The following is a 144,179-nucleotide window of genomic DNA, read 5'->3' on the forward strand; positions in this document are numbered from 1 at the left end:
TGAGTTATGCATTGATTTAAAATGAGCTTCGTTAATTTGGTCATTTGATCCTCTGCTGCCTTCACTGTTTCATCTCCCTAAGCTACTCATTCATATTTTATGGTATTTCATTCCCCTATTTCAGTTAATCGATCGCTGGTACTCGCTCTGAAACTTTAAATAGGCTGTGGTTCTTTCTGATCATCCAGGTACCATCTCAGTAATTTCCTACTTTTCTGCAATTATACCAGGTTTAATCTTGTGTTCATAACCACTAAACTTTGGTCAAGATACAAATATGCCCCAGGAAATGTACTGCAGTTTCAAATTTGATTTCAGTATCTCTACCTTACCTTAATGCAAACTATCTGGAACTCTCAGTGTCTTCACATCTGTTCTACATGCACAATCTTACATCAAGTATTAGCAATGGTAAAATTATGCTCTGTACAAAATTCTACCCGGCGGTTTCCCTGTAAATTGCTTCCCCCAGGCAATGTTCTCCTACTCGCCTTTCTTTATCTTCTTTTTCCTGCCAAAGAATTCCAGAATTCCACCACAATATCTTCTTTAACTACCCAAATAATTTCTTTTATCCCGCCATACATACTCTAACAAAAATAGGTCACCACGAAGGAATTATCCGATTGAAACGGAAATCAGTAAATACCACCTACATATACAAACAAAAGATTACAATTTTAGAAAATTGGATGATTTATTCAAGAGAAAAGCTTCATAAATAGGGAAGACAATACGGCGTTCGTCCACATCTTGCCCTTATCCAAGTAGCTGTTAGGCTTAGCACTGGCATTGCGTTTTAGATCGTCCTCCTGAAGAGCATCGTACCAAATTATGTCCAGTGGGAGCGTTAGATCGTCAAAATACCGAGTTGGTTGGGAGCCCCAGCCAATAATGCTCCTAACGTCTTCAACTGGCGAGAGGTCCAGCGACCTTGGTGGTCAAGTTAGAGTTTGACAGCAATAGAAATTCCATCTGTGAACAGGCGGGCATTATCTTGCTTAAATGGAAGACAGAGTGGCTTGCCATGGACGGCAAAAAGGAGGCGTAGAATATCGTAGACGTACCACTGTGGTGTAGAGGTGCCACGGATGACAAACAGACGGTTCCTGCTATGAAATGAAGTGGCACCACAGACTTCTGGTTGTTGGGCCGTAAGGCAAGTGAAAGGTTGGTATCCCACTACTGTCTAGGGCCTATCCAGACACGTCTTCGCTGATCATCGTGGCTTAGTTCGTAGTGGGACTCATTACTGAAGTCAGATCTGTGCCAGTCAATGAGATTCCAAGCCGACTGTGCTCCACACTACTGAAAATGGGCTTGTTGGTTTACATAGGTCAATGGTACTTGGCGCAAGGTGCGCTATGAGCTGAGCTCCCTTTCTCTGAGCCACATGTTAGGCCTAATGGTTCTTGTGGACACTGAAGCCCAAGTTAAGTGTCGGATCGATGGTAATGATGATTGCATACCTCCTTCATGGTGCGCTTTTTTGCCTTATAATATTTTGTTTCTTTTCATCTCGGCATTGGCTTTGTGTCTGTGTTGACTACGAGAAATGGTTCGCTATGCTGTTGACTGTAGCTTTCCTGCATTACTATTTTCTTTTGCATTATTAAAACTATTCTTGCATTAGCACTATTTGATTCTGAATTTATAGCCATACACCAGTCTGACCAGAAGTCCTGTTCTTCCTGCCACCACTCTTTAATTATTTCCACTTGAACTTTTCAATTTCTCTGTTTAAATTCTATCACCCAAATATTGCATTAAGTTAATACTTCAGTCTCTAACCCATAGAAAACCAGTTTTCAATTTACTGATCCCAACATCCTCCTGTTCAGTCCCACTGCTGAGGTCTTACCTCTGGAACATTGTACTCAAGATGATTCCACCATCATTATGTAATACAGTACAGGCTGTATGCCTTGAGGAAAAGTAACAGTTGTGTGAATCCCTTCCCCGCTATAACACAGCAAAGCCATGGTTGGTATTGGTAGAAGGACAGCTGAGTGAGTCGTCGAGACTATTGTCACTGCAACTACTCAAAACGCAGTTTGTCTCCTTCCAGTGATTATTTAATAGAAACTAGACGATTCGAGCTGGCAAACTATAGAAGGCAGCGGATCATGGAGAATGCTGTTACAGGAAAAATGAAAATTGATTACATTACAACGTAGTGCTTTCAGAGGGGGGACCTTCTTGGTGAATGGGTCTCGTTCATCAAGGGATGTTATGCAACAACATAAAAGGTCTTACGAAATAATTCGTTTGGCGAGTAAACTAACCAAAACTTGCCAGTGTGAAGAAAAGTTATTACAATCGAAAACTTTACAAATCTCTCCTCCTACGTCTCCATACGTACTCCGGAAGCCAGTGTCCAGTAAATTAATGAGGGTGCTTCGTACGACAGCTTTCAAAGCTGGTGTTTACTGCTTTTAAGTCTCTCGGGCTGAGAGGGTGTGACAGACATGGTACCCATTAGAGTTTCGTTCCATTTCCAGAAACATGTTCAGAGGTGCCACGTTATCTCTGAAGGTGTCTACCATAGTTTTGTACATCGTCCACTATCTCACAGACTGGGTTTTTTAACTGAACGAAGTTTCTACCAGCACTACCAATATTGGGGTCTCAGTTCGTGTATCGAGGTATGGGAAAACGGCTGCCTAAGAGTACATTGCTCTGTACGTGTCCAAATCTCTGTTATGTTATTCTCAGATCAGTAAATGAGATAAGTGGTGATCTCAGCAGAGTTGTTTCTCGGTCTTCTTCAAATACCAGTTGTTTAAATTTACCCAATAGGTTAGTGTGAGAGTCTTTTATACAGCGATTTGCATTTAAGTTCTCTGATCATTACTGTTGCACTTTCATATGTGCTATTTGGAGCTGTTACGATACGAGGAGCGTTTTTCTGACTTCGTTCGATGTCTCCTGTTGTGAATACTTGGTAAGAACTTGGGACACAAGAACATCACACCACAACCCCTTAGGTGATTTTTTTCGGTACTTAAGTTTCCAGGACTGTTGCAAGCCTTCAAAAAGCCATCCGTTATAATGATTTTACATTATTATTCCATTCATATCATACTGAGATGTTAACCATTATTCTTGTAACTGGCTACTACCAGGGTCTTTCCTTACGTCATATGTATCGTTTTATATTTATCCACCATTCACGTCAGTAACCGGAAATAATTTCTTAGTTTGAGGCACTGCGATGAGAGACTTCGATGCAAGGCTCCAAGAGGAACACTTTGCATCTCTGACTAGTGCGACGCTCTTCATCATCAGCTGAGAAGTCGCTCAAGACTTTGCTCGTAGGCATAAAGAATAGCGAGAGGACACAGTGGAACACATCCCACGTCCTCTAACAGATGTCTGAATATTTCGGATTAGATAGTGTATTTGTGATTTTATTGGCAATATATTCAAATACTACGCTACCTGATAGCTAAATGACACATAAGTTTTCACAAACAATATTTTTCTGTGTAAGTTTTTATGACCTTATCTAAAGTGTCTCTAGCTGTTTTATGAAGCTAAAGATATTTTCTGCTGGTGGCTTGTAAACTATACAGGGTGTTACAAAAAGGTACGGCCAAACTTCCAGGAAACATTCCTCGCACACAAATAAAGAAAAGATGTTATGTGGACATGTGTCCGGAAACGCTTAATTTCCATGTTAGAGCTCATTTTAGTTTCGTCAGTATGTACTGTACTTCCTCGATTCACCGCCAGTTGGCCCAATTGAAGGAACGTAATGTTGACTTTGGTGCTTGTGTTGACTCATTGCTCTACAGTACTAGCATCAAGCACATCAGTACGTAGCATCAACAGGTAGGTGTTCATCACGAACGTGGTTTTGCAGTCAGTGCAATGTTTATAAATGCGGAGTTGGCAGATGCCCATTTGATGTATGGATTAGAACGAGGCGATAGCCATGGCGCAGTATGTTTGTATCGAGACAGATTTCCAGAACGAAGGTGTCCCGACAGGAAGACGTTCGAGGCAATTGATCGGCGTCTTAGGGAGCACGGAACATTCCAGCCTATGACTCGCGACTGGGGAAGACCTAGAACGACGAGGACACTTGCAATGGACGAGGCAATTCTTCGTGCAGTTGACGATAACCCTAATGTCAGCGTCAGAGAAGTTGCTGCTGTACAAGGTAACGTTGACCACGTCACTGTATGGAGAGTGCTACGGGAGAACCAGTTGTTTCCGTACCGTGTACAGCGTGTGCAGGCACTGTCAGCAGCTGATTGGCCTCCACGGGTACACTTCTGCGAATGGTTCATCCTACAATGTGTCAATCCTCATTTCAGTGCAAATGTTCTCTTTACGGATGAGGCTTCATTCCAACGTGATCAAATTGCAAATTTTCACAATCAACGTGTGTGGGCTGACGAGAATGCGCACGCAATTGTGCAATCACGTCATCAACACAGATTTTCTGTGAACGTTTGGGCAGGCATTGTTGGTGATGTCTTGATTGGGCCCCATGTTCTTCCACCTACGCTCAATGGAGCACGTTATCATGATTTCATACTGGATACTCTACCTGTGCTGCTAGAACATGTGCTTTTACAAGTACGACACAACATGTGGTTCATGCACGATGGAGCTCCTGCACATTTCAGTCGAAGTGTTCGTACGCTTCTCGACAACAGATTCGGTGACCGATGGATTGGTAGAGGCGGACCAATTCCATGGCCTCCACGCTCTCCTGCCCTCAACCCTCTTGACTTTCATTTCTGGGGGCATTTGAAAGCTCTTGTCTTCGCAACCCCGGTACCAAATGTAGAGACTCTTCGTGCTCGTATTGTGGACGGCTGTGATACAATACGCCATTCTCCAGGGCTGCAACAGCGTATCAGGGATTCCATGCGACGGAGCGTGGATGCATGTATCCTCGCTAACGGAGAACATTTTGAACATTTCCTGTAACAAAGTGTTTGAAGTCACGCTGGTACGTTCTGTTGCTGTGTGTTTCCATTCCATGATTAATGTGATTTGAAGAGAAGTAATAAAATGAGCTCTAACATGGAAAGTAAGCGTTTCCGGGCACATGTTCACATAGCATATTTTCTTTCTTTGTGTGTGAGGAATGTTTCCTGAAAGTTGGGCCGTACCTTTTTGTAACACCCTGTATATTCTGTGTCGAGGCCTTGTGACTACTCAGCCAGCAACCGTCAACACAGGCTGGTTATGTGGGCATGGAACTCACAGGGGCAGCACTTCGGACAACAGGCAAGGGGTACCCACACTCTGCCTGGCCACCAGGTGGCAAAACGAATACCACTGGAGGTCACTGGTCCCGCACGCTTTTCCTCATCCATAGGCCGTAAGACCAAAAGTAGTACCTGCAGGATCCTGGTGCACACGCAGTATCTAGGCTGACGCTTCCACTACACTCCAGGGGAGTTTTTTGGGCCAGGCACCAATTACAATAGCATTGGCGCAATCAGAATCTCACTATGGAGCCATCCCTAAGACGCTACCTCCGTCCACCTCGACCTACGCCTCCAGGAGTCGCCACCTATGTACCTACACAATTTGTGGCATCTGACGCCAAGATGACAAATTGGACTCTGTAATAATTGTCATCGTTTTTCATTGATAATATGTCAGGCTTAAAATTGGACCATTCCATCAGGACTTTAACTTTCTCTTGTCTTCTCAACTTTTGCACGTCCATTCTGGAGTGTGTGGCATGTTTAGCTTGTGAACGTTCGATCATTTATTTACTGTAATATTTACAGGCCTTCACCCTGTTACTATTGTTGTTTCAACATTTTAAGTAATTACACAGTTTTTGTAAAATAATTACACCGTGGAAGTGCTGCTTCTATTATTTTAAACAATTGCACTAGGTTGACAATAAACAATTATAGTTTTCAAACCAATAGCCTACAATGTTTAATTAATATACACAATGACTGCCATGCCCAAGTACGTGTCTAGTGTTTCAAATATTACGTCTGTGTCACTTTTATTTGCGGCTGCAGCAATAATGTTCTGACGTTGGTGAACGTCCCATTAAGATGGACATACGGCAGTTCCGTCTGCTAGGAATTTCTGGATCCAGTCGCAAATCTGACCTGAACCTAGAATTTTTTGTCCATTAACGTCCTAGTGCGAATGAACAAATTGTCCACTGAACAGTGCTCTGGTCAACACGCAACTCGTATAAGTGCTTTCACTATGCATTACAGTTATCTCGAAAACTATATAACACGATTTTTGTGATGACAATGGCAATATTAGGAAATAACTTGACTCTGCAAATTTGAAATAGTGGTCACACGCTATGCTCGAGAATGGTAACCATTTTGGACGCCAGACATCTCCTTTATAAGAACGAACTGTGAAGAAGTGCTGATAAGTGGAACTTCACTCGTCTTTTTTCGCTTTCAAGAAACAAAGTCTGCAAGCTCAGGTAAGTACCAAGTTCTCTGACTTTTTGAATGCCTTTGACACAGTTCTGGTGCCTAGTAATCGAAACATGTCGGTAAATGTTGGTGAGGTAAATACAGGAAAATATGATTTCTTTGGTAAAAGAAAGGTCTTTCTCAATGGAAAGTCAGTTTAAATAGTAAAAACAGCATCAGACATTCGTCAAGAATTTTCACTACAGTCGACATAATAGTCTTGAGAGACTGAGAATCTGTGTAGATATTTAAGATAATTCTTATTTATTGTTCCATCTCAGTCGCACATTTTTAACTGGATTACATGTTTCGATCACTATGCATCTTCTTCAGATCTAAGTAGGTGCGTCATAGCCGCCTTTCCCCTCAGAACCATATATCGAAATAGACAATTTTTGTAAATTTTTGCACATATATTACACATTGATAATAACCCTTTTTTTGTATTTGTTTTGTGTAATTTTAATGGTCTGCAGCCTACTTTTAACTTATAGTTTCAATCTATATGTGAATCATCTAATTCTTTTCGCAACCAGTACTTCAATAGACACTACAAATATGCCTTGTGGAATTGCAATATGTATCTCATTGTTTCCTGTAAGCTATCTCTTTTATGGCCTTAATAATTAGCTCTGCCCTTTCATGCATTTCTTCTAGCTGAGAGCATTCGAAAATTTATATTTTGTCTTTAATTTTCTCTATTACATATTTCTTAAAGCATTCCACATCTTCTAGGACGTACATTTCCAACTCACCTACTCCACATTATCGCGGAATTTCCACACAGAAGTTAACAGCTCTTGTAAATGACTGTCCATTAAATGTACCTATCCTGACAGCTTTAAATTACGAAAACGGTTTTTTAGATATTAGATTCACAATATCCAGTCTACCACATTTAGATACAATGTAAGCACCCTTTTTAAACAAATACAGTTGGGACTGGAGCTATATAAACATATTATTCATATACCTTTTACTACAGAAAATACTCTTGAATCCACGACTTTCTGCGAGTCCAGCAACATATAATCACTTTCCACTGCAGTTTACAGTAAATGCTGATATTTTGTGGTCTCCAGTTGTATCGAGGTTTTTTCGCCCACCATATGTGAAGCAATTTGTGGGCCTGGGTTTTATGTCTGTAATAGCTTATTCTTTTTCGAGGAATATATACATTCTACCTTTGTAGCCATAGTTTTCGTCAAATACGCCACATTTCGTTTTATGACAGCAATCTTTTCTGTTTCTAATTTTCTTTTTCATCTACTTAACCGATTAACTGCATTTAAAGGAGTAATTTCTTCAATGGGGAATGTCTTGAGTCTGTGTGATATATATATTCTACATTTATCGTAATTTTTCAATATTTGTATTTGGTGATATTATTAATAACAGTGTCCAGAGTTAGAAAAGAATGTTTTCCCAGCTGTACTATAACACCTGTGTATAATATATACAATGTCAAACCATAGGTTCCAGCACATACATTATAATCTTCCTTGGTCTTGATTATCTTGAAAGTTTACTCTTATAGCAGCAACTCTCAGGTATTCTTATTGCCACAGCTGACAAATTGCAGAAGATTGTAAACAATGGTTATTTGCATTTAACACCGATAAACAGTCCTCCACTGAGTCCAACATATAATCGATTCTGTTGTTATAACTCATAGCTTCCAGATTGGTAGTACCATATTCATTAACCAAGGAAGAAATAAACGTTTCCTGTAGATGTGCCAGTCTCGGCACTGTATGAAATTGTTGGTTGGATACTGACAACTTTATTCACTACATTGCTCGTGATTTGACATATAAATTTGTTATACTGTGTATCTTTATTCTACAGTTGGAGCCCTTCAACAATAAACAGGCTATTTCAGCTGTCTGAACGTTGTTGACAATCGCATTGGGTAAATTTCTTGAACACGTAAGCAGTGGTTTTGATGCTTGGTAATCACACGTCTCCAGCAATATCCCGTTCTGTATTCAGATGCAGAACAACCACTGCACGACAGTATGTTACCTTCCCATTGTCTGCTAGAAGAATTGAACATTTAGGTACTTCCGGAAGCGAATATGAATGCGTTGGGTCGGAGGGCTCTCCGGTCAGAGTGATGATGCTAACGCTAAGGTTCTTCCAACAGGCTATGAGCAGGGAAATGGTGGTTCTGTTGATGAGCTCAGATCTACCAAAGGCAGCAAATAAAAGGCTGTAAGCGAGGTTCTCAGTGACACCACAAGAGTATGGACTTTCCAAAATCCACAAGGTTCGAATGGTACTGCGCCCAAGGCTTGACATAAGTAACACACACAATTACGGCAGGCCACATATCAGGGGACGGTACTAGAAATCCCTGTGGGACACAGTAATCACCATGAGAGAAACGCGACAGATTTCACATCCGCAACATCCCGACAGTTCGCCAGAAGAAGATTTGTTTGACACTCTTCCATATGTTGTATTTTTATAGTCCCACCCAGTTGGAAACTCTGAGCATCCATCAATAGTATATGCTAGGAAAGACTACGTTAATCTCTGATGCTTTGTAGGTTTAGTGTGTCATATGCACATGCTCGAATAATTTTTTTATGTATAATTAGAAAAAAACGATGTCTTGGGGCTATAGTGGAGAGACTTTTTTTTTTTTTGGCATATGGAAAAACGAGAACATAAGATATGCGTGTCAGCACAATTATATGAACCGAATACATAATGAAACTTTCCCCTGGTCTTAATCGTAAGTCTACTACATGTTCTACCTTACATAAATGACTTCTGTAAACATTCTTGTATCAACAGTTAGAAAAAGCCTGTATGTTTCCAGGCATAAGTTCATTATGTATTGACTAAGGGGCAGAATGCTTGCAGTTAAGGACAGATAATTCTATGGATCGACATTAAGCACTGATTATACTGAAAATACAGCTAGATAAAAAAATTAATTTTCTTAACTGCAGAAGTAAAATATGCTGGATCTAAGAGAAGGACATGGAATAGCATAGCCATGTAAGCAACATATCAAAGTATATATTATGAATGAAAACACGCAATATTTATTGTTAATTTCACAAAATGGTTTTCGGCTCTTACGCCACCAGCAAGTTAAAAGATAAATATGAAGTGCAGTGAAATTTTTGTGGGATTAAAGATTTTAAAGTATAGTAGGTACAAGTTATCTTGCAAAAGATGAAAAATGTTAATATCAATGCTAGATTTAGGAATAAAATGTTAGGAATTTTTTCACTGAAAACTCGATGTAAGTGTATCTGACTAAGATAAAATGTATGACACTATTGATCTAAAGACAAATTACAATAATCGTTCTTAGAAATACGTTGAACAACAAACTTTGGTGACATGTTCCAAGGACGTGGTTGAACAAAATGATCTTCTCTTTAACAGCTCCTAAATCACAATCAGTAAGGTACGCTATTGAGACTAAGCATATAAGTGAAGCAACAAAGTAAAATTTTCTAATGGGTCAGGAGAAATTACACTAACTAAAATAAAGAAAAAATTGGGACACGTGAATGAGAGGGGTAATATATAACATGTTCTGTATGGGATTATTATTGATTTATGAAGATAGAAATGGCGAGTAAGAGAACTATGTAAGATCATTCACTACTAAGCCAGGGTAGATGGAAATACGTATATTAATTTCCATTATTTCAGGATGGTTCATCTTCTCCCTTTATGTGTATGATGTAAGCAAGTCGTCTGAAAAGTAGTTCGCTTTTCTAAATTTGCAACTTCTACGGTGTTCTTTCAAGCAGGTGGATAGTTCCCTGACAGACTGATCTATATAGCATTTTCCACAATTTTAAGTGATATTCTATATTTTTTTCCCTTTTTCAAAGGGGAGTGCTGTCTTAAATAATAAGTACTATAGAATATTACACCAGTGTCGTGTGTGTTTTCATTCATAGCGTATAAAGTATTCCGACACGAACCGATGGAATGATCAGTGCAGTGTTGTGCTATGCTCTCCTCAACATGCATTCCCATAAGAATACTACCATATACCACAAGTAATCCAGCTATGAGATAGACATTGCCTCCAAAATTAAAGTCACAGTTTTGACATGTAATAAATTTTCTGAGTAAGTGCCATTAATAGCACAGAATTTTGATAAATTGCGTAATACTCACCCTTAAAGACACTATAATAAGATGTACTCTATCTGTTTCACTTTTTCGTCCATGAGCACGTCTTCTTCACAGGACTATCAATTCATGGATACCGAATTACACTACCGGATAAATTTCTTCAGATTTTCATCGTGCCAAAAACATACAACTTGTACTTTGCCACATTATACAATAAAATATCACAATCTCTAATTCAGTACCTTCCAACTAACTCGAAGCCATTGGCAATAAAGAAATGTTTCTACTTTGTACAATAACTTCTTAGCATATAAGACAATAATAGTTCTTTAAAAGGGAATGTGCATTTTTGTCGTTTTTCGCCCAGTGGTTTCATTCTTTTATGTTCATCTGATTTATCAAAAATGACGCGTAAAATTAGTGCTGTATGACCTATAAATTTACAACTACTATTTTTATTATAGTGGCGGAGTGTCCGTAACTGCGAATGGGAGATGTGAGCTTCTTTATTTAGTTTCCTATGACACTGTTTAAAGAATACGTCTGAGACCCCGAAAAATGTAGACAGACCGAAAGTTAGAAAACCGTTTAACGTGTTTCGCAGCAGTTTTAGTCTGTCAGTTGTCACTGGAATACTGGTTCCTTGAAGACATAGTTTACTTATCAGATTTATTAGCACGCCAATTCCAAAAAGTTTAACCAGTCTGTAGTTTCGATTTCAGGATCTCTGTCTGAAGAAGTAGTCATTAAAATGCCTATAACGGTTGTCATTCTGAATATTATATCACAGAGAAATCGTAAAAAATAAATCTGCTTCTGTATCCAAGAGACACAGATTAAATTCCGAGTCTTGTGCAACAGAGTATACGAAATAATATTAAGGAAGAAAAGGTATTTTAAAAGAAAGCTGGATCTTACTTACAGTAATTGACTTCCGTATACCGACTGATGTAGTTGTTAATCAACATCAGCGTCCTCCGAAAGGGAGGTTTATTTCGACAACTAACTTTCCAAAGAAGCAATAAAAGAAATGAACAACACTCCGTTGTGTTGGTCCTCTGTACTGTGAGAACCCAAGTAACGGAAAGTCAGTCGATAAATGTCTCCACCATTACCTAATTACTCGGCTATCGATCCTGTAAGACAATGGAAAACTCGCTCTTATTTTACTCTCACAGAATGAATGTTGTGACATTCACCATACCAATAGTAACATCTTAAAAAAAATTATCGTTCTCACTGCTTCAGCCTTTATTTTTATAACTAGTCAGCTAAAGTCAATAACATTTCTAAATCAGACACTCTCACGAAACATTACACCACTTTATACAGTGAAAAAGCTACACTGTGGTTCAGAAAGAAACTATAATTGTTTGCATTTATATGAAGAGTTATTTGTCTTAAAGGTGTTCATGAATTATTACAAAGTAATAATCTAATCTTAAAATCATTTCACATCATCTCAGAGAAATTTTGTTTTCAAAGACACTTGAGTGGTTCGTCACGAGACTTCTGTAAAAGAATCTGACAGTTGATAAGAAAGTAACTACTGATGTTTTTGTTTGTTTCCTGTATAGAAGTTTCCGTAAATGATGTATGCTCCTATTCAGAATAACTGCTCAGCGGATATTAATAACATGTTAGTGATCAAATATGAGAATAGTTTAATTCCTAATCGTCTGCACTTGTTATTTTATGGCGAGTGCAAAAAAGGAATTTGACTGTCTGATGTACCAAGTTGTAAACATCTAAACCCAAGATTACAGTAAGCCTTTCCCTCATATCTAGAAGAAGGAAGAACTCTGTTAGTAAATCGACGTGTTTGAAAGCAGCTATTCGTGGGGTCATGATGAAGATGAAGTCGAACACTGAAATAAACATCCTGGCTCTTGCTCCCTGGATATCCATTGAGTAGGCCCAAATCGTGGTACAAATAAACACTCCAGGAACATCAGAGAAGCAGCTCCAGGCTGAACTACACCGTCCACCCTCTGTGGGTTAAGTGGCCACTTGCCAGCTGATGCACTCGACGCCTTGCATCGGCGGATTCCAAAAGATGTAGACGTAAAGAATTTGAGTTGAATCGTATTAAGATCATTTCTTACTCACATTGTCCACCGCCATGTACTATTTGTGAAACCCGTTCTGCCACTACTGATTGGAAATGGAATTTGACTTAATGTTCTCATACACATTACGTGATTTGCAACGAACTGAGTCATGTGTGACAATTGGATGACTTCTACTAGGTATTTATAACGGATTTTTGTCGCCTTATTTTTCAGATTTAATTAATGTGAATTTCTTTCATACTTGCACATTAATTTATCTACCCTGTCTCTTAAAAACAATAACAATCATGACAGGCTAATAGTGCATTTTAGCAACACTGTCAGTAGTGCAAATACAGTTAAATACATTTCAGTTCAATGAACCTTGTAAAATGTGCATACAATTTGCCAATTTTGTTAGTGTGTGTATACAAAATTAGTTTCCCTGTGGAGAGGATACAATCTGTTTACAAATAATTTCAATGCTTTAGTTTTATGCTCATATGTAATGATTTGAGACTTTTCTCGTGAATTTGCAACTTTATACTACTACATTCAGTGCACAACAAACGTGTGGCCAAGGGCCTGAAACTTGTAAAGAAATTCTTACTTGTGATATAAAAATGATAAAATTTTATTTATTATCAGTTTTTCGTGTTATGTCTTCTTACGTTATTTACGATTCATGTGAGACATCTTATGTAATTTTTAAGCCCAGTTTTGTTTCGTATTATATCGACATGGCTAAACATACTTAATTTTCTTAGTGGTGACTGAATGCAATTTGATGTTAGTAGTTAAAGTAATGGAATGACTGTTATGAACTAACAAGGAATCGCTGATATTAGTGAAAATCAGAGTTAATAAGAAATGGAATTTACAAATTTTGGGGAATGAATTAGAAATTTCCTTAAAATTTGAAAATGTGAATTTTTTTACCATGAGGATGAATGGAGGTTTATAATTTGGTTTTCCCCCTTACACTGTTTGTGACCTCAAATAGAGGGCCGCGCGGGATTAGTCGAGCGGTCTAGGGCGCTGCAGTCATGGACTGTGCGGCTGGTCCCGGCGGAGGTTCGAGTCCTCCCTCGGGCATGGGTGTATGTGTCTGTCCTTAGGATAATTTAGGCTAAGTAGTGTGTAAGCTTAGTGACTGAAGACCTTAGCAGTTAAGTCCCTTACGATTTCACACACACACATAAAGGTTTGATATACACCCCAGCTCGTGGAGTGATTGGATATAGTGACTTTAGGAATCAGTGCGAGAAACTTTAATTAGTATCCTGGCAGAGCCAAATAAGAATATTTGGGTGACGCTGTCTCATTATGACCACTCTCGGTGCAAGACTATGGTTGTGAATTTTCCCGCGAGCGTACGTGTGATGACACGGACAGTCTATTCCTGGACTGAACGTCTCGTGTTTAGTTTTCATATTTTACTTAAATTAATTTAGTCTAAGTTGAATCAATGTCAGTTGATGAATGCTTACGTTCATGGAAAGGAACCTCAGTCACTGCAGAGATTAGGACGTAAATCAAAATCTTAAGTATCTCTATATGCTAGTTGAAGTCGAAGGTAATTAATTAGATAATTTTCTTGGGGTTAAAGAACCCCAGACACGAAATCTGTCTGTGAACAGCCTAGCAAAAATACTTTAAGGTTTCTGGGGATGAGCTCCCCACGTTTTAGGAACAAGGAAGTGGGTCGACCCCTTACGTCCGACCGCTGAACTGGTTGGATCAAGGCATTATCTGGGCCTTGTATCCATTATAATGCTGGCCGAATATTGGTTCACTAATTACGCTTTACAATGTTTGTAGTCCGGCCACCTTATACAGAAAATCACATAATATGGCGGACGAATACTTGAGTTTTGGACCGAATCGTAGATTTAACAAGCCAAGCCAGCCGACCATAGCTGTTGTCAGAAGAATTTCGTTTCCGCTAGGGGTAGAGTACATTGGGATGGCAGCCACATTGCGGTACTTTGCGAAACGATGAAACCCTGCTCCTTCTCTGGGGACATCCTGGCCACTTGTTGAACATTTGCAACAGAACAGTTTCCTGGTTAGCAGTAATCATTTAGCAGAGGGGAAGAGCTGAAAGCAAGTTACCAAAAAAACCAAATTTCGAGCCCAGCCCATTGGCTGGTGAAAAACCTCAGCTGCTGAGATGTGACATCAGACGCATCTATTAAGAACTGTGTCCTTCTGTAAGTTAATAGTGCAAAACTATTGTTAACTCCGAAATTTTCGATTTATTTATTTAGTATAGAATTAGTCAGAACATCGAAAACCTATCTCATTCGTTCATAGAAACTTCTGCAGGTGAAACTTAGTCTGAAGAGCAGACCGGAATCTGTTTCTTCGTCCACAATAAGCAATGAGTATAGAAAGAAACTTCCTGGCAGATTAAAACTGTGTGTCCGACAGACTCGAACTCGGGACCTTTGCCTTTCGCGGGCAAGTGCTCTACCAACTGAGCTACCGAAGTCAGTTGGTAGAGCACTTGCCCGCGAAAGGCAAAGGTCCCGAATTCGAGTCTCGGTCGGGCACACAGTTTTAATCTGCCAGGAAGTTTCATATCAGCGCACACTCCGCTGCAGAGTGAAAATCTCATTCTGGAATGAGTAGAGACTTCCAATTAAGACTTGATCTTCTCTGATGGGCAACGCGAAAGCCCTCTCTCTCCGGTAACAGCTATCATCAGCAGCTTATGGAACACACACTGTTCCGCTCAACGACTTGCAGAATTTGGTGTGGCTATGCAAACTTAGGGAAATGGGTGACGAGACTATCTGTAGGCTAGATGGTACGAGTGAGTAACCGTTGGGAACCTTGTAACGTCATGGATTGCTTGAGGATTCATTCACAATTCATATTTAACATAGTACGCATGTATTAGCTAACCATTCTTTCAGCGTAATCAATGAGCAGGCGCTGCGAGTTTTTACTTTCACAGCTAATTTGTTAGATGACAGACTCACGTATTCTTATTACTTTCTGCTCTTTACCAAGATTTTCTAATCTACCCTGTTAAACTATTATAAATGCTGTGTTCTCAGCGTTTGTGTACTTCTTTTAGATCTTGTGGTCAAATTTGTATTCATGTATTTAAACAACAGTACGATTGCAATAAACTAATTTGATTTAGAATCCCATTTCATTTCATAGTCGGATGCTGCTATGCGATTGACCCACGACTCACGTTTCATCAGACCTACCATTTTCTAATTAACATTATCTGTTGCACCTGTTTCTAATTAAAGTACATGATTCTATGGTAGTTTATAAATTTATTTCTACATCATGATCTGCGCTTCAAAGTGGCTGACACTGCAGTTTGAGAAGGCTAATATTTTGTCGGTTGAACCTACTTTGCATGATGACTGTTTTGTGTAGAAAGATTTCATTCTTAAAGTGTTGCTAGTCGCAGAGTTTTCACAGAAGTCCTGCTTCTTATGTCTGCTTCAGTATCTGTTAAAATGTTGAAATGTGGAGGGCAGCCACACACATCATCTGAGTTCACTCTTCTGTTCTATGTGGAGAAGTGGTACAGTGACCCATCCAGTCTCGTTATGACAGTTACGGAGCTACCTGAAAAGCGACATTCACGACAGAGGAGCGTCAGTTGGTCACAAGCATCTAAAACTCTGCTACCTAGTGGTGTCTTACAGAAGAATACAAAACAGCAAGTCGGTTGTAGGCCAACGCCCTACCGGTTGAAACTATCATTAAAGAAAGTATATTTTCGATGTTTTGTTCGAAGAAGCCCACTTCTTCCTCATGTTAAACAAAATTCATAAGCATGTGTACTGTAAACTATTGAAAGACCATAGTGATTAAGACACTTTTCTCGTAATCTGGTCGTGAAGTGTATGACAATTTGTTTTCTGTTTGAAGTGGTACGCTGGTCAACACAATGTTTTCACGTTTAGGAAAAGAATCATTCGAATCCCACAGCTGGCAAACTCATTTAGTTTTGTGCTGATTTCCAAAATCAATATTAGTGAAGGCCAAAAATATCTTAAACGGGAACATTACCGATAATCTGCACTGTCATTTTCTTGTATGTCTCGATCTCTGATGATGTTGTTATCGACTGGATGATGAGCTCAAATTCACCTTGCTGTGAAATACGAACAACGGAACTTATTCGAGTAAAAAATTTCAAATGTCAACGTCAGATTGCAACATTATTCGAGTGTAGAAAAAATTATCAATCTTCATTCCTTTACTCATCTTTTTGGATATTGGGTAAGGGACAGTGATGTGAGTACGAGACAGATGAAAAAAGTAAGAAACCTACTTATTATTTCAAAAGTAATTGCCATAGCTTTTAATACATTTATCCCATTGTGGTACAAGACGGTGAACGCCTTCATGGAAAAATGTTTCCGGTTGCCTATGGAACCATGACTGCAATCGGTAGTATACATTTCCGACCGAAGACGGACTGCGAGGACCAGATGTTCCTGGAATTCGACCCCAAATTAACACAGCGGTAAGTGAACACTTTGCAAAACTTGAAGCACGCAAGGCTGTTTCGACTACGAGCAGACGTTTCTCTGGGGAGGCCATATACATCTTCCACACATACCGATCTCTCCCCGTGCGATTTCCAAAACTTTGGAGCCCTGAAGAAAGAAATTCGTGGCCATCGATTTGCTTCGGACGTAGGGGTGTACCCATGGGTACAATCATGATCCCGTAGCAAAGCGCAAATATTTTTCCATGAAGGCACTGACAATGTTGTCTCACAGTGGGATAAGTATATTAACAGTTACGGCGATATCTTTTGAAGTAATAAACAGTTTACATACTTCTTTTCTATCAGTCTGCTATCGATTTGACTTCCACTTGCACTTCAAATTACTGAAAGAATGACATCTGCATCGGACTGGTTCCAGCACGAAGAAGATTTCTTTTAAATTTCAGTGTTTCAAGTAATATTAAAATCTAATACAACCAAAGATTTCAAAATAGTACTTCAGAAATGATAATACAGGATGATTCAAAAAGAATACCACAACTTTAAAAATGTGTATTTAATGAAAGAAACATAATATAACCTTCTGTTATATATCATTACAAAGAGTATTTAAAAAGGTTTTTTTTTCACTCAAAAACAAGTTCAGAGATGTTCAATACGGCCCCCTCCAGACACACGAGCAATATCAACCCGATACTCCAACTCGTTCCACACTCTCTGTAGCATATCAGGCGTAAAAGTTTGGATAGCTGCTGTTATTTCTCGTTTCAAATCATCAATGGTGGCTGGGAGAGGTGGCCGAAACACCATATCCTTAACATACCCCCATAAGAAAAAATCGCAGGGGGTAAGATCAGGGCTTCTTGGAGGCCAGTGATGAAGTGCTCTGTCACGGGCTGCCTGGCGGCCGATCCATCGCCTCGGGTAGTTGACGTTCAGGTAGTTATGGACAGATAAGTGCCAATGTGGTGGCGCTCCATCCTGCTGAAATATGAATTGTTGTGCTTCTTGTTCGAGCTGAGGGAACAGCCAATTCTCTAACATCTCCAGATACTGTAGTCCAGTTACAGTAGCACCTTCGAAGAAAAAGGGACCAAAAACTTTATTGGCTGGAATGGCACAGAAAACGTTCACCTTAGGCGAGTCACGTTCATACTGAGTTGTTTCCCACGGATTCTCAGTGCCCCATATACAGACATTGTGACGGTTGACTTTCCCGTTAGTGTGGAAAGTTGCTTCATCACTAAACACAATCTTTGAAACGAAAGATTCATCTGTTTCCATTTGAGCAAGGATAAAATCACAGAAATCGATTCTTTCAATCTTATCAGCTGCAGACAGTGCTTGAACCAATTTCAGACGATAAGGTTTCATAACTAACCTTTTTCGTAGGACTCTCCATACAGTTGATTGTGGAATTTGCAGCTCTCTGCTAGCTCTGCGAGTCGATTTTCCTGGGCTGCGAACAAATGCTTGCTGGATGCGTGCTACATTTTCATCACTCGTTCTCGGCCGTGCAGAACTTTTCCCTTTGCACAGACACCCATTCTCTGTAAACTGTTTATACCAGCGTTTAATACACCACCTATCAGGAGGTTTAACACCATACTTCGTTCGAAATGTACGCTGAACAACTGTCGTCGATTCACTTCTGCCGTACTCAATAACACAAAAAGCTTTCTGTTGAGCGGTCGCCATCTTAGCATCAACTGACGCTGACGCCTAGTCAACAGCGCCTCAAGCGAACAAATGTACAACTAAATGAAACTTTATAGCTCCCTTAATTCGCCGACAGATAGTGCTTAGCTCTGCCTTTTGTCGTTGCAGAGTTTTAAATTCCTAAAGTTGTGGTATTCTTTTTGAATCACCCTGTATATAGGGAGGGTATAATGAAACTGGCTTGAAAAATATTTAGAGTAAGAGTGTTGTAGATTTCACCCTTTTGAATGGACGTGACAGAAGGTGGTGGGAACGGTCACCATTGACAACAGTGCACCGCCGTACACGACTTATCAAACTGTGAGACAGGCGTAGCGCTTCTTGCCTGACGGTTATCAGCAATATCGTTTTCAATATTCTGTTGTGACTCTTCCAGTGTGTGAGGGTTATAAGAGTACGCCTCACCCCTCCATTTGAACCACAGGTAAAAATCACCGGCAGGCAGATGAGGCGATCGAGGTGGCCAAGCGACTGCAACACCAGTGCTGATTGCCCCTCGTTACAGAACACGTCATGCGTCTGTGTGTGCTGTTGCTGCGTCGTGCTGAAAATATCCACACAGTCCTTCATCTTCTGTAAGTTGGTCCAAATATGGGTTAGAGAAAACCTAGGCAAAGCGATTAGCACAAATAATTTGGTGAAAGAATCGTGTTACGATGCGGATACGAGGCATTGTGCATTAAATACCGTTCCTGAGATCATGCAACTGCTCTTCAGAGTGCTGGTGGGGAGTTTCTCATACACAATCCCGCATGCTCTGTGACCTTACGTGCGCTGACAGGCTGAGCCAGGCCTGATATGAAGAAATGGAAACTGAGACTCCAAAGCTCCTGATTCACTGCACTAATAAACCACCGGCAGAACTCAACAATTGGCAGTTCTTGTGGACGCTTAAAGCATGCACAATAGCAAATTTGTAATGATGCAGAAGCAGGTCCTCTACGATAGGCTTTCAGCAAGATGGTCCGTTAATTCTTACTACAAGAGATAAAAGGCGTTCAAATTTCGTCGGACTTCGGACCCCCTTTCCCTCATTCGAGGAATGTTTTCTGACATTCGAAATTTTTTCGCATAGTTACGGTTTTTATTCGTTACAGACCCAGTTACATGCCAATAATATTTGCACTGTAACTCTGACTGATGTTTACACAAAAACTCTTCCACTCTTATACTCCTGCCAGAAATGTTCTGCGGAAGTTTTCCATGAAGTGTGCTTCTCATAACATTCTACAATGAGTACCCACTGTTTTATCGTGAGCACCATTTTGTCTAGCGTTCAACTGTTCCCTGTTGACAGTGAAGTACTTGGAACAGAGCATGTGGAACATACACTTGCACAGACATGTGACGTCAAACGGTGGGGCTATATAAATTATGGTTGCCTTCATTTTCTGTGATGTGCAGTTCCGCTGACAGTTAAGAAGAGTCAGTACCTCGTCAGTCTTATACTTTCTGGGCGAGTATTAGAACGGCCAACCTGTGTAACTCAATACACTAATGGTGTAATACTGTAAAATGAGGTTCCTCTAACCAAGTTTTGACTTATCCTTCTCCAGGTCCAATGTTTCTTTATTTAGATGTAACATATTGTGTTTAACTATCAGGTGACATTTATTTTATAATGCTAATGTTCCAAAAAAGAAGTTTGGAATCATTTTATAAAAACAATTTCTTTTTTGTGCCTGTTTGAAGTTATAATTTCTTAGTAAAAGTATTCTGGGATACATGAAACACAAGAGTTGTTTCTCAAATGATGTGTGTGAAGCTTTATGTGATGTTTTGGTATCAAATATCATGTATTAGGGGTATTAATGGATCGAAATTAAAATGAAATAACATTGATGCATGAAGTGCGTTTTTTACAAGTTTACTGCAAATGACAAAAAATTACATATAAAGAGTTTGTAAGGCAATAAATTATGAAACTGTTAGAAAATAAAGTAGTGTCATTACATACGTATATGAAAATTTACAGAAAGAACAGAGGTAAATGAAAATTGAGAGTGCTCCAGGTACAGCAGAATGAAATCATCTGTAGTCGCTCTATAGCTATTATAAAATTGGAAACTAAGTACTAAAAAGATCACATTATCCCAAAAGTTCTGTATGGCTCAACTGGAAAGCAATGTCCATCTCACACCATATCATCAGTATTTACCACGTTTAAATACACTCCTGGAAATGGAAAAAAGAACACATTGATACCGGTGTGTCAGACCCACCATACTTGCTCCGGACACTGCGAGAGGGCTGTACAAGCAATGATCACACGCACGGCACAGCGGACACACCAGGAACCGCGGTGTTGGCCGTCGAATGGCGCTAGCTGCGCAGCATTTGTGCACCGCCGCCGTCAGTGTCAGCCAGTTTGCCGTGGCATACGGAGCTCCATCGCAGTCTTTAACACTGGTAGCATGCCGCGACAGCGTGGACGTGAACCGTATGTGCAGTTGACGGACTTTGAGCGAGGGCGTATAGTGGGCATGCGGGAGGCCGGGTGGACGTACCGCCGAATTGCTCAACACATGGGGCGTGAGGTCTCCACAGTACATCGATGTTGTCGCCAGTGGTCGGCGGAAGGTGCACGTGCCCGTCGACCTGGGACCGGACCGCAGCGACGCACGGATGCACGCCAAGACCGTAGGATCCTACGCAGTGCCGTAGGGGACCGCACCGCCACTTCCCAGCAAATTAGGGACACTGTTGCTCCTGGGGTATCGGCGAGGATCATTCGCAACCGTCTCCATGAAGCTGGGCTACGGTCCCGCACACCGTTAGGCCGTCTTTCGCTCACGCCCCAACATCGTGCAGCCCGCCTCCAGTGGTGTCGCGACAGGCGTGAATGGAGGGACGAATGGAGACGTGTCGTCTTCAGCGATGAGAGTCGCTTCTGCCTTGGTGCCAATGATGGTCGTATGCGTGTTTGGCGCCGTGCAGGTGAGCGCCACAATCAGGACTGCATACGACCGAGGCACACAGGGCCAACACCTGGCATCATGGTGTGGGGAGCGATCTCCTACACTGGCCGTACACCACTGGTGATCGTCGAGGGCACACTGAATAGTGCACGGTACATCCAAACCGTCATCGAACCCATCGTTCTACCATTCCTAGACCGGCAAGGGAACTTGCTGTTCCAACAGGACAATGCACGTCCGCATGTATCCTGTGCCACCCAACGTGCTCTAGAGGGTGTAAGTCAACTACCCTGGCCAGCAAGATCTCCGGATCTGTCCCCCATTGAGCATGTTTGGGACTGGATGAAGCGTCGTCTCACGCGGTCTGCACGTCCAGCACGAACGCTGGTCCAACTGAGGCGCCAGGTGGAAATGGCATGGCAAGCCGTTCCACAGGACTACACCCAGCATCTCTACGATCGTCTCCAAGGAAGAATAGCAGCCTGCATTGCTGCGAAAGGTGGATATACACTGTACTAGTGCCGACATTGTGCATGCTCTGTTGCCTGTGTCTATGTGCCTGTGGTTCTGTCAGTGTGATCATGTGATGTATCTGACCCCAGGAATGTGTCAATAAAGTTTCCCCTTCCTGGGACAATGAATTCACGGTGTTCTTATTTCAATTTCCAGGAGTGTATGTTGGATGGTTGTGTAGACATCAAAGTTTGGTTTCAAGTTACCCAACATTGGACACAATTTAATAAACATATTGTCTAAAATCATGATATAAAGGCAACAAAATATGAAAACAATCAACTGTTTTATAATGAACACATTCCGTGATTTCTACAATTGTTAAAACAACTTACCTATATTATTTCAATTATTTCCTGCTCTTCGGTAACTAAACAAAATTTACAGTGCACATCCACTGTATAGACAACAACAAAGTCCAATCAAAGCAAAAAGATAGCAAATTCCCAATGAGATGTGTCAATTTCCCACCCTTTTTGAAGTTACCCCATTTTACGCTAAAACGTCAATTCTGAACACTAAAATTTGCTTTTAAACATATTATGTAGGCTTTCCCTGTAAATATGTAAATAATTTGGCACTAAAATTAAATTAGTGAAGCAGCATAATGTTAATTGAATGTAATAACGTATGTTATTATAACATGCAAACATATGGTCAGTTGGCGGAGGAATTTCTTGAACCACGCTTTAGATATAAACATCCATCTCCTGCAAACCACTGTGACGTGCATGATAGAGATTACTTCTCACTGTACCACGTATTCTGGTTTCCTTATAGCTACATTTGCTTGTGGAGCACTGGAAGACATCCAAGTGAACCAACTGTGTGTGCAGTATAACCGATCTGTTTGTGTCTTAAATATAACTGCAGGAGCGATCTGTAGGGGACTATAGTACGTAGCTTGATTTTTCAACCATAACTGGTTCTTGGAAGTTCGTCAGAAGGCTTCTTCAGAATAACTGGCATCTATTTTCAGGTGTTTGGGAATTTCTAGATTTTACACCATTTCCCTGACACTCTCCAGTAGACCAAACAAACTTGTGACCGTTCATGTTGCCTTTCCGCTTGTCCTGTATGGAATGGATCCCACAGTATTAAAGGATAGGGTCCAAAAACAATTTTCGACACATCTCCTTTGCAGACTAACTGCATTTTCCTAATATTCTACCAATGAACCAAAGTCTGCCATCTGCTGTAGCTATGACTGAACCACTCCATCGTTTCATTTCACAATCCTACAAACTGTTACACCCAAGCATTTATATGTGTTTACTGATTCCAGTATCATTTAAATTAAGCTGCCAAACTTTGCACCTTATTGAAATTTTATCAATTTATGACAGGATAGTTTTTCAGGATTACGTTATACATAATTGCATCATCAGCAAGTCTAGGTTACTATTAATACTGTCAGCCAACACATTGGTATACAACATTTACAGCAGTTCCATGTTTAAATCTTCATCCAAGATAACTTGCTGCACTTTCCTTGCCAACAGATCCTCAGTGATGTAACAAATTCTTCTTACTCTCCTTTGTGTCTGCCTGTGTTTCCATATGTAGCCATACTTCAAACAACAATAAAAAAATCTGTAAAACTGATTTTTGTGTGAAGTAACACGTTCTGAGAATTTTGTGGCAAAGTGAAAATGGTGAAAAGTGCTTAATATGTAGTTGGCAAACATATTATTTTGTGAAAAACCATTCTTTGCAAATTATGTATGTTTTTCATCACTAAGAATGTGCTCAGTACGTAGTAAAAGGGGAAACTATGCTGTAATTAAAAGTCCCTATTTAGTACACTAATCAGAGATATCAGATTTGCAACATGATCTACAAAAAGTCTTTGTTTATTCGTTCTGAAGTACATCAATTTGCTAAGTTTGGGCTGGACTAATAACACATGATTTACCTGAATACCTTCATTCAAAACATTAATAAGATAGTCGTCTCTAATGCAAACTTCCTTCTAATTATTAAACACCAAGTATGAAGTGCTTGACTTTCAGTTGGTAAGAGCTGATTGGGTTTGAGTGTGATGCAGATCACGGGAAGCATGTCATTCTCAGTGGAGAGAAGTCTTCCGAAGTAAGAGTGAATTCAGGTGTGCCGCAGGGGAGTGTCGTAGGACCGTTGCTATTCACAGTATGTATAAATGACCTTGTGGATAACATCGGAAGTTCACTGAGGCTTTTTGCGGATGATGCTGTAGTATATCGAGAGGTTGTAACGATGGAAAATTGTACTGAAATGCTGGAGGATCTGCAACGAATTGACGCATGGTGCAGGGAATGGCAATTGAATCTCAATGGAAGCAGTTAATTCCATAAATTATCTGGCAGTAGGCATTAGGAGTGATCTAAAATGGAATGACCACACAAAATTAATCGTAGGTAAAGCAGATGCCTGACTGAGATTCGTTGGAAGAATCCTTAGGAAATGCAGTCTGAAAACTAAGAAAGTAGGCCACAGTACACGTGTTCGCCCACTGCTTGAATACTGCTCACCGGCTTGGGATCCGTACCAGATAGGGTTGATAGAGGAGGTAGAGAAGATCCAACGGAGAGCAGCGCGCTTCGTTACAGGATCATTTAATCATCACGAAAGCGTTACGGAGAGGATAGATAAACTCCAGTGGAAGATTCCGCAAGAGAGACGCTCAAGAGCTCGGTACGGGCTCTTGTTGAAGTTTCGAGAACATACCTTCACCGAGGAGTCAAGCAGTATTTCGCTCCCCCCTACGTATATCTCGCGAAGAGACAATGAGGATAAAAGCAGAGAGATTAGAACCCACACAGAGGCATACCGATACTCTTTCTTTCCACGAACAATACGAGACTGGAATAGAATGGAGAACCGATAGAGGTACTCAAGATACCCTCCGCCACACACCGTCAGGTGGCTTGATGATTATGGATGTATATGTAGATGTAGATGTAGAAGCCATGGAGCCAAGTTGTCGAGAAGGCACTGCGCTGTCCAAGCTGGTGATGGCTCCATAATGGTGTGTGCTGTGCTTACATGGAAAAGACTGTGTTCTCTGGTCCAGTTTAACATATCATTGACACTAAATGGTTATGTTTGGCTACATGGACACCATTTGCAGCCATTCATGGAGTTGATGTTCTCAAGCAACGATGAAATTATTATGGATGACAATGTGCCACGTCATTGGGGCACAATTGTTCGCGAGTGGTTTGAAGAACATCTTGCGAATGATTTGGCGACCCAGATCGCCCAAAACGAGTCTCATCGAACATTTGTTGGACATAATTGAGAGGTCAGTTCATGCACAAATCCTGCAGCAGCTACAATTTCGCGTTTATTGATGGCTATAGAGCAGCAAGCTCACTATTTTTGCAGGAGACTTCCACTGTCTTGTTGAGCGTATACCACATCGAGTAGCTTCACAACACCAGGGAAGAAGGATGTCAGACAGGATTTTAGGAGATGTCTCATGATTTTCGTGACTTCAGTGTAAAGGTGTTGCAATGGGGATATGAAGTACGAGTATTATAAAAAACCGTTTACAAGTGAAATTCAGTAAAGAACGTTCATAATTTTTTTGACAGCATACCTTTACTCATCCTCATAACTTTGATAGTTCTTCTCAAAGTAGTCTCCCAAAATGCGATGCACTTGTCTCAGCGTTTCTGCCAGTCTTCAAACACATGATGGAAAACTTTTTGAGAGGTCCTTCAAAATCGCGTCCACAGCCTTCACCAATGCTTCCGATGATTGATAATGACTCCCACGAAGGCGGTTATTCATGTTAGGGAATAGAAAAAAGTCACATGGGGCTAAATCCGGACTATAAGGAGGATGAGAGATGCACTTCATGTAGATTTTTGCAAGATATTCAGCAACAACATTGCAATACGCGGTCGCGCATTATCGTGGTGCAGCATCCATCCTGCTTCACGGAAATGTGGTCTTTTGCGCCTGATATGGACTTGCAATGTTTTCAGGACATCCCTGTAGTGTTTTCCAGTTACTGATGTGTGTGCAGGTACAACATGCTGATAAACCATTCCGTGAATATCAAAGAATGTGATAATCATAACTTTCCCACCAGTAGTAACCACTTTTGCTTTTTTGGGGGTTGGTGATGAAGGAGATTTCCACACTGAGCTTTGCTGTTTGCTCTCAGGGTCATAATGATGTAGCAAGGTTCATCAGCAGTGATTACATTTGAAAGAAACTCCGGATCTTCCTCTACCATCAACCTTAACCGCATACACAGCTGCACGCTAATGTCCTTTCGTTCGGGAATCAACAGTCTTGGAACCCATTGCGTACAAATACGTGTCATGTGTAATTTTTCTGTCACCAACATGTGGGTGGCACCCAATGAAATGTTCAGTATTTCAGAAAGTCATCTTAAGGTAATTCGTCGATTCTCTCTCATAATGACAGCAGCAGTGTTGATGTTTTCTTCCGTAAGAGCAGTAATTGGAGTACCGAGTCCACCTTCCTTTAAAGTTGATTGTCTCCCCTCCTTAAACATTTTAAACCACGTTCGAGCTATGGTGTAGGGAAGAACAGACTCTCCATAGGCCTCCTGTAACATTGCATAGCCCTCAGTTGACGATTTGTTGCGACGAAAGCAGAATTTCAAAGCAGCACATTGTTCCTCGCGTGTTACCTCCATTGCAACAGTAGGCGATACTGTACATGTCTGGCCTTGTCTGCCTTCTCACAGGCGGGAACCAGGAGTCCCAACAATGAAAGTACTACGTCGTGTTTGTTGCACATTAAGCTAACAGAATACCATAAGATTAAATTTTAGTATGAGAAACTTTGACCATAAAAATTATTATCATTCTTTATAGAACAGCGTTCGTATATTTTTAAGTACGGGCTGTAGGGAGTTCTTACTTCATCTGCAATTATCACACGTTCAAAGGCAGTAGACGTTTCACTCAAGTTACACGATGGTGCACAACCGACGATGTACAGTGTACCCATCTCTCATTTTATAGCTAGTTTCAAAAATATGTGGTTATTATGCACCACTGAATTACCAATACTTTCCAGATGGCTTTAATATTTTATGCAATACTTATTTGTACAGAACTCAGAATATTAACAACTGTCACACAAAACGCAACCTTCTGTCTCATAACAACAAAAGCATTGGATAACGTCGGAAATTGCTTATGGCGGTCTGTAGTGTGCATTCCTTGAAGTGATTCTACAATCAGTGGCTGGACTGTAACACCGAACAGGAAACATCGTGAGTTCCTGGATTCACTGTCCTGAAGGTGCCACCCTCTCCTGTACTGGTTTCTTCTGGACCGCTTGCCTCATTCGGAAATGTTCTCACGCATCCACTGCAGTATTCTCGAAACATAAAGAACACAGCAATGAACGTAACAGTAATTACTTTCGTCAGAAGACCATCGACTTATTGTTAATTACTCTGCTATATCGGCATTTATATTGCGTTCTTACTGCTTCGACAGTGTTCCAGACTAAAGACGATCAGCTGTCCGCATTTTTCAACCTCACCATTTATAATTTCGTGATGAATAACCGAGCGTGGCATTAGTTGATTGCCGTACGCTGAATATTACATGCGAAGGGAACGCCCAGCCTGCTCGTGCATCCTTGCTGCATAATGAGATAACATTTCTAATCACTAATGGATAACAGTTATTTTTGTGTGTGTTCTCTCGTGGCTTATGGAACGCCGTTATTTTCTATGAAAGTGGTGCTTGGCATTCAGACAGCATTAATTGATTACTACGAACACAGAATTTAGTACTGATTTTCAGTGAGAGGAAAAGGAAATTTAGCCTGTTCATGCTTATGATGAAAGTACAATCATCCCCACAGAAAGCTAGTAAACCTAATTTAAACGAGGCAGAGTTGTAAGGTAGAATAACTATTCTTCTAAATCGAATATATCAATTACGTGTTTGTTTACACTTGGTACGCAAGGGTAGAAGTTGATGGGACCACTTCTCCTCGTATGCTGATGCTATTTGGTCAAGTTTCAGACGTGCACTCTCCTAGATATCCTCTTAGAAGGCTGTTACCTATGTTACAGCGGGAAGAATATAGCTAGGGAAGTCAATGCTACACAAAAACTTGTGTACGTGTGGAAACTCGCCACATTTTGCATTATAACTTACAGAAAACTGAATTTCTTTGTATGAACTTGTTATAGGTGCATTTGTGCATTATCTGGTTTAACTCACTCGCCTACTATATTAAAAAAACAGCAATATATTAGGACTTACACGTACTGTAAAGTGTCTACTCTACCCTTAGACCGTTTCAAATCGCACACTATCGAGCTTCACATGCATTTTATGAGAAATTTTTACTTTAAATGATTACTACCTTGGCGTTGTCTTATTTTAATTAGCTGTTATCCTGTATTTCTCTTGTTGAGCTGCATCAATAATGTGATTAACTGATATGTAAATATACTGAAAGAAACACTGGATATAACAGAATATATGGGAACATAGTATTCTAGCTTTGTGTACCTGATGGTCATATGCCATAAGAAAAAAGTACTTTGTAAATAAAGTCAATGTGTTTATGTATATGTGGAAATGCAACAAAAATTTATATATATATATATATATATATATATATATATATATATATATATATATATATATATATATATAGAATGTAAGTTCCCATATATTCTGTTATGTCCAGTGTTTCTTTCAATATATTTACATATCAGTTAATCACATTATATATATATATATATATGTGTGTGTGTGTGTATGTGTTTTTCCATATACAGATATACATACATGTATATGTCTCAAACAGTTTTTTTGAAAATTGTTAACAAATTAGTACAACAAATGATTGTGAATAAAAAAAGGAAAACATAGCTTTGTAAACAAAAACGGGTAATAAGTCCCAATAAAGATCGACAAATGACTGGGAAATATGTATAGCAAAAAAGAAGCTGTTTGCAGTAAACTGTTAGTCAACTTTTTATATCATTGTTATTACTTACAATCCCAGTCATTACTAAGTTCAGCTGATAGCTTCAAGCAATAATTAAACTACATAGAGAGAAGGAAAGTTAAAATTGATAATTTTCTGTTGTATATAATAGACGTTATTATTGATAATTTTCTGTTATGTATAATTGATGTGCTTCCTGCCCCCCCTCCCCCACTCTCGAATGCAGAGACTTATATACAGTTGACCTAGCCATAAACAGTGACGAGGTAGGGGAGTTGGAGGTGATGGATTCTAATTGGCCATTGACTAAAAGGAATTACCGACAATTTTATATCAGGTGATCACTATCAAGTCTGCTTTGGTAGGTTGTGTGAGTAGGACCACATGATCCAGTTACATCATGACCTCAAACATAACTCGCACAACTACCTTTGTGATTCTCCTGGGTGACTCTGATCAGTTTCAGTGATTGGCCAGGGGACAAGGAGAGGGGTTGACCAGGAATAAAAGTCAGCTAAGTGTGTTACTTGACGCTGAATGTTCTGGTCTTATCAGCAACACCCACTGTATTTGGCACTCGCAGTGGTCCCCTAAACACTTTCAATTAATGTGAGGAGACCTAAATAATGGGAACAGAGCAGCTGATTTTCTGGTGTCAGCAGACGCATAATTTATCGCAAGCGTCTTGTCAGTGATTTCATAGTATGCCCTTTTTGCAGTCCTCTACATGTTCATTTACTACAGAATCGCATGCTGCTGGCAGAAGAGGACCACATGATCTGAGCATGCCATTGCTGGTCATACACTACTGGTCATTAAAATTGCTACACCAAGAAGAAATGCAGATGATAAACAAGTATTCATTGTACAAATATATTATAATAAAACTGACATGTGATTACATTTTCATGCAATTTGGGCGCATAGATCCTGAGAAATCAGTATCCAGAACAACCACCTCTGGCCGTAATAACGGCCTTGATACGCCTGGGCATTGAGTCAAACAGAGCTTGGATGGCGTGTACAGGTACAGCTGCCCATGCATCTTCAACACGATACCACAGTTCATCAAGAGTAGTGACTGGCGTATTGTGACGAGCCAGTTGCTCGGCCACCATTGACCCGACGTTTTCAATTTTTGAGAGATCTGTAGAATGTGCTGGCCAGGGCAGCAGTCGAACATTTTCTGTATCCATAAAGGCCCGTACAGGACCTGCGACATGCGGTCGTCCATTATGCTGCTGAAATGTAGAGCTTTGCAGGGATCGAATGAAGGGTAGAGCCACGGGTCGTAATACATCTGAAATGTAACGTCCATTGTTCAAAGTGCCGTCAGTGCGAACAAGAGGTGACCGAGACGTGCAACCAATGGCACCCATACCATTACGCTGGGTAATACGCCAGTATGGCGATGACGAATACCCACTTTCAGTGTGCGCTCACCGCGATGTCGGCAAACACGGATGCGACCATCATGATGCTGTAAACAGAACCTGGATTCATCCGAAAAAATGACGTTTTGCCATTCGTGCACCCAGGTTCGTCGTTGAGTACACCTTCGCAGGCGCTCCTGTCTGTGATGCAGCGTCGAGGGTAACTGCAGCCATAGTCTCCGAGCTGATAGTCCATGCTGCTGCAAACGTCATCGAACTGTTCGTGCAGATGGTTGTTGTCTTGCAAACGACCCCATCTGTTGATTCAGGGATCGAAACGTGGCTGCAGGATCCGTTACAGCCATGCTGATAAGGTGCCTGTCATCGACTGCTAGTGATACGAGGCCGTTGGGATCCAGCACGGCGTTCCGTATTACCCTCCTCAACCCACCGATTCCACATTCTGCTAACAGTAATTGAAACTCGACCAATGTGAGCAGCAATGTCGCGGTACGATAAACCGCAATCGTAATAGGCTAAAATCCGACCTTTATCAAAGTCGAAGACGTGATGGTAAGGATTTCTCCTCCTTACACGAGGCATCAAAACAACTTTCACCAGGCAACGCCGGTCAACTGCTGTTTGTGTATGAGAAATCGGTTGGAAACTTTCCTCATGTCAGCACGTTGTAGGTGTCGCCACCGGCGGCAACCTTGTGTGAATGCTCACCTTGATCCAGCAGATCCCTAACAATTCTGACATTGTTTTCATAAGTCCTACTTGGAAAGGAGTATAGAAATGTTTTGGCAGCCTAGAACTGCAAATTCATATACAAATAAGTCTTCTGTTCATGGTGATAGTGCCATGGTGAGCAGAAGTACCTGCAATAGCATGATCTCCGTGAGTTCTTACACACACACACTTACAACTTCGCGTAATTTCTGTATCGAATGTGTACCAACTAAATTGGAGGGCACTGGGTCTCAACAGTATATTAAGATTATAGCATTTTTGTTTACTCTTCATTCACTGCTTGGTGTACCAAGCTCACCCACAGTGAAGCTATGTTAATCTGTAATTCGAGTTCTTATGTTTTAGGGAAGCATTTGAAAAATTGCACTACAGGTAAAGTCACACGAGGAGAAAGGTTGAGTATGTGTGGATCGATTTCAGGGTCGTTTTCTTTCTGGTACTGTAGTACTGACACATAATTTTAAGATGTACGACATGTAGATGCACAGCAAAACGGAAGACAGCCCCAACCACCACGATGGCGTTCACCAGAAATCCAAAATTAGTTTCGGCAAGGTATATTCGCACCTGCGGGATGACCCATCGCTGCCACAGGACCAAAGGTATCTGTCCAGAGAGCAGCACTCCCCATCAGTGTGGCTGATAGTCAGTACCGAGATTACCTGGCCTGAATGGCACATAGCATGAGTGCATGTTGGGCAGTTGTATCTGTCTCAGCGAGGACTAAAGGTAAGGATTATCACCCGCTGACTCCACTTACACCTTGTTCCTCACTTGCAGGTCACTGGTGCTCTCGGAGTTAATGTGAGGACACTGCAACAAGCACCACTGGCGAGATGCTGTGTTGCAGAGCGATCCTTATCCAGGAGGAGCTGCGAACAGGACAGCTGCTGCCTGCTTCCTGGGTACTCTGATATCCGCCCTCATCCTCGTTATACGGGCTAGCGCTATTGCAGCAGCAGTCAGCTACTAGAGATAGCTCTGCTGCTAAGGGTGATCTCTCGCCAGGGGGCGGCGTGTAGTGAGCCGTACCTCAGCCACTATACAGGGTGTTACAAAAAGGTACGGCCAAACTTTCAGGAAACATTCCTCACACACAAAGAAAGAAAATATGTTATGTGGACATGAGTCCGGAAACGCTTAATTTCTATGTTAGAGCTCATTTTAGTTTCGTCAGTATGTACTGTACTTCCTCGATTCACCGCCAGTTGGCCCAATTGAAGGAACGTAATGTTGACTTTGGTGCTTGTGTTGACACATTGCTCTACAGTACTAGCATCAAGCACATCAGTACGTGTGGAAACACACAGCAACAGAACGTACCAGCGTGACTTCAAACACTTTGTTACAGGAAATGTTCAAAATGTCCTCCGTTAGCGAGGATACATGCATCCACCCTCCGTCGCATGGAATCCCCGATGCGCTGATGCAGCCCTGGAGAATGGCGTATTGTATCACAGCCGTCCACAATACGAGCACGAAGAGTCTCTACATTTGGTACCGGGGTTGCGAAGACAAGAGCTTTCAAATGCCCCCATAAATGAAAGTCAAGAGGGTTGAGGTCAGGAGAGCGTGGAGGCCATGGAATTGGTCCGCCTCTATCAATCCATCGGTCACCGGATCTGGTTTTGAGAAACGTACGAACACTTCGACTGAAATGTGCAGGAGCTCCATCGTGCATGAACCACGTGTTGTGTCGTACTTGTAAATAAAGGCACATGTTCTAGCAGCACAGGTAGAGTATCCCGAATGAAGTCATAATAACGTGTTCCATTGAGCGTAGGTGGAAGAACAAACTAAAATGAGCTCTAACATGGAAATTAAGCGTTTCCGGACACATGTCCATATAACATCTTTTCTTTATTTGTGTGTGAGGAATGTTTCCTGAAAGTTTGACCGTACCGTAGATATATGCGGCGCTCGACGGACCACCTAAACAAAGCTTTTCTTCTTCTGTAGTCTATAATCCACTAGCTGGAGAACAGCACTAGCAGCCCTTTTGTGTCCAGCTCCAAATTACTGCTCACATCCTTTCCTCCATCTGTATTAAAACCTGTGCGCGAAGAAGGAATTCTGACGGGATACTTTCTGTGTGTCTGGACAGAGGTAGATGGTTATCATCAGGGTCTTGTGGGTCAGTACCGACCATTGCAGAGTCACGGCAGCCGGCCGTTGTGGCCGAGCGGTTCTAGGCGCTTCAGTCGGGAACCGCGCAGCTGCTACGGTCGCAGGTTCGAATCAGGCCTCGTGCGTGGATGGGTGTGATGTCCTTAGGTTAGTTAGGTGTAAGTAGTTCTAGGTTCTAGGTGACTGGTGATCTCAGGTGTTATGTCCCATAGTGCTCAGAGCCATTTGAACCATTTTGAACCAGAGTCACGGCAATTTTTTCTTTCCTGTTGCTGTAAGTCTTGTTGTGCTTTATGTTGGAGGATAATGTAATTTAATGATGAACTCACACTTGCATTTTTCCTGAAATTTTACACTGTTTCATTTCCTTCGATGCTCCTTCGACACCAAAATTGAGAAAGACTGTCGGTAAGATTAAAGACTGTCTTTTGTCTTCCTAAAATATATACTAATGGAAAAATAGCAGTACCAAGAACAAGTTGTGCGTGGTAGGCGTGTTTCTACATCGGAAAGATGATGTTTTTTCAAATTTCGCGCCAGTCAAGTAGAAGTTGCATTAGCGGCGCCACTATGAGAATGGAAATGAGGTTTGCTTTAAAAATAGGCTGGAATGGTCGTGATGATTACTTACCTTTGACACTGAACATGATGTGTTGATTTTAGTCAAAAATACGTTTAAAGCGACGAAGACGCCATTATCAAAACCATACCGAGTTTGAACGAGGTCGCGTAATAGTGCTACCAGAAGTTGAATGTTGCTTTTGCGACACTCGGAAAAACTTGGCAGGAACGTAGCCACTGTAGATGGTTGCTGTCAGTGGCGGTCACAGGAAATGCAGGAGGATCTGCAACGAATTGACGCATGGTGCAGGGAATGGCAATTGAATCTCAATGTAGACAAGTGCAATGTGGTGCGAATACATAGAAAGAAAGATCCTTTATCAATTAGCTACAATACAGCAGGTCAGCAACTGGAAGCAGTTAATTCCATAAATTATCTGGGAGTAGGCATTAGGAGAGATCTAAAATGGAATGATCATATAAAGTTGATCGTCGGTAAAGCAGATGCCAGACAGAGATTCATTGGAAGAATCCTAAGGAAATGCAGTCCGAACACAAAGGAAGTAGGTTACATTACGCTTGTTCGCCCACTGCTTGAATACTGCTCACCGGTGGTTGCAGGGTTGACTGAAGAGATAGAGAAGATCCAACGGAGAGCAGGGCGCTTCGTTACAGGATAATTTAGTAATCACGAAAGCGTTACGGAGATGATAGATACACTCCAGTGGAAGACTCTGCAAGAGAGACACTTAGTAGAGAACATACCTTCACCGAGGAGTCAAGCAGTATACTGCTCCCTCCCATGTATATCTCTCGAAGAGACTATGAGGATAAAATCAGAGAGATTAGAGCCCACACAGAGGCATACCGACAATCTTTCTTTCCACGAACAATACGAGACTGGAATAGAAGGGAGAACCGATAGAGGTACTCAAGGTACCCTCCGTCACACACCGTCAGGTGGCTTGCGCAGTATAGATGTAGATGTAGATGTACTGTCGCAAGAAGACTGGTTCTGGATAGCAACGTAGCACTACTGAGAGGGAAAACCATCTCGTTCGCCGTATGGCTATAGCGTGTTTGACCGCATGTGCAGGAGCAATTTGAGCACCACAGTGACTCAACGAACTGTGAAAAATCGGTTACTTACAGGACAATTCCTAGCCAGGCGACCAGTAGTATGCGTTCTACTAACACCAAAGCACCGCTATTTTGCGACTTCTGTGGTGTCAATCGAAAGCTCATTGGAGAGCAGGGTGGAGGTCTGTTGCGTTTTCTGATGAAAGCTGGCTCTGTCTGGGCGGTAGTGTTGGACATGTGTTGGTTAGAATGAGGCCGGTCTGCAACCAACCTGTCTGCATGCTAGACACACTGGACCTGGATTTATGGTCTCGGGTGCGATTTCGTATACCAACAGTAGCACTCTCGTGTTTATCCCACGCACCTAAACTGAAAAATTGTACGTTAGTCCAGTGATTCGTTGTGTTATGCTATCATTCATCAATTACAAGGGCTATTTTCCAACAGGATAACGATCGTTCAATACCCGCGTTGCAGTACAAAATACTCTACAGAGTATCGACATGTTGCGTGAGCCTGCTCGACCAGCAAATATGGATCCAATCGAGCAAATACGGGACATAATCGGAAGACAACTCCAGCGTCAACAACAAACTGCATTAACCGTCCCTGTGTAGATTGACCAAACAGTCATGGAACTGTATCCCACAAACTGACGTGGCGCATCTGTGCAACACAGAACACGCACGTTTGTATACTGATGACTACACAGGTATTGATGTACCAGCATTTCTCATTTGCAGTGGCCTTCTCACGCTTTCGTTAACCTTTGATTTAACAATAATAATCACTTAAATATCTTACCTAGACGAATATATTCCCGAAATTTTATTATTCTACATTATTTAATTCTTTGTGTTGCCATATTTTTCCGTCAGTGTATTTTTCCTCCCTGATATTCGGTTTTAATATCCCAATACCTGAACATTATTGATACTATAATTTATCAATGTGTTTATTACTTATCTGGTTCTAATATTTCTAAAATTTAAAAACCTCTCTCACATCGGCCTGATTTAGCTTCACTGATCAGGATAGTAAAAACATGCGTATATTAAGGGAATTTTCATTGACAAAGCAGGCTTATCACATTCACACAGTTCAATACTGTTCTATCCTGATTAAATTGAGCTTAACTTAAATTCCATAAGGCAGTGAAGCAATTTCAAAGTCTCGGTGCGACGAAAATTGTCAGTCGATCTCCTGGAAACATTTGTAATAATTATTAACTTTCGGTGATCACATGGTGAAGACCGGAGATCTGCTGGTAAGACCGTGTTAGCCTATTTATTTGAAGTAGCTGGATATCTTGAGCATACAAAACGGCAGGTTCGTCCAGTGTAAATCAGACTTTCCCCACTGATCCCGTGCAACCCAGCGTAGTAAGCGGACACTGTTAATAATAAACAGTTAAATAATACGCGAACACACTTACTTTAGTTTAGTTCATGTATTAAATTCCTTCTCATATAGAATCTCATCAAGATGGCGACTAGCTCAGCAATACATACATATACATCCTCCTTTCACGACTAATCGGCAAGAAGTCCCTATTCTTTTCATAAGAGAAAACATAGATAGCAGAGAAGGTATTCCATGGAGTAAATGGACGCTCCAAGGAATAATTGGGCTTGAAACTACTTTGCATTGATAATCGGTAAGATAAGAAGAGATATTTCGAGATATGTACTGAGTTATATAATTTATAAAATTTCTGAAAATATCGCGGAGAGACCGCTGCAAGAGACATTACATGGTGATAATATGTACTTTTAACTTGAACTTTTCACCAAATAACAAGCGCGCTAGACCTTATTTTATCAGCCGATCATCCATACGCTGCCACTGGTATCCGTTATTCTCATGCTTTTACTGCAGTCTAGGTGTATTCATTCGCTTCTCCAATATCTTAAATAGAAAGACACACGAAAACACACAACTGTTCTAATTACGAGAGATGGGCATTGATCCCTGAGTTGCGGCTGTTCTGTGCTGATTTTCATATGAAGTCCAAAACTCTCCTACTGCCGCAGTAGACCAGTGTCCTGACACACGGTTTACAACCTCCCAATAAATAAGCGGATACGCCGTTATGTGATTGGCGCTCGGTGAATTTTCTTCACATACGATGAGATAGTCGACGTGATTAAATGCCAAGAAGCATAATTATTTCCAGTTTATCCTAACAATTTACGGGGTACAACTGTTTCACAGTTAAACGTAATCATTTATTAGCCACAGAATTAACATTATGAAGCAAAAGACATTCTAATGTCAAGAATTGTAAGGAAGTGACGTTCGAGAGACAACTTGAAGTAATGAAGTATGTTACTGTTATTAATCGTTACCAGCAGATTGTACACTCTTTAATTTTCTTGAAAATAGCAAATGAAAAAAATAGTTAAGCCTGAAATATCTTTATTCATTTCGAGGTGAAAGAAAAGTTTACATTTACATAATTACTATACGTCAGTAAATGTAAAAATACACAAATACCACAACAGGTGCACATTGTTTGGTAATGATAACAGAAACAATAATATTTTTCTGACTCAATGGGCTGGTGAAAATCTTTCAACTCGATCCCACTTCGTCACCTTACATGTACCTACATTATTCTATTTACCGTATCAATGATATGAGACCTTCTGTTTAATCCGAACCACGTGTTGTTTCTGGCGAATTTTCGCGCCCCTGAGACATAGAGGCAAGATTTTAGGATGATAGAAATATTCAGTGCTCCAACTTGGATTCTGCCCCAGGATCTTTCTGTTTCCAGGCACACGTTTCACCACTAGATCTTCAGGCCCGATTTGATGATGATGGTTGCTTGAGTGTACAACGTGGAGGTTCTTATCTGCCATTTTAAAATCTAATTTGAAGAACTAAGTTTATGTGTGCAGAGATATAAACCCAGGAGCGGACGCGCTTGTAAGCAACACCCACCCACATACAGACACAAACACATAATGAATCTTTGTCCTAAGTCACGTCACGAAGAAATTTCAATTAAGTAGAGGCAGAGCTCAGTCAAGAGGAGACTAAGATACGAATACTCATTTAGTTAACTGATCGCTGGACAGAACTAGGATGAACCACGCACTCTGCGATACACTAAAACCACCAACCTATGAGATAAACAGAGCGCGGAAAAATCACAAAATTTTGAAACATGTCCTTCTGTCGCTTCATTGTTGGCTAACACAAAGGGCAGATCCCAACTTACAAGGGAAATACCTCATCTGCATCACCCAAAACAGAATAAATATTATTTTAAAATAAGGATATGTGTCTGTTCTACCATCAGTCCCGCTCATTTGTTTGTAGAAATCGAAGTTTGGATGTCAAGCGATCTAAATGTGCGGCATCACAAGACGCCGAAGATGCAATATAGTGTAACCGAAAGTTATGACCAGGTCACAAAAGTCTTACTCGTATTATTTAGCAGAATGATAAAGATTCCTTGAAACGACATATGTTAACACAGAAACGGTACTTAGAGTCATATTTCCCAAAACAGAAGTTGCTATGTTATCGTACATTCTTCCCATATTCGTCGAGGTGCAAAGGTGAGCAGACCAGGGGTTTGACATGACCCCACACACAGAAATCCAAGGGAATTAAATCTGGAGACTTTGGAGTCCATGGCACAGGCCCTCTACCTGTCCAATTTTGACCATACGTCTGTGTTAGAAGCCGGCGCATTTGTCAGTGAAAGTGTGCTGGAGCACCCTCATGCATAAACCACATGTTCAGGTGTTGGTTCAGTGCGACATCGTCTTGTACATCTGGAGTCCGCAGAAACTGCTTGTACTGCTGTCCAGATAGCCTCTGGAGTAGGAAGTGTGGTCTGCTGACGTCGAGATATGTGTTGCATGACGACTGACATCGGCCAAAATGTGACACGTATGACAGTTAAAAATACCGTCACGTGTAAATCGAGCCTCATCCGTGAACAGAATACTGCTTATAAACAGGGGATTCAGGGTATACTTTTGTTACACATATTGGCAGATATTCTCTCTGGGTTGGAAGTCTGCATTGTTGAGTGCTTGCACTCGCTAGTGATGACACGGATAGAGTACTTGCCGATGTAAAATCCGCCACTCACTGCTATGACTCAGAACACGCTCTTGGGTAGCAATTCTCCTCGTTAAAGTACTCAGACGTTGGTGTACAATGCTTAACACTCTTTCCTCAACACCGGGTATTATGGACGAGGGTCAGCCTCCTCGTACATGGTGTGCGAAGCTCCAAGTTTCTCTAAGACACTGATGTAACCGGCGAAATGTACGCCGGTCGTGCGGACAGGTATAGCTTCTTCATAGAAATATGCAGCCTCAAGGGCATTGCCATTCGCTTTGCCACACATTTAAATGCACGTCAGCGTTGTTTTCTTTGGTGTAACCTCTGTCCATGGTACCTTCACGTTCGTAACTGATTCTGAGGCCGATACGGCACATTGCACCGAGGGGGAAAGGGAAGTAGATGCGGATGCGTAAAGAAAGAGTCGATCCCAAACCTTGAGGTACCAACGTAAATACCGCGGAATCCAGTGACGTTCACAGGTGGTTCTCAATACGAATTAATGCGATACCTCGGCAACGGTTGATTTGAGGACCCATGTTTATTGGAGCTTTTTAGCTACTTTTGGCCTTTACTTTCCATGTGTGAAGTATTGACCATCACTTCTGAAACACCCTGTATATCATCTGCAAACATAGCCTCATATGTCCACTTCTCACATTTTATTTTTGTTGCAAAATCATGCAGTACTTCCTTCGTGTCCAGAAATAAGAGGATTTCATTCTGCAATGCCTCATCTCTTTTTAACACTTTGGCCATGCTCAGCCATCTCACATTATTGTGTTTATCTGTGCCTTCACACTCTGCCCACACATCTTCATAAAAAGAATTTAATTTTTGATGATGGTGTGCCGTTGCTCTGTGTTCACAACAACAACAACATGATCCACCACTTGCTTTAATTTCAGTGCAGCTTTATAAAGGATCTCCTGATGCAAAATACAAAAAAAAGACAATATATCATTGTCTGTGGGTTATGCTTGTAATTTATTTGTTAAAGCCTTACCATACCTACATTTTTCCCCACCGAAAGTTCTGGTCCCATCTGTTGTAATGCTATTTTGCTCCACGACAAGCCGCTCTTCTCCACACAATTCTCAGCACACTGAAGCAAGTCGTGACCAGTGGTTCGATTTTTCAGCCATTCTAGACCAAGTAACTCCTCTGCGAAAACGAAACGGATAAAGATGAGCAATTGTGCAGTCACATCGTTATTCGTGCTCTCACCCATTGCCAAGGAAAACAAACCGAAATCGTTGCCAGCAGTTTTCAGCTGTTCTGTGAGTTCGTCGTTAGTTATGGCAATGCTCTGTACTCTAGACTTCTTGACAATGAAATGCTTTCAAATTTGATTTTAATATCAGCACCCAGCTTGGTTGCACTCTCTACCATACACTGCTTGATAAACTCGCCATCCGACAAAGACTTGTTGCATTCAGCAGGTTATAGGCCACCCTGAAATTTACTTCTGTAGCGCTGCTTTGAAGTGCTGATTCTTTGTAAAAAAGTATTTGTTACTTCTTCAGCCTTTTCTAATACTCAGTAACACTTATTTTGAGTTCTTCTTCGAAACGTTTGCAGCCAAATTCGGTTTGTTTCATTTGCTAGCATCGTTTCATCCTGTACTCCAAAAATTGCGTCTATGGTTTAATGACACAATAAACAAACTGCTTTACTTCATGTCAACAAAGAAGTATGTCTCTGTCCGTTCTTCATTAAACAAACGACTTTCGCCGTTGATTTTACATTTCTTTGAAGTGCTTATGGTTCCACTAACTTTGGAAACTTATTTATTTACTGTTGCACAAATAAAAAGGAAATAAACCAGATTAACCGGAGGAACACTGTGCACAAAATAAGTTGACGATTGACGCAGTAGCTGATGGGAGGAACTAGGTTTGTGCAAATAGTATTACTCGCACAAACTAAGTTGATACGATCGTCTGTAAATAGGAAATGTCTTTACAGTTGCACCTATCAGCCACCGCGCGGAGTGTCCATTTAGTATGCATAGACCGTATCTATACTGTGCAAGCGTATGGCGGAAATCTTAGGGAACGCTGGGAATCGAAATGTGAGTTCAAGGCGTATCACGGCACGAAGCACAAAAACCATTAGCGGGCCGCACGTTGACCGCGGGTCGCTGTTTGCCTACTTCCGACTTAGTAGATTTGAAATAACGTGAGATGACATTAATTGCAATTTGTATACCATCCATCGTGTTGGGAAGGTGAAGTTGTTGAACAATTTTAAGGTTCTTGAAATTTACAGCACCTTTACTCAATAGGCTGACAGTTACTTTATTACCTTCTTTGAAACTGCTATACAACTTCTACATGTTTTTACATATCAGTGACTATAGTATACATTTACAAACCCATGACTGCTTTTATGTTTTACTATTATCATTATTATTGTTATCATCAAAAACCATCTTGTGTACCACTAAGGTACGCATCGATCATTTTCCAACATTAATGCATATTACAACCCCACCTCCTCAGCTCGGTACGTACTGTCGTTGCCTAGCAACGCTCTGCAGACCATAGCAACGGTGGTCGCACGGCAACCGACGCCAGAGGCGTCCACGACTACTTGTTGGCATGTCTGCAATTATCCTTCACGCTACCGTCGCTTAGCAACACGACACCACGCAGGCAACATGGAGGACGCAATATGGTATCCGTTTTCACTTATGTATCGTACTTACGTGTTTATTTAAGGTAATGTTGACGCGGTACATGTTTTCTCGATTCATAGGGCTACTGAGAGAGCCATGGATGTCGAAACCGGCGTAGCCAACAAACGGCATATGTGAACATTCAGTGTTCACCTCTGTAGTGCAATGTGAAGTCCTTACTGTTTCTCTGTACGAGCAGTAAGGCAGATGTGAATATAATACTGATTGAAATTCCTCGTGATAAACAATTTGTGTGCTGGTTCATGATGCACTATTTTCTAAAACAATTAATTTCGACCTCTCACCTTACACTGCAGAATAATCACAAGTCCTTCCCATCACACACACAGTTCCCAACTCAAAGGTCTCTAAAGCCATTACAAAAATGCTTATTGTTCTCATACATATGGGTGAACTTTCAAAGCCTCCAACATTACCGTCATACGAAAGTTTTGAAACATTTTCGAAAATCGACCGATACATGGAACAGAAGCACTGTTCCCGCCTGTATCACAGGTTGTTGCATGTCTGAAACGCACGGCTGCCTGTCTCGACCCACATAACAACAATACGAAAGTGCGTTTACTGTCCCAACTGCTACTATCCGTTTAGTAACTTAACCACTCTGTGTTTGTTATTGCTGTAGCCGCGAAGTAAGTCACATCCAGTTCTGGTTCACCACGTTATGACCCAAATGCCATGCTCAGCCTTCGAATGTCTACTTGCTTGAGAAAATTCGCTCCAAGTAACGTTTTAGTCTACCTGCCGTCTTTCTCATAACCCTATTCACTTCGTGAGTGGTACAGTCATCTAACGGCCCTAGCTCTAAGTGCCGGCCACCCGCTCGAACATTTCGGCATGCTACCTCCTAACATATTCTGCTCAGTCTGCTAAACTTTCGTGCCCAACAGCCCTGCTTGTCATTTCATATTCAGGAAGCAATGTTTACGTCATTTCAGCCACACTGTGCAGTCTAACTTCCGAGAGTGCAATATATATTTTCTGTTAGTGCATCTTCGACATTTTATTATAATGGGAAACTCACTATTAGCATCTTTACTGCTCCTCATCCCGTTAACTTTACTTTATATTATACTAATTATCAAAACGTACTCAACTTGGCTTCTTAATTTTCGCCAAAAAAGGCTACTGTGTCATCTGCAAGTTTTAGCATTAGTACCTATACGCCTTTTATTTCTCTTTCTAATTGATCATTCTTTTCACCCATAGCTTTCCCCATACATAAATTAAAACATTCTAGAATAGTGGAGCGTTCTCTGACATTGGCAATACCACAAACTGATCATTCCTACTATTCAATATATATTTCACCCATCTACTTTATTAGAAATGGTAGTTCGTGGGATCCTTCTGTTGCAAGAACTATTTAAAAAGTTACCTTCATTTGTAGAACTGAATTCTACAGTTATCTTATTTGCAAGTGATATGGCATAATTACGAGGGTTGGAACTTTAATAGTAGCAACTATTTATTTACAGCTCGTACAAAATAGATACGTGTTTCAAAGTTTTACTGACCTTCAGACTAGTCACCAGCACTGAGCACAAGCCGTTGCCAGCGATGTGGAAGTCTTAGGATGCTCTTAGCAGTGCCAGTTGTGTAGACAGTTCGAGCGGCGCGGTTTATTGCCCGACGAATTTGCAGCAGTTCTGAAGCGTACGTCGTGAAGTGTTTCCTTCAGTTTAGAAATCGAGTTAACTCACGAGGGCTTAGGTCAGGGGAGTGCAGTTGGTGGTATAGCACTTAGCAGCCCCATCAGTCTGACAAATCAGTAACAGCTTGCACTGTACGTGCTTGAGCACTATCCTGTAAAATGATGGCCAGATCTTGCAGAAAGTGTCATCACTTCTGTCCCTAGGCTGGTCGTAGGTTGTGTTCCAAAAATGAAAAGCATTGCCGCTAACGTACTTCACATACCACCAGAATTCCTTTGGAAACTGTTATAAGCATCTTACATTGAAGTCCGCGCTAAATTTCTAGCTTCTGTAAAATATTGCCAATCTTGGGGATTTTGCGTCTGTTTAAATTTGACATGTTTGTTTAGTTGTTTTTGCAACAGTGTTATAACCCGTTTTGTGTACCAAGGAGGATCAACTTCGTCGTTTGTTAATTTATTTGGTATAAATCACTCAATTGCTGCCGATACTATTACTTTGAATTCAAGCCACATCTGGTGTACACTTATATCATTGATTTGGAAGGAGTGGAGACTGTTTCTCAGGAAGGCGTCAAGTGAATTTTTATCTGATTTTTTGAACAGTGTATTTTTCGTTTATTTTTGGAGGATTTTGGGGTACAATATTCAGTCTCGCTACGACGACCCTGTGTTCATTAATCCCTGTATCCCTTTTGATGCTCGTTATTAACTCAGGATTATATGTTGCGAAGAGATCAAATGTGTTTTCACAATCGTTTACTACTAACGTGGGCTCGTGAACTAACTGCTTGAAACAATTTTCAGAGAATGCGTTTAGCACAATTTCGGATGACGCTTTATGCGTACCTCCGTAGTTAAACATATATCTTTGCCAACATATGGAGGGTAAATTAAAGTCACCACCAACTATAATCGTATGAGTCGGGTACACGATTAAAAACAAACTCAAGTTTTCTTTGAACCTTTCAGCAACTATATCATCTGAGTTGGGAGGTCGGTAAAACGATCCAATTATTATTTTATTCCGGTTGTCAAAAATGACCTCTGCCCATACTAGCTCACAGGAACTATCCACTTCAGTCTCAGGACAAGATGAACTTTTTTTAACAGCAACAAACACGCCACCCTCAACCGTGTTTAGCCTATCGTTCCGGAACACAGCTAGGTTCTTCCCAAAAATTTCGTCTCAGCTTATCTCCGGCTTTAGCCAGCTTTCAGTGCCTATAACGTTCTGAGTATCAGTGCTTTCTGTTAGCGCTTGGAGCTCTGGTACTTTGCCACGACAGCTACGACAATTTACGACTGTTATACCAATGGTTCCTGTATCTAAGTTCCTCCTGTGTTCGACCTGCATCCTTTGTGTTTGAAGCCTTTCTTGCGTTTTCCCGAGACCCTCTAACTTAAAAAACCGCCCAGTCCACGCCACACAGCCGCTGCTACCCGTGTAGCCGACTCCTGTATAGTGGACACCTGCCATTTTCAGCGGAACCCGAAAACCAACCACCCTTTGGCACAAGTCGAGGAATCTGCAGCCTACACGGTCGCAGAACCGTCTGAGCCTCTGATTGCTACACCTCCCTCAACCTACTCAATCCACCTCTGCCCATCTCCTCTTCCAGTTCCCTAATCCCTACTCCTCTTCCTCCCAGTCTGAGGCCCCCTCCTCCTTCTCCTCTCTTTCTGTCCATCTCTTCCTCCACCCTTCTTTCTCCATTTCATCACATTCATCTCAATAGGAGGTTGTTGATTCTTGCCCCCACAGTATTTCTTTCCAGATGGTAACTAGTACGTGTACCAAATTTGGTTGAATTTATTCCAGGGATTATGGAATAGATTTTTACCCCTGGCTTTGCCGGTGTACACGCATGTAAAATGCGTTTCACACATGTTTAACATATTTCACACTTGTTTGTACACTTACTTCACCTCTATATCTAACGAATATCACCCTACAGATAGTTTCCAAGAAGCTCAATGTTTATGACATCGTATCTTCTGAACTCTGTGTGTCGTATATATCTTTGTTGGTACATCCAGCAACATATTTGGGTGTAGTATGGGAAATGTTTTGTGAATAGACTTAATAGTATATAAGGAATAAAACGTCATACATAATGCTGCAGTTTTTCGTGTATCTCAGTATTTGACGTCGTAACTCCTGAACTATGTGTCATACAATGATATAATATTGCTGGCACATTCAGTGGCTTTTGTGAATACTGCCAGGAAAATATGTCATGAACGCAGTTACTTGTAAAGACTAATAAATTAAAACGTCATGCTTCATGTGGCAGTTCTGCTGTATGAACAGTGAAGGTGTAGTAAGCCATGAACCTTTCCTCGTCCACCATTTCGTGAAGATTGTCAAGGAGAAAACTTTCTTAAGGGGGGTAGGACGTCAAACCGACCGACTTGGAGCAGGAGAGGCACTACAGGACATTTCAATTTCCACTGTCTATACTTTTACAAATAAATTCATAAAACTTCGTCAGCATTACCAGGAAGGATTTGGGATTCACACTCATAGCAGTGGAAGTTCAAAAACATAGCAAAATAAATTTTTTACATGTGAAATTTCATCATTTTTTCGCTTACTATTGGCTACATTTGTTGCTATAGGTACATTTTTCTTCACAAGTAAGAAAAATTCTTTGATGAATTTTGCACAGCATACAAACAATACTTATAGGTGTATGAAACTCTAGAATTTTCCAAATCTATTAAAAACTCTGGTAAAAATTGAGAGAATTAACTACAAAATTCGATTTTTTTCTGAACATGAAGTTTAAAATGTAACAGCTTAATCATTTTTTCATAAATTACATAGATTCTAGAGTTTCAGACACCTGTAAGTATGGTTTGTATGCTGTGCAAAATTCATCGAACAGTTTCTCTTATTTAAAAAACTATTTTGTTATGTTTTTGAACTTGCGCTGCTACGAGTGTGAATTCTGAATCCTTCCTGGTCATGCTGACAAAGTTTTATGAATTTACTTGTAAAAGTATAGACAGTGGAATTTAAAATGTCCTGTGGTGCCTCTCCTGCCGCAAGTCGGCCCGTTTGACGTCCTACCCCCCTTAAAGGTGGGAAATTTTGTGTAAAGTTTGTTGCAGATCACTAAGTGTTCTCCTTCTCAAGTGCGGGTTGACTAAAGTAAGGGTATTCGAGCGTTGTGGGCTACACTATTTTCTCGCTTGCTCCCCATCGCTTTAAGAGGTAAGTGGTTCGTATCCCCTCCCCGCAAAGCGGGTCATTCGAGACAATAAGTCATATGTGCATCAAGTTGGGTGAAATCGGTCCAGTGGTTTAGTATATATATATATATATATATATATATATATAGTGTATTGTCATATCCCTTCATAATGTATGGTTTATTATCACATTCTCTCCAACAAACAGTTCAATATCTTTTACTTTTCCTGTCGATTCAATTTCATATAATAATAAGGCTACATTTTCATTCATTCTGCCGTTTGAAGAGCGTGCTGCTTCTGCTTCATGTAACTGATGAAGAGGGACTACTGTCGCAAACCTAAGATTTCGGCGAACCTTGACGGATTATGTGGAATTTGCTCGAAAATAGCACCTGTAAAAAACTATGACCTTACATTTGTTTTTGAAAAACGGCAGTCAGATATTAACATCATCAGAACACTCGAAAAATAACAAAATTTTATTTTTATGCATTAGGCACAGTCTAATAACACCAAGGAGTATGAGATTTAGTGATTGGCATCTGTTGCCAATATACATTTGTATGTTTTATATTTCAGACATTTCGCAAGTGCTTTACAAAATAAATCATATAAATAGATAAATATTGAAAGAAGCAGATGCCAGCAGTAGAGAAGGAACACTACAGATATTTTCTTCCTTTTAAAGTTCCATAAATGCGATTGTATATATTGTAGAAAAAAACATAGAAAAAGAACAAAAATTTTACTGTCTGCGCCAAGAATTAAACAGGTGTTGTCAAAGTTCTAAGGCATAGGCTGCTTATTTTCTTCTCCTTCACAATGCAATTATGCTGCCATAGTTGCTACAGAAATCCGCTGTTGCCACATGCAGACCATCTCATGTCCCACCCTACATGAATTCTCGCACTTAAATGACACACGGCTGAACTACTGAAGCCCTGGTATTTACTGAATGATTTGTATCATAGTTCCCAGTGACTTGTAGTACATGACATATACGCTGCCAGTCTCTCTTGACATTGAGCATTATGATTATCGCTTTCACTAGGGCTTTCTGACAAATGAAGTGACATTTGACAACTTGTTGAAATATTAGTACACACTGTGAGACACATCCTGTGAAAGATTGATGACACATTCACATACTTGGGGAGTGTGTGGCACTGTCATTGCTTCAGGCCACAGATAATGATATATGTATCCACATAATAGTAATTTACTAGTCTCTTATTCTGTTGCACAGTGCACATATTCCACTGACGTGTAAACAGTAATATATTTGGTAGCACATGACAGCTATCTTGCTTGCATGACTATAGCGTGGGGCAATTCACAAATACAGCAGTAAAGGAGTGACGTTGGCGTGGAGGATTGAGAGGGGGGTGGAGGGGGGTGGGGGAAGAGAGGGAAATGGGAGAAGTTCTGAGAACTGATTGCGATACTCCTTGCAGTTTCCACCATACATCGTATGGTCATATACTCTTCTTCTTCTTCAGTAGCGCTACAGCCCTTGGTGAGCCTTGGCTTCTTCAACAATCTTCCTCCACACTTCTCGATTATTTGCTGCTCTTTTCCACCCCTGGACCCCCATATTAGTGGTATCCACTATTACCTCGTATGGTTACTTGGTGACATGCAAACAACAAATGTTGCTGTGGTAGTTTCTTAACTGTACTTGTATTGTTGTTTTGCTGAACATATTGTACATTAACCTGAATTGTCAATGGATGGTGTATTTGAGCGAATTTTTCATGTTGCTGATTAATGGAATGGACATCTTGCACAAAGGACACTTCACGGTTTATCTGGAGCACCGAACGTAAGTGACAGCGTGGTGTAGGTGGTCACAATGGACACATATGTGGTTACGAGGCTCAGCCGCAGTGGCAGGACGCCCAGCAAGTTTGGTGCTGGTGTCGTGCAGCTCACCTGCAGGCGCAGCAGCTGCAACTCGTGGCGGGCAGTGTGGGGCCGGCTTTGTGACAGCAGCTGTGACGTCAGCCTAGTGGTCCTGTCTGCCTCAGTCGCCAGCAAGTGGGCAGGCGTCAGAATGACAACCGGTAGCCAAACATTAAGCATCAGTGAAAACCATAGATATGTCATTGTGTAAGTGACTGACACATCAGAGGCAACTGTAGCCATCAGGTAAATGATCGCAACAGCCTGTGTCACTGCTGATATAAAGTAAAATACCACGAAAGTTTCGTGAACAGCTGTGACTGCAGTCGATAGTTCGCACAGGGTAATGTATGCTCTCCTCAAACCTTGTACATATGGCTGTCTCACACGTGTATCCGTATGTGTGTAATTTATGATTCTTGAAACAGTGGGATTTTCAGTCACTATTGTGCTTTTGTATCTCCCTCCTAGCATTTCACGTTGCATATATTCGAGGCATCCATTTACAAGCCTAACTCTCTGCATTGTAAGTAACAGCAGATCCACAAATTTCAGCAGTGACATTGTACATGGTATTTCACAGTACATTAGGAGTAAAATGTACAGCCTCATGTGTCCCTCATCGAGAAGGCTACATGTGTAGGCAGCAACTACAAAATAGAAATAAGATGCCAAAAAGAGTTGAATCTTGACGAACATGGTTGATGATGAATTAACAGGTCCAAGATAAGACATTAAAATCTTATCACATCTTGTTATTAACTGAATAATAATTTTGTACTTTTCGGTGTTGCAAAAGAAATCAGCAGCCATGGCAAACATCGACAGAACTACAAGCTCAATAGAAAATGAAACTTCAATAAAAACGAGTACTGACATTTTGCGTGGAGAAGCTATTAGAAAATACAGAAGACCACACGCAGAAGTCAGCTGGAGTGCACTGGCGAGGAGGAAGAGGCCGATGTCAGCTGCAGTCTGCTTCAGACAGGCGTTCTTCGCGTCCACTGTGAAAGGCGTCAGGCCGAACAGCTTACACGCCACGTGGAGGGGTCTGCCCGCCACCAGCAGCTGCACAGTGGAGTCCGGCACTGGACCCCCGTGCCGACTCATCTGGAGACCAGGTACAAAACTCAGCCTCAACCAGAACTCGCTCAACAACTGACACATAAGTTAAGAGAAACGTAAAGTTACAAGAATGTCTGTACATTAGAGTAAACTTACAAATACAGTGCATGAGCGTATGTTGTATGTTGCCTAGTTATGCATCTGACTGCTAAAAATGAGACCAATGTGATTTATCCGTGTTTAGTCGTTGATTACCATTTGTTATGTGTCGTCATCTCATGACAGTGATGTGTTGATGGGTTTATTAAGTTATTTTGACAGAAATAATGGAGTATTACTCATTTCTAATCGATGGAAGAGAATTAAGAACTTGGTGCAGTCGATGATTTGAAGTCAGTGTCGAACAAATACGACTGTATAGGATGCAGCAGTAGTTGTGAGTTCGACACTGGGAAGTCAGTAAACAGGAAGCTTCATAGAGGTTCAAATGGCTCTAAACGCTATGGGACGTAACATCTGAAGTCATCAGTCCCCTAGACTTAAAACTACTTAAAACCAAAGGACATCGTACACATCCATGCCCGAGGCAGGATTCGAACCTGCGGCCGTAGCAGCAGCGCGTTTCCGGACTGAAGCGCCTAGAGCCCCTCGGTCACAGCGGCTGGCCTTCGTAGAGGGAATATGGAACTTTTCTGGTGGGAGGATGGAAGGAGGTCATTAGGCGTTTCACTAGTGCCGGCTCATCTGGAGACCAGGTACAAAACTCAGCCTCAACCAGAACTCCGTGAACAACTGACACATAGCTTAATAGAAAGGTGCAGTTACAAGAATATCTGTAGACAGCAGTAAACTTACAAATACAGGGCCTGAGCGTATGTTGCATGTTGTCTAGTTATGTATCTGACTACTAAAAATGAGACCAATGTGATTTATCCGTGTTTAGTCGTTGATTACCATTTGTTATGTGTCGTCATCTCATGACAGTGATGTCTTGATGGGTTTATTAAGTTATTTTGACAGAAATAATGGAATATTACTCATTTCTAATTGATGGAAGAGAATTAATAACTTGGTGCAGTCGATGATTTGAAGTCAGTGTCGAACAAATACGACTGACTATGATGCAACAGTGGTTGTGAGTTCGACACTGGGAAGTCAGTAAACAGGAAGCTTCATAGAGGTTCAAATGGCTCTAAACGCTATGGGACTTAACATCTGAAGTCATCAGTCCCCTAGACTTAGAACTACTTAAAACCAAAGGACATCGTACACATCCATGCTGGAGGCAGGATTCGAACCTGCGGTCGTAGCAGCAGCGCGGTTCCGGACTGAAGCGCCTAGAGCCCCTCGGCCACAGCGGCCGGCCTTCGTAGAGGGTAAAGGGAACTTTTATGGTGGGAGGGTGGAAGGAGGTCATTAGCCTTTTTACTAGTTTGATGCCGTCCACCGCAAATTCCACTCCTGCGGCTACCGCTTCATTTCAGAGCAACCTTTACGTCAAATATCCTCAATTATTTATTAGAAGATAACTTTTGAGAACATTTTTCCCGGAGAACAGCAGTTCTCCTCAGTAATTTAAAATGATCATAAACAGACTCGACCACAAGAAACCTTTATTTTTGTGGTTACCGGTTTAGGACAGTTACTGAACGGCATCGGACCTCATACAACATCGGTAGCCGGTGTCGGCGAAGGGAGCAGGCGTTGCGAATCCCATGAGCGCCGACTAAGCAGCTGACGTTTATGGAGTTCGTAGCGCCTGCTCCGTTCACCAATACCGGTTACCAACATGGTATGAGGTCTGAAGATGTTTGTCAGGAACTGACCGACACCGGTAACCATAGAAATATAAAAAATTAAGGTTTCTTTTTGGTGAGACTGTTTATGTTCATTTTAAATTTCCTAGAAATATTCTGATCTCCGTTTCACATACAGTTTTTACCCTCTATAGCTGTCTCAAGTACCATGAAAGTTTTCTTGACGTCGTAAGACAGGCCATGTCATCCTTTTCCTTCTACTCGTTCCTCGTCGTACAGATTTTGTGAAGAAACTCCTTGTTTCTTGTTCTATCAGTTAGTCTTATTTCAAACATCTACGTCTACATCTACATCTATACTCCGCGAGCCACCTTACGGTGTGTGGCGGAGGGTACTTATTGTACCACTATCTGATCCCCCCTTCCCTGTTCCATTCACGAATTGTGCGTGGGAAGAACGACTGCTTGTAAGTCTCCGTATTTGCTCTAATTTCTCGGATCTTTTCGTTGTGATCATTACGCGAGATATATGTGGGCGGTAGTAATATGTTGCCCATCTCTTCCCGGAATGTGCTCTCTCGTAATTTCGATAATAAACCTCTCCGTATTGCGTAACGCCTTTCTTGAACTGTCCGCCACTGGAGCTTGTTCAGCATCTCCGTAACGCTCTCGCGCTGACTAAATGTCCCCATGACGAATCGCGCTGCTTTTCGCTGGATCATGTCTATCTCTTCTATTAATCCAACCTGGTAAGGGTCCCATACTGATGAGCAATACTCAAGAATCGGACGAACAAGCGTTTTGTAAGCTACTTCTTTCGTCGATGAGTCACATTTTCTTAGAATTCTTCCTATGAATCTCAACCTGGCGCCTGCTTTTCCCACTATTTGTTTTATGTGATCATTCCACTTCAGATCGCTCCGGATAGTAACTCCTAAGTATTTTACGGTCGTTACCGCTTCCAATGATTTACCACCTATGGCATAATCGTACTGGAATGGATTTCTGCCCCTATGTATGCGCATTATATTACATTTATCTACGTTTAGGGAAAGCTGCCAGCTGTCGCACCATGCATTAATCCTCTGCAGGTCCTCCTGGAGTACGTACGAGTCTTCTGATGTTGCTACTTTCTTGTAGACAACCGTGTCATCTGCAAATAGCCTCACGGAGCTACCGATGTTGTCAACTAAGTCATTTATGTATATTGTAAACAATAAAGGTCACATCCTTCTATAGCACCATTCTTAAATACTCCGATTGTCTTCTTTCCTGGTATCCCATAGATCATGATTCACTTCGTAACATCTCTTTATACTGGAGACTTCGCCTTATTGCTAAAGTTTTTACCTGAGTCTAGCGAAGCACCTACCATACATCCTGCTATGTTGATACAGTGCTGGAGGGAAATTGCGCCAGTAGAAACTAATTGCGTTCTCACTGGCAATGAAATATTTTAGTAATTCTGAAACAATATTATCCTGTCTTCCGCCTTATTTGACCACAAGCATTCCAAAGTTCTTATAAACTCCGTGTCTAACACTTGATCCCCTATGTCTTTCATGTAGACTCCCATTTCTTCTTCTAAATCGTCATCACGTAGTTGCTACCCGTCGTTGATGCCTTCAATGTACTTTTTACACCTACATGCTCTGTTCTCTGCGTTCAAATATAGAATTGTGGTTGCAGCCTTGATTTTAATTTCACTGAATTTTGCTTTGGCTTTTATATATATTGAATCGGTCATTCAAGCGGAACCCACCATTCCTCAGTACTTCAGTACAGTTCAGTTTTCCTCACTCATTCTGCTGGATGATTCGTTATAGCTCTTACTCTTTTGAAAACTTTAAAATGCAGTATCTGCATCACGAAGATGTAATCCATCTGGAATCTTCCCATTTCTCCAGGGTTTTTCCAGGAATACTTCCTCTTATAGTGATTCTTGAACAATGCCTTTGCAATTATTAGGTGAAATTCATTACACAGCTCAGTTAGTGTTTCTCCTCTCGCATTCCTACTGCCAATCCTATTATCTCTCATAATTTTGTCTTCTGTCTCATCCCCTACTATGGCATTCCTTTAATTAATGAGTATTAGGTTTTCACCTCCCTTTACATGCTGAATTACATGTTCATTAGCCTCATATATTTACACAATCTACATTCTGCTTGCCACATACGCGTGTATTTGGCGTTGCATTGCAGTCATATCGTGCGAAAATAATCCAAACTCTGAACTGTTCACAGTAACTCACTCCCTGGTCCAACTTCATATTCCTGAGGAATCCTACTCACATATCACAGAATTCTGTTGATATTACCCAATATTTGTCTGGCCACAAATATTTATCTTCTTTCCATTTCACTTTGCTGACCCCACTATATGTAGACTGGGCCTTTGCAATTCGCTTTTCCATTGTTTTAGCTTCTCTAACACATTCAGACCTCTGCCACACAGACTGGCTGAAAGTTATGCTTTCGTTGGTTATTCACACATTTTCTCATACTCACATTGAACGTTGCGTGGTAAACTACACTTTAAATTTTTCAAGAGCTTTGCTTTCAATAGCTCGCGAATTGGTCTTCCATAATGTATTACAAGGACATTATGTAACGGTGTTCTTCCAATCGCCTCGCTCGGACGTGTTGTGGTGGAAACATGGTTACCTCTGGTCGTTTCCGCGGCTTCCCAACCAATCATATCATTGGCGATTAGCCGGGACGTGCTTGCAAGTAAGGGTGAAAGGCACTTTTTACTGGAGGTGTGCTAGGAGTGGACGAAGGATGTAGGGGGCTGCAGCAGCTCTGCTGTTTTGGAGAGAACGTGTCGTTTATTCATAGTGCTTGATAGTTGAGAAGTTTCTTCATTCAGTTCATTCGAGTCGTATTCGTATCGCACAGTTTATTTTTCACAAATTTTTTGTGCCGAAACTATGATGAACTGCAAAGAAGAGGTGATACACTGCAGGTAAAAAATTAGTACAGCATTTTAGCAGTTTCCTGTTCAATCCAGATTTATTGTTACAACAGTGAATGTAGACCTATTCAATGATTACATTAACAGATTAATAGCACAACCGGTTCGGAGGTATCAAGTACCAACCCATGCTGAAACACCGATGTTAGTATGTGGTGTAGCCTCCATGCATGCCCTGGCTCCAGCATCCAGTCTATCATATAGACGGTGAATACTGTCCTGGAATACGTTTTGCCACTCCTCCTCTACCTGTCAGTGTAGTTCTGTAATACTTATTGGTTGACGAGTCGCCTTTGAAAGGTGTCAAGTTGTCGCCTTCCGAGTGACGGAGTAGTCCTTTCAGAGAATTGTGACCCAAGTTGGACGTGCTGCATTAGCTGTGGAACAGTGCTGATTTCAATCGTTACCTCAACATTCTCACCCCGTAGATGAGGTTCTGGACGTCCACGCACCACAGTCGCCAGCCAGGATCGTCGTATTCTAAGGGCAGCAGTGTCAGGCTACACAGCTACCACATCACGGACAGAGTGCTTGCGATCCCAGACGTGTCAACACGAACTTTTGCGAAATGGTTATTAGCAGTGGGACTGCGGCCAGGCACACCCCTAACCCCTCTTCAACTCACGCCACAGTATCGACTTGCACTGCTCAACTGGTGCCGTCAGAGGATCACTTGGAAGATGTAATGGCGCGTGGTCGTCAGCGATAAAAGGAAATTCTGCCTGCATCAGCGAGAAGAGCAGATTCTGGTCGTTTGGACGTGCATGTTAGGGAGAGGAGATCAACTAGGGTCCCTCTACACATAAACCAACATGTATGCCAACCGAGAAAATCGTGTGAAAATGCACTCCACCAACTTGTAGGGAAGGTGGAGAAACCACTACATCTTCAGGAAATAGTCCTCTGCATCTTCTTGGACATCAAAGGGGCTTTTAGCAACACGATCTTGGAATCCATGGTTAAGCAGCAGAGGTGCATGGTTTGGAGACCACTATTTGCAGGTGGATTAGAGACATGCTTAGTGGCAGAAAGGTAAAAGCCACCATAATGCAAGAAAAATGGTAATCAACAGTACCAGAGGCTGTCGACAAGGAGGAGTCCTGTTCCCCCTCCTGTGTAGCCTTATGGCGATTGAACTCATTGTAGAATTAAACTCTAGACAGCACTTTTGCCAGGAATATGCAGACGATCTTGTCATAGTAATACTTGGGCAAATTTCCAAGTACAGTCAGAGCTATAGCACAAGCAGCATTAACAACGTGCAAAGTTTGTGCAGGAAACAGGATCTATGGGTCAGTCCTAAGAAGATTGTTGTAGTACCATTTACAAGGAAGTAAATCCAACACTCATATTGGAATCTCAAGGTTCTTGATGAAACACTTCCAGTGAAGGGGACAGTGAAATATCTAGGGGTAACCCCTCACATAAGGAGTACCTGTTCTAATTCGAAATGCACTCTGGTGAGTACCAGAAGAGTAGGACCTATGATCACGTATGGGGATACAGGGTGCTGGAAAAAGGCAGAACAGCAGGTAGCTGATAAGGACTTTGCTGAGGTGCAGAGATTGACCTGCTTAGCCATTACAGGCGGGATCAGCAGCACAGTCACTGCTGGTACGGCAACGATGCTGGACAAAACCCCATTACACCTGTGGGTAAAGATGATGGTAGCAGCTGGAGCACACAGGTTAAAGACTGGCAAAAACTGGAACTCACTGGGGTATCCAGGATCTCAACAAAGATACTGAGTGAGGTAGACATAGGTATGGTTGGAGAAATGCCGGCCGATTTTATAATAACTCCCAGCTGCTTCAACAAGCCTTTCATTGTAGTAATGGGTAGTAGAGAGCTCTGGGAGAACAAATTTCGACCCTGTACTGGGGACATAGTCTGAATCACTGACAGCTCGAAAACAGACCAAGGTGTTGTAGCTGGAGCTTACGGAGTGCAGCCAAGGTTGAAGAGTGCATTCTCTCTAGGGAAGACGGCCACTGTGTTTCAAGCAGAAATATCTGCTCTCAGGGCCTGCGTGGAGGTGCTACAGAGGTTGTAGCATTTTCATTTATTCAGATAGCCAAGCAGCCCTGAAACCACTGGCAGCCTCTGCAACAACATCAAAGATCGTGGCGGAATGCCACTAGCTAGGGGAAGCAATAGGGTAAACCTATTATGGGACCCTGGTCACTCAGTGATTAACAGTAATGAGAAAGCCGATAGGTTGGCCAGGATAGGGGGCGATGACACCATTTATTGGACCGGAACCTATCCTGACAATCACCAAGGCGATGAACAATATAGAACTACGGGAGTAGACAGAGAGACAGCACGTAGAATATTGGGTTAAGGTCCAAAAGCAATAACATGGCTAGGTATTGATGCCGAAGCCATGTTCTAACAAGGGAACCTCCCCATCGCACCCCCCTCAGGTTTAGTTATAAGTTGGCACAGTGGATAGGCCTTGGAAAACTGAACACAGATCAATCGAGAAAACAGGAAGAAGTTGTGTGAAACTATGGAAAAATAAGCGAAATATGCAAACTGAGTAGCCCATGCCAAGATAGGCAACATCACGGCTAGTGTGAGCACATGAGCGCCGTGGTCACGTGGTTAGCGTAAACGGCTGCGGAACAAGAGGTCCTTGGTTCAAGTCTTCTCTCGAGTGAAAAGTTTTCTCTATTTTCGCAAAGTTGTGATCTGTCCGTTCGTTCATTGACATCTCTGTTCACTGTAATAAGTTTAGTGTCTGTGTTTTGCGACCGCACCGCAAAACCTTGCGATTAGTAGACGAAAGGACGTGGCTCTCCAATGGGAACCGAAACATTTGATCGCAAGGTCATAGGTCAACCGATTCCTCCATAGGAAAACGCGTCTGATATATTCTATACGACACTGGTGACGGCATGTGCATCACATAACAGGAATATGTTGTCGACCCACCTAACTTATACACTTGGCGAATGGGTAAAAAGATTCTTCTATCTTGCCCGATTTAGGTTTTCTTGTGGATGTGATAATCACTCCCAAAAAAGTGATGAAAGCATAAGAGTTTGTCACATAAACTGCAACAAATGAATGCAAAAGTTTCACGGTCCCATAGTTTTCTCTGTGCTCTGTCAAAACATATGTTTTTAACGTTTTCAATTTTTTCCGTGTGTAGACCGTCAAATCCTGCATATGTCCAAGCAAATCTGAACATGTCCTGGAATTTTGGAGAGCGAAGTTGATTATGTGTGAGTGCCTGAACTTTGATAATTATCTGAAAATAAAAAATCAAACTTTTCGCTCGAGGGAGGACTTGAACCATGGACTTCTTGTTCCGTAGCTGCTCACGCTAACCACGGCACCACGGCGCTCCTGAGCTCACATTTTCCTTGATGTTGCCTATGTTGCGCATGGACTACTCAGTTTGTATGTTTTGCTTATTTTTTTTCGTAGTTCCACACAACTTCTTCCTGTTTTCTCGATTTATCTGTATTCAGTTTTTCAAGACCTATCGACTGTGACAACTTATAACTAAATCTGAGGGGGGTGCGATGGGGAGGTTCCCTTGTAAGAGAAGTCTCTCAATTCTGGGCTTGAACAGGAGAAAAATGAAACTCACGGAGGGCAATTGACAGGCCATGGGAATTTCAAAAAACACCTACATACAATGGGGATAATAGAAGAAGTCGCAAAATGTGGGATATGTGGTGTGGGCGAGGAATCCGCATCACATTTGATCTTCGAATGCAAGGCATTTTAGATTAAAAGACACAGAATATTCTAGTTCACCAGACCTGAAGAAATTGCGTCTAGCAAAGCGCTGGTAAAAGATCTCCTCGCACTGTTCAGGAGTATTGGTTGACTTTACTAAAGACACAGGGAACGATAACGCACAATAAAGCCTGTTTCGTTGCGGGCAGCAGCGGGCTTGACCAATGTTGTTTTTGTGTCCCTGATAAAATCAAATCAGATCAATATATTTTACTCGCCATGAAGTTCTGTATGTGAACAATCAACAATATATTGCAAATAGCTTAAACATACTATCCAGCTCTTAAATGTATAGAGTGTCAATAGACTGAAAGACCGACCAGGAAACACATGTGTTCGTAGGTAAACGATCCTCCAGCTACAACATTCTCTCTATTGTGACCACAAACACGTACCACGATCACCATTGCACACTATTCAACGACTATTTGGTCATTATTATGCTCCTGTAATTTTTATAGGACCTTGGGAGTGATTGAAATATTGTTTGACCTTCATTTATACAAGCTACGGCTGCCTTCATTAGTTGAGAACTTTATTGCAAGTATGAGCGCTTCCGTAAATTTTTCATACATATCTGCAGTCAAATAGCACTACAAAATTGTTTATTGGATCAAGAATTTCTTTATAACATAGCATAAGTTCATTAAATCAGGTTTTAATTATGCTACTTACATCGGTAATCAAATTTTTAATACAGGCGCTGCTTTTCAGCCTTCCATTTGGCACTCCTCTCCTGTAAACACGAATGTGGGACTGGTACAGAATCTTTTGCCAATGGAGAGGTCATGGCACTTATGTAAGAGGCTACATATCTTGGGGATTCTCATTATGCATGTCAATACAGTGTTTTCCACTGTCTACCGCCCTCTCATGCCTTTGATCTTTGCTGAATCTTCAGCCCTTTGTGGGCAATTTCCTACCCCAAAGGTAAGAAGGTGCTTCTAACATCTGTCGAGGCATTTACTCCTTTTCTGTGACATGGGTGAGTCCTCACACCAGAGAATATTCCCAGGGGCCTTACGTGTACCTACCTCTCGCCACATTAACGTACTTTGTGCACCCAGGCATATTGTCGAACATGATCGTCTTGGGGGTCCAAATTTTATGATGCAGATGTGCATAAATTTGCATTGGAGTACTGAACTTCATATTTTTGAACATAGCATACTCACGGGTCAACGTCTACGTGACACTGTACTCCTCACCCACGTATGTGTTATCTGGGGTGCATTCGGTTTTGACATCATTTTTGCAGGTGACAATGAGTGATTACATCCAACTGCCCAGGTGAAGGAGCTTTCGGAATGAGAAGATATTCGGCGAATGGGCTGGCCGGCCCACTCCCCAGAATTTTATCCCATCGTCCACCTGTGGGACGCGTTTGGAAGAAGTGCTGGACCATGTTCACAGGCACCAACGGGCATCCATCATTTGTCAATCACACTGGTGGACGACTACAACGCCCTACCACAAGAACTCCTCAGTGGCCTTGTGGCCAGCACGGGAACACGATTCACAGTGTGCACTGCCGTCAGTGGTGATAAAACCCCCTTATTAAGAACCCTGTCACGCCTTTGTGAAGTCCAGAGGGCCATTACAAAACTCGCAATTATTGTGTTTCAATAAAAATGTTCGTCGTATTGCGTATTTCTTTCAAATGCCTTCATAGGCAGTATACTGCAACAGTTCCTTCTATGTATGGTCCAAGTTTTATCGAGCTGTGTTACTTGAGAGTGACACATCAGGCGAAACATGCTTTCGACTTAGTTTTGTACACCATTTTATGTCTCCAATGGACATTATGTGAAGCTTTCATGTCTTCATATGGCTCACTGTATTTCATTCTCCATTGCTGATGTTAAAAGCAATCACAACGAGAAACGTTACGCAGTAAGACTCAAGCTCATGGGACGTGACGCTTTCGTGACTGTTTTACTCTTTGCCCTAGAGTACTTTGTAGAGTAAAATTACTAGCCTTACAATAACAGCTGTCAATACTCGTGTAGGACAGTTACTGCAAACCTTGGTGTACTGAAGATAGGGTTATCACGCAACTGATGTGGTCTGTGGTTGATGAGCGAGTCACATTGATTATCAGCACCTGTCTTCCTATTTTTGATTTGACTACAACAACTATCTTCTGAGATTATTCGATTCTGTCAGTAACCTAGTTGTGTCTGCAGGAAAACAACATATTCTGAGAAGAAAGCTGACTCATCATAGATCATGACAGGTAGTGGTTTTTCTGGAAAACCTGGAAAATCAAGAATTCCCAAGGAATTACGTTTTGCCTGGAAAAATCAAGACAACGTCATAGAAATCTCAGGCAATTCTGTGTTTTAAGCTAGCATTATAATTTGTTTTTATGGAAATTTATAAATCACATATTTTAAAATACTTAATATTCCAAATAGAGTAAATTTTAAGGATATTATTCAATATAGATTAATGCTGTTTGAAAACCGCTGTTAAACTACTGCTTATTGGCTAGTGTGTCTCAGCTGTGAGGGAAAGAAAGGTCTAAGTCGTTATGTAATGTGAAGTACTGACCCCTCCCCAACTGTTAATTTATTCAGAGCTTCTTATGACATCATCAACCCAGAATTCTCAGGGATTTTTTTTTTTTTTTTGAGTTTGTATAGCTAATCTGTCAAGTATTATCAGATTTGTCACCACCGTCGGAGAATTCTCATTTGAGGCATCGCTCAACGAATTCAGTGCCTGAAAGCCTCGTTTGTAGGACACGCCGTCATTTGTTGTACTAATGGACGATCACACACACGACCTTCCGTCAAAGGAGTGTTACAATAATAATATAATTACGTGATTGTGGCAAGCAAGACGCACCGTTTTCATGGCGTCGGACAGTATCAAAATGAAACAGTCTGAATCCGTGCCACCTTCAAGCACAAAGGATGTGGTCTCACTCTCCAGTGTGTTTGTTATGACATCGAAATAACTATCTAGTAAATTAAATCCCTTCTGAGGAGATGTGGAGAAGTAGCCTAGATTTTGGAAGCGATGAGAAAGTTTAACATGTAGCAGTATCTCTTTGGTCACTGTGAATGAGTATTTCGCCCATCAAGGCACATTTGTCCTCTAGTTGTACCTGCTTAACTATTTTGCATTTTCTATCGCCATCGTTTTTATGTTTGTATTGTTGTTTCAGTGTTTTATTTGTTGCAATATTTACATTTTTACTTTCTTACATCAAAATCAGTATTTTGTGAATTATACATTGATTTCTAATGAGCTTCGATAATTTGGTTATTTGTGGATGAAACCAGACGTCAGTAACAACGAAATCCCGTGTTCAGACTGGAATATTTATCGTAAGGGTAGGTTAGCCGCCAGTGGTGGCGGCGTGTTTTTTTGCAGTAAAAAAATTGATAAAATCTATAGTGAGGTTATCACGGATTCCGAACGTGCACTAACCTAGGTGAAACTGAGTACCAAAGAACGGTCAAAATGGTGATCGGATGCTTTTATAGACCACCTGAGTCAGGATCTGCTTCAGAAAGGGCTTGCAGAATATCATCAGTAATGCCGTTGTAATAGGAGGTGACTTCAATTTGACAGGTATACTTTGGGAGTGTTATGCTGTCAAAATTGGTGCCTAAGTGGTGTGGCATTGCTCTGGAGGTCATGTCCGAAAATTACCTTGAGCAGGTAGTTAGAGAACCAACTCATGAGGATAACATCTTAGACCTACTGGAAACAAACAGACATGAACTTATCGAAATAGTTAACGTAGAGTAAGGTATCAATGATCATAAGGCTGTGACAGCATCTATGACGAGAGGTACTACAAGGAATATTGAGAAAGGTAGCATACAAATTTCAGAATATCTCAGCAGTCAGCATCAAATAATCGGTGATGAGGACGAAGATGCGGAGAACAAATGGAAAAAATTAAAAGGCATCGTTCAATATGCCATAGACAAGTATGTTCCGAGTAAGGTTTTAAGGGATGGGAAAGATCCACGATGGTTTTATAGCCCTGTTAGAAAAGCCCTACGTAAACAAAGAGCACTTCATCTCAGATTCAAGAGAAGTAAAAACCTAGATGACAAATAAAAGCTGAACGAAGTGAAAATGAGCGTAAGGAGAGCAATGAGAGAAGCGTTCAATGATTCTGAAAGTAAGACATTGTCACCCGACCTCAGTAAAAACCCTAAGAAATTTTGACCATACGTAAAACAGTAAGTGGGTCAGAATCATCTGTCCGTTCTCAGCGGTTACACTGGTACAGAAGCGGAAAGTAACAGAGAGAAGCCCGAAGTAGTGAATTCCCTCTTCCGAAATTGTTTCACCGCGGAATATCGTAACACTGACCCCCCTTTCAATCGTCGTACAAACATCGAAACGACAGATATTGAGTTAACCGATCGCGGAATTGAAAAGCATCTACAATCGCTTACTAGTCTAAAGGCATCAGAACCAGATGAGATACCTATAAGATTCTGTAAAGATTATGCGAAATAACTTGCTCCCCTTGTAGCAATAATTTATCGTAGGTCGCTTGAGCAACGAAAGGAAACGACTGGAAAAAAGCGCAGATCATTCCCATTTTCAAGAAAGGCCGTTAGGCAGATCCACAGAATTATAGACCTATATCCTTGACGTCAATCTCTTGTGCAATTACGGAACATGTTTATGCTCGAGAACTATGATGTTTTTGTAAAATAAACGACTCCTCTATATAAATCATCATGGATTCCGCAATCAAAGATTCTGCAAAACTTAGCTGGCTCTGTTCCTCCACGAGATCCACAACACAGCGTACAACGGTGCTCAGGTCAATGCCGTGTTCCTTGATTTCAGTAACCCATTTGACACCGTCCCGCACTGCAGTTTAATGAAAAAAATACGAGCTTACGAAGTATCGGAGCAGACTTGCGATTGGATTCAAGACTTTCTTGCAGATAGAACTCAACACGTCGCTCTTAACGGATCCAAATCGACAGATGTAAAGGTAATACCCGGAGTACCACAAGGAAGTATGATAGGACCGTTGCTGTTTGCAGTATATATAAATATGATCTAGTAGAAAGCGTCTGATGCTCTTGAACGCTATTCGCAGATGATGCAGTTGTCTATACCAAAGTGGCTACGTCAAAAGATAGTAAGAATCTGCAGAACGACCTGCAGAGAATTAATGAGTGGTGCAAGCTCTGGCAGTTGTTCCTGAACGTAAACAAATGTAACATGCTGCGAATACATAGGAAAAGAAGTCCACTACTGTACAGCTACACTATTGATGACAAACAGCTGGAGACAGCGTCTGCTGTAAAATATCTAGGCGTAACTATCCAGAGCGACCTTAAGTGGAATGAACACATAAAACAGATAGTGGGAAAAGTAAACTCCAGACTCAGATTCATAGGAAGAATCTTACGGAAATGTAACTCATCCAAAGAAAGAAGTGGCTTATAAGGCGCTTGTTCGCGCGATTCTTGAGTATTGTTCATCCATCTGGGATCCCTGTCACGTAGGGCTGATAGGAGTGATAGAGAAGATCCAACGAAGGACGAGAGAGCGTTACGAGATGCTTAACAAACTCCACTGGCAGACGTTACAAGAGAGGCATTGTGCATCACGGAATGATTTACTATTGAAATTTCGGAACAGCACTTTTCATAAGGAGTCGTACGACATATTTCTTTCCCCCACATACATCATGCGTATTGGCCCCAAGGAGAAAATTCGAGAAATTAGAGCCAATACAGAGGCTTATCGACAATCATTCTTCCCGCGCACTATTCGCAATTGGAACGGGATTGGAGGGATCAGATAATGGTACCGAAAGTACCCTCCGCCACACACCATTAGGTGGCTTGGGGAGTATGATGTAGATTACAACAGCATTCCCTTAATCAGAATCCAACTCCGGAGGCACCGCACGATGCTGCCTCCATCCACCTCGACCTTCGCCTCCAGGAGCTGCCACCTATGTACTACATGATCTGCTGCCTCTACAATAAAGTGACATGGCCTCCGACACCGTAATGAGCAATTGGACTTTGTAACAATTGTCTGCATTTTTCATTGGCAGTACATCAGGCTTAAAATCGGTGCATCTCACCAGGACTTTAACTTTCGCTTGTCTGTTCGGGACTTTAAATTTTGGATGTTCCTTCCAAATTTTGATTGTGGCATGTTTAGTTTATGTACATTGGATTTTCGGACTTTAAATGTATTGTGTCTTTTCAGGCTTTCATCGTTCGGATGTTACTATTGTTGTTTCAATATTTTAACGAATTACACTCTTTTTGTATAACAACTACACTGTGGAGGTGTTCATTTCGTTATTTGAAACAACTTCACTGGAACAACAATGAACAGTTATATTTTTTAAGCAATGGTCTACCATGTTTTATTATTATAAGCAATTGCTGCCATCCCCAGGTCTGTGCGAAGTGTTTTAAATAGTATGTCAGCGTCACATTTGTTTGTTGCAGGAGGCACATTATGACATAAATATTTAAACAATTTTGTGCTCAAACAAAGACCCAAGTGTCGCACGCGTGCAAGTTGGTCATGTCGCGCCGGCCCCGTTCAGACACACGAACGGCTCAGTTGCTTTATAAGGTCTGGTCACAAGGAAAAATAGCACAGCCGTTTGTACTACTCGCCTCCCGGAAGGCGACTACCACTCTGCACCATGACACCTCCCCTCTTCCTCCCTCATCGTCATAGAAGAACGAGGAATGACGTTCTTGCTTATATACAGATGGTAGCGAAGGGTGCACATGGTTGCAGCCCCCTTGGATAAACAAGGACATCATAAATCAATCAAATTCCTTTCTGATAAATGCTTCTTAAAATTCAGTTTCCCGATTAGTTGTTAGGGTTGGTCCTCAGTTCACATTTGACACACTTTTAGGCCATACGCCGTTGAGTATGCTATGTGGTAAGCATTCTGCAATTAGATTTAAAGCTCAGAGAGGAAAGATAGCTACTTTTGTTCTTAACACACTGGTTTCTATGTCTGGTGGAGAGGTGATGCGTGGATGCACCCAGTTCAATTCATACACGCAACGGATGAAGTGCTTGTAACAATCGTCGTATTTTGTAAACCCTGAATATATTGGAATGAGATGATTTTGGCACATAATAGCATCGTATTTTTTCATATGACTAATGCTCTAAACGTTTTTTGTCTATCGAGATATGAAAGTAACAATATTTTTTCGACATTCTTTTCTTACGATCCTTTAATGCAGCATGAAAGAATATTTACGTAATTACAAGTGGTCCACTCGTATTTTGAGCATTGTATTGAGTCATGGTAGATTGAGTAGTCGTTCTTTTCACATAAAAAACAAATTAACCACATCGTTAGTTCGAAAACGTTGTTGTTGTCCACAGAATGGTTTGATGCAGCTCTCCATGCTACTCTATCCTGTGCAAGCCTCTTCTTCTCCGAATAACCACTGCATTTTACATCACTCTGAATATGCTTCGTGTAGTGATCTCTTGGTTTCCCTCTACAATTCCCCCCCCCCCCCCCCCCCACACGCTTCCCTCCAGTACTAAACGGGTGATCCCTTGATGCCTCAGAAGGTGTCCTACCAACCGATCCCTTTGTCTAGTCAAGTCGTACCACAGATTCCTCTTCTCCTCTATTCTATTCAGTAGTTCCTCATTAGTTACGTTAAGTCTATAAGAAGCGCTGCTCTTGATAATGCGCGTTAGCAATTAGTTGTCCTGTTCAATTGGGAACCCTCCCAATGATACTTATACATCAATGAAACCGTGATTATTACAATAATGTATAGGTGCATACGCTTTTTGTTACATACTGACAGTGAGTCATCCATGATATGTGGTGTTTGCCCACGTGTCAAAGCGTACCATTTGCATCTCAACCATATATGGGACTCATGACCCTACTGCTTGTTCCCTTAACCTCTAACCTACCAAGCAACCAGGTAACAAATAAAACCATATATGCATTACTCTATAACTTGAATACTGGAAGACTGCATGCAACAAGAGCCTCTGTCTCTTAGTATTATAAATGATGTCGACGAGTTTTCACATTGAAGGCACAGGGCTGTAGAGGTAAAGTAAGTAACAGCGACTGGTTCTTTGAAATACTAGTCTGCACCTTAACATTACATTATGTTCTGGAAAATTATCCAGCCCAATTGACCGTGTTAAACAGTTGCACTTGGTTCTTAGAACCGATACTCTGTGTGTGTGTGTGTGTGTGTGTGTGTGTGTGTGTGTGTGTGTGTGTGTGTGTATGTGTGTGTGTGTGTGTGTGTGTGTACGTGTGCATTTGTGTGCAACAAGGGCTAATGTATTGCGATCTTGTCTGTCTGCATTTATGCTGGCCCACATGTAAACTAGATGATTTAATGCAGTCTAATAGTAATGAAGGTGATAAGAATTAAAACCTCATTATCTATTACAAAACAAGTGACGTAATGGAGGAAAATTACACATACATAATTTTTAACATAGTCACCATGACAGTGAATGCGTGCATTACACTGCTTCAGAAGTGCATTGATACCTCATGACAATAATTCCCTACACTACACTTGTCCATGCTCTTCCAGAGTGTTGCCTTGAAATATGGACTCCTTATAATATAAGACTGATAGAAGATATCCAGAAGGTTTACAGAAGGGCAGCTCATTTAGTGTTACAGTGAAATAGGCGACCAAGTGTCGTGGGTATCATGCCCAAGTTGGGGTGGCAATCAATAAGATAATTGCATTTTTCGTTACAGTGAGACCTTTTCACAAAATTTCAATCAACAAATGTCTCATATGTACGCATTCACATTTTTTCCCCTCCTATATAGGGAGAAACGAGTATCACAGTAAACTCATAGAAAGATGAGCTCCCATAGACAGATTTATGTACTCATTTTTCCCACACGCTGTTCAAGAGCGAAATGGTTGAAACTGGTTGTGTGAACCATGCACCAGGTTCTTGGATGTGAACTGCATAGTAGTCATGTAGAAGTGATTTAATCATCTACCTACGTGAAAATTGCCGAAGAAAGGCCCCAACAGCATAGGTATTACGCAGAAGAGCCATATTAAAAAAATAAGACATGTATTTGGTTTGATGTATCTCACCAGCTTTCCAAAAAGGTGGAACCCCTTGCATTTTTACCAACCACACTGGACGATCTACAACGGACTATAGTTTCAAGAGCAATTAGTGCTTTTGCATAGCCACTCTCTCTGTACCCTTCACTCACCTAAAAATAACATTATGTATTCTTCCTACTTTACTGTACAGGCACAGTTGCTATCCTTCTTGCTGCTGCAATTTTAGTGGCCTGAAGTGTGCTTAGCTACATTTCACAAACAGAAATGTATGGCCTGTTGTGTATCAAACATAAACCCGTTAAATCCTTAAAATTATATCACCATGGTGCAAATGTGTAATAGAGTTCCCCACACGTACAGCTTGGGGGAGGATGTGGTTGGTGAGGAGGGGGGGGGGGGGGGGGGGGGAGCGGCCTTCTAGTACTAGCACCACATGGAGAGAGGCAATCGTGGAGCCTGCACTAGTCCTGTCTCACCACCTACAATGAATTTCTGTGTCCAGTGCAAATGACAGCACAGTTCGTACTTAGGACCAGTTAATCATTTAAAACAGAGTGCGTTTTTAATACAATTCTTTAGCCTGAAAATACTGTTGCATCTGTTGATTTCGTCTGAATTAAGAACAACATATGGGAGTTCCATCTGCTAGGAAGTTCTAAATCCAGTCATAAATCTGACCTGAGGTAGTATATCTTGTTCACTACACGACCTTGTGTGAGTGAGCAAATTGTCCACTGAACGTTACTCTGGTTAACAAGCAACTCGGATAACAGCTCACACCGTGCATTATAATTATTTCGAAAACTGTATAAGCAATTTTTGGGAGGACAATAGGCAATATTAGGAAATACTTTGACTCCACAGTTCTCAAATAACGGTCACACGCTGTGCTCGAAAATGATAGCCATTTTGTAGATCAAACATCTCCTTTACAAGAATGAATATTCAAGAAGTGCTGATAATGTGGAACTTCGCTTACCTTTTTTGCTTCCAAGAAAACATGTCTCTAAGTATTGGGACTCAGATATGGACCACGTTGTTTGGGTTTCTGAAAGCCTTTGGAACAGCTCTGCTGCCTAGTCAACGAAACATGGCGTTTAGTGTTGGTAGTGTTACAACTGAAAAATATGACTTCCTTGGGAAAACAGTAGGCTTTCTCAATGGAAAGTCCGTGTAAAAAGTGAAAACAACGTCAGATGCAGGTCAATAATCTTCTCTATAGTCGACTTAATAGTCTTGAGAGATTTAGCAACTGTGTAGATACTTCAGATAATTCTCACCTGTTGTTCCATCTCAGTTGCACATTTTTAATGGGATTGCATGTTTTGATCACTAGGGATCATCTTCAGATCTAAGTAGTTGCGTCAGCAACCCATCCTTTCTCCTCAGAACCACACATCAAACCAGACATTTTTTATTAACTTTTGTGTTTTTATTACACACTGATAAGAATCCTTTCTTTACATTGGTTTGTTGTAGTTTCAACAGCCTCCAGCTTCATCTCGTCTTGTAATTTTGATATGTATCTGAATCATCTAATTCTTTCTCTAACCAGTAATTCAGTAAATACTAAGAAAATATGTTCTAGAATTCTAATATGTATCTGTTTCCTGTAAACTACCTCTCCTATGGCCTTAATAATTAGCTCCGCACCTTCATGCATTACTCATACCTGAGAGAATTCCAAAGTTTAAATTTTCCACGTCTTCTTGGATCTACATTACCAAATCTCCTACTTCACATTATCTTGGAACGTCCATACATAACTTCAAGTTTACAGCTCTAGGAAATCACAGTCCATTAAATGTAGCTATCCTGCCAGTTTTAAGCTATGAAAACGTCTTTTCACTTGCTAGATGCGCAATATCCAGTCTACCACATTTAGATACAATCTAGACTGATACAACAGCGATTGGAGCTCTAGAAACAGATTATTCATATATCTCACAATATTGCCATTTGCCGGCCACGGCGTCCGAGCGGTTCTAGGCGCTTCAGTCCGGAACCGCGCGACTGCTACGGTCGCAGGTTCGAATCCTGCCTCGGGCATAGATGTGTGTGATGTATTTAGGTTAGCTAGGTTTAAGTAGTTCTAAGTTCTAGGGGACTGATGACCTCAGATATTAGGTCCCATAGTGCTCAGAGCCATTTGAACCATTGCTATTTACAGTAAAAGTCAATATCTTTTCTCCAGTTGTATTCAGATTTTCCCATACACAATGTTTGAAGTAATTTGTAAGCCTCGTTTGCACTCCTGGAGTAACTTATTCTTTTTCTAGCAATATTCTGTCTTTGTATTTCGCCATTCCAGGTTTCGTTTTTGACTTCGATCTCAACTGTTTCTAGTTCTGTTTTTCATACGCTTGACAGATTAACTGCACTTAAAGGAACAATTTCTTTAAAAGGGAATGGTTTAAATCTGTGTCATACATCTGTGCTACATTTATCCTGATTTGGAAGTATTTATATTTGGTGATATTGTACATATCAATGACCTAGATATAGAAAAGATTTTTTTTCCAGCTGTAATATAACGGCTGTACATAATACATACATTGTCTTTGTTAGAGTCTTTATTAACCATTTGCACATAGGTTGCAGGAAAATAATTAAAATTATGGGCAGCAGATCATATAATATAATCTTTCTTGGTCTTCATTGATTTGACGATTTACTCTTATAGGAGCCAACTTTCAGGAATTCTTATTGTCACAGTTGACAAATTGCAGAGCGCTGTTAAACGCAACACAGCTTCTGTTCTGTAAGCTGTCTGATAATTTAAAACATATAGAAGAGATTGACACAGAGTAGAGTACATTGTAAATAATTGTTACTGGCATTTAAAATCGTGAAACAGTCCTCCACAGGTTCAAAACACAATCGATTCTCCTGCTGTAACTCATAGCATTCTGACTGGTAATACGATATTCGTTAACCAAATAAGACATAAACATTTCCTGTAGACGTGCCAGGAAGGGCAAAGTATGAAATGGGTTAGAGGGTTACTTACAATTTTATTCACTCCATGGATCGTGATTTGACATATAAATTTGTTACACTGTACGTCGCTATTCTGCAATTGGAGCTCATCCACATTAAACAGGCTATTTCAGCTGTCTGATCGTTGTTGATAATCACATTTGGTAGACTTCTCGCAAACAGAAGTCGTGGTTTGATGCTTGATAATCACACATCTCCATTTTGTTAAAAATCGCAGCAGTATCTCGCTCTGTATCCAGATGCTTAAGTTAATAGTCGTCTACACGAGCTTCTGCAATTTTTCAGGCAGTTGGTCCCACAGAATATCCACTGCAGAAATTTTCTATTGATATTCGCCAGCGCATATCAGTAGGGTTGCTTTCCAGTTGTCTGCTGGAAGAAATAAGCATTTCGGTACATCCGAAAGCGAATATGAATGCATCGGATCAGAGGGCTCTGCGATTGCAGTGATGATGCTGACACGGTGGTTCTTCCAGCAGACGATGAGCAGGGAAATTGCAGCTCTGTTGAAGAGCTCAGGTCTACCAAAGGCAGTGAAGAAACGGCTGTAAGCCAGGGCGTCAGCGACAGTGCACCAGTGCTTGGCACCATGAAGTCACGCAGTTACAGACGGGCCAAATATCAGGCGATGCTTCTAGAATTCCTTGCGGGACACAGTAATCAGCATGAGAAGAACTCAGCAGATTTAGCATCTCCAATATCCCGGGACTTCACCAGAAAGAGATTAGTGTGACATTCTTCAAAATGTTTTATTTTTTACACTGCCACCTGGCTTTTACACTGCCACCTGGCCCAAAACGAAAGAGCTACCCATCAGTAGTATACGTTGCCGAAGACTATGTTAATCCCAGATGTTTTTTAAGTTATAAAATGTATTATATGCCCCAGCTCTAATAATTTTTTTGTGAATAATCAGAAAAGCATTAGGTTTGTAGCGAAAAATTGTTATGTTCTTTGGACATTAGGAAAACGAGAACATAAGGTATCTGTGTTTATCCAACTGTAAGAACCAAATCAAAAATGAAATTTTCCTTTTGGGTCCCTCTGGTCGTAAGCCTAAGACTCGTGTTCATTCCGATTTATGTAGAAGACTTCTGTACACATTCTTGTATCAGTAATCAGAAAAGCCTACATACTGCAGGCATCAGGCCATTATGTATTGTGCGTGGGCGAGAATGGTTGCCGTCAATGAGAGATAAATCTCTGGAACGATGTTAAGAACAAATTATACATACTGAAAATACAGTTAGATAAAAAAATAAATTTTCTTAACTGCAAAAGTAACATGTTTGCTGGATCCAAGAGAAGGATATGAAACAGGATACCCATCAAAGCAACATATAAAGCAATACATTAAGACTGAAAACACGTCTGACACTGGTGTCATATTCTAAAACATTTATTGTTTATTTCAGAAACCGGTTTTCTGCTGTTACGAAAACATCGGCTACAAATATAAATAAATGGTGCGGTGAAATTTTTGCAGGATTTTAAACTGGTGTGGTTAAACAGGATCTCCATTTCCAGAGGTGAAAAATGTTAATGTTGATGTTAGATTTAGGAATAAAACGACAGTAATTATGTGAGAGACAATGCGATGTAAGTTTATCTGACTAAGATGAAATGTGTAACACATTCACGAATGATCTATAGACAACTCACAGTAAATGATCTTAGAAGAAACTAAGCTGAACTACAAACTTTGGTAACATGTTCCCAAGACATGGCTGAACAAAATAATCTTGTCTTCAACAGGACGTAACTTGCAAACAGTAAAACTTTGGCGCTTCACTTCTCTATAGTAATGAGACTATGCACAAAACTGAAGCGACAAAGTAAAATTTTTGACCAGGTTACGAGAAATTACAGTAACTGAAAAAAAAAGAACTGGAGGGCATGTGAGTAAAAGTGATAATTTACAACATGGTCTGGATGGCATTAAGAGCAGTATGTGCAGTTAGATGTGGCGAGCAAGAGAACTGTGTATGGTTATTCAGCGTTAAGCTTTATTAATTTCTACGTTTTCAAGGTAATTCATCTTCGTTCCTTTATGTACATGATGTAATAATTCATTTTGTACCTTGTATCTAGGGCCTTCCTAAAGCAGGTGGTCTGAAAAGTAGTATGCTTTTCTACGTTTGCAACTTTAATGGTGTACGTTCAAGCAGACTCACCAGCATAGAATTTGCTATTATTGTAAGTAACTATGTATATTTCTCTCTCTTCAAAAACTTGAGTGCTGTCTTAAGTAATAAATGTTGTAGAATATTACACCAGTGTTATGTGTGCTTTCATTCATGGTGTATAGAAGTTATAACAAGAACAGATGGAACAATCAGTCAATGCACTATCAAAGAATCTCTCCTCAGCATGCACTGCTGTAAGAATACTAGCATCTACAACAAGTAAGCCAGCTATGAGACGTACATAGCCTACAAAATTATTTCACAGTTTTGTCATGTAAGAAATCTCTGGGGAAATGTCATTAGTAGAACAGAATTTTGTTAGTCTGTATAATATTCCTTCTTAAAGGCTCTATAATGAAGTGTACTCTAATTATTTCACTTTTCCATCCATCAGACTGCCTTCTTCAAAGGACAGACAATTCATACATAAACAATTATACTGGCAGGTAAATATCTGACAAATTTTTCCCACGTCTTCATCGTGCCAATGAATATAACTTGTCCTGTGCCACAGGACAACAAAAGACGTATCTAACCTAGTAGTTTCAAACTAACATAAAACCATTGGCAATAAAGAACTGTTTCTAATCTGTACAATAACATCTTAGCATCAAGACAATAACAGTTCTTTAAAAGTAAAGAGATCTTAAGGGAACGTGCATTTTTGTGCTTTTCGCCCAATCGTGTCGTTGTTTTACGTTCGTCTGATTCGTTAGATACCACTAGTAAAATTTATGCTGTATCACCCGTAAATTTACAACTATTATTTTTATTATTTGTTAGAGTATCTGTATTTGCGAACGGGAGATGTGAGCTTCTTCATCTAGTTTACCATGATAGAGTTTAAAAAGTACCTCTGAGGCAGTGTAAATCGTAGACTGATCGAAAGTTACAAAACTGTGTAACGTGTTGCGCAGCAGTTGTAATCCGTTAGTTGTCGCTGTCATAAAGGTTCCTTAAGGGGAGTTGGAACGCCCTACCCGGCAATGTAAATTTAGTGACTTGGCTTCGCTGTAGTTCAGGAACCAGGGTAGTCATTGACATGAAACTCTTACAGGACATTAACTGTATGTTCGGAGTCTACTGAAGTACAATAATTGCATTTCAGCCATTGCTTTGGGAAATACAATTTTTTAATTACACGGTTAATATTTTGTGTACGTTTTTGTACGTTATTCTAAATATTTTTAATTATGCATAACATTATGTTCTTCTCTTAGTTCAGTATACTCAGGATATGTATGTTATTACTCCTTGAAAATGTGAATACTCTACTTGAAGTGGTTTCTGAGGTTCATGGTAAAATGCAATAGAAAATGTAATGTTTCAGGAACGGCTCCTAAAGTTTTAAACGACTGTAACTCAATTTTTTATTTTTAGTCACTCCGAAGCACCCTGCACCGTAATGTATATATCGTCTTGATCTTTTTCCCAGTTTTTTCTTCTTTTCTTCTTTCTGGACTCCTTAGTGGCCAACTGTGCTACGTACTCTGCTTTATCAATGCAAGCCTTGTCCATGCAGTTTACTCTAGGATTAATTCCCACATGCTGTAGCACTTTCAGACTACCGATGTTGCCATCATTAAAAGCAATAACAGCATCTCTGACGCCCCACTTTAGTGTCTTCATTCCAACAAAAATAGTTTTTGGTAAGCGAGTCCATATAAGATTATTGAACGACTCGTTGTGATTTTGAGTCTGACCATGCAGACACTTCTTCAGTAATTCAGGATTTGCCAGGTCTCCGTAAATAGGTTTTATGATATCCATGACTGCTGCTGGGATGGAATGTTTATGGCTGTATGAACTGTTTGAGTACTGGGCATTGTGGTAATTGCACCATGAATCAGGTCCAGGATGGTGGAGGTGGTGTACTGGCTTGTCATCAGTTGACATTCTGTGGAAGAAGGTAGCCCATCGTGTCTGCTTCATTATCAACAAATCCTCTGTATTATTTCTAATGGCCATCCCATAATACTTTTGTAGTTTAACAATCATTTTGTCTGTCAGCCTCCTTCTTATGGTTTTACCATCTCAAACTTCGTTTCAATTTCCTCAACCTGGTAGCCATCCTCTTCTGGACATGACCAACACATTCCAAATTTGTGCTAGTACACTGTTATATGCTTTTGAGTCTCCATCACCTAAGAACTTAGTGTAATGCACTCCCCTTTCGTTCACAGATCGACTAAAAATTTCAATAGCTGCAGAAGCCTCCATACCACTACTTGTTCCTTCATTATTTCTGTCAGAGATAAGCCCTTCTTCATTCCCTGATTTACACTTATAACAATGTTTGTTCAAAATCTGGGAATTTATTCCCTATCCAGCAGCCATATTGGTCATTGTAGCAACAGAATTCTTAGAACTGTACCCCCACTTCTGGTAAGTGCCATCAAAAGCTACTGGTGCGTCAGTCACACCATCATTTATTTCAACAGCTTCGTTTGCAGCACCCTTTATTGACTCACATGCAACAGATTCCACAGCAGCTCCAATAAATCCTGCATACTTTACAAGGTGGGCGTGGCATATTCATCACGGCAGTGTGTCCTTTGCCAATAGCTCTCAATGTATAAAATCACCTAATATTTACTTCAAAATAATGATCTTTCCACTAATCAGAGTTCCAAAATGAATGAGTATATTTGCAACTGACACAATTAATGGTAAGTTTCCTGGCTAATCCATTTGATACTTCACTGTCTTCATGTAAACTAACTGCCCCTCCACATATTTTACAACACACACATTCACCTAACACCCTTGTTAAGATTTGTAAATCTATCAGAATATAACCTAACCTACCATTTACATCACTTTCGTTTTCAGGAAACTGTGTATCACAACGTTCTATTTTAATCTTCGAATCGCTAATGGGTGTTTCTCTAGATGCTGACGAGTTTGCCTTTATTTCATTGTCTATAACTTCACATGCCACATGTTCAACACAGTGTTGCCCTTTACTCGAAAATCTATTACCATGAAACCTGCGTTTCTTAAAAAAAACTTCGTTTTGGCGCTATACTTTACTTCTTGAGAGTTTTACCAGTCTATTCATCACTTTTCCTAGGAAAAACGTTAGCAATTTGACATACAACTATGAAACGATACGATACTGTTTTTGACAGTTCTACCTTTATAACACAGCAATCCACAGGCACCTATATAAAAAATTACACATTTTATTGGATCTTGAGGTAATACACGTAAAAATGCTAACATTTTCAACCGGTGTAGATTGTATTTCAAAAATAAAATAAAATATTTCCCATATGGGGTTATAAGTGATATTTATATCATTTTATATGGAAAATTGAGTATTTAATAATCAGATAAAAATCCGAAAACGTCACTTTTTTCTGTTCTGACTTCCCTTAAAAGCAGAGTTTACCTATGAGGTTTATTAACGTGTGCCTTTCAAAAATTTTAGCTAATCTATAGTTCACGATTCAGGAACTATGTCATAGGATGTACTCGTCAAAGTGCGTATAATGTTTGTCACTCTGAATATCTCATCACAGCGTAATTCTGAAAATAAACCTTCTCCTCTACGAGACAAACACCGATTTAATTCTGAGTCTTATACAGCAGAGTAAAGGAAAGAAAGAAAAAGTATTTTTAAAAGAACGTGGGATCTCACTTACCGTAATTGGCTTCCGTACACCGATTGACCTAGTTGTTAATCAACCGCGGTATCCGCCAAAAGAAAAGCACATTTCACCAAGTAACTTTCCACAGAACGAATGAATGAAGTTCCGTAGTGTCCCTTCTCTGTACTGTAACAACCCACGTAAAGGAAAGTAAGTCGATAAACCTGTCTTCCATTACTTAATTAGTCGGACATTGAACGCTGGGAGACAACGCTAAACACGCTCTTATTTTACTATCACAGAGTGAATGTAGGGTCATTCACCACAACAACACTAACATCATCCAGAAAAATTTTTCTTTCTCTCAGTGCATCAGCCGTCATTTTTAAACTACTCACGTAAAATTAATAACACATCTAACGCAGAAACTGTCGCGAAACATCACACCACTTAAAACAGTGAAAAACTTACGCCGCGGTACAGAATAAAATGATAATAGTTTGGATTTATACAAAGACTCATCTGTTTTAAAGATATTCGGGAATCCATACAGGTCGATAACCTGATTTTAATTCATTACACATCATCTCAGAGAAATTTCGTTTTCAAAGAGACTAGCGTGGTTTGTTCTGAAACGTCTGTAAAAGAACATGACAGGCGGTACGAGAGTAACTACTGATATTTCGTTGTTGTTGTCTCCTGTACAGCGTTTTTAGGAAATAATGTAGTTTAAGACTCAGAATAATTGCGCAACACATAATAATTACTGGATAAAATACGAGAACAGTTTAATTCCTAATCGGCTGCACTTGTTATTTTATGGCGTGTGCAAGGAAGGAATTTGAGACTGTAGTAAGCCTTTCTAACATTTCTAAAAGAAGGAAAAACACTCTCAGTACATCAGCGTGTTTGAGAGCATCTAATTTCAGCGCTCATGACCGAGATGAAGAGAAACCCAAAAATAAACATAATGATCCATGCTCCCTGGAAATCCAATGAGTTGGCACAAGCTGTGGTACAAAAAATTAACCCAGACACATCACACGACCAGCTCCAGTCTGAACTACACTATTCATCCACGGCTGCTTAAATGCCCACTGGCCAGTTGATGCACTCCACACATTGCATCAGCGGATTTGGAAAGATATAGATGTGAAAGATCTGAGCCGAATCGTATCAAAATCATTTCTTCACCATTCTCTTACATATTGTACACCATTACGCATTATTTGTGAAACCCTGTCCACTGCCTGCGTCAAAACAAGTGTTCTCACACAAACTAGCTGAATTGCTACGAATTGTGTGTTGAGTGACAATCAGAGGACATCTAGTAGGCATTTACAATGTGTTTTGTTGCCTTATTTTCCAGCTTTAATTAATGTGATTTTTTTCGTACTTGTAACAGTAATGTGTCTATCTATTCGGTTAAAAACAATAACCATCATGACAAACAAGTAGTACATTTTTAGTAACGCTGTCGATGGTGCAAATACAATTAAGTACCTTTCAATTCAGTGTGGCTTGTAAAATGTGTCTACAATTTTGTAATTTTGTTAGTGTTTGTATACAAAATTAATTACCCTATGCAGAAGAGACAATCGGTTTAAAAATGATGTCAATACTTAAGTTTTATGTACATGTGTAATTATTTGACATTTTTTGGTGAATTTACAACCTTGAGCTACTACTTATCTGTGCACAACAAATGCATGATGAAGTGTCTGCAAATCGTAAAATAATTCTTAGTCATGATGTAAATTTGATAAAGTTTTATTTATTATCAGCATTTCGAGATATATATTTTTTGTATTATTTATTATCCATGTGAGGTACATTATCTAAATTTTATGATCAGTTTTGTTTTGTATTATATGGATGTGTGTGAAATTGGCTAAACACACTGAATTGTCTTAGTAATGACGGAATACAGTTAGATATTAATTGTTACAGTAATGTAATGACTGTACTTACATGACAAGGCATCACTTATATGAATGTAGAAATGAGAGTTATTAAGAAAAGGAATTTATAAAATTATGCGGAATTAATTAGAATTTTCATTAATATTTGAAAATACACTCCTGGAAATTGAAATAAGAACACCGTGAATTCATTGTCCCAGGAAGGGGAAACTTTATTGACACATTCCTGGGGTCAGATACATCACATGATCACACTGACAGAACCACAGGCACATAGACACAGGCAACAGAGCATGCACTAGTAGAGTGTATATCCACCTTTCGCAGCAATGCAGGCTGCTATTCTCCCATGGAGACGATCGTAGAGATGCTGGATGTAGTCCTGTGGAACGGCTTGCCATGCCATTTCCACCTGGCGCCTCAGTTGGACCAGCGTTCGTGCTGGACGTGCAGACCGCGTGAGACGACGCTTCATCCAGTCCCAAACATGCTCAATGGGGGACAGATCCGGAGATCTTGCTGGCCAGGGTAGTTGACTTACACCTTCTAGAGCACGTTGGGTGGCACGGGATACATGCGGACGTGCATTGTCCTGTTGGAACAGCAAGTTCCCTTGCCGGTCTAGGAATGGTAGAACGATGGGTTCGATGACGGTTTGGATGTACCGTGCACTATTCAGTGTCCCCTCGACGATCACCAGTGGTGTACGGCCAGTGTAGGAGATCGCTCCCCACACCATGATGCCGGGTGTTGGCCCTGTGTGCCTCGGTCGTATGCAGTCCTGATTGTGGCGCTCACCTGCACGGCGCCAAACACGCATACGACCATCATTGGCACCAAGGCAGAAGCGACTCTCATCGCTGAAGACGACACGTCTCCATTCGTCCCTCCATTCACGCCTGTCGCGACACCACTGGAGGCGGGCTGCACGATGTTGGGGCGTGAGCGGAAGACGGCCTAACGGTGTGCGGGACCGTAGCCCAGCTTCATGGAGACGGTTGCGAATGGTCCTCGCCGATACCCCAGGAGCAACAGTGTCCCTAATTTGCTGGGAAGTGGCGGTGCGGTCCCCTACGGCACTGCGTAGGATCCTACGGTCTTGGCGTGCATCCGTGCGTCGCTGCGGTCCGGTCCCAGGTCGACGGGCACGTGCACCTCCCGCCGACCACTGGCGACAACATCGATGTACTGTGGAGACCTCACGCCCCACGTGTTGAGCAATTCGGCGGTACGTCCACCCGGCCTCCCGCATGCCCACTATACGCCCTCGCTCAATGTCCGTCAACTGCACATACGGTTCACGTCCACGCTGTCGCGGCATGCTACCAGTGTTAAAGACTGCGATGGAGCTCCGTATGCCACGGCAAAGTGGCTGACACTGACGGCGGCGGTGCACAAATGCTGCGCAGCTAGCGCCATTCGACGGCCAACACCGCGGTTTCTAGTGTGTCCGCTGTGCCGTGCGTGTGATCATTGCTTGTACAGCCCTCTCGCAGTGTCCGGAGCAAGTATGGTGGGTCTGACACACCGGTGTCAATGTGTTCTTTTTTCCATTTCCAGGAGTGTATTAATGTTTTTACATAATGATAATGAGTGGAGGTTTGTGTGAGGTTTTCCACTTATAGTGTTTGTGCCCTCAAAGATTTGATATCCATACCAGTGCTTTCAATGATTGGATGTAGTGGCTATAGAAATATGTGTGAGAAATTGTAGTTAGTTCATTGTAATCGAGGTTGGCAGATCAAAATAACAAAATCTGTGTGATGCTGTCACACTATGAGCACTCTCAGTGATTCACAGTCGTTGTGAACTTTCCCACGAGCATAGGTATGATGACGGTCTATTGCTGGAGTGACATGTCTCTTGTTTCATTTTCATATTATTTATTTAGTCTAAGTTGAGTCACTGTCAGTTAATGAGTGCTTACGTTTATGGGAAGGAACCTTAGTGACTGCAGAGATTAGGACATAAATTAATATCTTAATTCCCTCTATATGCTGATGAAAGTTGATGGTAATTGATTAGATAATTTTCTTGGAGTTAATGAACCCCAGAAAGGAACTGTGTCTGTGAACAGCCCAGCGAAAATACTTTAAGGTATGTGGGGATGAGCTCTCCACATCTTATGAACGAGGATGTTGGTCGACCCTGTACGGCCGACCACTAAACTGAACACTATGTAGAAATATGCTAGTGACTATATGAAATTCGTAAGCTATCATAGAACCACATACACTAATTAAAACCATATGCAACAGGTAATATTAATTGGGAAAGAATGGCCCTGATAAAACATGAGTCATGGATCAATTACACAGCAATATATAAGGTTAACCAACAACGAAACGAAGTTCAACTTAAAATGAAATTAGATTCTTCCAATAGCTCTATTGTTTAAATACACGAATACACATTTGATCAGAACATCTAACACAAGTCCAGAAACGTTGAGAACAAAGAATGTGTAATATTTCAGCAGGACAGATTCGAAAGTCTTGTCAAAGAGCAGAAAGTAATGAGAATATGCGAGATTATCATATAAGAAATCAGTTGTGAAAGCACAATCTCGCGGTGCCTTCACAGAGATTGAGTGATTACAGTAAAAGCTTAGTTAGCTAATACATGCGTACTATATTAATGAAAGATACTGTGAAAAAATTCTTTCCCTTGTTTAATTGCTATATTATCTGTGTTTGAGTTTAAGTTAGTAAAAATCGTGTACAGAGTGTGTGCCCCACTCCACGTTTTTAAGCAGAGTATTAATGTATGGTGCAGTTCCCCATCATTACTAACTGTTCCACTAACACTATCACTTACACGGGCATACTGATTTTGAAATGTACTTTGCTTGTGATGTATAGCCAATACGTCAGCACAGCAATGGATTCATAACTAAGATTACAATCAAAAGATAGTTTACAATATGCCAGTGAGTCCTCTATTTTGAGTAGAGTAATACTGTGTGTGTATCTCTGTGTGTGTATGTGTCCTACTGCCTCCCACCATTACCTAATATTCCTTTTAAACTAGAGCACGTATATGCCACACTGATTTTGAAATGCAGTTTTCTTGTGGAAAGTAGTCAGTACTCCATCACAGCAATGGAATAATATTCAGAAGAAAGATGAGCACCAAGAAATGGATTAGAATATGCACATCAGTCCTCCTTCTTAAATAGAGTGTGATATTGCCTACAGTCGTTACTGAATGTTTACTTAAATCTGCAGCATTTACATCCCAGCATGGTTTTGAAATACAGATCAGTAGCAAAGAGTAATTCGTACACTGACAGAGCAATGGAATCAGACTTATAATAGCGCTTACACCATGCTGCCAGTGCATATTCCGGACCAAATCACAGTGTCACGACATCCAGTGTCAGGTTAGAGTAGACGCAATTGTGTTTGCAATCTTCAAGTTCACTAGTGACACATTACAGCTGAAGTTATTGCGTGAGTTATCTTCAAACTCACCAATCTGCATCCCTCTCTCTACCCCTCCTCCTCCCCCTCCATCCCCTTCCCCTCCTCCTCTTTCCTCTCAGCACATCACACTAAAGCATCATCATGCTCTTGGCCAATAGGAATCAAATTCCCTCACACTCCTCCTTTTCACTATAAAAATCTAATTACGCGGAACCCTTTAGTCAGGGTCTGCCAACAGCAGGAACCAGGCTCTATGTCTCGCCAAAATAAAAAAAATATGGAAAATGTACTTCAAACTATTACTGATGGTGTCCTGACAACTGAAAGTTGTTTGTGGACTGGCTCACTATTCAAATTGGTGAATTTCTTCGAAAGCTATTTACCAATCGCTACAGAATATTGGAACGAGTATTCACATGAACTCTAGAAATAACTAAATACAAATATTTGCTTATAAAATATAATTAACAAATTAGTAATATATAAATGTCGAAAAAGAATTTCAGTTTAAAAACTATTCAGCATGCTCTGAAATCAGGGAAATAAAAGCAACTCCTGCTTTATGCCACAGTTGCTGACTGTCACCAAGAGATGGCTGCACTGTCGAAAACATCAGTTGTTCATTCTTCGTACCAAAAATGGGTTAGTGTTACCAAAGGATGGTTGCACTGTTGAAAATGTGCATTATCCAGTCTTCCTACCACGAAGTTCTTACTGTCACAAACAGATGTCTGCATAGGTAAAAACGATAATTGTTCGTTCTACTCACAATACTTGGAGTAAGAGACAACAGAGCTTTAAATTAATTATTTCCGACGTCTATGATGCTTGTCAAAGATCACATTATTCTTGTCAAATATAAAAGTCTGCAAAAATACATCTGCAACGGAAGAAAATGATACGTTTATTCCCATTATTATAATGTCAGTTTCCGCATATACACATACAGAATAGTCAAATTAGTACCTAAAACTCTGAAGGAAGTATTCAAATACTATTTCTATGCCTAATTAACAGTTCACCATTTTCTGCTTCTACGATACTTGTCAAGTGTCACAATGTTGTGAAATGTTTGTAAAAACACCTCTGCGAGGCAAAGAAAGTGCGATGTGTACGTGAAATATCATAGTTTTAATTTAGATGCCTAAACAGTCACACATAGTAGTTGACATTTTAAAAGTTACGTCTACGAATTCGATGTCGTGAAACTAACTCAACTAAGCTTATACCTGCAGAAAATTCTGTTTCAAGCAGGCAAATACTCAAGCAGATTGAGCGGCTGAACAGAAGTAATTACTCCATAATTTTGATATAAATCATAATGCGCCCTCAAATTAAATATTTCAACGTGTAGATGATTCTCAAGCACTATTTTATGAGGAATAAATGTAACGCAGCTTGCTATACACGAGATAAATTTAATCTGTGACTTTTGATGACAATTACTGCAATTATTACAAACATAACAAGCCTGCTCGAGGTTATGTATAATAACTACTATTGACGAAGTTTCCAATCGGAACTATAGCTCTCTAAAACTTTTATAGACTATGAAACTTCCTGGCAGATTAAAACTGTGCGCCAGACCGATACTCGAACTCGGGATCTTTGCCTTTCGCGGGCAAGTGTTCAAGAGCTGTATTTTCTGTAATCAACTATTAAATAACATCATCATCTTATAAAAATACGTGACACACGTAACATAAAAGACTTACAAACATCCTGTTAGGAAGGATGGAAAGAAGCAAGTGTTCGATATTAAGAAGACAGAAGGCTGTTTATTACAATGTCATTTAAACTAAAGAGCGAGTTGCTATGTTTATACACACTCACGAGACGACAGAATACGGTAACAGAGAGACATGTGACAACTCCCAAAAGTTTGACAGAGTCCATATCTCGAAAACAAATAAAATTATTCATTACTCATTGTGTTGTTTGTAAGGTAAAACAGTTGCAAGTTCTATAGAGATTAAATAAATTTTTCCGCTTCTAAAATACAATACCTATCTATGTGCTAGATAGAGTGGACCTAAAAGTGAAGTTACAGTCAGGGGTGCTATTTCGTATGACAGCAGGAGCACTCTTGTCGTCATCTCGCTGACTCTGACTGCAAATTTGTACTCCACTCTTGTGATTCGACTTGGGTTGCCATTCAAGAAGAGTATTCCGGGGGGTGGATTCGACAGGATAACACACATTCACATACGGATGTTATAACCCAACATGCTCAACAGAACGTCGATATGTTGCCGTCGCCCGCCGGATCACCAATTCTGTCTCCAGTCGAGTACTAATTGTGGCCCGTCGATGGCCGAACCTGGAACTCCAGGTGGCCGAACTGAAGCCGGGGCCCAGCGCGCCGTATTTCGTCAGGAGGCCGAGAAAGTTCAATAGCGTCAAGGGGCAGTGCAGACTGATACAGCGGTATTCGGAAGTATTCCTTTATTCAAATACCGGGTGATCAAAAAGTCAGTATAAATTTGAAAACTGAATAAATCACGGAATAATGTAGATAGAGAGGTACAAATTGACACACTTGCTTGAAATGACATGGGGTTTTATTATAACCAAAAAAATACAAACGTTGAAAAACTGTCCGACAGATGGCGCTTCTACTGATCAGAATAGCAATATTTAGCATAACAAAGTAAGACAAAGCAAAGATGATGTTCTTTACAGGAAATACTCAATATGTCCACCATCATTCCTCAACAATAGCCGTAGTCGAGGAATACTGTTGTGAACAGCACTGTAAAGCATGTCCGGAGTTATGGTGAGGCATTGGCGTCGGATGTTGTCTTTCAGCATCCCTAGAGATGTCGGTCGATCACGATACACTTTCGACTTCAGGTAACCCCAAAGCCAATAATCGCACGGACTGAGGTCTGGGGACCTGGGATGCCAAGCATGACGAAAGTGGCGGCTGAGCACACGATCATCACCAAACGACGCGCGCAAGAGATCTTTGAGGCGTCTAGCAATATGGGGTGTTTTTTTTTTTAGTTCTAATAAAACCCCATGTCATTCCAAGCATGTGTATCAATTTTTACCACGCTATCTACGTTATTCCGTGGTTTATTAAGTTTTAAAATTTATACTGACTTTTTGATCATCCGGTAATTTACAGTACTATGATGGGTGCAGCGTAGTGTTGGCGTGCTGCCCGCAGCATTGTCCCGCGAGTCCAGCCGGCTCAGCAACTTCTGGGATACCGAAACCCCTCCTGCCGTCATCAAGGCCGCTCAGATGGAAGCCGGCTGCGTCTCCCCAAACGCCACCCGCCGAGGCGACGCGTCTTGCGTCGCGTAGCTGCCCGCTATTCCGGAGACTGTTGCAGACCCTGGTCCCCGCCCGCCCTCCACCCCCTTTGGCCTGCTCTGTCCGACCATGGGATGAAGGTGGTTGTACTGGTCACCCATGGCCCACGGCCACTGCTGCTCCCAGGACAGGACTGGGCTCGAACCCGCGACCTCCTGGTTGCGGTGCCGCAACTTGCCCTAGTGGTGCTTGCCAGATGGCAACACCTGCCGCCGTCCCCTACGCTGCTGTAGCGCTGTCGCACTTCCCGCAGCGTACGCCTCGCCCAGGCCCCAGTACGCCAGGTGGGAAGCGAAAGTGGTCTGCCCTGGACCGGCTGCAGACCGCTGTCACTGCCCTCCTTCAGGCAGACCGTGCCATCTCCAAGTACCTGACTGCCGTTCCGTCCCACCCCAGTGTTGTGTCCGCGGAGGCAGAATGCAACCCGAACAAGTACATAGAAATAAAGTACAGGTTTACACAGGATATTTACAACATCGCTGCCAGACTGGCCCCTATAAGCGTAGACCAGCACAGGTCCGACCCGACTCTCGACTGACCTGGCACACGTCTCAAGCTAAAAGTGCCCGACTATTTATACTGCTTTTCCCCTCGCTTCTGACGTAGTGTCAGACAGAGACAGAAACGATGGCAGGGGTAAATTCCCATACGACAGCCCCTTCCACATCGCCACTCCTGGCTGGGGCGTACTGCCTCACCTCATACATCGAAATGACTTAAAGCAACGCCGCAGTTCCATGCCTCGCTGTTGCTTCACTCCAAACACATCGTACATGCAATACACTGCAGCAGCTCCGCGCCATGTTTACTCTGCCTGGCCTACTGGCTGCTGACTATTACCACACACTGCCAGCAGCCCCAGACTTCATCGCCCAACCGCGCCTTTACTACATCATCTAATGTTCGGCACCTGTACAACACAAAGCACGCACATTGAACACAAGCATGGAAACGTGCATGCTTGTGTTCAACAATATTCTGTTACAGCTGTTATTAATGTGCCAGTATTCACATTTGCAGTGGCTTACTTCGCACTTACATGGACCTGTAATCTTGCAGTGTTAATGACTTAAGTATGTTACCGAAACAAACATATTCCAGATATTTCATAACTCTACATTAATTATGTTTTGGTGTTGCGTATTTTTTTCGGTCAGTGTATGCGGGGTGAATACTAATAAAACAGACAAACTTCAGGGATAGATTCTTGAATGGATACGGAGGGAAAAATAATCTGTGAACATGTGCACTGAAATGGATGGTAAACTTGCAATGACAACAAATCGTCCAGAACACGTTGCAGAGCTACATCCCATTCACGTCAGAAAATATGTTGAATGTGGCCTCCATGGGACTGCAGGTGGTAGGGACAGCAGCGGTTGTCATACAGGATACACATAATTATAATTTGGTTTACACCACTTTGGCGGGTCACTTGCATGGAGTTCGCTTCAATATCGCATAGAAACCGATCCCCCAAAACTGGTGAGCGCGCAGTTCGCAGCCGTTCATCTGTCTGACAAGACCCATGAGCACCCAAACGGCCAAAAAGGGCTTTAAATGTTCTATAACGTGGTTGCTGCCTGTGAGGGTACTTGTTTTGATCTGACTGTACTGCCTCTCGACCGTCTCCATCTGTGTGGCCGTACACAAATACCGTCTCGGCTTGTACCCGACGTGAACACCTTACCATTCTAAGGCCTACAGTGTGCTGCGTCAATCACGAAGTCTGCAACACATAAGGAACACATGACCTGTGGTCAGAAGAACTTTCCTTCGCCAGCGCCATCTACCGTGGCAACTGTGCGCTGTCGAACACATGTTCCTAGGACCTACTTTCCTCCGTTTCCAGTCAGGGACCCGTCCCGGCAGTTTGTCGGTTTTTTATTAGTTTTCACCCTGTATGTAATTTCTTAATAACAGGAACATTAAAATTCGAAAATACTCTATCTGTCAATATGCGCAAGTACTATCACATATTGTATAAAGTCAGATTTCTTTTACAGCAATTTTATTACAGAAGCAATATAAAAATGCAGACATATTACAACTATAATTCCCAAGGTGGCTTCCTCCAGCTCCCCCTCCCTGATGATGTCCTTGTCCCCTCCATCTACCCCTCTTATCAAATTTGATCCTCCCCCCCACCTCCTGTGTCCTCTCCTTTAGGCACCCTCCCTCCCTCCCTTCCCTTCCCTCCTCTTTCCTTTCCCCCCTCCCTCCTCCCCTCTCCACCGGGCTTCCCCTCCCCCTTCCTCCCTCCCCCTCTCTCCTTTGCCCATGGCATCTCTGCTCCCCCCTCTCCCATTCCCCTTCCCATTCCTCCTCCTCCACCTCCTCTCTTGGCAGGTCCCCGGACTCGTACACGCTCAGTGAACATTCGCGCGCCGGAGATCATCGCCGTCAGTGTTTCGTGTGTGTGCCTTCGTTTGTGTGTAGTGTTGTTCGCCGTCACGCCCCCACCGTTCACGTGCCGTCGCCATCATCCATGTTCTGTGCATCGTGTCGCCCAGTGTTAGTGATGTTTCTCGTCCAGCGTGAACGGCTACATGTTTTTACGATTTTTAGTGTCTACATTTTTTTTGCCCACCGTTATTACTGTCTACTCTGTGCCACCTTTATGTACTACTTGTTGTAACACTCAAGGCTGAAGAGCGGCGTATTGTGCTGCTGCCAGCCCGCCTTTGTATAAGGTGTTAAAATCACAATAAAGAAAAAAAAAAAAACAACTGTAATATAACTGTACGGCTTGAACCTTCGATACTATCATACGTATGGTACAGGAATGAAAGGGGAAAGCACCTCATTTTATGTTGCGTGGAGCACAGGTTAAACGCTGGTAACAATAGGACTTGGTCTGAAAATTATGAAAGAATTTTCTAACTTGGCAGAAAAGTGGAAAATTAAGAATGTGGGGTCTGTATAAGATAAAAGATCCAGAGTTTGCCTGCAGTATGAGAGGGAGCATTAGACAAATTTAATGTGAAACAGGGACAGGGAAAATACTGGAGGCGAATAGAAAGCTTTGAAAAATGAAACGTTGGAAGAAGCTGAGCATCAGACAGGCAAAAAGACAGGGACCAGTAGAAATCCTCGGATAACACGCGATGTATTGGATTTAATCGACGAAAGGTTCAAAAACGCAAGGCAATGCAACATTCTTTCCGTCTGAGTACTCCTTTTCCTAGGCAGAGGAATGAGGAGAACTCAAGTCATACCGTCTAACACCGTTAAGAGAACTGAAGTATGAACACGTTGCACGCTTCAGGGGAACGTGCGAATGCAGCATTTGTGACCGCGAGAGCCTCTAGCAGCATGAGCGAAAGAAGTTATTGGTGAGAGGTGGAGAAGGCAGTTGTACTCCAGTGCATGTCTTGGGTAATGCGTCCAACACTACAAGGCTAGCTTATGTTAACTTCCACACGAATACGCATAGAAACTATGTTGTAAGTGGTTTCAACTTCTTCTACAGAAAACTATGGGTTACACGCAGACACTGACACACCGTGATGCCTTTTTTCATTCAGGGAAGTTTTAATCTGAGGGAACCCTTTGTCACAGACAACAACAACACGTGGTTCCATGTACACTTAGAATCAGTGGCCCTACTTCCGTAACATTTTGGACTAAATAATATAAATCCTGGTGGTGTGATAACAACAAGGAACTTCACCGTTTAAGTGTTCTTATAGTGAGAGAACATTAAGATGAATTGAGGCATTGACATGGGAAAGGTAGTAAATCAAAATAAATCATTTTCAGAGTTTTCATCGAAAAGGTGGTAACACATGTTGCCAGTGGCATACAAGTTCCTTCCAGAATGTCAAAACAGTGAGCGGCTGCGTTCTTACAAATGACACAAGATGGAACTTGTAGTAACATCACGCGAGCTGGGATGGATGTGCGAGAAAATCAACAAACCCCGGAGTTAGTAGCTTTGACCCTATGGCCAACCTTTCATAACTGTGTCATTGGTTCGGAAGTACCGTTAGAAGGACTTGTTACTACGACAAAATACCTGCGAAAGCTTCTCCATGCAAACTGGTAAGTCATATTTACCGTCTACAATGACATTTTTATTATTACGTTCACTGATAACACCTAGTTTTATGTTTTAGTAGCTCGGGTACTCGGCTTCACTCAGGGAGTTGATACGAGATTGCGTGGTAGCTGGAATAAAAGCATTCTAACTCTTTACAATACCCGTTTATAAATAAAATTTTTCATTTTCTTATCCAGGGTATATATGTAAAAAAATTTCGAATTTACTACTCGAGAGCAAGCTACATGTAATTGACCATGAGAGAAGCAGGAGTCTATGAGGTTGATGCCACAATATTTTAAATTCGTTCTTGCGTTTTGTTAATTGTGAAACTAGGCTAATTTTATTGGCAATTGCAATCTTTTAAATTTGAATGGCAGTTCAGCAGAGATTAGTGGTACTCTCGCGATAAACAGTGTGCGTCCTTTTTATTTTCCAGTCAGAAGTTCGGCTTCGATGATGTTGTTCGATAGCCGTTTGACGATCATCCTTGTTTCATTACACAGTTCAGGAGAGTTGATATTTCTGAGTAGTATAATCGGATTTTAAGTCGAAGGCAGTGTAATAGTTTTCCTACCACTTGCAAAGAGATTAGAACTTCTGTAGGGAAGTTCCCACTTTCTGCAACGCTTACAATCGTGTCGATCGAATTGTATATTCTCTCATCTTTGGGAATTTTCTTTTTAATGTTAAAGATGATGTCGTAGTTGCAAAAATTGCTCTTTCAAATAGCCAGTCCGGTTTTTTAAAGTTGTGAACAATGTTTGGATGAATTCTGTCGACCAGTTCGTTTCCAGCTGTGGCTAAGTTGCAGAAATCACTGTTTAATTTAACGAGGCCGGTCGTCTGCTAAGTGGATATGTTCCTTCGCTTATTTGTAAAAATTTGATCAAAATGCACTGTTGTTTCGTCTTTCGATAGTTCAAATCTCATATTTTTTTATTTGTCGCAGTATTTGTATGTGTGGCCAGGGATGTGATTTTTTAAGCATGCATTGATCTCGTATGCTTCTGTTGACCTGTTGATAACTGGAAGTGTTTGTCGAAAATCTCCCGAGAGTATGAGTAGCGCTCCACCCATCACTTCAGAATTTCATCGCAACTCTTGTAATGTTCTGTCCACGGCTTCGAGTGGTTTTTTATGTGCCACTGAGGATTCGTCTCAAGAGATGATCTTAGCTTTCTTTAGAAGTCCACCCGGTACAGATGCTCTTGAGATTTCACAAACCGGTAATTGTTCTTCGGTTATCTTCAACGATAATTGTGGGTCGGAATGGGCAGTTCGTTCTCCATCCACCAGTGTGGCTGCAATGTCGGATGATCGCAGTGAAAGTGCGATGTATTGTTTAGCACGTTTTTTCGTCAGCAGTAGATTTATTACAAACGTTTAAGCTGTTCCGCTTGCTGCGTCCAAGTAAATAATACCGCCAACGTTGTTGTCGATTCAATCAATGTCAAAGATGTAAATCTCCTTTTGATTGTCACTGATGAGTGGTTTGTTGTGGCCAATGTATCGAAGTAGTTCGTTGATGCTGTAGCTTTTTTCCTTTGTAATCTCGAAGTTTAGCACACTAATAGCATCTTTTCGTAGTGCTTGCATCTCAAGTGGTACTAAGATCTGGTTGTTTACTGCTAAGCTTTTAACTTCTAGGCGAATGAGTGTTTCATTCTACACTACTTGCCATTAAAATTGCTATACCATGAAGATGACGTGTTAGAGACGCCAAATTTAACCAACAGGAAGAAGATGCTGTGATATGCAAATGATTAGCTTTTCACAGCATTGACACAAGATTAGCGCCGGTGGCGACGCCTACGACGTGCTGACATGAGGAAATTTTCCAAGCGATTTCTCATACACATGAGCAGTTGACTGGCGTTGCCTGGCGAAACGTTGTTGTGATACCTCGTGTAAGGAGGGGAAATGCGTACCATCACGTTTCCGATTTCGATAAAGGTCGGATTTTAGCCTATCGCGATTGCGGTTTATCGTATCGCGACATTGCTGCTCGCGTTGGTCGAGATCCAATGACTGTTAGCAGAATATGGAATCGGTGGGTTGAGGATGGTAATACGGAACGCTGTGCTGGATCCCAACGGCCTTGAATCACTAGCAGTAGAGATCACAGGCATCTTATCTGCATGGCTGTAACGGATCGTGCAGCCACGTCTCGATCCCTGAGTCAACAGATGAAGACGTTTGCCAGACAACAACATCCGGAACAGTTCGACGACGTTTGCAGTAGCTTGGACTATCGGCTCGAAGACCATGGCTGCGGTTACTCTTTACGCTGCATCACAGACAGGAGCGCCTGCAATAGTGTACTCAACGACGAACCTGGGTGCACGAATGGCAAAACGTCATTTTTTTGGATGAATCCAGGTTCTGTTTACAGCATCATCATGGTAGCATCCGTGTTTGGCGACATCGAGGTGAACGCACATTGAAAGCGTGTATTCGTCATCGCCATACTGGCGTATCACCCGGCGAGATGGTATGAGGTGTCTTAGGTTACACGTTTCTGTCACCTCTTGTTCGCATTGACGGCACTTTGAACAGTGGACGTTACATTTCAGATGTGTTACGACCCGTGGTTCTACCCTTCATTCGATCCCTGCGAAACCCTACATTTCAGCAGGATAATGCACGACCGCATGTTGCAGGTGCTGTACGGGCCTTTCTGTATACAGAAAATGTTCGACTGCTGCCCTGGCCAGCACATTCTCCAGATCTCTCACCAACTGAAAACATCTGGTCAATGGCTCATCACAATACGCCAGTCGCTACTCTTGATGAACTGTGATATGGTGTTGAATGTGCATGGGCAGCTGTACCTATACACGCCATCCAAGCTCTGTTTGACTCAATGCCCAGGCGTATCAAGGCCGTTATTACTGTCAGAGGTGGTTGTTGTGGGTACTGATTTCTCAGGATCTATGCACCCAAATTGCTGTTTTGCTCGTTTAGTTTTTATTGCTGTTTCAAATATACCGGTCATTTTTGAAACACCCTGTAAAAGTAAATCGTTGTTGTTCCACGTCGATTTTTCTTTCCTGCCACGTCTCTCTTTTCTTCTTTCGTATCTTGCAGTAAAACCACCCGCTTAAAACTTCAACCAAGATAATTATGATGTCATCTGCAATCTTGGCACATAACCTGTTCTGTCAAGTCCTTTTGTGAGCATACCGTTGATGAAATTAAGGCTACAAGCGTGACAATGTTTTGCAGGAGTCTCTTGCTTACCATGAAATGCAGGTAAAGAGACGACGAGATTTTGGAACGTACCAAAGAGGTTGCGGAGCCATGTCAATTCCAGGCCGTGGCCAGCTGTGTTAGGTTTCTTCGTTGGTGATTCATGGCGCAAACAGCCCAATCGAATTGGTCCCATACATTCTCGATTAAGTTTAAATCCGAGAAATGTGGTTGCCAAGAGAGTACGGTAAACTTATCCTCATGCTTTTTGAACCACGGACATATACTTCAAGCTGTGTAAGCATTTCATTGTGCTTTTGGTAGATGCCATCGTGCCGAGAAAAACAAGCTACATGTTGGAGTGGACATTGTCAGTAAGGATAAACGCATAGCTTTGTTAATCCACTGTACCTTCGAAAATGATGAGATCACTCAGGGAATGGCACGAAAACATTCCCCAGACCATATCTCTGCCTGCTCCGGCGTGGACCCTCCGGATGATCGTTGGAGGGTGTTTGCTTTCAGATGTTCCACGCTGTACACGCCAACGGCCATCTCTTCGATGGAACACAAAACGTGATTAATTTGAAGTGTCGACCTGCCGCCATTCAGTGAAAGTCCAGTCGCAATACTGGTGTACAGATTCCAGCCTTCGTCACTGATGAACAGCACTCAGCATGGGTGCATCCACTTGGCGTCTGCTGTGGGGGAACTTGCGAGCAACATTCGCTGAACGCTCGTTGCGGAGGCACTGTTTTTTGCCCCTTGGTCCATCTGGGCTGTCGGTTTCGCAGCAGCTGCACATCGAATCACCAGCACACATCTCCACAGCCGTTGTTAACCCCTGTTATCTGTACATGAAATTTATTTACAACTACGAATATGGGCAACCATCAGCAATAAAATGGAATGACAATAAAAATTTGTGCCAGTTCTTGACTAGAATCCAAATTTCCCAGTTATTGTGGGCAGTTGCCTTACCATTAAGCTATCTAAGCACGATTACAGCCAAAATTAAACTTCCATATGTCATCAACTATGTGTCTACAGCCTAGGTTGGTAGATAATTATGTATATTCCCATAATGGGGAGACATATTAATTAAAAGTCACTTGCCCAGTGATGGTGGATAAATACAATACTGCACTGCCTGTATTGTATATGATGCAAGCAAACTGCACTGTGGTTGATAGCAGAACTAACATAGCCACTTCCCCTCCCCCTCCCCTCCCCGCCCCCCCCCCCCTCCGCCAGTACATTTAGTGGATAAGTGAACCATATAGCATAGAGCTAGCTGTCCCTCTGTACCCCTTTTACTGTCCTCACCTGTTCTGCAGATCAAGCTGCCATACCATCATGACATCATGAGGTCCCTCCCTCCCTTCCTCAGAAGACTGGTCCTATCGTTATGACGTGGAGCAGGACTTTGCGCTTGTGGTGCAGTCCATAGGGGTAGTACTGGAACCTGCTGCCAGCAGCTCAGACACACTCTGTGCTATCGATCATCGCAGGCCACACCAATGAGACCGAACTAGCAAGACAAGTACATAGACGTTCTATGCACCACCGTCAGGGACTGGTCTTGAAATAGATCGACACATGGACGCAAGATCTGTTCTGCGCCAGGTCAGTGCCCAGACCACATCAAGCAGCAAGAGGAGTACTGTATCCAGTGACAACAGAGTTAGAGACCAGCAGCTAGACTCTTCAAGTTAATCTGCTTAATCTTCAAGTCCTTGCTACCTTTGTGAACTTTGTCTCTGAACGATGCTACGACGAAGAGTATCTATTGACTATTGCTTCGCACTGTATTACCAACGATAGCCCATTTCACCACAAGTGTTAGACTGATTCTATCAATCTGTGTACCTTAACAGCTATGAACACTTGCTCAATAGAGGAGATGTGTTTCACGTTAGTCAAGATGAACGAATGGTCATAACTCCTCCCACGTACTTTGGACATTTTTCTTGTTTTGGTCCATACTACCACCTCTGAAAGTTACCAACCCTACACTCTTCGCAACACAAGAACCGTTATATGTATTGAACTGTCAGAGGTATCAGAACGGCTTTCGTTTATGACTTTCGACTCGTTCCTTTCCGGTACAGGGACCCTTACTTCAAATTAATACATTTATCGCTCTCCATCATCCTAGAAAGTCTGTGACATCATCACGGGATCACCCCGTGTATATGTACATTGACAGACGCCCACGCCTATAACTTTCCACAAGGAAATATAGTTCTGTTTTCACCGTCTTTAAGTCGTGTTTTTTTCGTAATATTAACTATGGTGTTAGCAAACCAGTGGACACACATCCTTGTTGTGAGCCTTTTTCCTTTTTTCAAACTATATCGTTTGTCACTATCGAATTCATTGTGAAATGTGATAACTACCGTACTGATGAGTGTCTTCAGTGTCAAATTACCACTACCTTGGGTTATCTGAAGGTGAAGCTGTGGTTATAGACAGTAAAAAAAAGTAGTTATGTTTGTCATTGTCTTAGACAACGGCTACAGTGCAAAGAAAACTCATTCAATATGTATTTTCTTAGAATTTGGAAACTCATGTGTATGTTGGTAGCTTTTAGGTCTCAATATTGTCTTCAATCCCCTTCCCTCACTACACCTCTTCCAATTCGCATCTCCTATACATATTCAGTCCAATTTTCAGCTTTCCCTTCTTTAGTATTGCTTGCCTTCTGAGATCTCGATGTTCGTAAAGCTGCGTCGCGTTTCTTAGAACGTCTCCTTAATTTTTTCTATATGTGGTCTCTACCTTTTAGTGTACTATGCAAGATTCTACATCCCTGTATTCCCTTTTGCCTGCCTCGTTAGTTGAATTTATATATTTTTTCTTTTCGTCGGTTTTGGGAGAAATTTTGTGTCTCTTAGGTTGCAGGGTTCTTACTCCTCCATAACCCAATCGCACTCCAAATTTAGCAACAACTCCCGGAAAGTCTTCACATCATGCATCCCACTTTTTGCCATAGCAGTTTGTCATTGTAGATAATGCAGTAAATCAGCAACATCAAACTTGTATCAGTTCGAATGGCAGGTATGCCTCGTTTAAGAATCGATGACGATGCAAAGTCTCCTCAAAAGTAAAGTGCTAGTCTTCGATACTTGGATGTACAGTATATAGTATACTCTTACCATACTTCATTGCACTTGCTCTTACTTCGCCTTCAGACAATTTTCTTCCAGAAATTCCTCCTTGAACTCTTCACATGTTTTGCATTGAACCACAATAAAAATATGTGCACCACGGATTCTCCATGCAAATATCTCTACACAAACTGTATTTTTAGTGTATCTGACCATGATGGGGCAACACCCCTCAAACTGACTGATCCTGGTCTTTGGGTGGAGATCGTTTGAGGGTCAGGAAGGACCAAGTACGCTCCTGGCCTCTCTTTATCTTTAACAGCGCTTCTTGGTACCTCTGGTTAAAGTCCTCTCGAGAACCCTGACTTTTTGCAATTCTCTTATTACATCACGTTCCCAGATATTGACTGGTATTGTTTGATTAGACGAGGGCCGGCCAAACGCTGCACAGTGTGCAGACGTGCGGAAGTGCTGCACATGTGCGCAAGTGTGCGACAGCGAGCGACAGCGACATCTATTATTAGACAAGTGTCCTAAATGAACGGTGGCTGCTCCACTTCCCTGTGGTACAAGCAAGAGCGCAACATATCCAGTCTCGTTTACCCCTGGTGACCGTAACCTTAACAGAGAAGTACTGAGAAATGGCAAGTACTGTGAAAAAGCAAAGGACGGGAGATCTATGTTCTCAGTCGTTTAAAAATGACGGGGAACTGCAATTCTTTTTGTAGCCGTTGGTGAAAACTCACAGTGTTTGCTGTGCCGCCGAATAATAGGCGGCCAGCGTAAGTTTTCAATTGAAAGGCATTACAATACATATCACAAAGACGAGTGTAGCGTACTCAACAGTGAAGAACGGCAAGCAAAATTTAATGTCCTTAAGAAAATGGATGAGGCACATCAACTCGATTTTACTGTACGTCAAAGTAACTAATACTTCTTGAACTCTTAGTTTCTTGTGTTTTATTTATGTCTGTTTTACTGTACGCTGTACAATGTACTGTTTTCAATTTTCCAGAATGACAACCACAGTAAATCTTCACTGCGAGCAAGTTTTAAAATCGCATTAAGAATTGCACAATCTGGGAACCCCTTTTACGAATGGGAGTTTGTTAAAGGGTGTCTGATTGATGCTGCAGGACTTGTGTGTCCCGCGAACATTAGCAGGTTTCAAGAAATCAGTCTATCCAAACAAACAGTGACAAGACGTATCAGTGCTATGGCCGGCAATCCGCACAGGCAGCTAATAAATAAGGCTAAATACTTTGTTGCTTTCTCTGTTGCGCTCGATGAAACAAAAGATCTTACAGATACAGCCCAGGTTGTGATATACATACGAGATGTCGAGAACGCACTTTGTGTAACAGAGGAGCGACATTTGTGTGTAGAAACATGCACTACATGAACGCTGACGGCTGCGGCGTGCACGCTGTGATCCGGAAGTTGCACATGTGCAAGAGCACCGCACGCGTGCAGAATTTCTGGCCGGCTCTGGATTAGACACATAATCACAATAGTTGTTCTGTCGTCGCACTTAACACTCGGACCTGTTTGTCTACTTTCGAAATCTTATTGGGTAGAACTATAGAGCCTTATTAAAACGTGGTCACACGACGATCAGTGTGTTTATTCTTTGTATCTTGACCTCTGCAGTCGTCTACTAATGTTTTCAACATACGTTATTACGTCTGCGCCCCTGTCTTAATTTCTTCTGTTACTTCTTTCTTCCATCTACCATCGAGCTAAATTTTTTATTAAACTCTTTCCCTGATTCCTTAATTTTCTCCATCGAGTTACCTTGGATTGACGACTCAGATTCAATAACTGTTTCTCATGTTCTTTGTTTTGTGCTTCAAACGTCTTATTGATCTTTACGAATGGTACCCTGTTTTCCTTGCTGGGATCTTCGAACACTTCATCACCACTTTTATTTAAACTTTTAAGTGTTCATCAGTCTTCGTGTTCTATTCCTCATACTTTTTATGCTGCACGTCAATCCTTTATTGATGTGTACTAAGATTCCCAGAAGAGTGGAAAGATCAAATGCAGGTTGTGTATGAGTTTACGATTCTCAAACCACTGGCTGTGCTTCGATTCCTAGTGGACAGTAACTGTGGTAACTCTACTCTCCTTTACAAGCTTTTGTAGACTTTGGAACTGTCTTGACCTTCTCTGCTTATGTTTCTTGTATTTGTCTGCTTTGCTCGCCACTCTTCCTACCTACTGTGTAATTCTCTCTGTACAAATTTGGGAAACACTCGGCATTCTCTTTAAATTGCTCTACGTAAGTTATCCCTCTGGGATCTGAGTATCAGTGTGTGGCTTCAGCTAAATATGGCATACGTGAGGAAAGATGAGATGCTGTCATATGGACAGCATAAAACGTCCACCATCTCAGCAACAGGTACTTCCAAACTCATTGAGTTAATATGAGTGTACTTCCTTCTTTTAGAAATGCTGTAAAGGCTTATTAACACCTTGGGTTTAGATGTGGGCAACTGGGTGCGTCAGGCAGCCAAACGTCTTCCTTGCAAACACCATAAATCTTCAACTGCGGCTGATTAAGAATTAAACTGATCTAATATTTTTTCTGTTAATATCTTACTGATATCCATTGAGCATTGTTCTGAATCTAAGAATACATTATTTCCTGAAAATTCTATACAGGAGACAACAGTGAAGAAACAGCCGTATTTACTCATGTACCATTTGTCACATACCTTTACGAAAGCTTAGTAACAAACTATTTTAGTGTCTTTGAAAAAAAGAACTCTCCGAGGTTTTTAAGATCAGCTTATCACCCTGTAAGAATTCCTGAACACCTGTAAGGCCAAAAAGTCTTCGTGTAAATCCGAGCAATTATCGTTTTATTCTGATCTATGGCGTAGCTATTTTACCGTATTAAATGACGTAATGCTTTTTCAGAACGTCTACTTTAAATGTGTTACTTATTTCAGGGGCATAGTTCTAAAAATAAAGGCTTATGCACTGAGAGAGAGAATTTTTTTCTGGAGATGTTAGTGTTGTGGTGGTGAAAATGGTGTCACGATATCCATTCTGTGAAGTTAGAGCCTGTTCCGCATTGTCTTCAGGCGGTCGAAGTCCAAGTAATTAGATAATGGAAGAGATGCTTATCGACTGCCTTTCCGTTACGTGGTTTTTCACAGTGCAGAGAACCTACGATACGGAACTTTATTCATTGCTTGTATGGAAAGTTAGTTGTGGAAATGTGTTTCTCTTTCGGCGGATGCAGGTCGTGATTAACAACTACGTCAATTTGTGTAAGGAAGCCAATTAGCGTAAGTGATATCCCGCTTTTTTTTAAAAAAAGAAAAGAAAGTTTCATCTCTCTTACGTAATAAGTTTTTTTTAAATCCATAGGACGTGACGCAGAATCTAATCGTTGTCTGCATACAGGAGCAACTTCATTCTCACAAAGCCTCTATGATAAAATGACAACACCTACAGGCATATTTATAAATGCATCTTCAGACAAAGATCTTGAGCTAGAAACTATAAATCAGTTAAACCTTTTCACAGGGACATGGTAATAAATCTCAAAGGTAAAGTCGTCCTTTAGGGAACCTGTATTACAGTGAAAACTGACTGACTACAACTGCTTTACAACACCTTCACAATTTTGTAACTTCCGGTCTGTCTAAATTTTTCGCTGCCTCAGAGGTATTCTTTCAACAGTATAATGGGAAACTAGGTGAGGAAGCTAATATCTCCCTTTCGTAGCTGTGGACGCTGCACCATTATAATGAAATCGGTAGTTCTGAATTTCATGGCCAAAACACAATAATGTTTACATGTGATTTTTACGAATCAGATGACCATAAATAAACGAAGCGAGTGGGCGAAATATAAAAAAATACACGTTTCTTAAAATCTCTGTACATTTAAAGAACTGTTTTGTATGTTAAAAAATTATTGTAAACAATAGAAACAGTTTTTTATTGCCAATGGTTTTATATTGGTTTGAAATTACTGGAACTGATATTCTGGTATTTTATTGTATAATGTGGCAGTAATATAATTTATATGTTTCTGTGGAAAATTTGGTAGCTATTTATCCAGTAGTGTAATTGCATAAACATGAATTGTGTGTCCTGTGAAGAAGACAGTCAGATGGATAAAAAAATGAAAAAATGACAATATATGTCATTACAGGCTTTCTTTAACGGGGGAACACACACTGAAGAGGCATTTTTTGATATCATACTCACATTGACTTATTTATCTATTTATTTATTTAACGCAATCTGGTTAAGGACGTCAGCCTCTTTCCTACATCCGACAAGGGTTTCACACATACAGTACTTTGTCACATCATAGTTACCTGAGAAATAACTATTTTAGTAAGATAAATAGTTTTAAAATTATTTAGATGTCTGAAGTAGCTATGTGAGTAAATAATACTGACTATAAACTAATACAGTTAATGCTGGTGGTGCTTGTTCTCCTACAACTGCTGCCACTAATGGCAATGATAGTAATAAAAATAATAGTAATGACAAAAAAATCTTCTTCCCTTCTGCTAGATTTATAGATCCCTCCATTAAATCGTATTGATTCTTATGGTTCTCCTCTCAGATTTACTGGTACTGATTCATGCTGGAGAAGTTAATGTCATTCTCCTTCTTTATTACCCTCCCCCATGTTTTTTGGGAAACTATACGCACATCCTCCTGTTGTGGCTGTGTTCCTGGAACGTTGTCGTTGTTGTTTGAGTCGTTCTTTAATCCGTTCTGTAATTGATGTAGCTGTTTTTTAGAATCTGTATTTATTCTTCTGTTATTATTACCATATTCCCAACTACAAACAGATCAATATGTTTTATAAATTATTGAGCGCAGCAATCAGTCGTCCTATTTTTGTAGGTTTTATTACGCAAATCCAGATTTCGGCTAGTGCCTAGCCATTATCAATGCAACATTTTCTAATCTCGGTGCATGTTAGTTCCCTCTCCTCATATCCCAAGAATCTCATTAGTGGTCCACATATTTTGGCAGGTAGTGATTAGACCATCTCCAAACGGTCTACACTCACCTTGAGTTCTTTCCCTCTCCGGAGCAGGATCTCTGCCCCGAAATTAATCATTATTACTATAACATTCCCTGCTACCATTATAGTTATATCTTCTCTTAAAACCTCTTCCAAATCCACTTCTTCCCCTTCTAGATGGACTACGGTTACTATCGTGACGTCTGTTTTCCTCCCTTCCACCTTGCTCGCTATTATTGTTTGACATGCTAATACTGTTTGAGTCATGGCGTTTGCGGTAGCCTGCACGACACCTGTTTTACACCAGCATTCTGGCACTTGTCTGTTGCCTGAAAGCGCGCCCACCTGGTCTAATATATACAGGAGGTTGTTCACTTCACTCTTGTTGACATGAAATACTTTCTCCTGAACAGGCACTGGAAACTTAAGAACTATTATTTCTGCTAGGTCAGATTCACGTTAAGAATCAGTTAAATACTGGTTCTTTTTCCAGTAGTACTGGAAGAACTTATAACTATCGCAGCCACTGTTTTCAAAGGCCCTAGCTTCAAATGTTTCTCTTTTTGTACTGTTTTCTGTACTTCTGGACCAGTACTGGTTTAGGAATGCTGTAACAAATTATTGGTATGTTTTACATGTATTACTGGCTCCTGTTCCCCATGATATTGCATCCCCTTCAAAAAGACTGGCTACAAATTTGATTTTTTGCTGTTCTGTCATGTTTTCAGGTATGATGCCCTCAAACTGACGAATGAAAGCAACAGGATGTATACTACCTTTGATAGGAAAGTTATGAAATTTGTAAGCATTAGCATTAGTGACTACTTGATTAATATGAACAACATCCTTATGTTTTTCCTGTTCAACCCACATTTCGAGTTTCTGTTTTCAGCAACTCCCATGTTTTCTTTATTTTTACTCACCTCACTTAGTTGATGTATGTTTTCTACCTTTTGTTCTATATCTCGATCCTGAATAGTCTTTGTTTTACCATTGCAAACAAATTCTATTCACGATAATTTACAGCTAAGGACTGCATCGTCGTCGTTTATGTCTATGACCTATTTGTTTTGACTTTGATGGGATCTTTGCAAGTTTTGTTTATTTTACACTGATCATTACGTAATTTAATGACTTCATCCCTAACTGACAATACAAAAGTACCTTGAGCTTGCATGAGGTCATTTATTTTCGCTACTTCATCATCAATTTACCACTCCCTTACCTCTAGCTTACACATATCTAATTTTTGACCCCATTCTTTACTCTCATATTCAACTCTTTCCTCACAAGCCCCTATTCTAGCTTCATGATAATCAACCGTGGACTCTAAATTACTATGAATTTTTCCTATCTCCTCGATTGTTGATTCTATTTTATCAGCAAGTAATTTTTGCCCTGTGTTTAATTCATTAGAATCCTTTTCAAACTCTTTATGCCCCTGTTCTATCTTTTCTTCTAGCCCAGATACTAACTTAATTAATATTTCAACCATACTTTTATTATTATGTTGTTTAGGCAATGTATCAACTGCTGCTGCTCTATGGCTTAATCTATTTGTTCTACTTGATGATTCATTAGCAATGGCAGTGTCAGAGTCATCACCTTATTTAAATACCGTTAACACTCATGTCACCTACATCAGAATCCACCTCTCCAAATTCACTATTGCTACTATCTGAAAGTATGTTTTCTTGGAAAACTTCAGTTTCTACATCAGATGATTCTGGTAAATAGCTATCCTCCATTTTGTACACCTTCCTCTTTACTTATATTACTAATTTCATGTTACATCCACTATAATATTGGCTTACCTCTTCAATTTCATTACACTGAGGTTGCACTGCCTCTCTACATCTAAGATTTTACCACATTTTACTTTCCTCCAACATTTTGTAATTAGAGAAATAATTACCAAACAATTTAACAATATTCTTAGAAATCGCTGTGGCTGTCAATACTAGTTTCCTCTCGCTAGCTGTAAAATGATTTATCGTCCACGCTACCTTCTTCTCCAGCACGATGCTGATGCTCGCCGCATTTGTTTTGTCGTGTTGGGTGTCTTCGGCTGTCAGAGTCAACCACAGACGCCTATCCTTGCAGTTCGCGGCTCTCTGACGTTGGTCTTCAGCTGGTGGAGGCAACAGGTGTTGCTTCCAAGTCATTCGCCTCGCCTGATGTACGCTGCTCAGCTAACTGCTCCCTGAAGCATTGTTTTTCGTAGAAGTGAAATAAAACGTAATCTCATTGGACCGCGCACACACAACGTAATCCATGTGGACTGCGCACACACTTATAACTTTACACTTCCATTTGCGTTTTAGTGTTTTCACTTTCAACTACGCGACGTGGACTAATTAGTAGCATATATAATTTTGTTTTGCCTAACAGGTTAAAGAAACTTAAAAAAGTTCAAACAGGATATAATTTTGCAGTTCACACAGCGTCGCTTTTTATCTTTTTCACTGTTCATACACTATTTATTCGGGCGTTCTATGATAATTATTACAGTTCACTGTTCACATTATGATTTTCATGTCTCACCTAGTTCAAAAAATGGTTCAAATGGCTCTGAGCACTATAGGACTTAACATCTGAGGCCATCAGTTCCCTAGAACTTAGAACTACTTAAACGTAACTAGCCTAAGGACATCACACACATCCATGCCCGAGGCAGGATTCGAACATGCGACCGTAGCAGTCGGGCGGTTCCGGACTGAAGCGCCTAGAACCGCTCGGCAACCGTGGCCGGCTAACCTATTTCACAATTCTCATTAACGGTTAGTAGCCTCCTCTTTAAGTGCACGTTCCGCACTACGGATGCCATGTATAAATTATGCGTGTCCTTTGGAAGTCAGATCTGGAAGCTGGAGAGATCTGGAGAGATTGAATAACAGTCGCTAACCGTTCTTTCCATCAACCTGTCGTCTTCTCAAGTTGTGTCCCCAGTGCAGAAGACAGCTCGTCGGTCGTGGGATATTCTTAGGCGGAGGCTACTATGCTGTCATCTCGAACCTGTGATTGTGCTTTTTATGGGATACCACTTGCCAGGTTAGTGTCTGTATCTGAAGAGGGTAAGATCTGTAGTACTGACAATGACGGTGGGCGACACTTGTAATCTTTCTTGTTTCATTCTTATTTATATCTTCATCCATTTTACACTGTCTTATACAACACTCTACATAATTCTTAATTGTACGGTAACTTTTCTGACAACTTCCGATACAGAATACGACATGTCCGGGCCTCTAGAACGACCGAAACGGAGTGACTAGCGCTGCCGAAGTTCTTCGTCTCAGAGGCGCGCCGAAGCTACCCGAAGGTGTTCGAAGCACTTCGGTTGCAATACCGTTTCTCTTTCGTTTCTCAAAACTAGTGAAATTTAATAAACGAAAACGGTAGAGCCGCCGGATAACCATGTGAGTTCGTCATACTGAAAACTGGATTAAATACAATGAACAGTAAATAAACAATTAATAAGAGAAGTTAGGCGTTTTGGCTCCTAGCACCCAAATGTGTTGACCAATCAGAAGCAAGTCCAGTACAATTGGCGGACTCCCCCACAGGAATGGTACGTATTGTACCATCTGTCGCTTCTACCTCACTCCACTTTTGTATCATATGCTACTTCACGTGTATCAAGCTGTATCAAGGTGAGCTTCTAGCAAAACCAAATATGGGTAGCCACAGCCAGGAATATCACAGAGGGACAGAACGTGGCCCACCATAGAAATAAAATATTCGTTCAATTAAATGAAACCCTGGAGGGAGCATGACGTTGGAAAAGGGTCAAGCTGTGAAGAACATCTTCACTATCCGTAGTAAGGTGCTCTGTGCAAATTCTGTTTAACTGGTGTCATATAATTTATATGTCTTCATTAACATATGGGATACGTTTTCTTACAAAATACCGAAATGTAATTGTGAACTGTTCTGCTTAACTGTTGGAAATATTCAGTCACTTTAGATTTGGTATTAGTAGTTTTCTTTTGGTCTGTTAACGATTGCCTCTCTCTAATCACAAATGTCTTATTGACAGCTATTTTGTTTGAAGCACAATTACTACTGGCACTGTCGTGGACTACAGTTTAAATTAGACTGCCGTCAGGAATATTCTAAGAATCATTACAGTGAATTAAATATTTTGTTGCAGTTCATATAGTGATCCAGTTGCACAGGAATACAGGTTTTATATCCTTGCAAGTTGGCTCATGTCTAATCCTCAACACCTTCTTTTGACTCCAACTGTTACACTCACTATGGTAATTGCGCGTTTTGATCAATAGCTCCATCTTTCGTACATGGGCCATTTGAATTGTTAATGAGAAGGTCTATGAAAAATTATAGATCCCCTTTTTAATGTTTCTCTTGGTTAGGATTGCACACATACAAAGTCTATAAGATGACTCGTCTCACATCTTGTTGTATGGAACTTTACTTTATTAAATGTCTTGAAAATAAAGTACATAACTTCAGTTTTCATCAGTTCATTTCAAGGATATGAAATCTGACTATTAACCAAATTAACCTGCAACATAAAAATTGGTATTGCCCTCTTTCTAAACAGTTTAATTTACTAAAATATCTAGACCAAACTGTCTTCTTTAAAAGATTTTAGTCATTAGTGGAAGGAAAGCTCCATTTAAATTATGCACCCTTTTCATTGTATGACACATCTTCATGGCACTGTCTAATACCCACTATACCATGCGTTGTAGATCCCTACTACTGTTTCCTAAGACATGAAATAATGATCCGTTGGGGTTGCCACCATGCTCCATTGCTGGCTTAGTGATTTCACCACTCTGACTCACAACACAACTCCACTAACACCATTGGACTTCAAGCCTTGTCTGTGTGGGCAGGACAAATTTGCTGTTTTATGCCCCTCAAACTTATTACCCTGCTATCAATTTGAAATACTTTGTACTCTTGCACTCCTGTATATATATTTTAAAAATCAATTCATATTCATCCAGGTGTGGTTTTTAAGTCCCTTATAAGGGCAACTCGTCTTCCCAAGGGAGTGTGTGACAAACTTGTAAGGTTTGTAGTCATCACATATAAGGAAAAGGGAAGAGTTGTGCAGCACGCTGCTTATTTAGGGGGATTATGGGATTAATTTATTATGAATTCATGGGATTTTCAAATTTTTTCTTTCACTTTTGTTACAATCGGCTGTCATGGAAAATGTTTCCATGGCTTGTGTACCAAAATTCTTCCTGCGTTTCTGGCCAGTACTCCTAACAGTGAATGCTTTGCAAGTGGTACCTAAGTGGCCAATGGTAACTGAAGGAAAATTCTCAAGTGGGTCTCGATTCTCATATAGGGCTCCAGTGAGGAGCGGGAGGTGTGCACTATCAGGGTTTGAGTAGAACGGACTGCTCGCTCCCCACTTTCAATCGCCTACCAGATGATATGATCTCTTCCTATTAATCTGGTAGTTGGTCCATTTCAACCAATCCTCCATAGATTCCCCAGACAGCTGGTGAAATGTTCACCTTCCTCATGAGATCCTATTGTATGCCGTATACTAAAATGTAGGACCATCTCGCGTACTAATCTCTGTTCCTCTTGAAAAAAAAAAAATGATGTCGACATTTTCCCACAGCCTGGCCAAGTGACACCCCTCGCTTCCCTTCCCTCACTACTGACGTTTAAGTTCTCCTCACTTCTACATATCTCATCCAGTTTTCACCTTTCCCTTCTTTGCTTCGTACTGGCTTGACACCCAAGATCTTAATATTCATATAGCTGCTTCTCTTTCCTTCAAACACCTCTTTGATATCCCTGTAGGTGCTCCCTACCATTCCGTGTGTTACACATGCTTCTACATCTTCGTTTTGTAAACGTCAGTATTCACGTTTGCCTGTTTCATTAGGTGCATTCATATATTTTCCGTTTTCGTCGGTTAGAAGTTAATTTAGGTTAAAATGACACGATATTTATGACGAAATTTTGTGTTTCTTAATCTGACTGGATGGTTATTCCTCCATAATTCGATCGTGCTCCAAATTTAGCAACAACTTCCGAGAAGTCTTCACAGCATGTATCCAATATGCAGCCATAGCAATTTCTCGCTGCGCACAATGCAATAAATTCGCAACATAAAATTTGTATCAGTTCCAGTGGCATGTATGACATGTTTAAGAATCAGGTTCAATGGTTGGTCACCTCAAACGTAAGGCAGTGGTATCAGATACTGGGAGTCACGTATTTAGGGTACTTACTTTCGCTTGCTCCTGTTTAGTTTTCACCCAGTTTACTTACAGAAAATCCTCCGTGAACTCTTTGTGTGCTTTACAATGCTCCACAATGAAATACATGTGATCCATCGATTCTCTGCACAAATGTCTGTACACAAACTGAATTTTTAATGTATCTGACAATGACGACAGTGACATATCTCCAAATTAACTGATCTTGGTCTGTGGGTGGCGATAGTTTGAAGTGTGGGAAGGAGCAAGTTCCCCTGAACTGGTGAAAATTGTGGAAGGATCGTAGAACTTTATGAACCTTACTTCTGAGCTTCTGGCATCTCTCTAGCTGTAGCAGCGCTTATTGGTAGCTTCGGTTAAGGTCCTCTTGAGATTTTCTGACTTCTTTTATTACAGCTTGTACCCAGATATTAACTGCTACAGCTCGTTTGGACACAGAATCACAATAGCTGTAATGTTGTCTCACTTAACACTCAGACGAACTCATCTGCTTGCGAAATGTTACTGTGTGTAACTCTAGTGGCTTCTTTTTTAAAGCTGGCCACATGACGATCAGTTTGTTTATTCATAACAGCTTGACCTCTGCAGTGGTTTTAGCTTGTACTGCCACGTCAACTAGTTGTCTGCTAATGGTTTCGATATTCGTTCTTGTGTCTGCACCCCTGTCTCTATCTCTTTTGTCATTTATTTGGCTTCATGTAATAATGCGTTAAATTTTTTTCAGACTCTTTCCCTGATTTCTTAATTTTCTCCATCGAATTCTCTTTCCGTTGAAGATTTAGATTTAATTACTGTTCCTGATGTTCTTTATTTTGCGCCTGAGTTGTCTTATTGATCATCACCGACTGTGCCCTGTTTTTCTAGCTTACACATTACACATTACACATTACAAACATAGAAATTCTTCTACAGAATAGAAGGCGTTGAAAAGGAGAAACTTTTCCAATTTACTTTTAAATTTTACCTTGCTGTCTGTTAGGCATTTTATGTTATTCGGTAAGTGGTCAAAAATCTTTGTTGCTGCGTGCACCCTTTTCTATGAGAAAGACAACCTTAATGTTGAGTAATGAATATGTTTTTTCTTTTAGTATTGTGATTATGTACCTTATTGTTCCATGAGGGAATAAATATACTGTGAAGCAGTAATTAAAATGCCCAACTCCTTAAACAGATGTCTACAAGATGATCGCAGGCGAGCACCTCATATTTTCTTGCAGCACGTTTTTGGGCAATGAAGACCTTCTTTCTTAAAGATGAGTTACTCCAGAACATTATTCCATATGACATTACTGAATGAAAATAAACAAAACATGTCAACTTACTGATTTCTCTCTCCCCAAAATTTGCTATGATTCTAAGTGCAAATGTGACTGAACTAGTTTTAGGTGTTCCAAATGTGTTTATTCTAATTTAAATTCTCATAAACATGGACACCTAAGAGTTTTGAATTTTCCACCCTATGTATTATTTCATCACAATGTTTTACACTTATCGCTGGTGCAGTAGCCCTAGAGGTGTAGACCTGAATATGATGGTTCCTTGTGAAATTCAGTGTGAGACTATTCACAGGAAATCAGTAAATGTTACTTTTGAGAACTCTTCTTCCATTTCTGTATGCATACTGTGAGTGATTAAAATGCTGGTGTCATCCGCAAAAAGAACTAATTCTACTTGTTGTACATTAGGCAGTAGATCGTTTACATATATGAGAAAGAGTAGTGGACCTAAGATTGAGCCTTGGGGAACTCCACATGTGATTTCTCCCCAGTCAGAATTAAGTCCTTGGATTCTGTTGGTTGAATTGCCACAAAGTACAATATCCTGCCTTCTTTTGGTAAGATATGACATGATCCATTGGATGGCTGTACCATCAATCCCACAGAAGAGTCTACTTCCTTCTTTGAAAATGCTCAAAAGGATTACTAAAACTTTGGGTTTACATGTAGACAATTTGATACGTCAAACAGTCGAATGACTTCCCTGTAAACACCGTAAAACAAAAAGTGCCTCTGATTAAGAATTAAAATGATATCATATTTGGTCTATTAATGACTTACTGATACCCATTGAACATACTTCTGAATCTGAGAAAACAGTATGGCCTGAAAATGCTACATAGGAGACAAGAACAAGGAAACAGCAGCATTTACTCCTATACCATTTGGCCCATACTTCTACTGAAGCTTAATAAGAAACTATTTTAGTCTCTTTAGGGAAAGAATTCTCTGTCATTATTATGTGTAATAAATTTAAGATTAATTTGTCACCCCTAAGAATTCCTGAACACCTTTAAGACCAATAAGTCTTCTTGTAAATCCAAACAATTATAATTTTATTCTGAACTATGGCATAACTATTTCACAATATAAGGAGGTGTAATGTTTTGTGAGCTTGTCTGCATTAGATTTGTCACTGATTTTAGGAGACTAGTTTTAAAAATAAAGGCTGATGCTCTTAAAGAGAGATAATTTTTTTTCTCTAATGTCAGTGTTATGGTGGAAAAAATGATTTCACGACATTCATTCTGTGACACTAAACGAGCGAGTTTTGCATTGTCTTCAATCAGTCGATATCCGAGTAATTAGATAATGGAAAACGTGTTTATCGACTGACTACCCGCTACGTAGATTGTCACAGTGCAGAGAACAGATGCTACGGAACTTTATCCATTGCTTGTATGGAAAGTTAGCTGCTGAAATGTGTTTCTCTTTCAGAGGATGCCGATGTTGATTAAAAACTACGTCAGTCGCTGTAAGGAACCCAATTACAGTAAGTGACGTCCCACTTTAAAAAAGAGAATATCATCTTTCTTCCTCAGTATGACTTCTTTTAATCTCTAGGATTTGATGCAGAATTTAATCGGTGTCTCTCGCATGCAGGAGCGCTTTATTTTCACGATTGCTCTGTGATGAAATACACAGAAAGACAACCACTGTAGACGTATTTACGAGTTCATTCTCAGGCAATAATCTTGAGCTAGAAACTATATATTAGTTAAAATTTTTCAAAGGAACGCGCTAATAAATCTGTCAGGTGTAACCTGTCTTTAAGGAACCTGTATTACAGTGACAACATACTGACTACAACCGAAGCGCAACTCTTCAAACAATTCTCTAACTTTCGGTCTCTTTAAATTTATCACTTCATCAGAGGTATTTCTTAAACTGCATCATGGGAAACTAGATGAAGAAGGTCACATCTCCTGCATGCAGCTATGGACACTCCACCAGTACAATAACAATAGTAGTTGTAAAGTTAAGGGCATACAGCATAATTCTTACAAGTGATTTTTGATGTATCATATAAATATAAAACAACGAAACGATTGGGTGAAAAACAGAAAAAATGGACATTTTCTTAAGCTCTCTCTACATTTAAAGAACTATTATTATTTTGTATACTAAAATCTATTGTAGGGAATGGAAATACTTTTTTATTACCATTGATTTCGGGTTGGTTTGAAATTACTGGATCTAATATTCTGGTATTTTATTGTATAATGTATCAGTAACATATGTCTCTGGCATGATGAAGATCTGGGGTAAATGTAATAGCTGTCTATCCAGGAGGGTAATTTTGACAGCATGAATTGTTTGCCCTCTAAACAAGACAGGCAGGTGGATAAAAGAAAGGAAAACAATTAGAATACATCTCATTACATGTTTTATTTAAATGGGGAAGGTTATGCAGCATAATAAAATTATGTTCTTCTAATGGCATCTCCTCAAAAAAATGTTATATTGCAAAATCATGAGCTGAACATTGTAGATTATGTCTGTCTCATTGTTGGTTCACTTATAGTGGATAGTATATTCTTACAGCTACACAAACTGAGGAGAGCTTCATTGATATTTTGCTTATATTTACTCATTCGCCTATTTATTTATTAAATTAAACTAAGCTGGTTTGGGGCATGAGGTTATTTCCTACATCTGACAAGGCTTTGACACATAAAGTACCTTTTTACGCAAAAGTTAGATAAGAAATAAAAATTTTAGTATGATTATTATTAAAATTTTTTCGGCAACTGAAGTTGCAATATGAGTAAATCATTGTATCTAAATCTGATCTTGTGAGCATTGTGGATCTAGCATCTGGAAATCCGCTTGCGTAGTTCCAAACTGGCAGAGAAAATACATTTGAAACAGTTGTAAACTTAAAGTTCTTTATGGAAATTCTGCAATAATGATAAGTAGTAGAGTTGGTGATGTGCATCCAAGAACGATGATGTAATACAGCTTGTAGAATCGAAAGATAATTCAGAGATAGTTACTGGAGCCATAAGGTAGATAGTTTACAAGGAGAAAATTAGACACATACGGATACTATTCAAATTACACTTAACAAACAAGAAGGGAGAACTTTTATTAGTGTGTAATATGTGTGCGAAAATAACGATGATTTGGCACGAGAATACACTGTTCGACATTGGTTCTATTTCTGATATTAAAGTATGTGCTTCTAGACCATATTACCGTGGGAAATTCAAATACGTAAACAAAATATCGTTGTCAGGGATACTTTTTATGTAATATGTATATATATGTATATTCACAATTCATGGCAAATACAGAGACGTTATAGAGAAATACGGGTATGTTGCCACATTCAGTAGTGATAGGACGTAATAATTTCTTGTGCAGCAGCAGGTGGGAAGAATCAGACATCATTAGGTTATCCCCCGCCACACCTATGTCATTAAGACCACCTGAAACATCTCATCAACTCGAACAGCGACAGCCGGTCGCTGCCTCGGCAGTAAAGCTTCACGCCTCCTAGGGCCAGGTGCATCGAGTTTACAACAGTGGTGTTAGCCGCAATTTGTGTCAGTCTTAACGAGTGGACAAGAACTGTCTGTCATATTTCCGAGCATGGTTGAATTTCTTAGTTCCTGTGTGTAAACTGATTGAGCCTGGTGCTACTTGTTTTTACACATCAGCGTTCCTCTAGTTCCCTACTATTAATTTAATACAGGTGTATTACCAAAGTGGAATTTTTGAATTTGTAGAAATGCCACATCGTCGTGGATGTCGACATAAGCCGGACAACTTCTGCTACATCTGTGGGAAATTCACTTTTGCCAGAAATAGGAAGAAAATTTCTTCAGTCATAAAGAAAGCATACAAACATTACTTTGGAGTAGAGGTAGGAGATAAAGATAAAGAATGGGCACCACATTTCTGTTGTGCTACATGTTACTGCAAACTAATTCAGTGGTGGAAAGGTAAAGAGAATGTGGCACTGTTTGCTGTTCCCATGGTGTGGCGGGAGCCTAAGGACCATGTTACTGATTGTTATTTCTGTCTAACAAAAATTCAGGATTTTACAAACAAAAAGTCGAAGGGGCACGTTGTTTACCCAGATGTGCCTTCAGCGAGAATGCCAGTGCAGCATTCCGACAACCTTCCAGTACCTTCAAGAGCTCGAGGTCAAATTCCGAGTGACAGTAAAATAAGTAGTACTGAAGAAATCACAGATGATGATTCTTTATATCACTGCACAAGTGAGTCATCGCCACATTTATTAACACAAGCAGATTTAAATGATTTAGTACGTGATCTAGGACTAAGTAAACAAAAGGCGCAGCTGCTTGGTTCAAGATTACAAGAGTATAATCTACTGCACCAAAGTACTAAAATCAGTGTGTTCAGGCACAGAGAACATGCCTTTATTTCTTATTTTTCAACTGACGAAGCACTGACATTTTGCAGTGACGTTGCTGGCCTGATGAAAGTGCTGAACTTCACTTATATTTCACAGGAGTCGAGACTTTTCATAGATGCATCGAAAACAAGCCTGAAGGGTGTTTTGCTCCAGAACGGGATTAAAATACCCTCTGTTCCAGTAGCTTACGCTAGTTTGACAAAAGAGAATTACGAATTCGTACAAAGGATGCTAAATTCATTAAAATACAATGAACACAAATGGAAAATATGTGCAGATTTCAAGGTAATTGCTATGGCACTTGGAATGCAACAAGGCTACACAAAGTATGCCTGTTTTCTTTGCGAGTGGGATAGTCGAGACAGAAATTCTCACTACATGAAAAAGAAATGACCTAGGCGAAGACGGAAAGTTGGCGAAAAGAATGTACAACGTGAAAGTCTGGTAGCTCCTGAATATATACTACTTCCACCGCTTCACATCAAACTTGGCCTGATGAAAGAATTCGTGAAGCCCATGGATCCAACAGGCTGTGGGTTTGCATATCTAGCTACCAAATTCCGCTGTCTTTCAGCTGCAAAAATAAAGGAAGGTGTATTTGTGGGTCCACAAATCAGGGAGCTGCAGAAAGGCGCAAATTTTGAACCATTTTTAACTGATAAAGAAAAAACCGCATGGGACTGTTTCAAGATGGTGTCGGAAAACTTCCTCGGGAGAAGAAGAGCTACTACCTACAAAGCAATGGTGAAGGATATGATCAAAGCATATCAGGATTTGGGGTGCAATATGTCTTTGAAGGTACATATGATAAACTCTCATCTGGACTACTTCACAGAGGGTTGTAGTGACGTATCAGATGAACATGAGGAAAGATTCTATAAAGACATTTCTACCATAGAAAGGCGCTATGAAGGGAAGTGGGCACCTTCTATGTTAGCAGATTATTGCTGGAATATCATTCGAGAGAAGAAAGATTCACAATACAAGAGAAAAAAGTGATGTGCATTACAAGGCAGTGGCTCATTGTTTGTCAATTTTCTGTAATTTCTCATGTCAAATAAATGCTTCAAAGTGTATACGCAAAGGTTACTGTGTTATATGTTAGATCCCACCCTCCATTAATGTGATGAACTTATAACATCATAAAGATGTGCATTTGTTTGTCGAATTTCACCTCACGTTTGCTGCACTATATCAGAAACTGAAAAGAGAAATAAAATTGCGATTACTCATAAACTATCCCTGACAGAAAAAAACCAAAAACAGTTTTCAATTCAGCATTCAAAATACAACTAGGATCACAATATTTTTTATCAGAAATAGAAAAAAAGGTTTTTTTTTGTAGAACAGTGATATTTGCTTTCTTATTCATGACCCCAATAAGTATTCTGTTTGCAATGATTTAAGTGCTACCTTTAAATGACAATTTAGAAATTAGTGGAAATTTGCTATTTTGAGAACCTATAAAAGCAGTTAAAACTAGTAGATAGTTTACAGGAAGAAAATTAGACACAAATAAGTATTCAAGAATATGGATACTATTCAACTTACACTTAACAAACATGAAGGAAGAAATTTTATTAGTGTGTAATATGTGTACGAAAATAACGATGATTTGCCACAAGAATATTTGCTTTCTTATTCATGACCCCAATAAGTATACTGTTTGCAATGATCTATTTGCTCCCTTTAAATGAAAATTTAGAAATTAGTAGAAATTTGCTGTTTTGAGGACCTATAAAAGAAGTTGAAACTGGGTAGTTGAAAGCACAGTAACCCTTGTTTCTTATGTAGTTCCTCGCCAAAGAACGTTTTATTACGAAACTGGATGTTATTATTTATGATGCAGAATAGATGGTGTGTTTGATTCAGTGGAAGACCATATAATTGAATTAAACACCAATAAACAGCACTAAATGTGATTAACTGAACCTTGTGTATCTAGCGACAGAAAAGTTGTTTGCAGAATACAAAACAAGTGAACAGTGACATTATCTGCATGTATTTAGCAACAATAAAGTAAAGTCGTACGGCTTCATTGGCTGGAGAGCACAATTTAATAACGATATGAGCTCCAAGCAAGCTGTCTCACCTCCAGACAGCCTTGAAATGCTACATACTTCATCTACCATCCCATTTCAGAGTGTGATATTTCACATATGGTGCAACATCTTGGAGGCATTTATGTAGAAACACTTTTCCCAGGAGCAAATAACTCACTGTAAAGTAATTGTTTGTAAGTATCTGTAGTATTGTAGAATAGAAACTGACCTGTCTAGTTCCAAGATGAATATCTGGCGCTGTTTTCAGTTTTACAGTCATTTTACACTGAGAAAGTCTTTTCTGTTTCACAGCAAATTATATTTTTCAATTGTTACCTCACCAATATTTAGCATTGTGTTTCCTTTACCCGGAAGCCGAATAGTTTCAAAGGCTTTCAGGAAGACATGTGACATGATACATATATGAGCCCATAATTTACAAACTTTAATTTTTGAAAATGAAGAAGTATGATTTAAGTTCCACATTATTACCACTTTATTGATGTTCATTGCTATGAATGAGACGTTGGACCTCTAAAATGGTCATCATTCTCGAGCACAATGTGTGACCATAATTACAAAAATGTAGTAGGGTCACGGTGTTTTCAAGTATTCTCCATTGTCTTACCGAAAATCGCATTATTCATTTATCGACATGATAGATTTTTGAGTTGCATGTTGACAGATTTTAGTGAACAAAAATCAGAAACTTCATTTCAGATTTGTGACTGGATTCAGAACTTCCTAGCAGGTGAAACTCATATAAGTTGTTTTTAATGAGCATGAAATTAACAGATCTAACTATAATTTTCTATTGAGGGATTGTTGTAGTATTGCTATTACTTACTGTAAATTGAAACAGATAACAAGTTTCTTCGTGTGGCCATCATCCGCAGAGCAAGTACAGATATGGTCGTTTTGTAAATGAAAACCGCCTTCCCTTGCTGCTCTGTATTTCATTTCTTCGGGACGCGTTTCACCTTTTAGTGTAAGACATCGTCAGCGGAATCTAAAATGATACAGTTTTATTTTCACATGCGATATTTGTGGATTATAAGAGAGTTCAAGTCTCGTTGTTTACGAAAATAAGTGATTTTTTTACAGTTCATAGCACTATTGGTTGGCAACTGCGTTTCCTCTCATCTGTTCACATTTTGGATGTCGCACTATAGCTTCACTTACGAAGATAAGTACGTTCCCATGTTATGAACTCTTATCTTCATAGTTTAAATATTCTTTGTTCTAATTGCTGTGGAACTCTATTCGTCTTCTGACATTAGTTGTTGATTTTTACCGAAAACTGTGGTTTCAAGTTGTAACTACTGTTTTCACTTTGTCTCATTCTGTTTGGTTTGTTTATGTGCGTGTTGCCAACACAATGAAGTATATTCTGTATTCAGCTGATTTGAGTTTTGGTTTAAATGTTTTGTGGATGGGCCCATGGACAAGTGAGTGGGTTAGGTGCTGTTATTATTATCACAATAATCCTCTGTTGAAATGTTACTCTGCTATTTTATCTATTAGTGTAAACAATGAGTTGTTACACGTGTACTTGATGAATCAAAAGGATTTTCTTTTCTGCTTTGGTTTTCTGTATGATGTAATTTTCTGGCAGGATTAGATGTTTTTTGTTGTTGTTCATTCTAACCATTTTCATGTTTTCTTCTCTTGAGGTCGATTTGTGATTGTGTCCTCTTAGGTGTGAAAATGTGGAGTGGTTTGTGTCATACTTCCAGGCTCTCATGTGTTCTTTGTATCTGACATCAATGTGAAAGGATAAAGAGGCAAAAAATTCGATGTCAGACCTTTTACGCTCTTGTTGCATGACAGTTTCATTATGGACATTTGGGATTCATTTTTTAAAGTAAATGACACTGTATTTTAAATAATTACTTCTTGCTGTGTAATATATACACCTCGTATTTGCACCATGTAAAGAAATGCAAAATGACATCCTTATACGAAATGATAATTAAATGGACACCCTAGCTGCAAACAGGCGTTGATGTAATTCAGTGGGGAGATGTTGAAAATGTGTGCCCCGACGGGGACTCGTACCCGGGATCTCCTGCTTACATGGCAGACGCTCTATCCATCTGAGCCACCGCGGGCACAGAGGATAGTGCGTCTGCAGGGACTTATCCCTTACACGCTCCCCGTGAGATCCACATTCCCAACATGTCCACACCACTACATTCGTAGTGCGCCTAATAGATGTTTGCCCATCATACTCATTACTCGTGGCAGATTAATCTACCAAGTCCCGTACGAGTTCGGGTATAGCGTGTGCGTTCGCACAAGAAGGTCAATGGCTGGGAAGCCATATTTTAACTATATATGACGGTGTCCATTTAATTATCATTTCATTTCTAGCAAAGCTGCACGGTCATCCACGGTAACTGTTATTTCGGGAACAGATACTACCGTCATATATAGTTAAAATATGGCTTCCCGGCCATTGACCTTCTTGTGCGAACGCACACGCTATGCCCGAAGTCGTACGGGACTTGGTAGATTAATCTGCCACGAGTAATGAGTATGATGGGCGAACATCTATTAGGCGCATTACGAATGTAGTGGTGTGGACATGTTGGGAATGTGGATCTCACGGGGAGCGTGTAAGGGATAAGTCCCTGCAGACGCACTGTCCTCTGTGCCCGCAGTGGCTCAGATGGATAGAGCCTCTGCCATGTAAGCAGGAGATCCCGGGTTTGAGTCCCGGTCGGGGCACACATTTTCAACATGTCCCCAATGAAGTACATCAACGCCTGTTTGCAGCAAGGGTGTCCATTTAATTATCATTTCATTTCTAGCAAAGCTGCATGGTCATCCACGGTAACTGTTCTTTCGGGAACAGATACTACCGTCATATATACATCCCGATACACCTGTCCTGTTACAGTTCCACTGTCAAAGACATGCAGAGGTATACGTGCACCAATCATAATCCCACCCCACACCATCAAACCACGACCTCCATACATATCCCTTTCAAGAACATTAAAGAGTTGCTATCTGGTTCCTGGTTCACGCCAGATGAAAACCCAGCGAGGATCGCTGTTTAGAGCATACCTGGACACGTCCGTAAACATAACCTGCGATCACTGTTCCAATGACCATCTACTGTGTTCTTGACACCAGGCTTTACGGGCTCTCCTGTGACCAGGGGTCAGTGGAATGCACCTTGCAAGTCTCCGGGCGAATAAACCATGTCTGTTCAGTCGTCTGTAGACTATGTGTCTGGAGACAACTGTTCCAGTGGCTGCAGTAAGGTCGCGAGCAAGGATACCTGCAGTTCTCTGTGGCTGTCTGCGGGCACTGATGGTCAGATATCGGTCTTCTTGTGGTGTTGTACACTGTGGACGTCCCGTACTGTAGCGCCTAGACACTTTTCCTGTCTGCTGGAATCGTTGCCATAATCTTGAGATCACACTTTGTGGCACGCGGAGGGCCCGTGCTATGACCTGCTGTGTTTGAACAGTCTCCAGTCACCCTAGTATTCTAACCCTCATAACGTCATCAATATGTGTTGTTTGGGCCATTTTCAACACAGAGTCACCATTAGCACATCTGAAAACGTCTGCACACCTGCTCACTGTACCGTACTCTGACATGCACCAACACACCACTGCGCATGTTGACTGCTGCCAGCGCCACCGTGTGACGACCGCAGGTCAAATGCACTACATGGTCATACCCCTAGATGATTTAAACCCGCAAACCGCCCACCAGAGCATTGTTTCACCACGTATCAGCATTATCCTTAATTTATGAGCATGAGTGTAGATACCTATTCGACATATCTTTCTTTAATATAGCGGTTTTGTATAAAACTCATGTCGTCCTTTTTGGGGTCTGTATTACCAGTTTTCGCGTAGTTTATAGGTAGATAATTAAAACCACATCCACATGGCTACTCAGCAATTCACATGCAAGTTCTATGGATATGGTTCACAGAACCGCTTTCATACAATTTCTTGGCCTCTCCAGGCACGAATAGCATGGGAGAAAAATGAATACCTAAATTCGTCTATATGAGCTTTTATTTCTCTGATTTTACTACGATGCTCCTGTTTAAGAGGGAGTAAACAAAATAATATCGCATTCATATTGGAAAGTTGGTTACTGAAGTTTCATGAAAAGAACCCACTATAATGAAGAATGTCTTTGTTTGCTGATTGTTACCCCAACTTTGGCATCATATCCATGACACTCACTCCCCCGCTTCGCAATAATGCTAAATGAGCTACCCTTATTTCAATTCAATAGGTATATCTGCTAAGGAGTCTATACGATGCAACGATATTTTAGAAGAGAACGAACATATGTAGGGTAGGCAAATTTCCTCACAAGATGTCAATGTACTTCTAAAGCAGAGTAATGCATGCATTATGTGTCATGGGGACTATGTCAATTATTATGTATCTGTAATTTCCTCACATAACCCTATTTGCATTATAGGAGCCAAGTGCAACTCTTTAATAGGGCCAGTTGGACTTGATAAATTTGCAGAATGCAGTGGAATATTAAGGCGCAGACCAACATTTCAAAGAACCAATGACATGTTGCTTATTTTACTCCTGGAGTCACGAATCTCTATCATGAAACCAAGACACCAGCCTATTATAAAGCTGGGAGGCTGGAGTCTGCGCTCACACTGCACAGTCTTCCAATACTTGAGCTATGCACTGTTGCATTCATAGCTGGATTTGTTGGTTGGTTGGTTGGTTGGTAGGTTATTGGGCTTAGAGAACTAAGCACTGAACTCATCAGTCTCATATGCAAGTACGGCTGGTATGCAAATGATAGGCATTCATATACATCTGAGCACCATAAATCATTGCAGACGCACTGCCACTATACAACAAACTATGTTTGCAGCTACAAATAATTATGATCACGATTTAATTAACATATAATTACTGGTGGAAGTTGTTCTCAATTGAAGAGGACAATTATTTTCTAACAAACAGTGATACAGACACTTCATTTCTGAAGCGGGTGAACTGAATTGGGTGCACCATGTATGAACTCTCCACTGGACATACAAACCAATAATTTAACAATAAACATAGCTATCTTCCTTTGTCTCAAATTAAATGCAGTTTGAATATGTTTGGCCCATTTCATACTCGTCGGCGTAGTATGTAACAATCCATCAACTGTGAACTGAGCCCCAATCTTATTAACGAATCAGAAAACCAAATTTTCAGAAACAATTGCAGAAAAGAAACTTATGTCACATTCGATGTTGTTGTGCTGTCCAGGGGGCTGCAGAAAGGTGCCCCCTTTCCTACCATCTGTAAGAAGGAAAAAAAAAATCTGTCCTTTGGTCTGCCATACGGGGTGGAGGGAGCAGAGGACAGGCAGGGACACCCTTCACTGGAATAGCGGGTCTTAGTGCAGAGTGTAGGTCTGCTGAATGTGTGGCAAATGCAGCAACTTAGCTGACCACGTCTGTGAACATTTCCGGTTTGGCATGATCAGCTTGCACACCTGTGACACTTGTGTGTTTACTTGAGCACAAAATTATCGAAATAAAGGTGTCATAATGTGTCTCCTTTAGTATTTTAACCTACAACGATGTCTAAATATTGTTGCTTCAGAGACAAAGAAATATGAGTCAGACACACTACACACCCACTTTGGTATTGCACATATTTTTTGTAATATAAGATGCAGTAGGCCATTGTTTTAAAAAGCACATTTGTTTGTCATCCCAGTGTTACTGTTTAAAGTAATTAGCCAGCAACTCCACAGAGTAATTTCATACATCAAGTGTGTAATTAGTTGAAACAGAATGCAACTGGTTAAAAACATTATCCAACAGCTCCCTAACGCAACTGTTATGTAGAAAGAATATAACTAGATATAATACAGTGAAACTGTTACGCAGCAAGAATGTAATTCCAGACTAATTGTTATGCAACCAGAGAGTAATGGTTAAAACGCAGTCTAATCCGTTAAATAAAGGAATTCTAGGCGCATAGGGGAGCAATAATAAATCATCTCGGCCTTTTAGTCTGTCCTCAATCCCAGGTAAAACATGCTGGTGTGTGTGTGTTTGTTTTTGTTGATTCGTTGATTTTGGGAAGGGAACCTAACAGCGAGATCATCGGTCCCATCGGCTTAGGGGAGGATGGGGAAGGAAGCCGGCCGTGCCCTTTCAAAGGAACGATCCCGGCGATTTCCTGATGCGATTGAGGAAAATCATGGAAAACCTAAGCCGCGGTGGTCGGGTGCGACTTATTTTTTTTTTTTTGTACACTCTTTTACATGTTACGTGCATTTTTTGAGCTGACAGAGATTGAAAACAATTTAAAAAATCAAGATGTGAGTAACGACTTGGAAATATTGTTAATTAGTTTTTTAAACATGATGATTATAGTCCATGAATATAACTAGATATAATACAGTGAAACTGTTACGCAGCAAGAACGTAATTCCAGATATGCCGGTAGAGTTTGTACCAACGACGTGGCAATTGATTGCCTTTGGTTGAGAGTAATGACGTTAGTAAGAGATACTTTGACGAGTGGTAGCGCCCTCTTTGCGCTCTATATGAACGGGACCTCGGCGGCCTAGAAGCCAGTAGTTGGTCGCCTCGGAAAATGTTGCTCGAATTTGGCAACGAAACGTCAGGAGGAAAGTTTCTACTGTTCGACAATAGAAATCGGCGGCCGAGAAAGCCTCGCGTTGTGATTAGACGCCTCTACAGGGAGGATTTGTCAGGTATTGTATGACGACTGGAGAGTCTACGTAAGAAGAAAGCTCAGCAGCTTGGTACGATCACTTTTTTGCTACAATGTCGTGACACCGGGACAGTTCCGAAGTTTCAGAAAGAGAAAAGTTTGTTTCATTCAGCGAAAGCTAACTGTATTTATTTAAAGATGGAAGTGGCAATGATACAGGTGCAGATTCACCAAACACGTCGACTGCCGGTAACCAGCTGTCATGTGTTAAATCTCGATTTATTTATTCATAACACATTTTGTGATTCGAATAAGGCGGATACGCTAACATTTAGATATATGGAACTTAGTGCAGGAGGCTCTTCAAATAGGCAGAAGAAAAACTTTGAAATTTTCCAGAAATGCAGGCTGGAAACACCGGTAGAGGCAATTCCTGTATGGTCATTAATTTATCAGGAAAGGAATTGTCTAAGGAAGAAATTTCTGTTGTCTCAAAAGAAGAAATTTTGCAATTACTCCACTGCAGGTTCCTATGGAGGATATTTTAGCTAATACAGAGGCGGTGATACGTCTGTTAGCATCACATTTTGCTGATGTAGTTAGAATGGAAACAACCAGGACTCTATGTGACGCTAAACCACCTCATACTAATTTGTATTAATGAGAAAAGAAGGCGTTACAGGGAATTAATGTGGGCAAGAATATTATCGTGCTTACTGCTGATACGGGTAATGCTACTGTTGTGTTGAAGAGGAAAGGCTACCACAGAAGATGAGTGAACTCTTGGATCCTACCAATTATAAAAGTTTAAGAAGGATCCTACAACAAAAGTGTTATCAGTTACCAACTGATTAATAAAAAAGTATTCCAGTCCTACAGAGGATAAAGAAATGGAAGCTGGCCCTTGTAGATTATATGGACTAACTAAGATTCAGAAGCCAAATGTCCTCCTGAGATCAATAGATAGTGCTATTTGATCCTCTACTCATGAGTTAGCTGGACATCTCGCCCTCCTAGTTGCAACCGTATACCGGAAAACTGATCATCATATTAAATATTCTATGCATTTTATCGAAAAATAGAAGGAGACTACTGTCAGCCCAAGGGATATCCTTGTCAGTTTTTATTTGGTATCCCTGTTCACGAAAGCCTGCACATTATGGTAACCCATTCTTCTTCATAAGCCAAAAGCAGAGAAGGTAATGGTATTGATCAATTGGCTCTGGAGAGAATTGACTTTCTCACTCATACCACAGCTTTTTCATTGGGTTCAGGTCAGGACTCGGGGCAGAGTTCTTCATTTCAGGAATGTTGTTGTCGACACCCATTGCCTCACAGATGCCGCTTTATGATAGGGTGCTGATCGAGAGGTCCTTGTTTCAAATCTGCCCTCGACTGAAAATTTTGCTTTCTTTATTTTCGCAAAGTTTTGATCTGTCCGTTCGGTCATTGACGTCTCTGTTCACTGTAATAAGTTTAGTGTCTGTGTTTTGCGACCGCACCGCAAAACCGTGTGATTAGTTGACGAAAGGACGTGCCTCTCCAATGGGAACCGAAAACATTTGATCGCAAGGTCATAGGTCAACCGATTCCTCCACAGGAAAACATGTCTGATATTTTGTATACGACACTGGTGACAGCATGTGCGTCACATGACAGGAATATGTTGTCGACCCACCTAACTAGTACACTTGGCGAATGGGTGAAAAGATTCTTCTACCTTGCCCGATTTAGGTTTTCTTGTGGATGTAATAATCACTCCAAAAAAGTGATGAAAACATAAGAGTTTTCCACATAAACTGAAAACAAAAAGTTAAAATTTTCGGTCGAGAGAAGATTTGAACTGAAGACCTCTCGTTCTGCAGCTGTTCGCATTAACCACAGGATCACGGCGCTCCGCGGCTTATATTGCCCTTAATATTGCCTATATTACACATGGACGACCCTGTTTGTATATTTTGCTTATTTTTTCATAGTTCCACACAACTTCTTCCTGTTTTCTCGATCGATCTGTGTTCAGTTTTTCAAGGCCTATCCACTGTGCCAACTTATAACTCTGAGGGGGGTGCGATGGGGATGTTCACTTGTTAGGTACAATAAGGCGACCACACTCTAACGAGGAAAAGATACATCCATACTGTATCACCACCTCCTCTGTACTCCACTGCTGGCACTACACGTGAGCAGGGAACGTTCTCCAGGCATTCGCCAAACCCAGACACTGACATTGGATTGTCACAGCATACAGCATGATTCATGACTCAACATCATACGTTTTCCAGTCGTACAGTTGCACAACCTCAAGTGTCGCTTAGCGTAGACTATAGAAATGTTTGGCTTATGAGGAGTTGCTCGACCACTGCACCCAGCTGCATTGCATGTAGCGCACTGGAACTCATGCGTGATTCTTTCACATGATTATATGCAAGTTTGTTACAAGTACCCTCTGTAGTGTTTGGTGGCCCCGACCCGTAGTACAGGAGATCTGCTTCGTCTTGGTTCAGCTGTTGCTCCACTTTTTCACATTACACTCACTTCATCAACAGTTGACTTGGGCGACTTGAGAAGGACTGAAATTTCCCTGGTGGACTTGTTTCTCAGGTGACATCTACTGACTAAGCATGAAGCCACTGAACTCTCCTGACCAGGTAAACCTTGCGTTACTATTTCTTTACTCACAAAACAGTTCACTTTGTCTCCTTTTATAATGGTGGTGCGCCTCTCATGACATCTAGTAATCAATTTCGCATCATATAGGGATGCCCAGAAGGTTTCATCGGATAGTGTAGGATTGGGGTTGAAACTGACTCCACGTACATTAAATATGCCATCCAGAATGTGATTGTTCGTCTAATGAGAGTAAAAAATACGTATGGAAATAACCGAAAGAGGAAATGTCAGCTACCACACTCTGAATCATTTTATTTCTTAGCACTCAGGTACACCAAAACATACTCATAGAAAAGATATAGAAACTATGCAGTTCTTGCTCTTGACTCACAGATAACGAAGTTAACAAACAGTACAATTCCTAGATGTGGAAAAGTTACAACAGAATCTCTCCACCTATGGAATTAAGATCTTCGCAGACAGTAACTGAATTTTAACTAATACCCTATTTTTTAACATGTGGGTTTGGTCTCTCTTTGGTTCACAAAACTCCTGTAATTTGACAAGTTTCTCAAAATGTGTCAAAGTCAATTGATCGTTAATGATTGTCTGTTGATGTTCATTCTGGATAACATCAGATACTACTAGGCCCATAAGTCATATGATCTGTCTAGTAGTTACCAAATGAGGTGACACTGTGGTCAGACAGACAACTTGTATCTCAGAGAATGTCAGTGCAAAACATTTAAGTATTTCTCTAGAGGTGAAACATATTGGTTGTAACCAACAGAAATCTTTCAGTGATACAACCTGAGACATTGCGCCACCACATAAATTATTGTGTCCAAATATGCAATATAATTAGACTGTTCTGCCAACTGATGATTTTTCAATATTTTTGCTATTTGCTAAAATTAAAACGTGAGGTTTATTATATAATCTCGTATATGCAACTAAATTTTTAATATCGAATTTTTTCTAAATTGTTTTTGCGTGATTATAAACTTCATCAGAAATATTATTAAGTCTCAAAACAAAACATTCTGTTTTACGTAATCTATCTTCTTGTAATTATTCTTCAGAATCCACACATTCATAAGGATACACTCCTTTTTTAATTATTAATTGTATGTGTTCAATTTCAAAATATTTTGCTGTCTCTCTAAATTGTAATTGTTCTTTTATAAGATTAGAAGGTAATTTATCTATACTTGAAGCCATAAATATAAACATTACCATAAATTGTAATGTTCATAAAATAAGTATAATTTTTTCATTATTTATTTAGCATCACTCTTTTTCTTATCTATTGCTAATTTTTAATAAATATATGGACATAATAATTTGTTAAATTATCAATATAAACTGAAATCAATTTGGCATTTTGGTATGTAAGGCTACAATCTTCATGTGCAGCTCCTCGACTTTGTTTTTACTTTTAGTAAAGTTCTTTCACCAATTAATAAGTTTTTGAATTTATGAAACTTACTTTATCTGTCATTGTCATTGGAATATTTCGTCCATATCTTTAGCAATTTCTCGAGATTATTTGTTTAACATACCAATGAAAGTTGTTGCTCAATCTTTACCAGTAAATGTAGCAGGATTTTTATAATATCGATTAGTATATTAACATAATAACTGAATGAAATTGGTGTTTCTGGTCATTATTAATATAATTTTTTCAGGATTTGGTGCACGGGTGTTAATACCTTTCAATTAACTTTTGAAATCTGCATAAATTACAAAAGATATCCATAAAGAATTATTATAATTTTCAGATTCAATTTATTGACCTTGTAGAAGCATATGTATTTTTACTTCCTGACATTCTTTGTAATCATTTTCATGATTATTTATTTTTTCCTGTGAATAAAAATATCTTAAACATCGATAAATTTCATGACCTTTTTAGTTGCTTGATACTATTTAATCTCGGTATTTGTTTATCCAACAATAATGTGTATTATTTTCATCCTTTATTAAAAGAAGATTAATGTGTTTTTCTCGTTTATATATAAATAATCCGTTATTCTTCTTCATTGCTTTTATACACATTAACATTGAATGAAACTTTTGATTTATTTTGAGATTTTGGAGTATCTGTTAACTGAATATGCAAATTAATTTTCCTGGTTTCAAAAATTTCGTCTAGTTCTAATCTAATATTTTACAATTGTTAACTCTTTCTACATGAACATTTGATGGATATAAAGCTGATTTCATTGAATGAAGAATGCATTTGTGAGCTGTGGTTTTTACATTTATTACAGCTTTTTATCTTTAATTACTTTTGGTAAACTGATACAAGAAGAACCTTAAAATAAATTGTGTGTATTGACACTTAATTCTAAATTATCTATATAAAATAAGAACCAACTCGATCTTTTCCTTTGTATTTCTTGCATTTCAATTAGTAGTTTATTTTTTGATTTTGATAAAAATCTTCTAAATCAGCTGTTATTAACAAATTTTGTTTGTGTTGTTTTAAAAATAAATTATTGTAACTCATATTGTTTTTTAAAATTACGATAAACTTCGTATTAACTTTAATTGCTATTCTTTATATTAAAATATTCACTAATTTGGAGATTATTTCTCCTTTAATTGATTAAAAAATTCCTGTGGTTCAACAATATTATCGTCATTATTTATTCTACAAGTTACTGTTATTGATTCGATAGCACAAGCTTTTCTATACATTCATTTAGGTGATTTATAAAAATCGTCATCATCTAGAAAACTGAAACCTATTAAATTGTTCTGATAATTTTTTTGTTTATTTTCGTGATATTTATCAATTAGAAGCTTTTGAAAATATTTCTCATTACTGTTATTTTTGATATTGTTCTAATCTTTATTCATTAGATCGATTAATTACTGTTTGTTAAGAATAATTACTTAAATTTTTCGTTTACAAATTTTATGAACATCACTTAAAGGTTTTTTGCTAATATTGTTGATGTTATCAATTTTGGGTTCACATCTTTCTATATGATTGATTAATTGTCCTTTTCTAATTTTAGAATATTTTTTTATTTTTTCGTTTTACCGATGTTATGAAGATCGTTTAAAAGTGTTTTATTCGATTCATTGTTTTTATCTTCGTTATTAATACAGTCATTAGGATTTGCAAATGAGATCGATTAATTTTTGTTTATTAAGTTTGGAATTATTTCTTAAATATTCTGTTTGACAATTTCTTTTATATTTTTATACTTTAATTCTCTCTGTTTCATCTCTTTCTTCATTTCTTTCTTACTGAAGTAGCCAACCAATTCCTTCAGATCTTGTCTAGTTACATGTGAATAACCATTTCCCTTGCAATAAATTTTTAAATCATTATAACTTAATCCATATATTCCTTTACTATAAGTTTTGAAATAGCTCAGATTTAGTGTTCATTTTGTTTTGGTTTTATTTATGTAGAAAAGAATGAGTTTTCGAAATTAACATTTATGGTTAAAATGTACCTTTGGGTTTTTTTTATTTAAATTTGAATGGGTGGTGTAGACAGGCTAGGTATGACAGATCTAATTTATAAAGAGAAAAATTTGTTAGATTGTTCATTCTTAATTAATTGTATTTTTTTTTTTTTGGAATAGAGAGATGTGTTTTGATGACTTATTCATAATGAATAAAATTTATAGAGTTTTAAATTTTAAATGAGAATTTGGTTTTGTGGGTATGGATAAATTTGTGGGAGGGGGACACTGTGAAATTAGAATCTTTGATTTTATTCTGGAATTTTTAATCCAATATGCTATTTGGACCAGAATTGGCATAGATATATTTCTCCTCCAAGAAACACCACAGCCTCCTCAGCTAACCAGCCTTTGGCCACCAGCAGTGTTCCGAGAACTGTTTTCACCAACAAGGAAATACCAGGATTACCAGCAACAGGAGACAATATGAAAACCCCTGCTGAAATGCTGACTGCACCTCGCCTCACCCAGGAAGAACTGTCACCCTTGCATTCCCATGCAGATTTTGTGAAAGAAGTTGTGCATTTTTCCTCTGCCCACAGGAACAATACAACCAAGCCCTTGGTGCAGGCTCTCCACTACTGTCCATCAATTGACTTGTTGGTGAAAACAGTTCTCGAAATACTGCTGGTGGCCAGAGGTTGGTTAGCCGAGGAGGCTGTGGTGTTTCTTGGAGGAGAAATATATCTATGAAGAGTTAGCCTTCACATACTTGAAAGCCTATTCTCTGAACCTGCCCTTTTCAGCCTTCTCTGCCACAGTCGTGGCTGCCCAATGAAAAAGAATATATCTTATCTCCTCCACCTCAAGCGACCAGATTCCTCTAGCTACAACTGAATTCCGTCTTACAAGCAATATCAACCCTCTCTAACAATCTCAACGACCATGAAACATAATAAAGGGGAAGAACGCTAGATCGAAAGGATCTGCCGCCTTCTGTAGTTACTGCCAACACATAACTACATACATTATGACTTTCGATGTTAAACTGCATGAATCGCTATATCAGAAGCCGCTTTGAAAGTGGACTGAGGATGCGAGATGAGCTGTGGGACCATGAAACTGCTGGGAGTCACCCCTCAGTGCTATTTGCAGAATTGCTACTAGCAGTCTCTGTTACAGGGAACGCAAGACCAGTACAATGTCAGACCAAGCTGTGTTTTGTCGAACAGGAATTACAAAAAAAGCACAATACTGTCAAGTGTTTGAAGTCAGACAGGGCAGGTTACATTTCAGGATGCGTCATACAACGCAATGTGTTTTTCACGAACTGTGTGTCCATGGGATGAGCTCTGGTTAACGGACAGTGTCACAGAAGAACTACTATTGTGGACGGTAACAGGAAAAGAGACTTTGATCTGGCTGAGTTGAACGTAGATGCTGACAGAGATGGGAGGAGTTGTTGGTACCGCGCCAGTGACCAATTGTGCAGCCACTAAAGCCGTAACGTTCAGATGTGAGTATGATGAGATCCAGCCACAACAGCAAGGCGAACTGTGGCGAAAGGTGAATCATTTGTAACGATTTTCAGACATTTCTGTCTTCATTCTGAAGACTTGTTTTCGGAATAAATGCACATGTGTTTCCTTCTGTAGTGTTTTGTGTCTCTATGAACTAATCTATCCCAAACATGGACAACTGCCACCAATGCAAACGTTTGACCCCGATACGTATCCACTCTCCTAGTCAGCCAAGGCATTATTTGATTGATTTGTGTGAATGTTATAACCATACCTTGAGGATTATTTCTCACCATGGACAGTGCAGTGGTCGACCGCCTTTACATAACGGACTGTAGCAGCAGCAACTTGAATGGTAGTTGGTGCTGGACACATGGGACATTCCATTTTGGAAATCGTTTGGGAATTCAATATTCCGCGATTTATAGTGTCAAAAGTGTGCCGAGAATAGCATATTTCAGACATTATTTCTCACCATGGACAACGCAGTGGCCTACCGCCTTTACATAACGACCTGTAGCAGCAGCATTTATGTAGAGTGGTCAGTGCTGGGACACAAGCAACAATGCGTGAAATAACAACAGAAATCAATATGGGGCGCCCTACGAATGTATCTATTAAGACAGTGCGACGAAGTCTGGCATTAATGGACTATGACAACAGACGATCAACGCCATTTTCCGTGGTAGCAGCACGGCTTCGTTTTCAGAGAATATCTTGATCTCGTGACCATATCAATTGTGCCCCAGACGGCTCGAAAACAGTGGTCTGCTCAGGTGATTCCTTATTTCAGTTTGTAATAACCTTGGGTAGGTTCGGGTGTGGTGTACATCCCTCAATGTCATGCATCCAAGTTGTCAACAATTCACTGTACAACCTGGTTGTGGCTCCATCATGGTGTGCACTGTGTTTACATGGAATTGACTACGTCCTCTGGATGTTAATCTGCTTGGAGAGGTTTTGCAGTCATTCATGGACGCCACATTTCCAAAGAATGACGGACTTTTTATGGATGACAGTGCGCCTTGTCTCTGGGTCACAATTGTTGACTAATGGTTTGAAGAACTTTGTTGACAGTTCCAGCGAATGGTTTGGCCACTTAGATCCTGAGATATTAATCACTTTCAGCAATTATGGCACATCATCTACAGATTAGTTCATGTACAAAATCCTGCAGCATCAACAGTCTGCAATTATTGATGGTTGTAGACGGAGCATGTCTCAGTATTTCTGCAGGGGACTTCCAACTTATCGTTGAGTCTATGAAACCTCGAGTTACTACGGTACACTGGCAAAAAGGAGGTTCAACACGATATTAGGTGGATCGCATGATTTTTGTCACCTTGGTATGTAACAGACTGACTTGACTGAGATATTTATTTAATTTTGTAGCCAGACGAATCCAGGTATCTTTGATTTCGTGGTTAATGATTTACTTGTGTCAGATTCTACAGGGTAAAATTAAATTATTTAAATATAGATTCCAATAAAAAACTCAGCTCGATAGGCGAGGACTCTAAAAAGGCGTGACTTATAAGATACGTTTCCAAAATTGTGAAAATGTCTTCCCTCTTCCTCTGCTTCTCGATCTGAGGCACTATTTGACCTTCTTGATTGGCTTGTAAAATAGTCTTAGCCTCATTTTAGCGCAATATGTGACAGATTCTGTTGTGACTACAGGAATGTGTGACACAAGACCGTACCTGAGTGTTAGGTTTCATGACATATATTCCACCTCAGAAAGCGTTCCAGGTGTTTCACGTTGCGTCCAAGCTGCAGCTGCTCAAATATTCATTTGTGCACGTTACGAGTGTATTAGTTATTACCCTCTTCAGGCTCCGTTCATGATTTTGAGTTTGTGCAGGTACCTTTCTATGACCAGCATCAAAATATGGAAACTATAGATGCTGATTATATTAAAATAAGTCTAAGCTTCCTTCTTGCTAAACAGTCTGAGTCAAACAGAACACCACAGCCAGACTACACTGCTGTGACAAAAGTCATTCGATAACTCCTAAAACTGTGTCGAACCTTGTTATGATCGTCGTAGCGTCGCAACCTGACATGGTAATGACTCAACAAGTCGTTGGAAGCCACTGGAGAAATACTGAGCCATGCTGTCTTTATAGCCATCTATAATTGCGAAGGTTTAGCTGTGCAGGATGTTGTACATGAACCGATCTCTCGACTGGGTCCCATAAACGTACGATGGGATTCATGTCGGGCGATCTGTTTGGCCAAAGCATTCACTCTAGTTGTCTCGATGTTCTTCAAACCAATGGCGAAAAATTGTAGTCAAGTGAGATGAGATCGTTTTTTGAGAATATGAAGTCCATGAATGGGTGTACATGGTCTCCGAGTAGCTGCATATATCCATTTCCAGTCAGTGTTCGGTTCAGTTGTACCAAAAGACCCATTTCATTCCACGTAAACAGAGACCATGCCATTATGGAGCCATCACCAGCTTCCACAATGCCTCGTTGTAAACTTGTGTCCATAATTTCATGGGCTCGGCACCACACTCGAACCCTACCATCAACACTTACCAACTGAAATCAGGATTTATCTGACCAGATCTCGGTTTTCCAGTCGTCTAGAGTCCAATTGAAATGGCGACTGGCCCAGAAAAGGCACTGCAGGCGGTACCGAGCTGTTAGCAAAGGCACTCGCGTCGGTTGTCTGCAGCCATAGCCCTCTGACGCCAAATTTCGGTGTCCTGACGTTGTACGGCCCACATTGATTTCAGTGGTTGTTTCAGGCAGTGTTGCTTGTCTGTTAGAACTGACAACTCTACACAAGCACTGCTCCTCTCGATCATTAAGTGAAGGCCGTCGGCCATTACTGTGTCTGTGGTGGGAGTTAATGCCCGAAATTTATATTATCATCAGACTCTTGACACTGTGGGTGTAGGGAAACAGAAGTTCCTAGAGATTTCGGAAATGGAATGTCCCATGCGTCCAGCTCCAACAACAATTCAAAGTCTGTTCAAATGGTTCAAATGGCTCTGAGCACTATGGGACTTAACTTCTGAGGTCATCAGTCCCCTAGAACTCAGAACTGCTGAAATCTAACTAACCTAAGGACATCACACACTTCCATGCCCGAGGAAGGATTCGAACCTGCGACTGTAGTGGTCGCGCGGTTCCGGACTGTAGCGCTTAGAAACGGTTGGCCACTCCGGCCGGCTCAAAGTCTGTTAATTCCGGTCGTGCGGCCATAATAAAGTCGGAAATATGGCACAGAAATCAAAAGAATAAGAAAATAGAGATTTGATCACATTTGCAGGCACATACACAGCCATTTTCTCGTAGATCGATATACAAAATGAGTGGAACTGAAAATCGGTAGTGCTGCTAGGAATATCCTTTCGTTAAAAAATCCAGACTGTGAGGCTGTGACGATGCAGAAAACTGTTTACTGACGTTTCCCCTCATCTGTGGTAGACAACTGAAGAGATAAACTAGCAGCTCTAAATACCTTTCTTGAGATCGACCCAAAGCCAATGAATAGTTCTATACCTCTTCCACATTCTGTCAGCCCAGAAGTCTTAACTGCAGTAAACACCAGCCTTGAAAGCCGTTATTGTATTGGTATGAAATGCTCATCCTCATTTGCTGTACAGTGCGTTCTGCAGTTCAAATGGAGATATAAGGGCAGTGTTTTGTAGTTCCAATGTTCGTACCCTTTCATCAGAGAGGCATGTTCTCTCTACACGAATTATTTCTTAAGAACTTTTATGTTGTTAGGTAATATCCCCTCTTCCCCTGTTTCCTGAGACTCACTGAACAAGAAGGTTCCTTCCTAAAAAACTGTGTGTCATCATCTGAGTAATCTTCAGTTTCTCTGGTAACAGCAATCTCTATGCTCCACAGTCTTCTTCAGTTTGTGAGCTCTATTCGACTTGTTTCTATTGTGGAAATATTGCAGTGGCAACAGCCTGGGTGACTCACTCATGTTTCCTTCAATCAATGGCCAACATGGATTTACTACATTAGAATTGCAAAGAGTTTAAGCTAGGAGAAACTGCAGCCGTCATTTTTTCTCAGAGTAAGAATATCTTCTGTATGGTATAATGATGATGGCAACACTTTGAGTAAAATATCCCAGAGGTAGCAGTTTTCTCCATTCAGACCTCATAATAGGGACTACTCAGGAGGATGTTGGCATCAGTCAACAGAGAATGAAATACTGCATACTTTAACATCGGAGATATGTAAGAGTGTTTGAAAAGAGAAAAGGATAGGTTCAAGTTTTATATAACGGAAATTAGTGAAGTGCTATGGCAGAAAGAACACGTTTGTAAACTGAAAATCAAACAGAGCTAATGCAGGAGTAGATTTAATAAGGAATAACAAAATATTAACGCAGGAAAACTGTAGTGGTCAGAATTGCGAACAAATTAACGCAGCCATGACAAACACGAAGCCAACACCCAGTACGGTAGTAGACTAAATCCATAGACGATGAAGTCGTTGAAAGAATATGTCATGAGATATAGGAAATTGTTCAAATAGTTAATGACGATATCGTGATGGGAGTCTGGAATTCAGAGGAAGCAAAGGAAGAAATGGAAAAATAAGTAAGAGAACAATTTCTGGAAGAAGAATGCAAGGAAAAGCCAACAGGTAGAGTTTAGCGTTGAGGTACTCCAATCATTGTAAATACTTGATTTAAGATTGTGTTTGTAGAGGAGACTCGGGAAGCCCTTCAGGTTTCTCACAGGTTACGTTACTGTACGAGAGAGATGTAGGAAATAAATTTAAAGTTAATGTATTGTTGTCAATTTCGTTATCACAATGACTGCGCTGACCAGTGCGATCACAGCATTCGTTTTTAATGCTCTCATGGATACAGAAGATTTTGTTTCGAGGCCGTCGAACGCGAAGAAAATGGTGTGCTTCGCTTGGACAATATAATTCTTACATATAATTATATCGACAAGCAAACCAGAAGCGTCTTTACCTGTACACGCCAACACATCATATGTTGAGACAACTTGGGAGTGGGGAGAGTACGGTGCACCATTGCACCATCATGAGCAATTCTTACCTGAACAAGCAGACAATTGAGGGCAGTTGATGTTATTGCACATACACTAGCTTACTTATTCACCATCATTATCATAACAAAGCTACTGATTTGCGAGCACAGCTGTGGGTAACAGCTAGTATCTCAGTATGATTGCCTTGCGGTTCCTCCTTATTCATAGAGACGCAGGTATTGCTCACAGAAATTTTTCACATTATAGCTGCGGTGATTTATTCTGAGCTTTAGGATTCAGAATGTTTGATGTAGCTCCAAGTACATATATAGGGTGGTCCATTGAGCGTGACCGGGCTAAATATCTCACGAAATAAGGGTCAAACGAAACAAGATGGCGCTATAGTTGACCCGCTAAATGGCGCTGCCGTAGGTCAAACCGATATCAACTGCGTTTTTTTTTAAAAATAGGAAACCCCATTTTTTATTACATATTCGTGTAGTACGTAAAGAAATATGAATGTTTCAGTTGGACCACTTTTTTCTCTTTGTGACAGATGGCGCTGCAATAGTCACAAACATATGGCTCACAATATTTGACGAACAGTTGATAACAGGTAGGTTTTTTAAATTAAAATACGGAACGTAGGTACGTTTGAAAATTTTATTTCGGTTGTTCCAATGTGATACATGTACCTTTGAGAACTTATCATTTCTGGTAACGCATACCGTTAGAGCGTGATTACCTGTAAATACCACATTAATGCAATAAATGCTCAAAATGATGTCCGCCAACCTCAGTGCATTGTGCAATATTTGTAATGACATTCCTCTCAACAGCGAGTAGTTCGCCTTCCGTCGTGTTCGCACATGCATTGACAATGCGCTGACGCATGTTTGTCAGGCGTTGTCGGTGGATCACGATAGCAAATATCCTTCAACTTTCCCCACAGAAAGAAATCCGGGGACGTCAGATCCGGTGAACGTGCCGACCAATCCACCTGTCATGAAATATACTATTCAATACCGGTTCAACCGCACGCAAGCTACGTGCCGGACATCCATCATATTGCAAGTACATCGCCATTCTGTCATGCAGTGAAACGTTTTGTAGTAACATAGGTAGAACATTACGTAGGAAATCAGCATACATTGCACCATTTAGATTGCCATCGAGAAGATGGGGGCCAATTATCCTTCCTCCCATAATGCCGCACCATACATTAACCCGCCAAGGTCGCTGATGTTCCACTTGTCGCAGCTATCTCGGATTTTCCGTTGCCCGATAGTGCATATTATGCCGGTTCACGTTACCGCTGTTCGTGACGCTTCGTCGCTAAATAGAACGCATTCAAAAAATCTGTCATCGTCCCGTAATTTCTCTTGTGCCCAGTGGCAGAACTGTGCACGACGTTCAAAGTCGTCGCCAAGCAGTTCCCGGTGCATACAAATATGGTACTGGGTGATCGATGTTGATGTAGCATTCTCAACACCGATGTTTTTGAGATTCCCGATTCTCGCGCAGTTTTTCTGCTATTGATGTGCGGATTAGCCGTGACAGCAGCTAAAACACCTACTTGGGCATCATCATTTGTTGCAGGTCGTGGTTGACGTTTCACATATGGCTGAACACTTCCTGTTTCCTGAAAATATCCGGTGAACGCTCCGGACACTTGGATGATATCGTCCAGGATACCGGGCAGCATACATAGCACACGCCCGTTGGGCATTTTGATCACAATAGCCATACATCAACACGACCATCGACCTTTTCCGCAGTTGGTAAACGGTCCATTTTAACACGGGTAATGTATCACGAAGCAAATACCGTCCGCACTGGCGGAATGTTACGTGATAGCACGTACTTATACGTTTGTGAATATTACAGCGGCATCTCTCACAAAGCGAAAAAAGTGGCCCAACTAAAAAATTCATATTTCTTTACGGAATAATCGAACATGTAGTAAAAATGAGGGTTCCTATATAAGAAAAAACCGCAGTTGATATCCATTTGACCTTTGGTAGCGCTATCTAGCGGGCCAACCATAACGCCATCTGGTTTCCTCCTTCAAGCTAGACAAGTTTCGTTCTTTGTAGTTTTTTCGTTTGACGCTTATTGCGTGAGATATTTGGCCCCGTCGCTGTCAATGGACTACCCTGTATATACTGTATGACCCACCACTGCTCTCAAATCAGCAAGAGAGAAGAATCTGTGAGGGATACAAAGACATGAAAACTTGATATGATGCCAAGTGATGTTGTGTACTGGTGGGAAAAGTATCAAGTAACTCTCGCATGAGTTATCACTACCAATTAACATGGACGATACATAGAAAGAGGTACTTTATAGTACAGACAATGGGTCGAAGAAAAATGCCACTTTTATTCAAACACAATAATTCCACTGAAGTCACCACAATTACCATGCACATTACTAAAGATGTAAAATGGTTTTCAATGAGGTGTGTGATCACCACTGATGGCAATGTATGTTCTGCAACACGCTCCCAACTGGCCATCGGTTTGGTAAGGAGATATTGTTACAGGGCACACAATTCCTCCACTTGTGCAGTTGCCAACTACTTGACGATCGTTGGGGCATGTGAATGTGGTCCAGTACGCTTCCCCAACGCATCGCACATGTGGTCGACGGCATATTTTTTGGGGGAATGGGCATGCCAATCCATTCGCCTAATATCCTCTCGTCTCAACAGTTCTCCGTCGGCGGATTTGGGTGCATTACATATCTTAATGTGTCGTGAGGTGGATACACGTAACGCATCCAGGAACAATGTCTGGTGTGTGACGCAGCCACGTCGTGCAAAACGGGTAGACGATTCGATAGAGTTTGGAGGCACTACCTGGCTTTGGCGTAGGAAACTGCCCACAAAATGTGGAAGAATCAATAATGATCAAAGGCATGAGGACGGAGTAGGCACTGGAAGCCTCTGTGTAAAGGTACCTAATGAGAATCCTCAATACATGTAGCCTCCAAAGTATAAAGTGCCAGGAAATCTCCACTGGCAAAAAATTCTGGATTAGCCCCACATTCGGATCTCCAGAAGAGCAGTGCCAACGGGAAAGATGTAAAGTGGCTGTAGTATTGAAAATCTGACTAATAATGTAAGTGTAGATCTTTAAGCCATGATTTAATGAAATTATGCCCTGTTATCAACAAATTCATGACCGAGTAAACAATTTTAATATGTTATTTGGCCTCAAAAATGCATTAATTGAACAACTAACAATTACAATAAAGTGTGCAACTAATGAATGGCAATGTACCTTGTCTAATTGTATGTTACAATTACAATAAAGTGTGCAACTAAGGAATGGCAATGTACCTTGTATAATTGTATGTTAAACTGTAGGAAAAACACTTTTAAGGTCATTTAAAAATTACACTAGCATAATAGTCACCAAATTGTAGCTGGACAAAGTACAGCAGTTCTCATGGCCACAGTTTGTAATCATAGAATGGGAGAATGCTACACCTGGAGGATATTGTAACACATGGCGTTTCCTGGTTGGTGTTTCATCTACTGACCGACGGTAGAATGTCATTTTGTTGTTTTTATGCTAGAGGTTGTGATCTGCACAACATTTGCACATCTTTCATGTTCTACAAATTTATTTATAATATAATATTTTAAAGCTATTTGTAATACATTGTTCATTCCTCATATGGAAAATTTTATGGTACATAAGGTATCATATGTTATTAGAATTATTCATATAACATGTGGAAAGTTATCGTACTTGGTCTGTTGTGCACCATCGCTTACCTTGAAGCAGAAGAAGGGCATTTAGCATATGGCACGTATGATACTTGAAAATGAACTAAATAGCTCTGATATCTTAATAATTTTCTCAGTCTTTGAAAAGGAAATTAGTGTTTCTTACCACCACCTTCTAATTCAAAATGTTTATATTTTCTGTCTGGGTGTTGATAATATTTCTCGTTTGTTTGATTTCACTTATAGGTTATTGGTGTGTGGTAAAGTAATAGTGTGATGCATAGACTAATACGTACAGCACTGACATGATTTTCTCGACTGCAACACATACAAATCTGAACCGAATATTAGTTCCCAGCTATATGACCAAGTTCTGAATTGGGACATTTTTTCACATTTGAAGAAACCTTTCTTTTCCAGAGAAATTTTTCTTCTTTAAGGAAAAGGATACAGCACACACACAGTAAATGCTACCATTTCAAAATGGAATATGAAAATATTTTAAACTTCCGTACAAAGTTTACAAGAACTTTGGAAGACTTGCACTCTTATAGAGCAGATGGTAAAATTCCTTCAGAATTACTAAAATATTTGATTACAGCAGCCATTAGGAACGCAGTTAGTTTCTAGTGACACCATTTCCCACATGCGCTACATAATGGTAGCAGTAGCTGTAGTAGTTGCCTCATCCCACCTTCTGAAGTCATACGTCTGGTGTTATAGTATCGCTCAATTCTGGTGTAAAATTTAACAATAAGGCGATGTCTTCAATAGCCAGAGATGATTGAAAGCGAATCGTAGTCCGTGAGTTACTGGAACACAGGACAGTAAGATCATTGTAATAGGGTGCTATGGGAGGACTTTTTAGATAAGATCAATTGACAGGATAAGAAATGAGGAGGTTCTCGAATGAACTGCAAAGGGGAGGAACATGTGGGAAACATTTAAAAGAAGAAGGGACATGTGTCTCAACGTCAAGGAAAATTTTAATGTTACTTGAAGGAGATGTAGGGGGTAAGAAAACATGTAGGACAAAAATGTCCAACAAATAACTGAGTATGACTGATGACTTCCTCCACCCACCTCAAAGAAAAAGTTCCCTTTACCTATCTTTAATGGTTCCTGCTTACTGACGTCCCTCAGTCTCACGAGTGTAAACTCGTATTTATTTGTCACTGGCTTCAAAATTATCGACTATGCCGAATTCTTAGCTCCCTCCCATCAACAGAACATAAATCATACTTCCTTATTTCTTACAAAATAAATTGTTGAACGCAACATACATCAATGGCATGAGATCGACACATATTACAAACAGCAATAAATGACCGAATACGAAAAAATCTCTTTAAAATTCTGAAGGTGGCAGGGGTAACATACAGGGAGCGAAAGGCTATTTAAAATTTGTACAGAAACCAGATGGCAGTTATAATAGTCGAGGGACATGAAACGGAAACAGTGGTTGGGAAGGGAGTGAGACAGGGTTGTAGCCTCTCCCCAATGTTATTCAATCTGTATATTGAGCAAGCAGTTAAGGAAACAAAAGAAAAATTCAGAGTAGGTATTAAAATCCATGGAGAAGAAATAAAAACTTTGAGGTTCGCCTATGACATTGTAATTCTGTCAGAGACAGCAAAGGACTTGGAAGAGCAGTTGAACGGAATGGGCAGCGTCTTGAAAGCTGGATATAAGATGAACATCAACAAAAGCAAAACGAGGATAATGGAATGTAGCAGAATTAAGTCGGGTGATGCTGTGGGAATTAGATTAGGAAATGAGACACTTAAAGTAGTAAAGGAGTTTCGCCATTTGGGGAACAAAATAACTGATGATCGTCGAAGTAAAGTGGATATAAAATGTAGACTGGCAATGGCAAGGAAAGCGTTTCTGAAGAAGAGAAATTTGTTAACATTGAGTATAGATTTAAGTGTCGGGATGTCGTTTCTGAAAGTATTCATATGGAGTGTAGCCGCGTATGGAAGTGAAACATGGATGATAAATAGTTTGGACGAGAAGAGGACAAAAGCTTCCGAAATGTGGTGCTACAGAAGAATGCTGAAGATTAGATGGGTAGATCACATAAGTAATGAGGAGGTACTGAATAGAATTGGGGAGAAGAGGAGTTTGTGGCACAACTTACTAGAAGAAGGGATCGGTTGGTAGGACATGTTCTGCGGCATGAAGGGATCACCAATTTAGAATTTGAGGGGCGCGTGGAGGGTAAAAATCGTAGAGGGAAGCCAAGAGTTGAATACGCTATGCAGATTCAGAAGGATGTAGGTTGCAGTAGGTACTGGGAGATGAAGAAGCTTTGCACAGGATAGAGTAGCATGGAGTGCTGCATCAAACCAGTCTCAGGACTGAAGAGCACAACAACAACAAAACAACGAATAAATTATATTTTAAACTATTCTTGAAATAGATACTTAACCAGGCATTATAATACATACGTTGATGCGTTGTGTAGTGTACTGTTTTATTTTGCTATTTGTCAACTGACGCCAGAGGTGTGATTGGAGCTAATTATCGTTCCTCATCTCCAGATGAGTTGGCATGGGAGCCCAGTGCCGGATACCACTGTACAGCTGCTGGTGGCGGCAAGACCGCTGCACGTCGCGTGTAAGCTGTTCGGCCTGACGCCTTTCACACTGGACGAGGAGAAGGCCTGTCTGAAGAAGACTGCGGCGGATGTCGCCATCTTCGTCATGGCTAGTGCGCTACAGCTGGCTTCTGCGTGTGCTGCTTTCTATTTATCAGCAACTTTTCCTCTCGATAGGCCAGTTTTTGATATTTTAGGACGCACAGTCGTTGTGGAGCTTATAGTTTTCTCTATGTTAACCATAGGCGCTGACTTCTTTTGCAACACAAAAAAATACAAAAAGATGATTCAGCTAATATCAAGATGTGATAAGCTTTTAATGTCTCATCTTTGGCCTGTGAACACATCATCGACGAAGTTTGTGAGGATTCAGGTCTTGCTTTCAGTTTGCTTGCATCTTGCTATTTGTATCTACGCATGTAGTCTTCTCGATGATAGATACCTGGGACTGTACTATATACTCATAACGTACTGTAGTATCCCATGTGGAGCGTCACTGGTAAAATTTACTAATCTGCAGTTAGTTACTACGCACAGAGTGAAGGCAGTAAACGAATGCCTTGAAAGTATGCGACGCGAACAGGTACAAGATAGAAACAAAAGAAAAATAGCAGTTGGAAATTCCACTGTGTCGTTTATGATAAATCACATAATAAAACCAGATACATGTGTGATACACCCATCTATACGATCTCTAAGGAGAGCGTACAATGTTCTGTGCGAACTATCGACCGCTGTCTTGTCTATTCACGAAACTTTTCTAGTACTTTACTTGATCGCAACGTCAACACAGGCTGTGCAGATCATTTATTCAATGGCTGCATTTTCCTTTGGTGAGTTAATCACTTACACAATGACATACCTATGGATTTCAATGATGATTAACGTTTGGGTGCTACTACTTATTCTGCTGCCTACGCACTTGCTGGCAGCCGAGTCGAGCAAGACCGTTAGGCTGACGTCACATCTGCTGTCGCAGAGCAGCCCCCACAGTGCCCGCCATGAGCTGCAGCTGCTGCATCTGCAGGTAAGATCTGCGACGCCAGCGCCATCATTGCTGGGCGTCCTGCCACTGCGACTGAGCCTCATAACCTCATATGTGTCCATTGTAACCACCTACTCCACATTGTTACTCACATTCGGTGCACCAAATGAATTCAATAATCATTTATATCTCTAAAGTATCCGATCCAGTGCTTGGGAGACTCACTGCACTGACCATGAACATGTAAAATTGAGAATCCAGGTTGACATGCTGTATTTTTAACTACACAATAAGGAGAATATCACAGTTACTCACCCCTTCCCCCTCGCCCCTCTGCCATCTGCATCTTCTTTATCGTTCTGCTTTTGAATGTTGCTTGACAGATAGAACTGTCCATTCCCTTGAGCCACAGTAATGAAAGCAAAATGGCTGACATGTACTCTCAAATACATTATTGTTTACATATCAGTGGACTGTGTGTACTTTACAACTGAACAGAGGCTAGTAAAGTATGATTGTCTCAATATGCGCATGTAAAATTTACTGAGAACTCTAAACCCGTTTATGATCCTGTCACTAGACTAAAATTGTGTGTCCTGAGATGAACCAATCACAAAGCCACAATCGATCTGCGTATGTCAGTCTTGTATGTTGTTGTTAATATTCACGGTATTTGCCTTACAATATTTGTTAATATTTGAACAGTGTACAAAATACCATACCTTGTGCCAGAAAACAATAGTTAAAATGATAATATCAATGTTCAACTTCGGCAGAGATGTGCACTGTCTATATTACTGGAAACTCTGATACATTCAATTTAGTTATAACTATGGAGGCCACTTTCTGCTATATGTCAGTTCTTTGCAAGAATTTAATCGCAATCGGCATGCTATGCAGCTATGCTACCAATTACATTCTGAACGAAAAGAAAATTGTAGCCTATGAGCCTTCCAACTTTGAAGACACCTATTTCATCCTTGGTGTGGGCAGCAGGTTTTTTGTGCGTCTTCCATTTTTCCAGAATATATACTATGGTTTTTTGGTATCTCTAAGAACGAAAGGAAACTTGAAATAAATGTGTGAATTCAAACCCAATGTCAAGTTCTGTAAAACACTTTTATTGATTGCTGGTTTCAGCTGACTGACGAGCCATCATGAGACAAATAAAAATTACTTTTTAATTGAGCTGTATCAGCCACTAGGGACTACACATCGTCATACTCTGTTGAAGGAAATCACTGTTGTAGTCATGTACACACTTAAGTCGGTCGTCATGTTTACATAATTTACAACGTTAGCCACACATGTATCCAGTGCTCATATTATCACACTAGTATTTAAATGGAAGGAGACCTAAAATGCTCCTCAGTAACTTCTGGCATCCCCTTCTATTAATATATCTCTAGGTATATAGCTGATTTTGTAAACCATTTGGGATGTGACTGCAGTTTAACAGATGCAAAAGTATATTGACAACGGATGAACACTGCTAATTCTTTTATTTCTTTGACACTATTATACTGCGTGCCTAATCCATTTCAATAAAATTTCCTTCTATTAGAATGTTCTAACTATTTCACTTCGTCCTAAACAGAGCCTCCATTCTGATCATGCCATTACGCCGAGAGTAGTTCTCAGACATTGGTCCCTCTGTGTCAGTTAAGTGAAGCAGAAGCAGCATGATCATGGGACTGCAGAATGAATCAGACTGTAATCATACCATTATATGTAAAGTAACAGATATTGAACTGTTTGTAGGAGGTAATGTGATAATAATAACAGAATATGGAGGACCAAGTACAGACTTTTAAAAAAACTCCTGCATCAATTACAGAACATTTAAGATACGACTCAAACAAGAATGAAGACGTTCCAGGAACATAGCACTGTCAGGAAGAGGCAATTTCAGTTTTCTAAAACCGTGAGAGAAGGTCTCAATGATACATCATGTTTTCCAGATGACTTCTTACACTGGTCATCTGTGATAAACATCTAGATCACAGAAGAAAGCAGGGGAGACCCGGCTGCGAAAAACCTTCAGGTCATTCGGTATGGATATAACAAATGGTTCAAATGGCTCTGATCACTATGGGACTTAACATCTATGGTTATCAGTCCCCTAGATCTTAGAACTACTTAAACCTAACCAACCTAAGGACAGCACACAACACCCAGTCATCACAAGGCAGAGAAAATCCCTGAGCCCGCCGGGAATCGAACCCGGGAACCCGGGTGTGGGAAGCGAGAACGCTACCGCGCGACCATGGATGTAACAGATGGTCAATAAACAGAGAGAATGATATGAACTTTTTCAGTATGAACCAGCCTCAGTAGTTTTGAGAGGATCACCGTAAACTTACTGAAGAAACGAATACGATTTCATCGATGGAAATATGTAAATAGTGTAGGAAGGAAGGGGATTTGGAGATGCCGCATCACAGAAGCAAGACACAACAACAAGAAGAAAAGGGCGGGAAGGAATGAAACAGTAAAACATGAAAACTGTCATAAGTCTATAAATACAAACAATACTCATTACCATGTACAGATAAATATACGTTGGGTAGCAATTTTAAAGAAGGTTGTTGAAAAAGGAGACAGTCTTCCTAATAATGTAAATAGTCTTGCTTTGTTTAGATACGCCTTAAATCTTAAGTGCGTGAAACTTATTCATTGACTTCACAGTACGATGAAGGGTATACAAATTGTCATTAATACTATCAACATTATATTTTAATGTTACTAGATGCTTTTTGAAACTACATTTTTTGGCAATGAAGAAAGTCGCCAATTATAGCACTACAATGAAATCCTATAGACACTCCGTTAGATATTTGTGCAGTTTTTTACGCGCACAACTTCATTAGACATAATTATACCAACCTGCAAAAACTGTATGGTTATTACTGATATTATCTTTGAGACGATTATTATACAGTCTGAGAAACAAGGGTCCCGACACATGTGCTTAAGTTAGGCGACTACTCACTTTCAGTTATTTGTGATTTGGAGAATCACGTGTTATGGCGGAATGTTATCGACTGCGTTTGAACTAACTACACTCTTTTTTATCACAAGGAACAGTGCTGCACAAATTCAAGTTTCTATAATTAGCTAATGACATTAGTATGAGACACATTTGAATGGATGGTTTTTCCCCACATTTATCGGTCGGTGTAGTGCAAAATCTGTGGTAGAATGTGGGCGTGTACACACGCTATACGGATAAACCCCTCTTTGGAGTTAACCAGGTAATGGTAGATCTGTCTGGGTAGACCTCTAGTTCTATAGCTACTCGAGGGGCCGAGATGGATGCTTAAGACTACCATCAGTATCGCTGTACCAATGGTGGATATCAACACCCAGCAGAGTAAGAGGGCTCATGCAGGCAACACAACAGAAAAAAAGTACTGTTAAACAGTGTGTAAATATGAGTGACCGAGTTCATGCTGCTTCTCAGAAATTGGTTGTAATTATGAAAAGAAATGTGGCCATGTCAGAAAGGTCCATCTTTCCACACCAAAGTATTTTCACGGTGATGGTAGAAATATACACGTCTCAACGACCAACAAAACTTCAGGCTGTCTAAGGCGCTGCAGTCATGGCCTGTGCGGCTGGTCCCGGCGGAAGTTCGAGTCCTCCCTCGAGCATGGGTGTGTGTGTGT

Source organism: Schistocerca piceifrons, chromosome 4 (genome assembly GCF_021461385.2).
Source record: "Schistocerca piceifrons isolate TAMUIC-IGC-003096 chromosome 4, iqSchPice1.1, whole genome shotgun sequence".
NCBI lineage: Eukaryota > Metazoa > Arthropoda > Insecta > Orthoptera > Acrididae > Schistocerca > Schistocerca piceifrons.